The 144,179-nt window shown below is 35.0% G+C and overlaps 2 long non-coding RNA genes across 8 annotated transcripts; both read left to right on the plus strand.

Annotated features, from left to right (window-relative positions):
- Positions 1-10,156: 10,156 nt before the first annotated feature.
- Positions 10,157-16,406, plus strand: LOC138715534 (uncharacterized). The gene is made up of 6 exons (XR_011336395.1): positions 10,157-10,827; positions 11,791-11,947; positions 12,054-12,304; positions 12,567-12,692; positions 12,919-13,126; positions 13,361-16,406. It is a non-coding gene; the product is annotated as an uncharacterized lncRNA (long non-coding RNA).
- Positions 16,407-25,078: 8,672 nt separating this feature from the next.
- LOC138715532 (uncharacterized) lies at positions 25,079-100,651 on the plus strand. Of its 7 annotated transcripts, XR_011336390.1 has the most exons (6): positions 25,079-25,207; positions 31,660-31,821; positions 35,105-35,297; positions 42,661-42,857; positions 93,496-93,609; positions 93,780-96,320. It is a non-coding gene; the product is annotated as an uncharacterized lncRNA (long non-coding RNA). The 7 variants fall into 7 exon arrangements; XR_011336389.1 differs by having other exon boundaries at positions 93,496-96,320; XR_011336391.1 differs by lacking the exons at positions 93,496-93,609; positions 93,780-96,320 and adding an exon at positions 76,295-77,121.
- The last annotated feature ends 43,528 nt before the right edge of the window (positions 100,652-144,179 follow it).

The following is a 144,179-nucleotide window of genomic DNA, read 5'->3' on the forward strand; positions in this document are numbered from 1 at the left end:
TTCTTTGCACGGGTAATTATTTATTTCATCTCTGCATACCAGAAAACAGTTTGTGCACGTTTCTGCGGAGTCGCCATTTTGTTTTATGCCGTTGCTGCCGAACATGTGACAGATGAATTAATTTGGAACAAATGTAATAATTCTTTGAGATTCTTTTTCTTTTATTACCAGACTCATTTCATGATTCCAGTGATTAATTAAAATGCGGGAAGTTTGAAAGGGACACGGTATACTTTTTCAAGTTTCGTTGCCCTTACAAAATATGGAGAATGGGGCTTGAGTTAAAATCCTTAAGTGGAATGACAGATTTGAACCTAGGATCCTTTACCAAAATGTAACTAATTGAAATCTGAATCCACACAACGGAGAAGGCCCATAAATCTTTCTTTTATCTAGTTACCACATATTTAGAATTTAGGAAAAAATTCTCATTGGAATGACAAGGTTTGAAGCCAGACTCAGGCAAAACATTCTATAGAATCCCCGTCTATATATTATGAAAATCCATGAACTTCAAAATAATAGTCTCTCATCTCTTCACAATTTATAAGTATTTCCAGTTACAATGTATGGGACACGGAATTAAACAATTTGTATTGCAATAACAGGCTCGAACCCAATACCTGGTACCTATCTGTCCTTAATTTGAACCCAAGATATCTCAAACATAACATGAAATAAGACTAAAAAGAATGAATATATTGGTAGGATGGTCTGAGAGACCGGCCACACTAAAGATGTTGCAGTCTTGAGCCACACTTACGCAGGGTTAAGAAACATCTTCGTTCTTCGATATCAGAGAGAGTATCATAATAAAACCTAAAGAAGACCAATACCGCGTACTTCAGTATGCTTGTCAAGCAAGTGAATAGTAAATTGAAATCAATATTTTGGTGTTTAGTATAGCTCTCAGTTGCAAAATAGCAAAATTAGCAGAACAAGGTTTTTAGCAATAAAATCAGAATGCTCGTTCCAAGTCAATAGATTATCCATAATTATGCCAAGAAGTTTAGTACTGTGTTGGCTTCGGGTCGATATATCCCCCAACTGACATGGAAAATTTATATTCATAGGTCTATTAACAAATTTTAAACATACAGTCTTATTAATATTAACAATTAATTTGTTATAATCACACCACGTTTTGAACTGAGATATAGCTATGTCAGATTTACTTATCAAATCATTACAAGACTCCGAATAAACAGTAATAGAAATATCGTCTGCGTATAATAAAACTTTACCTTCCTTTATATAATTAGTCAAATCATTTATGTAAAGTAAAAATATAAGAGGTCCAAGTACAGAACCCTGAGGGACTCCCATATTTATATAAAACTCATTAGAAAGAATACCATTAATATTTACACATATTTTTCAATTTGACAAGTATGATTTTAAAAATGCTAAAAATGTACCTCTAAAACCTAAGGCTTTTAATTTTATACATATATAATTAAAATCCAAATTATCAAATGCCTTAGCTACATGTTTACCTTCATCAAGGTTTTCATAAATATAGTTATTAAATTCGTAAAGAGCAGTTTCTGTTGATTTACCAGGGAGAAAACCATGTTGATCAGGAGTAATTAAATTAAATTTTAATAAAAATTGTAACATTCTATTATATATTAACCGTTCAAATATTTTAGAAATTGTGCTTAACAATGATATAGGTCTATAGTTTCTTACATCAGTAGAATCACCTTTCTTATGAATTGGTTTAACAAGAGCAGTTTTTAATAAGGATGGAAAAACTCCATTATTAATGCAATGGTTAAATACGAAGGCTAGAGGAGATGCAATAATGTCACTGATCACTCTTAATAGTTTCAAGGAAATATTGTCAATACCAGTGCTATTAGTATTTTTTAACGATTGAATTGTTTTAACAATCTCATTAGCATCAGTATCATAGAAAACAAAACTATTATTAATTCCTAAAGATTTGGTGCATAACGTAGATTTGCTTGGACCAAAATATTCATTCAGAGCATCCTCCACATTGGTTGAAAAATACAATCCAATGCATTGGCAACATCAGTTTTATTTGATACCCTTTCATTATTATGTACAATAGTAATACATTCTACAGGCTTCTTTCTGTTTAATTCACTATTTATCAGTTTCCACATTTGTTTTGGTTTGTTAGAAGAATTACAAATAAGTTGATCAAAGTATTTACTTTTTTCACTAAAGATTAATTTCTTGTAAGTCTTCTTTTTGTTTCTATATAATTGACGTAAATCAAAATCTTGATGGAAATTTTTTGTTAACAAAAATATATTCCTAAGTTCATCATTCAATTTTAAAACCTCAGGAGTAATCCAATGGTTATACTTTTTGGTACTTGTTTTTTGTATTAGTTTTAGTCAATATAGGTAAATTTGTATCAATAGCACCAGTAATCATATTCATTAATTTAGTAAACAAGTTGTCTGCATTAATATTCAATTCATACATCGTACCAAAATCTAAAGCGTCAACAGTAGACCTTAGACCAGTTAAACCATCATTTGTTATTTTCCTAAAACTTTTCACTTCCGATTCGACAGGAATCATTTGACTAGCTAGATTGATATTATAAATTAAAGCCAGATGGTCACCAAGATTAGGTTGAACAACTTGTGTAGTGCAAGAGCTATCAAAAGCGTTAGTAATTATATAATCAATCTTAGACGATGACATATGACCGTTCTTATTTACAAAAATTCGAGTAGGTTCTGAAGATGTACATCTTAATTCAAAACATTGCAATAAATCATCTAATAATTGTTTATATATCTTATTGTCTAAGGAACTATAAATTAGGCACCTAAAGGAGATAAATGCTGTCCCTGGCAGGGATAAATTATTGTCATTTCAGCAACAGACACCAAATTCTCCAGAAGGGACAATCCCTGGCATCCTCCCTATCAATTTGCACCATGGTCTTCTGTGCCATCAGGAAACAGAGATGGATATGTACCATATAGACATCTGTAACATTCATAGACTCAAAATATTGAAAAGCACAACTTTATTGCAAAGTCAAGAGAATTAGATGCATACATTATTACAAATAATAGTGATTAGAAAAAGTTAAAACTTCATTAATTGCCTAATACACTTTTGGAATAATCATGGAAATGAATTGTTTTGATATTCTAGAGATGGTTCGTAAATAAGGTTCACATTCATAGATGTTTGAATGTACTGTATTATGAATGCCTTTGTATTCATTGGAAAAACTAACAGGTGACGAATCATCTCGAACATTACGCATAATGATTGCAGTATCATCAGATGAATGATTCCCATTACTTCACATATTATATTCTGCGTTGCATTACTCATGACTGTGCGCAGTCAGACTTACATACTGAATACAAAGTATAAAATTTCACTCAAATGAGATTTTTACAACCATTATAAGGCTTCACTACATAGTCACTATTGTCATGTCTGTGAATGGTCTATCACCTTTCAGTAGTTTCAGGTTGATCGAAGGTGCAGCAGATGTAGTGCTTTTATTTCCACACAGATGAGGGAGCTGCATAAGTCCCAGGGGGATGGAGAGACTTTCATAACAGACTGTTGGACATAAGTGATGTGCAACTGAATCGATAGATGGCACCAAATGGTGAATCACGATACCTACAGTAACATGATCTTTAGGTCAATATATATAGGATGCAGCAGGGAGGTAGTACCACAGTCTAGTACCTATACAGTCACAAAGCTCGATACGTAGGGAATATCCATCCGTAGATAGTTGCTAACCACAAGGATCGCTACTATTGCCACATCACAGACAATGTGAAATAGTACCTGCACAGTCTATTGTTCCTAGTAACCCCAACAACTCAAGTTTCGTGACTGTATATACCCTTGACAACACGCTAATCCCTTATTCATCTGTCGTAAAAAATCTTGGCTTCTTTTTTGATAATAATCTAAGTTGGAATTTTCAAGTTAAAGAAACGGTAAAAAAAAATCTGTTCCTTCATTCACTGTTTGAGTCGCTTGAGAAACTTCTTGCCCCAGCAACTAAAACTTACCCTAGTACAAACCCTGGCATATGACTCGGTTAAGAGGGATGTATTATATGATATTCTTATTGAATTTGGTATTCCCAAGAAACTAGTTCGATTAATTAAAATGTGTCTCAGTGAAACATACAGCAGAGTCTGTATAGGTTAGTTTCTATCTGATGCTTTTCCAAGTCACTGCGGGCTAAAGCAGGGAGATGCACTATCACCTTTACTTTTTAACTTCGCTTTAGAATATGCCATTAGGAAAGTTCAGGATAACAGACAGGGTTTGGAATTGAACGGGTTACATCAGCTGCTTGTCTATGCGGATGACTTGAATATGTTAGCAGAAAATACATAAACGATTAGGGAAAACACGGAAATTTTACTTGAAGCAAATAAAGCGATCGGTTTGGAAGTAAATCCCGAAAAGACAAAGTATATGATTATGTCTCGTGACCAGAATATTGTACAAAATGGAAATATAAAAATTGGAGATTTATCCTTCGAAGAGGTGGAAAAATTCAAATATCTTGGAGCAACAATAACAAATATAAATGACCCTCGGGAGGAAATTAAATGCAGAATAAATATGGGAAATGCGTGTTATTATTCGGTTGAGAAGCTTTTATCATCCAGTCTACTGTCCAAAAATCTGAAAGTTAGAATTTATAAAACAGTTATATTACCTGTTGTTCTGTATGGTTGTGAAACTTGGACTCTCACTCTGAGAGAGGAACATAGGTTAAGGGTGTTTGAGAATAAGGTGCTTAGGAAAATATTTGGGGCTAAGCGGGATGAAGTTACAGGAGAATGGAGAATGTTACACAACACAGAACTGCACGCATTGTATTCTTCACCTGACATTATTAGGAACATTAAATCCAGATGTTTGAGATGGGCAGGGCATGTAAGCACATATGGGCGAATCCAGAAATGCATATAGAGTGTTAGTTGGGAGGCCGGAGGGAAAAAGACCTTTAGGGAGGCCGAGACGTAGATGGGAAGATAATATTAAAATGGATTTGAGGGAGGTGGGATATGATGATAGAGACTGGATTAATCTTGCTCAGGATAGGGACCGATGGCGGGCTTATGTGAGGGCGGCAATGAACCTTCGGGTTCCTTAAAAGACATCTGTAAGTAAGTAAGTACAAACCCTAGTAATGCCGCACTTCGATTATTGTGACGTTTTGTTAAGTGACCTAAGTTCTGAACTGTCAGTCAAGTTACAGCGAGTTCAAAATATGTGCTTCAGATACGTGTGCAACATCTGACGATATGATCACAAATCACCGGCCTTCGCAAGTCTTTCGTGGCTCCGACTTAAAGAACGCAGAACTTTACACTCTTTGTCTTTACTCTTTCGAATTCTGCACACCTCAACATCAAATTACCTTTCATCTCATTTCTCTTATCTATACTCTAACCACGACGTGAATACCAGATCACTTATTTGTGGCACGCTAAGTATACCTCTTCACAGAACATCTTGTTATTCATCATTTTTTACAGTATCCACCTCGCAACATTGGAATTCCTTGTCACAAAGTATTAGGGGCTGCAAGACAATAAACACCTTTAAAAACAGCTTAAAAGATAACCTTATTAGCATTTCACTCCAATCATACTGATTTAAACTATCACTGACTACATTGTTACGTCCACACCTGTGGAGTAACGGTCAGCGCATCTGGCTACGAAACCAGGTGGCCCGGGTTCGAATCCCGGTTGGGGCAAGTTACCTGGTTGAGGTTTTTTCCGGGGTTTTCCCTCAACCCAATATGAGCAAATGCTGGGTAACTTTCGGTGTTGGACCCCGGACTCATTTCACTGGCATTATCACCTTCATATCATTCAGACGCTAAATAACCTAGATGTTGATACAGCGTCGTAAAATAACCCAATAAAATAAAAAAAAAATACATTGTTACTTCTTTCTTTATACATCATCCTGATAGTGCTGTATTTTCAAAATTGTCTCATAATAATCTGTTTTTATTATCTAACATTATTTGAAATATAATAACATTCTATGTATTTTAGCTTAATTCTGCTACACAGTTTATTTCAGTGTTTAATTAATAGTTCATAGTATTTTGTTGTTTAATTCGTAAATAACTCTTGTATACATGCAACTCTCATCTAAATCAAATTGTTGAATTCTTTGTAAGTTCATGCATATGTAATATATACTTTTTGCTGGTTGAGTGGACGGCCTTAACTCTGCCAGCTAAAATAAATCATTATTATTATTATTATTATTATTATTATTATTATTATTATTATTATTATTATATACTAGACTGTGGTAGTACCGTTATTTGCATACAGATAACATCTAGCAAAGGAAACTACTGAAGTCACAAAGGGACAGAAGTTTCTGAGTCCATCAGAGTGGGTGTTGTAGCTAAATTGATGGCTCCAAACAGTGAATCGCGATACTCACAGCAGTGTACTTCTGACGACTTCCATAATGACTGGCACAATATGCCTCAGGTTGAGGTGCAGGCCTTCGTGCCCTCCTCAGAAAAGGGGGAAAAGATGCTAGGAAGGAAAAGGGAACAAGGATGACCAAAGAGAATATATTAGAAAGCTTTGGATTATTATCAATATATACATTATGTATATAAGTTGAAAAGAGAAGCAGACTTATGCCTATATCGAAGAAGGAGATGTGGGCAACGATTACAGTTCGGGTGGAGTTTCTTTATTCCCATTTCGACTGCCATCCTACCAATTCTTCATTTTACCATGACCTTTCCAGCAACACATAAAGGGACTTCATATTGTCATTGCATTAGAATCCCTCTTATCCAGCACCAGACTAGTTCCGGATACAAGATTTTGCTGGATAATTGAATAAATACCAGTATGTACGTATTTCATGTTGAAACTGCAGCCATGTGAAGCTTATTTCTCTGTCACTTGCTCATAACTGAATAATCATAGAAACTGTATGGATTTTCCTTATTAAAACACAACACAACACAAATAATACACTAATTTTAGGTTTGAATATTCACTGAAAATGAAAGTTCTTGCGAACTTCCTAATGTGGCAACACTGATGGCCTGAACATAATTAATAAACATAAAAGCTGTGTGGATTTTCTTTATAACACATCACACAACACAAATAATATACTAATTTCAGATTCGAATATTTACTGAAAACAAAAGTTCGTGTGAACTATCTAATGTGGCAACACTGACAGCCCAAACATAATTAAATAAACATAAAAACTGTATAGATTTTCTTTATTAAAACACATCACACAACACATATAATAAGCAAATTTTAGGTTCGAATATTCACTGAAAACGAATGTTTGTGCGAACTTCCTAATGTGGCAGAACTGACAGTCCAGACTGTAGTAATGTGGCAGATTTGAACTTTTCTTTTGCCCTGCCAAACGTGCCATTGTTTTGGTATTGCCGGATATTTGGGTGCCGGTTACGAGGTATTTTATAGTATCTGTCATATAGATGCCTAGTAATGTGTATAGCTTTGTTCCATTTTTATAACTTCTTCCATTGGGCTTGTATTTTAAAATTTGTTTTGAAATTGTGCTAACATATACGTATTCTGTGATTGACCAATATAATTGATATGTTAATTACATACAAATAGCCACCGGCGTGGCTCAGTCGGTTAAGGCGCTTGCCTGCCGGTCTGAAGTTGCGTTCGGGCGCGGGTTCGATCCCTGCTTGGGCCGATTACCTGGTTGGGTTTTTTCCGAGGTTTTCCCCAACCGTAATGTAAATGCCAGGTAATCTATGGCGAATCCTCGTCCTCATCTCGCTATCACCAATCTCATCGATGCTAAATAACCTAGTAGTTGATACAGCGTCGTTAAATAACCAACTAAAAATAAAAAATACATACAAATTGTGTAATGCAACGTTAGTTTGTCTAAAATGTCTTCATATCTTGCCTGATACAAGATACTTTAACATAGTACAGAATAAGACAGCAGAAAAATCATCATATACAGCAATTGCGTTCATCCAGGGTAGGCTATGTATGCTGCACCTAACCTGCCTTTTTTTAATATTAACAATAAATTGTATTTAAAGATATTACTAGCTTCAAAAGCTAATAAATATCCATTTTTTTTACATAAATTACTTTTTCTTTCATATCTAGTCTAACTTTGCGCTGTCTTGCAGGCAATGCAACGAGCTGTACTGTATGGTCAGCTATCGGAACCATGATCGTGTGCCGCAACGAGTTTTCTCTTGTCTTCTATCTTGCCTCGTTGGCTTGCTTGCTCTCTGTATGCAACCATTTGGTTTGTTATGTCGGTCCAGTAGGTGCTAAGCAGATGTACTTTGGAGGTGATTTCTAATTCCAAGAGTATTGGTACGCAAAAACAGAAGTGAATAGTGTTTCATTATTGATGCAAAAGTGTAAATTGAAGGGTGAGTGTCATATAATGACTTAAAATAAGTACACAATAGAAGAAAGCCTGAAAAGGTCATTTGATTGCCGTTCTTTCAATGAAAAAGCGAAGTTGTAACTGTGGGAAAGCCTGTGTCAGAACTCGTGGGTGTGAAATTAAAACATAAAAAAATAGGTGGCATATTTTCAATATTTTAATATAAATCAATATGCAAAAATTATTGGTGGTAAATATCCTCAAGAACTGAAATTTAAGCGACTACACACAGCAGTCTGAACTGTATGAGTTGACATCATAACCAACACATTAGCATCAGTCGAAAGATCATTTCTGTCTTTAAACAAATGAAATCACTTGAACGATCGACTCAAGAGTAAGAAAGATTGAACAACCCAGCCTTGATGTCAGTAGAGAAGAAGAAGAAGCTACAAGCACTTAAAGTTCTGCAACATTTTACAATGACATTATCAATGAGTTTATGAAGCAAAAGGAAAGAATGGAGTTTTCCTTCAAGTAAACAAGATGCAATTCTTTAAAATTTTGTGTTATTTCTTTATTAGTTTTGTGCTCATTGTCGAAATCTGCTAGAATAATTTAATGAACATAATACGTAATATGCTCTAGAGTATGCCATTAGGAAAGTCCAGGATAACAGAGAGGGTTTGGAATTGAACAGGTTACATCAGCTGCTTGTCTATGCGGATGACGGGAATATGTTAGGAGAAAATTCACAAACGATTAGGGGAAACACGGAATTTTACTTGAAGCAAGTAAAGAGATAGGTTTGGAAGTAAATCCCGAAAAGACTAAGTATATGATTATGTCTCGTGACAAGAATATTGTACGAAATGGAAATATAAAAATTGGAAATTTATCTTTTGAAGAGGTGGAGAAGTTCAAATATCTTGGAGCAACAGTAACAAATATAAATGATACTTGGGAGGAAATTAAACACAGAATAAATATGGGAAATGCGTGTTATTATTCGGTTGAGAAACTTTTATCATCCAGTCTGCTGTCAAAAAATCTGAAAGTTAGAATTTATGAAACAGTTATATTACCGGTTGTTCTGTATGGCTGTGAAACTTGGACTTTCACTTTGAGAGAGAAATATAGGTTAAGGGTGTTTGAGAATAAGGTGCTTAGGAAAATATTTGGGGCTAAGAGGGATGAAGTTACAGGAGAATGGAGAATGTTACACAACACAAAACTGCACGCATTGTATTCTTCACCTGACATTATTAGGAACATTAAATCCAGACTTTTGAGCTGGGCAGGGCATGTAGCACGTATGGGCGAATCCAGAAATGCATATAGAGTGTTAGTTGGGAGGCTGGAGGGAAAAAGACCTTTAGGGAGGCCGAGACGTAGATGGGAAGATAATATTAAAATGGATTTGAGGGAGGTGGGATATGATGATACAGACTGGATTAATCTTGCTCAGGATAGGGACCAATGGCGGGCTTATGTGAGGGTGGCAATGAACCTCCGGGTTCCTTAAAAGCCAGTAAGTAAGTAATACATAATATGCTTCTAAAGCTGGATTATAAAATATTGTCGGGTAGTAGTGACATTGAGTTATCTCTCTAAAAGAAAAGCCTACCCTAAGGATACCTCACACCACCACTGATAGACAGCATATAACTATTGTATGTTAATGAAATTACGATTTGAAATTAAATACAGGTTAAGAAAAAACTTTAAAATGTGCTAACATCAATCAATCTGTTCTGGCTATAGGGAAGACCAGGTAACTTGATACCCTAAGGGTGAAACCTAACCATTTTTCCCCCATTACTACAAATGCTAGTGGATTATGGTGATTTTCTAGTTTGAAGGTTGAATTTTCTTTTGCCAACTTCGTTTCGAATTTCGATACTGACAAATACTATAAATGGTAGTGATTTTGTAACCGGTATGTTGGCAGCTGAGGCAAATATCGACAATATTTGCCGGTACTGGAGTTCCATGAAATTAAAATTGTACTAGATTTCTCAGCCGGTTACTGGAAGATAGTGAAATTCGAACTTATTAATAATTAATTAATATTAGTATTAATATTAATACATAATAGTTATGTTATGTGTTGCGTTGTGGTTATAATTCAAGAATAGTCAGATAAGTACGAATGAATATAATATACTTGGGCGTGATAATGCACGTGGGTAATGGATAGAAATATTATTTCAAATTTTAATGAATTTCTTTCGTGTTTAGATTTTTATTACTATGTCAAAAAAATGAAATAGTGTTGCAGTGACTCCTCCAAAGAAGAAAATGTGTGGCATTCAGAGTACGCTTCAGAAATCTGTAGTTCACGTGTATAATGAGTTGAAGAAAGAAGATAATGAAGAAGGAATTATGCTAACGGAGACAGCAATTACAACCAGAATAGGACAATTATTAGGAGTACGTATTGTTAAGCATACATTTCAAAGTGGTATTCAGTTTTAGGAGTTTGCACTAATAATTTCATGATTGTGGTCAAACAAAACAAATTTTTAGGTTAGGCCTAATGTTTAATCAAGTCAGTGATTTTCATATTGCCAAACTAAATACATTTAAGATACTGTAATACTGCAGTAGGTGATAGCTTAAATACATTTACAAATTAGACGAACAAGTAATCAAACAGCACGAAAGTAAATTTCCAGTTTTCTCTTTTGGTATTAAATTAACCGTTCAGATCACAATTTACATGCCACATCGGCCGAAGAAAATACAAGTCATATTGTAATTATTAACTTGATATTGCAGCAAATATTACATGAATGTTGGCCTGTTATGGTGCTTAAAAATAATTCAGTTTTATATAATAACTATATAACATACTCTATAAAGCATAGGAACGTTGACTCTGGCTGAATAATTTATTCATGACTGGTCTAAGTAATATTAAATATGGTGTTTCTTCAGAAAAGCTACCCCACCCAAAGTACTTGTTAAGATATAACACTCGAGAGGACGAGGACGCACTACTGGGAAACTAACCATTTCTCTTCGTCCTGGACCTCTCGCATGTTATATTGGTAATTAGTAACAAGTTTGAGGGAGGGACTACAACAATGCATTAGAATATACAGGTAAGTGTCAAAGGATTTTTGTGCTGAAAGTATTTGTGGCTGTGCACTAAAACCACGTGTTCATCACTATGTAAATATCACAGAAATCAATTAAACAAAATAAAATTATGCCTTCTTTGGTGTAGCTTTTCTGGAGAATTACCTAAATATTAGCCTACTTAAACCTATCGTAGACCCAACCTAACATGTTGATCATTTTCTATTCATATAGCTGTAAATGTTGGTATTATGCATGAATTTTATGATATAACAATTTTTAGAAGTATTATGTTATTGTTTGTTATTACAGCTTGGCTGAACTACAGCCACGAAAGTGATAAATTCACACAAGGGGACCCCACTCGTGACACCAGGAAAACATAGACTACGTAAACATCCAGTGACTGATGCTGATGATTTTACGAAAGATGCAATTGCGAGATTTATTTATGACAAGTTACATAAAGGTAGGGAAGTTACAGGAATTATTGTGTTGATTTATGCAATGTAATTCTGATATTAGTCATAGGCCTATGTATAAAAATATGGCATAATTTTCATTTACTGTTACAGGGGAAGTACTAACAGCAGCAAAAGTTCTGGAACATATGAATGATGATTATGAAACATATTTATTTAGAGTATCCTTATCATCGGTGAAAAAAATTTTGAAAGAAATGAAATTTCTATGGAGCAAAGGGGATCCTTATACACATGTATGAGAAAGTGATGTTATTCGTTTTTAAGAGAATATATAAGAAATATGGAGCGTGAGAACCCTAAACCCGTAGTATTCTTGGATGAGACTTGGATTTTTATGAATGGTAAATTTCAATGTATTGTGAGACATTGAGTGATTGAATTTTTTACTAACAAATAGATTAACACTTATGTGGAATATGAAATTGCAATTAATATAGGCTACTAGTAATGAATTCAGGTGGGAACAACATGTTTTGCAATTAATAGTTTCATATTATAACTAGAGGTTAGTTATAAAATTCTTGAACGGTTTTCCTGTCTTTAAAATTTTTGTGTCTCTTAGAGTGTCAATGTGAATTGCTTTTCTCTCTCTGTTTTTTTAAGTATGATCACCCACTTATTCATGAAATAAACCAGGTGAAGTTTCCAGTGACATGAATGGTGTTATTCATAGACCAACAAATGAGGGTGGAAGATTAGATGCCGGAACAAAAGGTGGATTTATACTCGGTAAGTTATATTGATTTATATTTTACATAAATTTGGCAAGAGTAATTTTTTAAATCAGGGTACAAAAATATAAAAATTGGTGACTAAATAAAAACGTGGGAAAGCCTTTCACCAAAGAGGATCTCATGTCATGTCATGTTATGTTATGTTATGTTTTATTTTCTTTATTTAAATGCTGTGAATTCATGTGACGTAATTATATGCCCAGGTATAATTTTTATTGCAGGTGCTGATTTAATTTTTTCATGCAATTGAAAGAAAAGTCAGGACTACCATAGTGCTATGAATAGCCCTGTAGTTGAGAAGTGGGTGCAAACACAGTTGTTGACCTGAGAACATTAGGGCAATGCGTTATTGTCATGGATAGTGCTGCATATCATAGCAGACTTGTGAAAAATCAGCCAACAACAAAATGGAGGAAAGAACAGCTACTGGTGATTGCAACTGAATATAATAGATTTGTTGTACTAAATGATAAGAGTTGTACTAAATGATAAGAGTTGATGGTGTGAAATCACCTTTTGATATTACATTGCAATATTAATTTCCATACTTTACAGTCATTATTATTATTATTATTATTATTATTATTATTATTATTATTATTATTATCTTTACTACTACTACTACTACTACTACTACTTATAGATGCTACTTTTTTCTTTCAGGTGAAATTGAATCTACATAAGAATCCTAAAACAACAGAGCCTTGCCAATTACTGTTCTGAAGCGGCCTTGTCTTATGTGTTGTGTCTATATACAATTAATTCTTTCAGTTTTTTTTCCCCTTTAATGTAATGAAGTTGTTGGTTGATTGATACCAAGTGTTCAGCAGTTGATGTCATTTGTTATCTTGCACTCCAATATTTAACCAGATGATTGAAAGCTATGTAAAGTTAAACAGTCAAGACAATGATCCATATCTTCATTGAGATTTCAGAAATGGCATGGGGAGATTCTGAAATATCAGTTCTTTGTAAATATTTGAGACAATCATGGCCTGTGATAATATGAGTACTGCCACTGTAGATTTTCATAGAAGTTCAGTTATTAAATTAGGTGTATTATTTTTACTATGTATTGTACTATATTTTTGTTTCGCTTAATTGATGAATTATATATGCTGTAAATTGAATAGTAGACTGTAGGTCTATAGCTTAACTGATGAATTGTATGTGCTGTAAATTAAATAGTAGGCTGTATACCACAAGTGATGAATTGTTTATGCTTGTAATGTGAAGTAATTTGCATGATATTTATTATCAGTTTCTGTATATTTCAACTGATTGAATTGTTTATACTTTTAAATTGAATTAACTTGCTTGCTATGTATTATATTTTATAACTTAACTGATGAATAATTGTTTAGGTTTGTCAATTTAATAATCTGAGTGCCATGTACTTCATATTTTTAGTGGAGCCACCAATGTAGCTTAGTCGGTAGACTCGTTGGCCTGCAAATTCAGAGCTGCACTCGAGGGTAGTTTGGATCCCCCATTTGGTCTGATTAGTTGGTTTCTTCTGAGGATTTTCCTCCATCGTGGAGCAGATGCCGGATGGCCTATTGCAATTTTTTCATTTGCTTTAGAATCATTCCGATTTTTGTTACCACATTGTCATGTACTGATCTTGTTATTCTTTTAACAGTGTGGTAAGATGCAGGTATAGATAACCTTACAGTAATTTTGCTACCTTTCAGCTACCTCATTACCTCCCACTCCATAAAGTTCATGGATCCACGGAAGTACCAGTCATCGATGTAATTCGACCATTTTGCTTAAAATATTAAAACACTGTAAAATATTGAGATTTCATGCTGTTACGTCCATTACTGCAGCAAGAACATCTGATTTTGAATCTGATAGTATGACAGCCTTCTCAGATTTATGAAGTCGATACTGGAGATTTTGTAAGCTTAAAAGTGTATCTAAATTTTCACTATCAAAATTAGTCAGTGTTTGAAGTTAGTTAGTTAGTTAGTTAGTTAGTGGCGTTTAAAAAGGGCGCGTCAGCTACTATGGCTATTTGCACCCTTATCTAAAATCTTTCACTAAACACAATACAATAACCGGAATGTTTAAAATGCTAAAAAGCGTTGTCACGGTTAAAATGGGGCAAACAAGTGTTTGAATATAATTCCCTGTAAAAGGGAATATACTGGTATTGTACTACAACACCACTACATCTATGGCTTGGTAAACAGGATCCATCTATAAAAAATACTGTATGTAGTCACTCACTGACCAGATCATTTATCGTTTCTAATGATTTTTAAAATGTCTGGAGAATTATCACATTTCTTAACATCATCTGTTAAAGTTAACTTATATACTATTCATTTTGAAATAACTTGGGATTGTGTTTTATTAGTAAAGTTTCCCTTAATTGAGCAAGTTTGAGTTCTCCAAGTAGAGTCAAAAAGTCTGTTGGGATTTTGGCTCAGTTTATTAATATTTGTAGACTGTGATTTTTTGTTCTAGACAACCATATTATCTGCAAATGATGAGATTATCATAAGATCTATTTCTTTAGTTAGACCATCGACATTAATATTGGAAAATGTATTCCTGAAAACAACAATGTGGGAAGCCCAGATAAATCTGTCTCTATTTACATATTTGTGACAATGAATCAAATAATCAAGTCACTGACCCAGTGTAACACTTTATCATGGACACCCTAAGTTTGCAATTTCTTAAGTGATTTATATCTACAGAGCCATATGATCCTTGAAAATAAATTAAAATTGTTAAGTTGTTTTGTTTTCTGTTTAAAATATCTTTAATATCTTGACTAAAATTTAAAATCTGTCCATTTGTTGAATGCAATTCTCTAAAGTCAACCCAATAAAATGAAAGTTAGTTACTAGATTCCAGGAACCAATTCAATCTATGAAATCATCTCTTCCATAATTTTGGCTATCATACTAGTAAGTGGTATCTGTCGATAACTCGAAAAGATATTAGTTGAATAATTGCTTTTCAAAATTGATGTTATGGTAGATTTTCTCCAGACATATTGTATTTTAGATGAGATTACAAGATAAAAGTAGTGAGTTTGCTTGTTTGCCAACATGTTTAAGAAAATCAGCATGTGTATTGTCTGGACTTGGAGATGTTTTGGGTCTTATGTTATTAAATTAATAGTAATATTCAGTTCTTGATTAAATATTGTTATATAAAGTAGATAGTAGATTTAATATTTCTTTCAGTTTTTCCTTAATAGTCTGACGTACACAGATAAAACTAACAACCACACCACCAACTAATCTAATAGAAATTAAAATATAATTAAATGTAGAAAAAGTAATTAAAATTATAAATACACGTAATAAACCATAACCCCCTAATTTCAACAATATACTATTTTATTCCCTTTTACAGCTTGTAGATAATTATTAATTGTAGTTATTACTTATTAGCATAATATTTATTGAACTTATTGGCTATTTCACTTCGTTTGAAAGATGTTATTGTGTACAAAAAGCATTTTTTGATGATCGTTTCATGCTGTATGTTGTGTATAAATCTATGATTTCTGGCCATCTGTTGTGTAATCCATCTTTTGTATAGAATTAATAAAATATTCTTTTGGTAGTAATTATTTTATTAATTGAGTATTTAATTTTCACCAGCTCACATTTCTTGAATCATTTGTTTTTTCTTATTTAAATTTAGGACACAAGAGCCAAAAAGAGACTTCACAGTTATGTATCATACATTTTTTCAATGACAGACGTGGAGTTGCAGAAATAATAAGTGTAAGTGTAGCATTATTAAGCAATTTACAAACAAATGAAATCTTTAAAAAGGTATCTAGAAGTGAAATTACTTATGGCTTTTAAGGACCAAAATAATTTTTTAAGTTGATTTATTATTATTTCAGTTTTAGCCTAGTTGTATTATCCATTTCCTTACTAATTTCAAAAGATAATCAGAAGTTCATTCGAATTCCAACCAAAAGTCAATTGGTTATTAATTTATCTACCTTTAGGAAGTACAGTATATGTACGCTGGAATCTTTGAAGTGAAGTGACAATAATTTAATTGGTCTTGGAACAGATTTGATTCTTGAATATTATATACTATACTTTGTTGTATATTTACGTCTAGTAACCTATTAATGCTAATACTAATAATAATGTAAAGGAATAAAAGAATAGAACATAGCAATACATTTCTCATTATTATTGAAACTATTTAGAATAACCTTCCAACATTAAGGTAAAGTACGGTGAGTAAAGAAGTCATTCAGTACATAGGATCGTGATTTTACTACATGTGGTGATATCTGGTAACAGTTGGCAACACTGACAAGGCGGAAATATTTGCTGTTTGGGAACTGAACTTACGTGATCCTCACTATATAGGGCGTGCATTCCATGGGGGCTTTTGAAGAGATTTCCCTGCAATAACTTGCAACTTATGATTCAGACTGGTGCCAAGGGTCCAGCTGTGAATGCTATGCAGATCTGCTGCCTGCTGGGTCAGATTGAACTGGAAGGCACATGGTGTCAGGCAAGGCACTCCCAGCTTTCCTCGCTACAACACATCACCAAGAGCCGGAGGCTTTGTGGATGGAAGGTTCATGACTGGTATCAAGCCACAGGAATTTTTTTTCCATTGTATGGCTGGAAGAGGTACGGATAAAAAAATTGGTATTATAAATGTGACGCATTTTTTGTTATTCATTTTACGCCTTTTTCAACAGTTCAGGTATGACTGGTGTGATCAATTTTGTCACTTTTAAATTTGACTTCATTTTGTACTTTAATTCTTTAGGTTTTTAGATTAAGAATGTGTTTATTTTATGTAAAACTGATATATGGTTTTCGAGAAATAAGCATTTTAGTGCAACACTGCAGATTTAAAGAGGCCCAGGTAGGTTCAAACGTCATTCCTTACATATTACTACAGGCCATGCACTAACTTAAATCCAGCAATTAAAAAAAAAAAAGAATCACGTATATGTCATGGCTACAACAGGAATTAGAGCAGTTTGAAAGAATCGTTACAGAATTTAGAAATCTTCTCACTATTCGTGAGCTGCCACAAGGGACAAAGAGTACTTAACCATAGAAATGTTTACAAGTTCAGTGAACCATTAATTTTGTTTTGATAATGAAACTCCACTGGCTTTCTATTGTTATAGAATACATTGTTAACAGAACTGATTTATTTCACTGTATTTAACCTAGTTTTTATGGATGTTCTGTATTGTGAAGTTTTCAAAATATACAAGTGAAACTTCTAAGGGTTATTCCTAAGTGTCAAGTCATTACCATCGTTTTACTGAACTATTATTCAAAATACATATACTTAAATGAAATCATTTAATATGAAACCAAATAAATAGATGAACCTCAGTTCTCTGGATTGCACACAAAAGGCATTTTCTGTAATCCAAGAAGTAAGACATTTGACTTTGTTTAAATAGATACATATAATTCATTTTGTACAAATGTACATTAATAGTTATACAGGGAGATCCAACATAAAGTGGAGTCTGCTGTCAACCATCCGGTTCTGTCACTGCTCATCCTTTGACATATAATTATAGAATATTCTATTAAATTAATAAATAAATGAAATAATGGGTAATGATTTAATTGTTGTTGCTGTTTAGTCAACTGTCCAAAGACAGGTTGGAAATCCTCATAGGTGACACCAATAAGGTAACTTAGCCGGTAGATAATGGACTAGGGTGGCCAGTTCCTTTCCCCTGTCATTTCTGTGACACACATCAAATGAGATGTAGGCCTGCTGCCTGACAGTAGATGTACATATCAGCCAGAACTTTATTCAGAGGTAGAGATTATGTTAATGAACAATAAAGGAGTATAGGAAATGAATAAATCATAAATACGTGAATGAAGCGTGACTAGAGTCCCATGAAAGTTGTTTTATTTTTAGGAAAATTCGTCTTAAAATTTCAAGATTTCAGTATTATTGCCAATTTGTCGGTGTTATTTTAAATTTATATAACCCTTTGCAAGTTTTGTAATACTGGCTTAAGATATTAAACATGATAAGATGGTATAATACAGTATTTTCAGTATCAATTTTCAGTTTTTACAGTTTTTAATACACACCTGCATTCATTTGTTGATAAAATGGCAGAAATGTGCCATCAAAAAAAGGAAAACTGAAATTATGAAAATATTGTAGTACATACTTAAAAATTCTTTGTTAAGATTTTGTGAACGAAACATGTATTGCTGGAATCTACTAAAAACTTGAATTATGTTTTCTTTTCAGGTTATTATTCAAATTCGCTTTATTTCGCGTTTCAGAAGTGAGTTTTTTTGCGGGGGGGGGGGGGAGGAGTTCTGGAAGGAAGTAAATGGTACAAAGAATTGGAAAAATGAAAGCAATTCACGTTATCATGTCTCACGAATTTCATGTGTCTGTAAGCATGACATTAAGCCTACTTACCATAAGATAACCTGGTTTCTTGATATAACACCTTAAAGATTTTTTTGGATTAAATTCCAAACACACTCAAACGTCATCAGGCCTTTCTGCCGAACTGACTGTTCATTGCTGGCGAAATTCCCTGTCTTACCTTTTCACAATATTTGTGACCTTGTGAACATGTCTGGGAACTCCACCTCTCGTTGGATCTCACAGTCTGTAATCTTTTCTAATATTATTTTTGTGTTTAAGAAAATCAGCAGTTAAAAGTGACATGAAAACTGAAATTGCCTAGACTTTGCTTTAGTTCACTCATGTATAACAAGATGTGTGTTATGACAATTGATATAACAATAGGTAAGTGTCTCTTTATAAAGGATAGCAGCTACCTGGGACTGAGAGACTGTTGGAAGATTAACAAAATTCGCGACAAAAAATATAAATAATTCTACATATAGCGAAGCGTAGGGCTCTGGGAACATACTGGGCGGTCATTTCATTCATCTTTTTATTTTATGCAAGAAACATAATTTTAAAAAATCATTAAAGGTGATGTAGAGTTAACTAGGTACAGTAGAACCCCTTTTTAACGAATCTCTGGGGGATTACTCCCCCCCCCCCCCCTAAACAGGGGTTTTCCTTAAAAGGGGGTTTACGTAAAATGGAATGGAGATGCTAAAGTAACTAGTACTAACATGTGTATTATATACCAAACATTATAATCATTTAATTGGGCTTGCAATTATCATTTACAATGAATTAAATTATAAGATTTTATAACTCTTCAAGTGGTGAGGCACAAATGTTATTCCGTTTGGTTTGGCCCTAATGACACAAACTCGACAATGAAAATTTCTTCTTTTTCTTTATTATCCCCCATAATGAATTAGTTGGCAAACTATGCTCTTTTCAATATGTGATATTGTTATTTGAGGATTAACCTCAACATCCTTTAGTATTTTAATTTTCTGTCTGACAGTTAATTTCTTTCATTTAGTCGCCATTATGACAATGCACAAACAGCATAAACTAACAAAACACTTGAAAACAGGATCCACACAACTCGCAAGAACGAAACAAGCGAAGCAACCTCTCTGTAAAAGCAATGCAAAGCAAGACCATTAAGAACTATAAAGAATAATGGTGCTGCATTACTGTCGATTGAGATGCTCTATCGAATATGCTGGTACTATTGATTATTGAAAGTTGATTTGATATTTGGACTTCATTATCACTAAATCCACTTGAAAAGTATTCCTTAAAACTAAGATTTTCCTTAAACCAGGTTTCCTTAAAAGCGGAAATTAATTAATTACAATATGGAAGATGCCATTAAGTCAAGATCCAACTATTGGAAACTAACTAACATTATTCTTATGGTAATTTGGCTGGGACTTGACAGATTATTCCTTAAAAACGGGAATGTTAAAATGGAGTTTTACTGTATTTTGTGTCTTAGAGATAGACAAATAAGATCATATTTATTTCATACAGTGTTCACATCTGAATTAAGTAATCATTAAAATAATAAAAGGAAAATTCTAAACAATAGTTGTCTGAACACAGTCAGGTACAATACAGTTAAATCTTCAGTTTCTATACATGTTTCGACGCACTTGTCACTTCATCTTCAGTAGCAATTTGTCACGAAGTTGTGCTGAGACCGGAGTTGTCTGCCATGATTGTCAGTGATTTTCCCTAATAAGAAAAAAATCCATCGGTATTTGTATCTTGTGTGTTGTGATTCTAAACAACATATTTTACAATTCTTATTATGCTTCAAACAAATTGCATATTGATTTATGTAAGAATTTTTCACTGATTTAAAATAAAGCACTGCAAAATGAAATAATATATACCATGATTACAAAATAAATAGATACTATCAACAAGTTATAAAATCATTACAATTGAAGATTTAGAAATTCTTTTTGTAGATTTTTATTCATCAACATTGAAAGTTTGTATTCATATTGATTATCGATTAAGTCACATCACACACAGTTCCACTAGGATGGCTGCCATTGCCACAGAAAAAGCATTCATTTTGCGTGCTTGAATTACACAAAACGAATTCTGTTAATGGCATGCAGTGGCATTATAAAATACATTTGAGAAAATTACTACCAACAAGTCAGGATAGGAGAAGAAATGTCAGAAGGAAGGGAAATTGGTAGAGGAGTATGTCAAGGATGCCCTTTATCACCTACATGTTCAACATTTACTTGGAGGATTTAGTAAAACTGTTTCCATAACATGAAGAGTTATAATAGGAGGAAGAAGAATAAAGTGCATAAGATTTGCTGATGATATGGCGTTGTTAGCAGAAGAGGAGATGATACTAAGGGATATGCTACTGGAGCTAAATGACAGCTTGAGCAGTATGGGATGAAGATAGATGCAAATAAGACGAAGACCATGGTCATGGGAAGAAAAATAAAGGAGGTAAACTTGCGAATTTTAAATGAGACAGTAGAGCAAGTGGACAGCTTCAAATACTTGGGGTGTACTATAAGTAGTAACATGAGCTGCTGCCAGGAAGTCAAAAGGAGGATAGCAATTGCCAAGGAAGCTTTTAATATAAAAAGGAGCATCTTCTGCAGACCCCTGGAAAAAGAACTAGAGAGAAAGAGACTAGTGAGGTGCTTTGTGTGGAGTGTGCCATTGTATGGGGCAGAAACATGGACATTATGACGAAGTGAAGAGAAATGAATAGAAGCATTTGAAATGTGGATATGGAGAAGAATGGAGTGGACAGACAGAATAAGAAATGGAACTGCGTTGGAAGAATGGGTGAAGAACGAATGATGAGGAAACTGATAAGGAAGAGGAAAAGGAATTGGTTGGGTCACTGACTGAGAAGAAACTGCCTACTGAAGGATGTACTGGAAGGAATAGTGAACGGGAGAAGAGTTCGGGTCAGAAGAAGATATCAGATGATAGACGACATTAAGATATATGGATCATATGAAGAGAAAAAAAGAGAAAGACTGGAGAAAGCTGGATTTGCAGTGAAAGACCTCTTGGGCAGGACACTGAATCATGATGATAGGCAGTTGATCTGTGATTGCACAAGAAACTTAAAACAATTGAAAGTTTGTGTAAGGATAAAAATTCTGGGAAAACATATGTGTCCGATGAAAAATTTGATTGTGTTCATGTTGCTTTCCAACACTGTCCAAAGAAATCGACAAGAAGTGCTGCAAATTCCACAACCACCTGTAGGACTAATTTTATACAAACTAAAGTCATCGTAAGTTCTAACTGACAATGACAACATTAAACGTGGTGACCTGTGTGGAAATGCTTATATGTTGTGAGGAAGATGATTTTAGTGATAAGTTAACATTCCACGTCAGTAAACAAACAGAGCATTCGAATATGGGGGACTGAAAATTCTAAAAGAATAATGGAGTATGTGCGGGATTCCTCATGTTAATGTGTTATGTTATGTCCTGCAAAATGGTTATCCCCCCCACTTTTTTCCCATGAAAAACTGTTACAAGATCTCCTTATCTCGATATGGCCATTAATTGGTTGATGCCTCAAATGTATGAAGACTGTGAAAACTTAATTTTGCAACAGAATGGGTCACCACTCCATTGACACTGGGAAGTTAGAGATCATCTGGAAAGAACTCTTCTACAGCACTTAATTGGTTTTGCAACAGTTGAAATAAATCACTCACAGTTTGGCTACCATGAAGCCCTGACCTAACAATCCGACTTTTTTGTATGGGCGTAGAAGCTCACATTGTGGAAACGACTTTTGATGATAGTGGTGGTGGTGGCAGTGGCAGTAACAGTGGCATCTGAAATACCGAGTTTGATTCCTCCTCTTCTACTGATTACTGACCTAGATGATATGAACAATGACATCCGAGCATCAATTGAAAGTGTTGACGAAGTTATGTTAAGCTGTTGAGTGAAACTTTACGAATATATTTACAAAACCATTTAAGGTGACTTTCGATATCTTAAACACTTGAGGCCATGTAACTTGTTAAATTTATTTCTTATGTAATCATCTTGTATAATTTATGTATGAAAAAACATCCAGTGGAAATCTTCACAATTACCTTGAGAAATCTGAGCAGACTGCAATCTGTTTAAAAGCTACAAACATTTATTCAGGATAGAATTGTGAAAATAGTGATATTTGTTTTCATGTATGTATTTAACCACAATATACTGATACTTGTTTTCATGTATGCATTTAACCACAATATTTCACAGTATTCATGAGAATACTGATACTTGTTTTCATGCATGTATTTAACCACAATATTTCACAGTATTCATGAGAATACTGATACTTGTTTTCATGGATGTATTTAATCACAATATTTCACAGTATTCATGAGAATATTGATATTTGTTTTTATGCATGTATTTAACCACAATATTTCACAGTATTCATGAGAATACTGATACTTGTTTTCATGCATGTATTTAACCACAATATTTCACAGTATTCATGATAATACTGATACTTGTTTTCATGGATGTATTTAATCACAATATTTCACAGTATTCATGATAATACTGATACTTGTTTTCATGGATGTATTTAACCACAATATTTCACAGTATTCATGAGAATACTGATACTTGTTTTCATGCATGTATTTAACCACAATATTTCACAGTATTCATGAGAATACTGATACTTGTTTTCATGCATGTATTTAACCACAATATTTCACAGTATTCATGAGAATACTGATACTTGTTTTCATGCATGTATTTAACCACAATATTTTGACAGTATTCATGAGAATACTGATACTTGTTTTCATGCATGTATTTAACCACAATATTTCACAGTATTCATGAGAATACTGATACTTGTTTTCATGGATGTATTTAATCACAATATTTCACAGTATTCATGAGAATACTGATACTTGTTTTCATGCATGTATTTAACCACAATATTTCACAACTTGTTTTCATGCATGTATTTAACCACAATATTTCACAGTATTCATGAGAATACTGATACTTGTTTTCATGCATGTATTTAACCACAATATTTCACAGTATTCATGATAATACTGATACTTGTTTTCATGGATGTATTTAATCACAATATTTCACAGTATTCATGATAATACTGATACTTGTTTTCATGGATGTATTTAACCACAATATTTCACAGTATTCATGAGAATACTGATACTTGTTTTCATGCATGTATTTAACCACAATATTTCACAGTATTCATGAGAATACTGATACTTGTTTTCATGGATGTATTTAATCACAATATTTCACAGTATTCATGAGAATACTGATATTTGTTTTTATGCATGTATTTAACCACAATATTTCACAGTATTCATGAGAATACTGATACTTGTTTTCATGCATGTATTTAACCACAATATTTCACAGTATTCATGATAATACTGATACTTGTTTTCATGGATGTATTTAATCACAATATTTCACAGTATTCATGATAATACTGATACTTGTTTTCATGGATGTATTTAACCACAATATTTCACAGTATTCATGAGAATACTGATACTTGTTTTCATGCATGTATTTAACCACAATATTTCACAGTATTCATGAGAATACTGATACTTGTTTTCATGGATGTATTTAATCACAATATTTCACAGTATTCATGAGAATACTGATACTTGTTTTCATGCATGTATTTAACCACAATATTTCACAACTTGTTTTCATGGATGTATTTAACCACAATATTTCACAGTATTCATGAGAATACTGATACTTGTTTTCATGCATGTATTTAACCACAATATTTCACAGTATTCATGAGAATACTGATACTTGTTTTCATGTATGTATTTAACCACAATATTTCACAGTATTCATGAGAATACTGATACTTGTTTTCATGTATGTATTTAACCACAATATTTCACAGTATTCATGAGAATACTGATACTTGTTTTCATGTATGTATTTAAACACAATCATTTCTTATTTTCAGGCTTTAATTGATACAGCTGTGAAAACCAGTAGGAGTGGATATCTCCAAAGATGCTTAGTTAAACATTTGGAAGGTTTAGTAGTTCATTACGACATGACAGTTAGAGACAGTGATGGCACTGTAGTGCAGGTATGGTAATGAGAAGCACTCACCATTCATTCCTTCAAAAGTAAAATATTACTGGCAATGATGATTACAATATGGGTCCAAATCTATTACGATGTTTTTGCATAGAAACAGCTGTGTGAAAACCATTCTTATAATATTGTAATCGCAGCCTAGCATTTTTCAGTGATAAAAGAAGTCTACCTTATAGGACGTGCAGACTATACTAACTGACCATATACTCTGCGCATGTTATCCTTAAAGGGTTTATTTACAACAAACCTAAAGCAGTCAACCATAAATTCCTCAATCATGCAACCATTTTGTGCTTGAAATAGAACACCAGGGTGTTTAGGAAGGTTGAAGACTATTGCTTAAATGGCCCATGCTCTGACACCAATAGCCAATAGCAAATTGGAAAAAACGAAGTGCACAGTACTGATCCGATACATATTTACAGCTTGGATCAGTATTGGCTGTGAAGCGTTTTAAAAAGTGCTGTGTTTCTAAGAACATGGATAGCAGTAAGGATGACATTTTGTGGCAGGTTTGGTTACTTACTGTGTCCCCTGAGTAGCACAGTTCGTATAGTGCTGGCCTTCTGTGCCTGAGGTTGTGGGTTCGATCCTGGCCAGGTTGCTTAAGTGCGACAGGCTCATGTCCCTAGATTTAGTGGCATGTAAAAGAACTCCTGTGGGACAAAATTCCGGCACACCGGTGATGCTGATATAACCTCGGCAGTTGCAAGTGTCGTTAAATAAATCATAATTTATAATTTTTATTTTACTTAACGGTATTTAAGGAACCCAGAGGTTCATTGTTGCCCTGTCCTGAGCAAGATTAATCCAGTCTCTATAATCATATCCCACCTCTCTCAAATCCATTTTAATATTATCCTCCCATCTATGTCTCGGCCTTCCCAATGGTCTTTTTCTCTCCGGCCTCCCAACTAACACTCTATATACATTTCTGGATTCGCTCATACGTGCTACATGCCCTACCCATCCCAGATGTCTGGATTTAATGTTCCTAATTATGTCAGGTGAAAAATACAATGTGTGTAGTTCTGTGTTGTGAAACTTTTTCCATTCTCCTGTAACTTCATCCTTCTTTGTCCCAAATGTTTTCCTAAGCACTTTATTCTCATGCACCCTTAATCTCTGTTCCTCTCTCAAACTGAGAGTCCAAGTTTCACAACCATACAGAATAATCGGTAATATAATTGTTTTATAAATTCTGTCAGTTTTTTTGAGAGCAGACTGGGTGACAGAAGCTTCTCAACCGAATAATAACAGGTATTTTCCATATTTATTCTGCATTTAATTTCCTCCCAAGTGTCATTTATATTTGTTACTCTTGCTCCAAGATATTTGAATTTTTCCACCTCTTCATAGGATAAATTTTCAATTTTTATATTTCCATTTCGTACAATATTCTGGTCACGAGCAGTGGCGTAGCCAGACTAATTATTTTGGGTAGGTCAGATATGCAGGGTTTAGAAACTACCAGACCCATCCCCTGACAATGCCGCTGCCGTCAACTCTCTTGAAACTCCTTCTCGGAAGTCTTATTTAATAACATGCAAAATTATGATACACAACCATGCAAGGCATACCTATACAAAGGCTTCATAAGGTGAACTGGAGCTGTCGAGATTTCCTAGCAACGAATCTGTCGATCGCTTATGATGGGTCCTTCAACAAATCCCAACTTTTCTCCCTCTCAAATGATAGAATTGCTAGATTACAAAGCCTTGTGCTTGACATGATTGTCGAATTTTTCTTCGTTTCAGAGCTTTGAAAAGTTTTATATCATTGCCTTAATGAAGGACGAACATTTACTAATATCCATTTTTGGAGACTGAGGTGCTTCCAGTAATGAATTTGCAAGAGCAAAAATATCGTTTAAACATACCAAATAAAATAAGGCGTCAAATTTTTCTAGCTGATGCAACAATTCAGTAGCCTCCACGGCTTCCTTCTTTTTATCGCTGCCAGACAATTTTTTAGGCCCAACCCAACACAGTTAAATTGGATCTTGAAGAAATGAACGCATTTTTGACTTCTTACTTTAATGCTATCGACTGTAACTATTGCTCTGGATCCATGGTTTAGTTTTAATTTTGAGTATTTTCCATAAAAACGCAAAAATAAGCATATTTTTTGGGTGGCCCTGGGCCCACCTGTTGGCTTCACCACTGGTCACAAGAGATAATCATATACTTTGTTTTTTCATGATTTACTTCCAAACATATTTTACCATCTGAAAAAGAATCCAGTTCCAGTTACAAAATTAATTTTTTCATTTTATAACATTTACAAAGTGTAAATCTTATTACATAGAGATATTTTTATTTTTCTATATAGAACATCTGAAAACTTGAGGTCGTATTATGTTCGAGGTCATATTAGATTTTTGCCAGTATGGTACTTATTGGAAGAGTGTGGTCTCTAAAGTTAAGATTTAAATATGCATGTATTGTCATGTTAAGTATATTGAATATATATATATATACACTGGTCAAAAAAAGTTAAGCATAATTAGGCATATAACGGTTTTTATTAATTAAAATAAAATAGATAAATTATAATTGGATTTCTTGGTTCCACAGAATAAACTTAAAAGTAGAAATACACTATTTGTTAACAATGGACTCAATATGAAATGAAAAAGCTGCATTGTTTGGAAACAACAGAAAAGATAAGGGAAGTTGAAATTCGTACATCATCAATGAAAAGGAGATGGTGCTTTCAGTGCCCTGTTTAATAACGTGTTGGTCCTCCACGAACCCTGAGGCACTCTTGTATGCGACGGGGCATACTCAGTACCAACGCATCTAAGCTCTCCTGAGGCAAATTGACCCATTCTTCCAAGGCAGCATTCCTGAGTTCTTGAATCGTTAATGGGTGATGTGGACGATTGGAAATGGCTCTCCTGAGAAAGCTCCATGCATGCTCTATGCAGTTCATATCCAGTGAGCATGCTGGCCAATCCATTCTTCGGATCCCATGCTCTACCAGATACCGCTGCACACTATGAGCACGATGAGGCCGAGCATTATCGTCCTGTAGAGTGAACCCTTCTCCTAAAGTCTCTGCAAAACCACTTACTATGGGTTGGAGGATGTTGTTCTCATACACGGCAGCAGTCATGTTTCCCTCTATTGAAACCAGTGGTGTGCGGCGGCCAAACATGACACCTGCCCAAAACAAGATTGAACCACCAAACTGTTGGTGACGTTCCACGGTCATTGAGGGATGATTTCGTTCCCCTGTTCGTCTCCATACGCGAATAGAGTTATTGTCAGGGTGTAGGCCCATTCTCACTTCGTCTGAGAATAAATTTCTGGTCCATTGGTCTCGTGTCCAATTCTCATGTGCTCTAGCCCATCATGCACGACCACCCCTGTGATGTGGACGGAGTGCTGGAGTCTTGAGTGGTCTTCGAGCATACAACCCTATGTCATGAGGTCTATTGCGCACAGTTTGGCTACTTACAACAACACCAGTGGCTTCGAACAGGTCATGGCGCAGAGTTGTAGCTGAGGCTATAGGGTTCCTACGTGCAGATAACCTTACATACCGGTCCTGACCTGGTGTTGTTTTGCGTGGACGGCCCTCGCGAGGTCGATCTGCTATTGACTAGGTTTCCTGGAACTTTCTCCACAGTCTGGAGACAATACTCTGATTCACATGAAGGATGTTAGCAACATCAACTTGTCTCATGTTTTGTTCCATCAAAGTGATGATTTTAATGCGGTCTGCCATTGTAAGGGTGTTCCGAGCCATTGTACTGCACTATGAAGCAAAACGACACTGATTGAACTTTGCTCGAATTACAGGCTTTGTTTACTAGCCGTGATTTGGACGTTACCTAGTGATGCAGAATAAAACAAATGAAAGAATTTGAATTAGTAAACATAATACGTGCCACATAAAACCAAAAGAAACATAAATATCAGGTATTATAGGGTAAACTGGAAATATGCTTAACTTTTTTTGACCAGTGTATATATATATATATATATATATATATATATATATATATAGATGGTGGATGAAAGAAACGCACTGTCCGATATTACCGATGTCTGATACTACCCGACTCTCCCCTATATATACACAGGGTGGAAGTGAAATAACCTTGCAGATTGAAAGGGACGATGGGATATGCTGAATGAATAGGAAACCTATATTACGAACCCTTCTCTAGCTACAAAGTTGCGATGTGGATTGCATCGTTCAGTGGTTTTTTAATTAAATTTACACGAAAACCGCCCACATTATTGAAATAGGACAGAGGGATAAATGATTCTTTATTAGATTTTCTATCGATATGAACAAGAATCACAATCCAATTCGCAATAGTTACCAAATAAGAGGGTGTTAAACATTAGGAAAAAACATTTTTTTCTGAGAAAACTGTGAACTCTCCACCAATCTGGTATTACAGTTTTTGTTACATGCAACATGAGCTATTCACTCTAAAAATCTGCAGGGTTATTTCACTTCCACCATATATGTATATATATATATATATATATATATATATATATATATATATATTTGGGTGGGGGGTGTTCTCTCGATGAAATAACTTACAACTTGTTTTTGAATAAAGTGTGTATTTAATGTCGGTTCCTCTGAAATGTTTTTTTTTTCACAATATTTTTCAAAGAAATTCCTAAATGCATTTTTTGAAATCAAGTCCTTGCACATGTCTTTCCAGAGCTCATATACTCGGAGTTAGCTTTGATCCTAGATCATATATACCCATATAGGTCGGTCTTATAGGCTTTGAGGTTAACAACTTTCATCAGGTTTACTACGCTGCCATCTAGTTGTTACATAAGGAGTCACGTCATAATTCCCATTTGAATTGCATTAGTGACTGTACTGCCATCTCGTGTTCGTTTATGGCAGACGGGTGGCGATCCTGGCGGTTGTTCTCTTCAGAGTGCTGCCAATTTTAACATAGCAATGAGTTATCTGTTACATATATGATCTAGGCTTTGATGCAAAAGTTTTCGAAGTCATTGCTTCCTTGTAATCTTCTTCATAACAAGTTGGTCTGAATGTGTTGCATGTTTTCAAACTGCCTACTAGGAAAGGGCATCTTTTATTGAAGATTTTATAATGTATACAAAACTTAAGTTATGCATAAAAATTGCACTCAGATGTTTGCTGCATGCTTGACAAACCATTACTATTTTCCATTAGTGCTTGGGGCATATTCGCCAGTGAATTTAGGAATTGTTTATTTTGCTTTAATAACAGAGCTTTTGTACATTTCAACACAACATGATCCACAGACATATATATATGCAGATGTATGTTTCACTGAGTCACAATGACTGTTAACTCGGTAGTGCTGTTAACAGTATTTTCGCGTATAAATATGAATATATAAGATATTTTTTTCTTCTGTTTCTATCAAACACAGACTAATGTCCTGTGCACCGTGTGATAAACAAATGTTGGTGAGTTGTGAGCTGGCCACAGAAACAAATTATCTTTCATTGTTTTAATATAGACATGGCAGAAAGAAAAGTGTGTTGGAAAAGAAAATTTGCGATTGTCAACAGTTAGGAACATCTATTACAAAAATTTTTAATCTCACATTTTTCAAAAGTTTCGCCCTTTGTCAAAAGCATATTATTTGAAAAAATGAGGGAAATAAAAACAGTACTTCTTCAATTACACAAGCACAATGTGACAAATGTCCATTAGTTTATTTTGTCCTGTAAAAATATGATGTGTCTGTCCACATTTTCACTACTTGAATTAAATATTTAAAAATAGCAGTCCATTTATTTTGAAGAACTATATAGTTTAAACTAACATACAAAATTTCAGCCCTTTGTCTTAAGTAGTTTCTGAGTAAATGGTTCCTGAATTTAGAACAACATTTTTTTTTCTGTTAATTACTCACCTGCATATATTGTATATGTGTGGATGGCAGTTTTATGTCTGCATACATTTTTTAGTTTTTCATTCAACTCTCCTATGTACTGTATATTGTACGTGTGAGTACAGTTTTTGTGTCAACATGTCATACATAAGTACTAAATAATAACTACCGTTTATGAAGTTCAAACATAATGTGAAGATTTGAAAAAAGCATGTCCATGTTCAGCCAGTTTTTTGTTTTATCATTATTCTTGTCTGTTTTCCAATTGCATTGAAAGTGCAACATCGTCGGTTTCTTGGTAAAAGTGACCAAGTCCAAAATTGAAAATTGTTGGGAAAAGGCATTTAAAGGTTTAATGATCCATCCAAAGACAACTGTTCTTCTTTAGATGTTAGTAACAAGTTATTTTGAAGGTAAATGTGCTATATTATTAGTTTTTAATATATAATTATGTCTTAAATTTTCATAAAGGTTGGATGCCTTTGAATGTGACTTGGTCACTTTTACCAAGAAACCGACGACATGGAATACAAGAATTTACATAGATATTACGTTTCTGTTTTTAGTTTGCTTATGGTGAAGATGGGAAAGATGTCATGAAAGCCCAGTTTCTGAAGAAGAAACAAATCCCATTTCTTGCAGACAATTATAAAGTGATTAAGAATTTTTCGTCAGAAATGTTGGATGATGAACAAACTACTGCTGGCATAGCACAGCGAAAAAAACAGGTAATTTTGATTTTCATATACAGACTTAATTATATCATATAACTAATTAATTATATACAACAATATATAATAACACCTTCACATGTTGGACTATTTGACAATGAAATGGCAGATCAACTTTTCAAAAAAGGCACTAAAATCCAAACAATAATCCACTCCAAATCAAACCTCTGCAGGAAGATTAAAGAAATCAAGAAAAAATATGAAGGCCGTAAGGAAGCTGTAGCAAAATTTAGGTTGATGTCAGGACATGACTGCCTGGCTCACCGTAGGCATATACCACTCCAACAGATGTGTTGTGCAACAACCCTGACCAAATCATGGACAAACAACACCTTCTGTTCTGCCCAGCCTGAAACTCAACTGCACAACAGACTGGGGACCTTGTTAGCTTGTACTGGGAAGCTAGAGGGAAAATGACTCGATTGTCAATTCTAGCCATTGGAAAATAAATAATCTTACTTTCAGATGTCAGTGTTATGACTAGGTTTAGGATTTTTAGGTGATAAAAGTTGAGAATTACTAATTTTTTTATGTGTTAAAAAATTAAAAAATATTAGCTAAAACATTAAAAATATTTTCATCTTTCACATAATAATGTTCAATATCCTAACACCTAAAAATCCTAACCTAGTCAAATACGAGTAAAAGCCTGTGTACTCACTAACCATGCCTCATCAGTCTATTGCTGAAATGTCTTTGGAGTTCCAGTTCACAATACATGACATCTCCGAATTATCCATTAAAAATCTCTGTTGATTGTCACAGAACACAGTCGGTACTGGGAAAACGACTGTTCTGTATCAAATGAAGTCAGTCTAACGTACTTCAGAAGAGGGATGTCAGACATTAACTCTCAGGTTCTCATTGTCTACTTGTTGATCTTCTAGAACTTGGGCAACTTTGCTCATAATTTCAAATTCAATATTTTTTCTAAACACAAGTTTAGATTACTTTTTTTAAACTTTTCCGTTTTGTTTTTAAACTTGCCATTTTTTCTTTCAGTATCATGTCCTTTTTTTTTTAACAGTTTCTTTCAGGAGGTTTGTTATTTCTTCTAGTTTTTAATGGAGTTGGACAAGACACTCAAATTAGCAGAAACATATGGAGATTTATTTCTTCAATACATTTTGAACGAAGTTTTTGTCCATTTCATCTACTACCAATTTAACACTATTAAAATTGATATGCGTAAGACACCACTGCAAAAAGTCAAGCTCCCCAATATGTGTTAATAATCAAAATATGAAAAATATTTTGTTGCATATTTTTATCCTGAAAATTTGTATCTTTATGCGATATAAAATTTGGTATTTTTGCTAGAGACATCATGTCTAAAATTTTTAACTTAATTGACAAGTAATCACGAACAAAAAAACATTTATTCACCTAAAAAATCCTAAATCTATTTTATCACAGTATCCAGATATTAACCTGAGAATCTCGAATTTCTTAACTAAATACAGCTAGTTTTACTATAGTTACTGTATGTCAGTTCATCAGCAACATATTAGGTTTGATTCCATTCATGCAGAGGTTTTGTAGAGCGTTAAGGAGTTAATATTGTGAATAGAAATAAACTGGAAAAGATATGTTTTCTAAGATGTTGAAGTCAGTTTTGAGAGCATTAAAATCTGTGATTATTTGAAACGGTTTTATCCTGATTTAGCAATAATTTTATTTGTAATATAGCACTTTGCAAAATATCTCAGAAGAAGCAAGAGGCACGATACTTAAATAAATTGGCAAACTTAAATACATTTATAATCTTATTTATAGCTATGAGACATTTGAGTGTGAAAGAAATGTTGCTGCTACTGCTGTTGTTGCTCTTGTTACACTGTAGTCTATGGGATCAGATTCATAAGCTTCGACATTTTTAGTCCATTATTTATTTTGAGAAGATTCTGTACTTTTTTACTGTAAGCAGTCCAATATGTGTTGGGGTTGGCATCTGTTTTTATCACAATTAAAAGGGATGGAAAAATATTACTGGACATCCACTCTATCATGTGATTCTTTGGCAAAAATCAAGACTCTCTTCTGCTTACATATATAGGGTGAGTCTTAATATGTGGGATCCACGTCACCAGGGGGGAGGACACACTAAAACAGTGAAAAATGCTATATGAACAGTGTCCATTTGTACCGCATTTCCAAGTTATCAGTACAGTTCTGTTGCAGCAATGATAGGCGTAACATTACAAGAAATGCTCAGAATGACTCCCTGTGGCTTGAATGCAAGCATGCAGTCATTGTGTAGAATGCCACACTCTTTCAAATGAAAATTCAGTGGGTTTAAGTCTGGGGAACGCACAGGCCATCAAGTGGGTCCTGCGCGTCCTATCCATTTGTTAGGATATAGTTCATTGAACACGTTTCTGGAATTTTATTTGTGGAACTGTCTGAAAGAAATTGTGTACTCAGAACCCATTCCCACTGTTGAAATACTTCGTCAGCGTATACAGGATTGATGTCAACAAATCTGACGAACACACATGGTACAGTTGGGTTGGCAATCCTTCCTATGAAAAAATTGAATGCTATGCAGTAGCCTTCTGAACCAATCAGAACGTAGCATTTTCTGTCAGCTGCTCATGTTGCCACATGGAGCACTGCTGTGTTGTCGATTTGCTTATGTTACATAGTGTTACTATCATGTGCGTAATTTGTTTGTTAGTGTTCTAAAGTTATAAATAACTTGTAGCACTGGTGTGAAATGTTGCAAAGAAAAAAGATGCTCAAAAAACGGTAACCCACGTAGTGGGAATCCATGCGTAAATAGTCAGGCGTCAGAATGGTGCACATGATTCTTCAATTTTATGAGCAGGAGATGGACTTTGTCTGTATATATGGGCAACCCTCCATTTGTGCAGATAATTTAATACAGCGGACATAAAAAAAAAGTTCAGGTCCCTCCAAGATAACAGTAATAAAGAATGAGTTACATAATAATTACCATTTAATTTAACGGAGCAAAATAGCAAACTCCACATAATTTAAGTCAGCTGTTGTGTAGTGAGGGTCACTGTGGCAAGGTCACGTCTCTCGTTACCAGCGTAACACTAAACTGCCAAGTGCAATGTTGCAGTGGCCTGGGTATAGGTTGTTACAAGGCCATCATGGAAACACTACTCTCTTGTAGAGAAAATTGATTTTAATTATTCCTATAAAAGCAACATGAACTAATATTTTATATGCATCAGTCATTACTCCTCTGATTTTCTTTTACTTTCTGATGACTTTTTTTTTTCTTCACTCTGTGCCGCTTTCTTTTTTTCAGATTCGTAAATGGAAGAAAAAGAATGGAAATCCTTTCCAAAAACATAGAATTAGTCCATTTTTATTGTTTTCTGCTGATTGAAAGATCATAAAGTACACAAAGGAAGGAAGTTGAACAAGGAAACAGGAAGACCAAGATTTGCTGAAACTATGTGCAAGCTTTGGAGAGAGAGCGATACTGACACAGTTGAAACGTGAGTATTGTGAACCATTTAAAATGTAACTTTCTTTCAGTCCTGTAAGGTTTATTATGTATTCGGAAGTGATTTTTACAAATTTGAGATGTGGAGTAGAGTGTTTTTAATATGAATGCACATGTTATATGTTAGAAAATAGGGAAATACAGAGTTCCCATGCAGACCGTCCCAGTAGTGTGGACTGTCCGTCCCGAAGAAGCTAAGTGGTAAAGAGTGCATAGGGAAATGTGTATGGACTTATTCATGTATTGGCATTCGACCACTTGCTGCCTACCAACAGATTTTGTTGAAGTGGGAGTGGTAGGTGGTAGATAAAATCAGTACGAATTGAAAATTTTCTGCAACTTACTCCTTATTGTAATTGTTTATCCAGAATTTTAGCAGTATATCAAGTTAGCATGATTTTCGAACAATTACAGTACTTAATAATCTCCAAGGTTAGGCTGTCCACAGAAAGAGCTAGAAGTCTTTGCCTTATGAAGACCATCCATGAATCAGTCGTTTTCAGTCCATTTACCTTCAGTCATGGGCATTAGGTACCTCATTTTGAGAACTGGTGTCTCACCAGTCACTGACCTTGACAGTGCGTAGTATGCTGTATGACCTCAACTTCATACTTTCCTCTTCCCTTGCTCTAGCACTGTACCAACTCTTATGTGTAGGCATTTTAATGTTCAGGATCAGTGGGGCATCATGCCATTATCAAAGCAGTGTGTACGAGCTAAAAAAAAAAAGTACATTACTGGTACTTTACAGTGGCCGCTGAGGGATGTAGAACGAGAAATGGGGGTAACTTATGAAATGTGTAGGCACCAGCCTGGAGTAGAGAGCCATGTTACTACCTTCACCAAAAATATATGCTGCATGTTAGGAAGTTCTTGTTATGCTTTTGGTTACAGTATGAACAAGTTACTATGAGAATTATTTTATATCTTCGTAACTCTTTTTGTTATTGTTGTCGTTGTTGTTGTTGTTCTTGTTGTTATGTCTCGTGACGAGAATATTGTACGAAATGGAAATGTAAAAATTGGAGATTTATCCTTCGAAGAGGTGGAGAAGTTCAAATATCTTAGAGCAACAGTAACAAATATAAATGATACTCGGGAGGAAATTAAACACAGAATAAATATGGGAAATGCCTGTTATTATTCGGTTGAGAAGATTTTTATCATCCAGTCTGCTGTCGAAAAATCTGAAAGTTAGAATTTATAAAACAGTTATATTACCGGTTGTTCTGTATGGTTGTGAAACTTGGACTCTCACTTTGAGAGAGGAACAGAGATTAAGGGTGTTTGAGAATAAGGTGCTTAGGAAAATATTTGGGGCTAAGAGGGATGAAGTTACAGGAGAATGGAGAAAGGTACACAACACAGAACTGCACGCATTGTATTCTTCACCTGACATAATTAGGAACATTAAATCCAGATGTTTGAGATGGGCAAGGCATGTAGCACGTATGGGCGAATCCAGAAATGCATATAGAATGTTAGTTGGGAGGCCGGAGGGAAAAAGACCTTTGGGGAGGCCGAGACGTAGATGGGAAGATAATATTAAAATGATGATAGAGACTGGATTAATCTTGCTCAGGATAGGGACCAATGGCGGGCTTATGTGAGGGCAGCAATGAACCTCCGTGTTCCTTAAAAGCCAGTAAGTAAGTAAGTTATTATTATTATTATTATTATTATTATTATTATTATTATTATTATTATTATTATTATTATTATTATTATTACTACTATTACTACTACTACTACTGCTAGGGCTCGGATAATTATGTAAATGCATACAATCATTTGGGATAGCTTTGTACCACTTCTGTCATATTTTTTTACTTACCTAAAATAGTGTCTATTGAAATTGATGTTTCAAAGTAAATTATTTAAGAAAATTACTTTTTTTATGGGTTGGGATATAATACATACCAAACATAAATAAGTGAAATTTGACATTTAATGGTGGTACAAAGTTACACAGCTACAGCTAATTGGGGAAACGTTGTACCACATACGTGTTTTCCTATTGAATTACATTTTTTATATTGCCCTTCAAATTCAAGGTAAGAATACAATAAGAAAATATATTAAATTTTATTTCATATGAAATCACCCAAAGAGAGTTTATTGGAAACATAGAACATATACTTACTTACAAATGGCTTTTAAGAAACCCAAAGGTTCATTGCTGTCCTCACATAAGCCTGCCATTGGTCCCTATCCAGAGCAAGATTAATCCATTCCCTATCATCATAGAACATGTATTATAACAAGAAAATATATTAGCACTTACTCACTGGATTTTAAGGAACCCGGAGGTTCATTGCCACCCTCACATAAGCCCGCCATTGGTCCCTATCCTGAGCAAGATTAATCCAGTCTCTGCCATCATATCCCACCTCCCTCAAATCCATTTTAATATTATCTTCCCATCTACGTCTCGGCCTCCCCAAAGGTCTTTTCCCCTCTGGCCTCCAAACTAACACACTATATGCATTTCTGGATTCACCCATATGTGCTACGTGCCCTGCCCATCTCAAATATCTGGATTTAATGTTCCTAATTATGTCAGGTGAAGAATACAATGCGTGCAGCTCTGAGTTGTGTAACTTTCTCCATTCTCCTGTAACTTCAGTTATGTAACTTTCTCCATTCTCCTGTAACTTCATCCCTCTTAGCCCCAAATATTTTCCTAAGAACTTTATTCTCAAACACCCTTAATCTGTGTTCCTCTCTCAAAGTGAGAGTCCAAGTTTCACAGCCATACAGAACAACCGGTAATATAACTGTTTTATAAATTCTAACTTTCAGATGTTTTGACAGCAGACTAGATGACAAAAGCTTCTCAACCGAATAATAACAGGCATTTCCCATATTTATTCTGCGTTTAATTTCCTCCCGAGTGTCATTTATATTTGTTACTGTTGCTCCAAGATACTTGAATTTTTCCACTTCTTCGAAGAATAAATCTCCAATTTTTATAGCTCCATTTCGTACAATATTCCCGTCACGAGACATAATCATATACTTAGTCTTTTCGGGATTTACTTCCAATCCTATCGCTTTACTTACTTCAAGTAGAATTTCCACGTTTTCCCTAATCTTTTGTGATTTTCTCCTAACACATTCATGTCGTCCACATAGACAAGCAGCTGATGTAACCCGTTCAATTCCAAACCCTCTGTGTTATCCTGGACTTTCCTAATGGCATATTCTAGAGCAAAGTAAAAAAGTAAAGGTGATAATGCATATTCCTTTGCTGTGGTCGTGCCGGGAATCAGTCCCATTCCGAAGCTTATTGTTAGGTTTCGTAATAAGCTGTTTTTTTACGGTGATGGGTTGTTAGCCCTTCGCCCAAACCCCAAGCTGGAGGACCACCCCTTATCGGCTATCCACGACTGCTTATTCAATATATTCACAGCTACCCTCCATATCTGGAGGCCGTCTCCTCTATCCAGACCCTGAGAACGCGCCATGCCGTGGTGATAGGGACCCACAATACATGGAATATTAGCACTACAAAAGAAAATATAAACACAATTGTTATGTGTTCATTAATAGCAAATAGTAACAAATAAGACGAAGGCTATGGTCATAGGAAGAAAAATAAAGAAGGTAAACTTGTGAATTCTAAATGAGCAAGTGGACAGATTCAAATACTTGATGTGTACTATAAGTAGTAACATGAGCTGCTGCTAGGAAATCAAAAGGAGGATACCAATGACCAAGACAGCTTTTAACAGAAAAGGGAATATCTTCTGCTGATCTCTGGAAAAAGAATTAAGGAAGAGACTAGTGAAGTGCTTTGTATGGACCATAGCATTGTATAGGGCAGAAACATGGACATTATGATGAAGTGAAGAGAACCCAATAGAAGCATTTGAAATGTGGATATGGAGAAGAATGAATTGTGTGAAGTAGACAGATAGAATAAGAAATGAAACTGTTGGAAAGAGTGGATGAAGAAAAAATGATGCTGAAATTGATCAGGAAACTTAAGTCTTTATTAGTTTTAGCCTACTGAATGGGCACTTGGCCATTGCTGTAGTGACTGGAAGATGGGGAACAGTAGGCCTCACAGATTAGAAACACTGTTGGCAATAGCAGGATTTTCTACAATTATTGTAGTAATTCGATCAGTTCCTTTATTACTGAAACTTTACGAATCTCTTCCATCGTTATGGATCGAAGACTAATCAGTTGTTGAGGAAAAGTAGGAGATGAATCTATAGTATAATATTTCCATGACTTTTTCGATCATTTCATTTTCGGTTAAGGTGCTGACTTGATGGTTGTAGCAGCGAGAATTTAGCTGAGATTTTCATGCTTTCAAAGCATACTTTAAGCTGCTAAATTATAATGTTCAGGCAACTGTTAAAAACAAATACTGGAAACCTTTCTTCTGAGTTCTGTAATCATTCGTCAAAGAACTTCTTAACTTAGCATTGCCGTGTTGTTTTGAAAACAGGGTCTATTTCCCAGGAATCTGAGGATTCCTTTGGTTCCTTTAAAACAGTACTCGAAAATTGCTGCCTCAACTTTATTATAATATTATTTCGGGTTTGTTTTAACAGTGATGCGGCTGTCAATGAATCAATGGACTTTTTCTTGTAAATATGTGAAATGATACTGGAGCTCTGTTATATCTTGCACTGGAACACAAGCATAATTACAAATTCGAAGTAAATGGGCTCCTTTTTGAATGCAAGAACTGTGTTTTTTTTTTTTTTTTTTTTTTTTTTCAGAAGATTTGTTAGAGAACAGCTATATTCTCGAGGCATATCATCATCTGCAAAAACCCACTTTTAAACACAAATAAGCTATCAAATTGGTAAGACAGTGTTCGTGCCAGACGAGGACAGAAAGAATAGAAATACATGTTGGAGAAGCGAGGTAGGGATTAATGTTGTGACATCAAAAAGAAAAAAATTATTGCAACTTGGGAAGTGATTGTTGAAAGAAACACAGCTGTTGTAACAATACTGTACATAGTATCGCTTTGGAATGAGTGAAATATGAACATTATTCAAAATCGAAATAATGTCTTCATGTAAAATAGAACAATTTTCTGGGCCCCTCTGCAGGGCATGTTACTTACGCCCCTGTTCACCACTCACTGTTCTGCCCCTCCCACTTCCTGCAGCAGCCCTTAACTAAATGGTTTCCACAGCAAGTCTGCTATCACCTTCCCAGAGCCAATTATTTTGTTACTACATACAAAAGAACCTGTTGACTGAACACCTCAAAATCTGTGCTTAGTGGCTGGCCATGATAATATCTTTGAAAAATATTGGAGTGCAAGGGGTCAAATGACTTTATTGTCAAACACCTGGCATTAGAAAACAACAACAACATGTTGACTGAAGTTCGGCAGGTGCAAATTGACATAGATAACCTTAGACTGTATCTTACCCAAGTCTTTTAGTTCTTTTTTGTAATATCGTTTTGTCATTTTTCATGTGCATTATAGAAAAAAAAATAGAATTCAAATCTAACAATGGAAAGAATTCTCTTCTTTTAGTTCTTTCACAATTCGCCTCACTGTCCTCTCAGAAATCCCTGTAGCAAATGCAACCCTCTTCTGAACTTGATCTAGTGGTAAATAACTGAACACTGTGTTTCTATTTATAATATATTTTATTGTTATTTTAGTCATCAACTTATCAGGTATATATGAAGGTTAACAACTTATCAATTCACGACACGTGAACTAGTTTAAAACACACGTTTTCGATCATTTAATTGGTCACCTTCAGTGATTGTTTGAGTACAATGAATAATATAAATATTTTGAACACAAGGTTAGGAATTGTACCATCCCATATTACAACAGAAACATGTAATTATATAATTAATGAATGATAAAACTGCATATTGGAACGAAAGTGAAGTCAGTGTAGGTTACATAATACAATCTTATTAATTATTTTATTTTAAACACACTTGCTCCTATTTTTAGTATTGTCTAAATAAAACAGATTATCCATCAATTCTGGTTAACCGTCAATCACTTGCTGCCTATTATAACAGATAATTTAGGTTCTACTGTATATACTCTACATTTATGTTCTTGTTTTATTATTAAAAATTGTTACGTTTTATTAGGTATATTTTGTGAAGTTAAGCAAGTCATTTTGGTGGTAAGTTTGGTAAATAAATATATGATGCGAACTTAAACAGGATGATTCTCCAAGGAAGATCATAACTTTAGAATTTGCTTTTGAAGCTCTTTTTAGTAAAAAAGAGTTATTATAAACATTGATCCAATTCCAGTTATATCCGTTCATTTTCTACAAATACATCACTGTGAATCACGTATTATCATAATGTTTTCTATTTCATGACCTTGATCGAATGTTAGTAACAGACAAAACTGGATACAAGAGATTCATTACTTCGTCATATTTCAAAGACAGCAATACGGTATGAAGAACAGTTAGGCCTATATAAAACTTGCTCGAGCATTGTGCAATTCACATGCCAGTGCAGAAGTGTAAAGAAATAGAGTATGATGCTTTTGAAAAATTTGTGTGCCTGTGAACATAAACTGTAAATTTTCCAACTGTCGTTTTCTAAAGGTGGTTTAAATAATGAAATTGTTTTTCTTTAATCAAACAGCATAGTTTCGTAACTGTTCCAAAGCCACGTCCATGTTCATTTCAACGTTCTACTAAAAATGGTTTAAAAATTATAGCTGTAAGTGTGATATTATTCATGAATTGTCTTGTACATAGTACAGCTTAATTAAGAGAATAGCAGGAAGAATGGTTTAGAATACTAACAGAGAGATTCCCTGAAGTAATACTAAGTCAGAGGACACAAGATGTCAGACACACTCTGACTAGATGGAAGGTGTAAATCTGTAAAGTAAAAGAATATATTGTGAAATTTTAGGAACATTTTGCAGTTCTCACGTATTTACACATTTACATCTTCCTTTACAAGTGATTTGTCAGAAACAAGATAGAAGTAAGTTTTAACCTTGTTTAAGTTGTGTTCAAAATCAATTAATGTTACCGCCAAGTGATGTTAGTCACCCTTATTTCTGGTAGTAAGAAGGATAATTTGAAGTGACATCAGTAGGCTGTACATGCAGAGTGTGTATGTTCATATTATCACGTGGGCTGTCAGGTAGTTATGATTTTTCCCCAAGAATTTTTCCTTTCATATAATACACACCCTGGATTTTTAATCCAAAAATTATGGAAAAAAGTGCGTCTATTACGCGAATATATACGGTAATATTAGATTATACGATTATGCGTGTTTCCAAACATGGCCTAAGCAAGTATGATTTTTGTCTGCTGTAAGGATTGAAATGGAATTGAAGCTTGTTGTATTGATTTGTTGTATTTCAATCTCAGGTATAACTGCATGTGCTGGTCCTGTGAGTGCAGAATTCCAAGCAGATCGTGTCTTCGGTGCTAACAGAGAAGCCAGACAGTCTCATGGATGAGTATTTGAAAGAAAGGCACAGTTGTAGGAAATCTGAGTTCCGGCATCTGATGTCTGTGAAATCCACGTACATCCAGGGGAACCCTTCGGACTTCTGGCTGCACAAGTAAGTTGTTTCTTGTATAAAAATATAGCATTCATCATCATTCACTGAACACAAATTCAGGCCATAAGTTGACCTATTTCGCTCTCAGCTAGACAGGATCTACAGTCTATACAAACTAGAAAGGTATTGACAGTTCTCGCTTGCACATGCGGAAAGGGAGCGACTTTGTGAAGTGCGGTAGTCAGTGCGGCTCTTTGCGCCTCCTATCTGCCGTGTCGGAACTAAGCAGCTGACACGAAATCATAAACTGATGAATTTGTATCATACGGTAGTCTTTGACCAGACTAATAATAATAATAATAATAATAATAATAATAATAATTTATTTATTTAATCTGGCAGAGCTAAGGCCAGTAGGCCTTCTCTTCCGCCCAGCCAGACTCTAATTCTAATTGAATACAATTGCTTACATAGTTATTACATTAATATCTAGACCATAAAACAACATGAAAGTAAATAATGAAAATTGGATAAGTAATGTTAGTGTGACAATAATAAACATAGGTAAGAAATAGTTATAATAATGATAATAATAATAATAATAATAATAATAATAATAATAATAGTAATAATAATAATAATAATAATAGTAATAATAATAATAATAATAATAATAGTAATAATAATAATAGTAATAATAATAATAGTAGTAGTAATAATAATAATAATAATAGTAATAATAATAATAATAATAATAATAATAATAATAATAATAATAATAATAATAATGAGATAATTCAGATATTTATCCGTGATATATATAACCATTAAACATTGAGAAACCTGAAACAGCTATTATTGTTAACAAGAATTGTTAGAAAAATATTTCGTTAGCCTATTCTTAAATTGGTTTGATGTCTGACAGTCCCTGACATTACTCGGTAGGGAATTCAAAAGTCGAGGAACAGCCACAGTGAAAGAAGATGAATATGAGGATGTTCGGTGGGAGGGAATGGATAATATTGAGGAGTGTTGTGATCGTGTGTCTAGGTTATGATGGGTGGATAAATTTTGAAAACGAGACGCAAGATAGACAGGAGTGGAGAAATGCGATATGTGAAAGAGAAGGGAAAGACAGTGGATTTTCCTACGATCTTCTAGACGGAGCCAGGACAACATTTCGAGGAATGGTGTTACGTGACTAGCCCGGCGAATATTGCAGACGAAACGGACGCACATATTATGAACACGTTGTAGTCTCTGCGCCGAAGTAACGCTTATAATAATAATAATAATAATAATAATAATAATAATAATAATAACAATAATAATAAACATATGAATGAATGCGATTATGGTATATAGTGTGTAAGCGATAAGTTCTCCCCACTAATACCTTACGACCATTGATTTTTTATACTTGAAACCTAAATTCTTTAAGACAGTGTGCAGAGAAGAAACACTGCTGTGAAAAAGATCCGCATCTCGAAGTGAAGTTTGCAGCTTTTCTAACGTAGGATGCCCCTCCTGTTGGTAATATAAATATACATGCCGCCAGATTGTATTCTCCTGAAAGACATCTAAATTTGTCACCCACTTTTCCACTTTTATTTTCTTTCCCAGGGTTTCCAGTCAGGAAGGTCCATCCTCTTGCTCATTCAATTTAATCTTTCTTTTCCTATTTTAACGATGATGTTCTTTCCTATTTTGAGAGCCTCTGCAGTAGTATTTACCATCTGTTGTACAGGAATAAGAGGCCCGCCATTGTCTCTTCTTTTTCGAAATAGTCTTGCGCATTACAAACCATTTCTCTTGCCTGACTTGTAAGAGGAGCACTTTTTCCGTTATTTCTAGACCACTTGCTGTCCCTTGTAGCACTCCTTTCTCCCTCTGAGCCCGTGGTTCGTTTTGTGCTGCTAACTGCAGGAGTGATGTCTTGCGATATTGTATAAGTGAAACACATAGACATTATAAGTCACGTTACAAATACACTCACAGCTAAATTAAATTTAAAACTAAATTCAAACTAACTCTACCTTCATCAACAACAAAATATCTACGAAAACAATAGCCACGACAGAACACCAATACTTGCTGTAACACAGTAATGAAGATTCATCACTTCCAAACAAAACACGTGCTCACTGCGAAACAGTCGGCAACGTTGGCCTGTTGTCTTGGTCTCTGATGGCTAGTTTGGGCGGTTGCCATGGTGACGCTTAGAAGCCGCTGAACTGTCTGTATAGACTGTAAGCATTGTTTTCGTGGATGGCCAATTCAAAGTCTTCCTCGTGGCTGGTAGTGTAATAGGTATCCTAGTTGGTGACACATGTTGGAGCCATCTTTTCCTGTAATTGAAAAGTTTTTCTTCTAATGGCTGCATGTAGAGTATATCCAGCTGTTCGGCGCATACTGTATATCCCATTTCTGCAGCTCTTGATCTACTGATGTCTTTCTTCTTCAAAACCCAAGTTTCACTTCCATATAGGATAGTCAGAGAGGCTAGTGTTTTATACATTTTTAATCTGGAATGATGAAGGCTGGATAGAGCAGAGAAAAATTCTCTCCAGCACTGGGACTCGAACCCGGGTTTTCAGCTCTATGTGCTGATGCTTTCTGCACTAAGCCACACCAGATTCCATTTTCAGTGCCGGATCGAATCCCCTCAGTTTAAGTTCTATCTCTCAGTTTTCCTTTTGGTGGCATACCCTCATGTATTTTTTTTTTTATTGGGTTATTTTACGACGCTGTATCAACATCTAGGTTATTTAGCGTCTGAATGAAATGAAGGTGATAATGCCGGTGAAATGAGTCCGGGATCCAGCACCGAAAGTTACCCAGCATTTGCTCATATTGGGTTGAGGGAAAACCCCGGAAAAAACCTCAACCACGTAACTTGCCCCGACTGGGATTCGAACCCGGGCCACCTGGTTTTGCGGCCAGACGCGCTGACCGTTACTCCACAGATGTGGACACCCTCATGTATTGTATGACAGAAAATGTAAGAGTGGCACAATGTCCAATGCACTATGTACAGAGGTGCACTCATTATGAGTGACTAAGTGGCTGGGATCCGACGGGATGAGCGTCATCTTGAATCACAAAGTGATTACTTATGCATATCATATTAAAGTAGAACCTGGTTATAACGACATCCAAGGGACCTTAAAAATTGTGTTGTTATAAACGAGTGTCGTAGTAACCGAGATTCATATTTTCAGTCCAATGAGATGGAAAGTGAAAAATTACAAATTTAAATAGGCTTATTTCAGATTTATGTATTCACTTCTAAGCCTGCCATGGACTTAATAAAATACGCGTACAATTATAAATGCAGTATTCTGTATTAAAATAGTTTGTTCAGTACTCACTAAATTTTTTTTTACTTAGGAGTGAAGTAATCAGTCATTTTACTCTGTTGTCTCCTACTTGCCCAATACACACTTTCTAAATTACGTTCTACGAGTATGTTCATTATTTCAGTTACAGTTTCACTGCTCCCTCCCCTACCTTCGATCCATTCTGTTCCAATGCAGCAACAATTTTATCCTTGCTTTTCCAAATCATTTGGACTGTGGAATTAATTAGGCCAAACCCACGATAGACATAAGCTTTTTTAATTCCATTCTCAATTTGATGAATTACTTCAACTTTTTCTTCCAATGTTAAAACTTTTCTTTTAGTGCCATACTGCGTTAAAATGCGTGCACTTAGTGAAAACTTCCTGTCGAAACTGACCGCACACAGATACCGTTAATACTGCCTGAATTTGGACAGATTACAATGGGATGGGGAACCTGCCTGTCTTCCAGAAATCTATGACAGAAGGACAGAGCAAAGAATGTACCAGGTTACTAGTTTTCAACAAAATATTTCTTAAAATACTTTGGTTCTTAGAAAATTTTATTCCAAACTGAGGTTGAAAATGACGTTACATGCGAGGTAGACGCTTATGCGTTTGTCGTATTAAGCAAGGTAGGAAAGCATATGTCTTATGGGGAATTAGTTGGGACCACAGAATATTTGACATTATAAGCGAGGTGTCGCACAAAACGAGGTCGCTATAACCAAGTTCTACTGTATTATGATGTACCGAAGTACATATGATATTTCCGTGCAGGAATTCTGCATTATCATATGAAGAAGGATGGATAGAACAGAGAAAAATTCTCTCTGGCATCGGGACTCGAACCTGGGTTTTCAGCTCTAATGAGTAATGAGTGCACCTCTGTACATAGTGCGTTGGACATTGTGCCACTGTCACATATTCTGTGACACAGTACATGAGGGTAGGCCACAAAAGGGAAAACTGAGAGGTAGAACTTAAACTGAGGGGATTCGATCCGGGATAGGAACTGGAATCCGGTGTGGCTTAGTGATTAAAGCGTCAGCACATAGAGATGAAAACCCAGGTTCGAGTGCCGGTGCCGGAGAGAATTTTTCTCTCTTCTGCCTATCTTTCATTATATGATAACGCAGAATTCCAGCACGGAAATATCACATGTACGTCGGTACATCATAGTAATTTAATCTGGAATGTTGTTGTACTAGATGTGGTTCCAGTCTATAATTTAAGGGTCCTAATATTTACAAAAATTTTGTGATATTTTTGTTTACATCATTTTCACCTTCATAAGAGATATTGCATTCTAGATAGCAGAAGTTATTAACTTGCTCTAAAATATTATTTTCGGTTACTGTTTTGCCATGTATTGGATCTGTGCCATAACCAGTGGCGGCTCGTGATAAAATATTATGTGTGTTCACAATTTTGTGGTTCCAAAATCGAAGAGAATTTGAAATCGTACATTTAGTCTAATATGAAATGTCATGATTCCAATGTTTCACTATCGAAAAAAACCGTATATAAATTCAAAACAACATATAATAATAATAATAATAATAATAATAATAATAATAATAATAATAATAATAATAATAATAATAGTAGTAGTAGTAGTAGTAATAGTAATAATGAAACCCAGTCTTTTTATTTCCAATTTTTCCTGGTAAGCCAGTTTACCCAGTTCTTTACTGTTCAGAATTGCTTGAACAGAGTTCATTGTTTACATTTGTTAAAAATGAATACATACCACAGTGCCGTTATTTACAAAAGCGTGTGTTCAGTAATATATTTTGGTTCACAACACACTGATACACTGCAGCCTATACCAGTATTGTAATTCCACTCACATAGATTGATTACTATAATTACATGCCAGTAAATATTATTCTTAAATATTATACACCACCATACCGATACTTAAATTCATACCACCACCACATTCAGCCAGCACGTGTTTGAAAGTGAAACTAATAGAAACAAGGTGTTCACGTGCTCTTGTGCTCTTATTGACACACCGCCACTGGCCATAACTTTAACATAGTAATTATTACAATTCGAATTCTGAGTATATCTTTTAACTCACTTTCCTTAAAATGTTAACATAAATACTTCCCTCAGTTGTCATAAAAACAGAGTCAACATTTAACCCAGGATTGTGGAATTGGAGTCAGAAGGAATTTTTTTTTATGGATTTTGAGTTAGAGGAATTGCTCCAATACCCACACCAATATACAGAGTGTTACAAAACGAAACCGAAAAATTATATACGCTCTGGAATTTAGATCATAATGAATGCTAAATGACAGTTCTTGTTCTTTAAACTGCATTAGAATGAAAAACATTCACGTTCGCATTTTGAGCTTAGACATACTGAGAAGTACAGTTAATTGTTTATCAAACTCGCGTGTAGCATAGACACGAAATTAAAGGAACATTTCGCTTTGATATATGAGGGCCAGGGAGAGAGGATGGGCATGCAAACAAATAATAGTGGATTCCCTAAGTAGTTAAAGAGCAGGGAGCATTGACTTCTTTTCCAAACAAACTCTAGTTCTCAAGCAGTGACATTCATATTACTTTATCATTTACGTTTTGTTTCTCTTGGATAATGAACGATTTATGAGTTCTGAAATGACTGACATGGTGTTAATGGGAAGGTCAATTGCCTTGCACCAGTAACAGAAGGGTAGGTCCTAAATTAGGGGTAGATCATACAGCAGTGTGTGAACAATAGTTGCATACATACTGTCCCTATCTTACCCCAAATGACAGTATTGGTATCTGCAAAGGGTTCACTGATACAGTTTACAGATGAGCTTGCTTTCATTTGCAACGACCACTAGTGAGCAGAAGAGAATCCTAGGATTGCTATTCATTGACATAACCAGCACCACTTCAGTGTGAATCTAGGGACAGGTATCCTTTCGAATTTCATAATTAGACCCTACATTCTTCCTCACCATCTTAACAGCCAGAATTATCACCATTTTTTGGAGAACAGCGTGCTGGACCTGCTAGATAATGTACCTTATGATTTAAGATTAAAAATTTGGTTCTAGCATGATGGTGCACCTGCCCACTTTAGCTGTCAAGCTAGAATAAATATATCGCAACAACATGTACCATAACTGGTGGTTTTGTCGTGGTGGTTCTGTTTTGTGGCCTGCTAGTTCACCTGACTTAACAGTCATTGAAACTAAGGAACAATATTGATTGATCGGATTCTAACTATTACAACCGTTCGTCATGTTTATCCCAGAGAATGAGAGCATTGATTCCAAGATGATATGAGTTGTGTTCTGAAGTCGGAGCCTGCCTATTTGAACATCTCTTGTAGGCTTTGTTTCTTTGTATCTTGATTCCTTTACCTGTTTTGTTAATTCGTTAGGTATTACAGTTAGTTTAAATAACCTATCTGCATTTTTGGTTAGTCACCAAAGAATTTTTCCTGAATAGCTATGATTACTCATGTCTTACAACAAAAGCAACATTACAACAATAAATTAAAATACATTACATTTTCAAAATTGGTATTCATGTCCATTATTTTCTTTAACCATAAACTAATTCCACTTCTGCCTTTTACCATAGATTAAAATGGCCTTGTAAATTTGTGATCCATAAAACAGACGTCTTAATGTGTGAAAGAAAATTAAAGCACCTTGAGAGTATGCATTCAGCACAGTATCTAAATGATCAACACCCATTTCGTTAGGAAGATTTAATGTTTCTCAGAAGTACCTAATCATAGAATGGTTTCCATACGTTTTTAGGAAAATAATTTCAAAGGACATTTAAAATGTGGTTTCCATACTTGTTTACACCTCACAGACAACAGTTACTACATTTGGTACTTCCACTACTTTGTGAGCTGCCAGCCTCCTACTCAGAGAGATTCAATGATTCATTGAACCACAAGATATAATCATGGCACCAAAGTGGCGAGTATTAATTTAATAATTTTTATGTTTGTTGGTACCGGTACCTATAACATTACACGATATGGAGTTTTCGGTCCTATGAGTCTGTTGGGGATTCAGATCATGGTTGTATATTATCTTGCTTTATAAATTTTACTGGGAAACATTGGTCTTTCTGCAAGTTACGTAAACTGATTTAAAAACTATATAAATGTTCCAATTCATTAAATTTCAGCTTTGAAGTGCCACAACACTTAACTTTTGGGTCTTTCTTTATATAATCTTCGTTGATGATATCCGTATGAGAATAAATTCTGTCTCTTCATTATTTGCTGACAATTTAAGAATCTTTAATAGAATAAAAAATACTGCTAACTATCAATCTCTTTGAGCGATATTAATGCAGTCGCGAAATTATCTGAAGAGAATGACATGTTTCCAAGATTAATGCCGGTTTCTTATGTAGGAAACTTGCTTTTCTTAAATTCAACCATAATTTAAATAATAATCCCATCCCACAATACAAACCTTTGTCCAGAGTAATGCAGCTCTGGATGCCTGAAAGTTCGCGAGTATCAAAGTAGGTATTTACGTATCATCATCATCGTCATCATAATCATCATCATCATCATCATCATCATCATGTTGTCAGTCGCCATGCTGTTTGTTGCATGTGCATGTAGCTCCCAGAACTCACAGCATACAGCAGTTTATCGAAATATAAGTGGATATGGCGCCTAGTCTTTTGTGCAATTTCTTTGGGAGGCAAAAATTTCTGAAATGTGTTGGGCTGTGCAGTCCACAATATCATCTCGATTGCTTGGCTATTGGAGACATCTTCATGCAAAGTGGCAGTTCAACCTGCAAGCGCCAGAAGTGTGTCAGTGCTCTTAAATCAACCCAGGGAGACAACACATCAGTGCGTCCTATTCATCCAGGAGAGAAGAAGGCGATCTCACCTACACGTTAGCTGGTATATGATAATTTAGCTCCTTTATCAAAGATGCTCTTGCAGTTCAGATTGAAACAGTCAGACTAAATAGTGTATCTGTAATCGACATGGTTAGTGACATTTTGATCTATGTCAAGAATTTACAGAAAGACTTATTGAAAAATGACAATTTTGCCCTAAAAGAACAACTGTCAGAATTTTTATCAAAGGGCTGATGCCCCCCTAAATCCTATCAAAATATTTCTTCTAATGGTCAAAAGTCTGTACAAGCTAATGATCCCAAGAAGTCTTACAGCAAGATTGTCTCGGTAAGCTAAGCTGTTGACAATCAAATACCTTGCATTCTGGTATCAGCAACTGGTAAACCAGTACGTGTGAAATCAGGAAATGAGGTCAATGCTACTAATCTTCCCATTGATAACGAAGACTTTCAATTAGTTTCTCGTAAGAAATTAGAAAAAAAAAAGAAAACCCACAGTAGGAACCTCTTCTACTAGCAACATTGGAATGGTCCCTAAGCAAATCAGAACTACATTTCTGTTTGTTTCGAGATTGGTTCCAAAGTTAACTCTTAACAGTTTAGTGGATTCTCTTAAAAATCAATAAGTACTTAGGTCTCTCTTAATAACTAAACTCAAAACCAAATTTGAAACATATTCTTCCTTCCATGTAGCTGTGGATGAGAGGGATTTTGATTTGATAAATAATTCTGAAGTTTGGCCTGCTGGGTGCCTAATTGCCCCATTTTTTGGGAAACTCAAACCTGAACAGCATTTCTCGCATTCTACGAATTCAGATTCAGTTGATTCTCAGGAAAATGCCTCTTAGTCTTACCTGCTATCGTTATTAATGTGCAATTCCAATAATCATCTTGAGATTTTTTTTATCAAAATGTTTGTGGACTTAATATGAAAAGTGATTAAATTTTCCAAATATAGTGATTAATAATGATATCACTATCTGTCTCACTGAAACATGGTTATCCGAATCTGTTGTTAATACAAATTTGTTTCCTAACAATTATACTGTGTTTCGTGCTGATAGATTATTTGAAGTTACCAACAAAGTAAAAGGTGGGGGTGTCTTAATGGCTTATTAGTAACCAGATACCTTTTATACGTTGGAGATATGATTTAGAATTCGTTAATGAATGCGTATGGATTGAAATTAAAATGCCTGATGGTTGTAATCTGCTAATTGGAAATCATTATTTCCCACCCGATACAGATCATAAACATGTAAAGTCTTATCTAAATTTTATAGAAAACAATCTTGATACCCACAACTTTAGAATTGTTATCCTCAGGGCTTTGAATGCTCCTGGCATGGTTGCATTCTTAATGATATTCATTATTATGCTAAAATTAAGTTTCAGGATTTATACCGGTATTCCTTTTCTTGTCTTCTTGGACTAAACCAAATTAATCTTATGAGAAATAGTAAAACTCTTCTTGATCTTGTTTTTACAAATGTCTGTAACTGTTCAGTTAATCTTGCTAATCATTCACTAGTTTTGGAAGATGTTCGTCACCCATTAAATTATTCTCAAGGTGATTATCACTGTCCTTATCCACTCTCCACAATTTTGTGTGGGATTGTATATATCTTACTACCGATGTCAATGTTGCTATTAATTCTCTGACTAAAATTGTAAATGATGCTATATCTAAAGCTGTCCCTGTCACCTTTGTGAAAATGTCGCACTATCCTAAATGGTTTTCAAACAGTCTACATCAGCTCATTAAGAAAAAGAACAAAGCACATAGAAATTTTAAAAAATATAAATCTGATCACCACTATCAAATTTTCTCTTACTGTAGAAAACAAGTCAAGGCTTTGAGTTATTCTGATAAATGTAAATGGTTACAATCCATTGATGACAATTTAAAAAAGAGCCTAATAAATTTTGGAAATATGTAGAATCTTTTCAGAAATCGAAAAACATTCCTAATACACTTATTATTAATGGGGTTCACATCGCTGATCAAAGAGTCATTGCAAATGCATTTGCTAGTCAATTTAAATCATTTCAGATCAGTCATAACTCTTAATTTTCTCAGTTGTTATTCTAACATTAATGACTTTTTACCCTTATCTGTAATCTCTTGTGAGAATGTCAGGAAGGCCATAAAAAATGTCAAGCCGAATGAATCTATGGGTCGGATGGCATCCCTAATTTTATTATTAAAGGATGCTCTGAAATTCTTAACCTACATTTTCAATTTGAGTTTGAAAACAGGGAAATATCCTTCTCTTTGGAAGGAAGCATCTCTTATGTCCATATTTAAGAATGGTAATAAAGCTATTGTAAGTAATTATAGACCTATTTCCATTCTTGATAACTTCTCAAAATTTTTGGAAAAAAAAAAAATTAAAAGACATATTTCTTTTTACGTGAAAAACAAAATGAATTCGGCCCAACATGGTTTTACAAACGGGAAATCTACGACTACTAATTTAGTATCATATCTCAATTTCGCTATGCCTATATTTGAAACTCAGGGTCAAATTGATTCCATATATTTTGACTTTAGCAAAGCATTTGGTGTTGTTTCCCGTAATATGTTAGAGTAAATTAAACTCTTTTGATCTTACCACTAACTACCTGAACTGGTTTGAAAATTTTTTAAAAGATAGACAATCCTGTGTTAGACTTCGAAATTCTTACTCTGATCCATATAATAGTTTATGCGGAGTTCCACAGAGTTCCACTTTGAGGTCTCTATTAGTTTTATTATTTATAGATGATATCAGTGCTAGACTAAGTTCTAACTGCCTTTTATTTGCCGATGACCTGAAAATATTTCGCAAAATTAATAGTCTGGCAGACTGCGTAACTTTGCAGAATGATATAAACGCTGTTGAGCTATGGCCTGCTGGTAATGGAATGAAAATTAATGAATCGAAAATTTTAGTCATTTCCTCCTCTAGAAAAACCACTTCTCTCAAATTTAATAATTGAGGACCGTTTTTACAAAACTTGCTAACTGAAAAAAACTAAATTTTACAAGAGAGACAAAACACTATAGTAAGCAAGTTTTGCTGTATGTCTCACTTATAGCAGAAAGCAAGTTTTGAAAAAACGATCACACTTTGACATGCTACAATGAAGAAAAATAACCAAATTTTACTAAGACGCTTTGAACATCATGTAGAGGCCTGCCTTATGTTAACGAATCCATCAAAATCTCAATTTTGCAAATTTTGCAGTTAGCAAGTTCTGCAAAAACGGTCCTCAATTATACTCTTAATAATATCAACATAATAAGGAAAGACTGTATTAGAGACCTGGGAGTTATACTCGATACCAAATTGCATTTTCATAATCATGTCCAATATATTTATAATCATTCCATTAGAATGCTCGGACTTATAAGGTCTATAACTTATTCTATTCAGCTACTCTTGTAATTTTATACTATACATTAATCAGATCTAAACTCGAATATGCATCTGTTGTCTGGAATTCTATTACTTCTACTGATTTGGTTAAATTGTAAATCATTCAAAGAAAATTTATGTCACTACTTGCTTTTAGGTTTTTATCAAATTCATCTATTTTCAATTATGAGCGTACTTGTAAATATTTTAAGTTTTCTAGCCTTTATGTTAGACATCTTGAATTTGACTATTTATTCTTTTGTAAGGCCATAAAGGATGATATTGATTGTGAATCCTTCATAAGCACTATCTACCTTCGGGTCCCTTCGAATGGTTTAAGATTTCAAAAAATTGTTTATACCTATAAGCCGAAATCTCTCCAGTTGTCAGATGCATGAAAGCTGCCGATTTATATTGCATTAATTCAGATCCGTTTAATGTATAGCTTGCTGTTTGGTTATTTTTATATTTAGTATACGCATCAAAATCATATTCATTTCAATTCCATTCGTTTGTGTTGTTTTGAGCTGTTCTGTATCATGTATTTTGCAGTTATCTATTAATTTTGTCATTATTATTGTCTCTAATTTTAATAATTATTTTTATACACTGTTTATGTAATTCCTTGTGCATTGTAAATCTTGTGCTAAACTGTTGTTGGCTCTAGGCTGTTGTACAGCACAATAAATATTAGTAAATAAATTATTATTATTACTAGCCGTACACATGCGCTCCACTGCACCCGTTAGAAATAAATATAAAGTAATTACATAATTAAAATAGGACATTTGATCCAGGGAACATTCGTGTTTGATAGAAGGATAAATCGTTTAATATGTTACTTAATTTAAATTGCATCCAAATAATTAAAATGCGATCATTTTGGTCCAGAGACACTCATTTGGTGCAATGACAATTCCTTTAACATGTTTCTTAATTTTTATTACATGCAACCATAGTTTAATGAAGATTGACATCATTTAGATTTAATGTGTATATTTTATTTTACTTGTTATAGGTTTCCATTGAATTATGGTAATAACTTAATTTTAACCCTTGTTTCCTACGTATTCAGTAACTGGCGCTTGGCCCACTATGGTTCTGAACCCTTCAAATAACTTAAATTATATTATATAATATTACATATTATATTATATTATATTATATTATATTATATTATATTATATTATAGTATATTATATTATATTATATCAGAAGTTGCTGTAATAACATTATAGCATTATGTCCATCTAGATAAACTACACTTTCCAATGGTGAAATAATAATTAATTATACAAATCGGTTAATTAACTTCCGATATTACTTCATACAAAAACAGAAACATTCTCTGTAGGCTATCTTTCATAGCTTTCGATTGTTGCTGTCCAAGGCCCCTTATAGACGATGTCATTTTTTTTTTTAATTCATTACACGGCCTTAGATGACAGTTATTTTAATTTTAAAACTCATTTATCCCATTAAATATCGGTCCTATCAAAATTTTTCAAGGAATAAAACATATCTCAAATTATTTTTAAAGAAACTTTTGTTATGTAACATTTTTCACAAAACTCAATAATAAGCGAGATATTTCGATTTATTTAATTCAGGCCCCTTTATAACCCCTCTTTTAAATAATGTATTTTGAATGCCATATAGCCTAAAATCTAAGTTACAACGAACTTAATTTATATTCCAATTTTCATCGAAATCCGTTCAGCCATTATCGCGTGAAAAGGTAACAAACATAGACAGACAGACAGACAGACAGACAGACAGACAAACAAAAATTTCAAAAAAGCGATTTTCGGTTTCAGGGTGGTTAATTATATATGTTAGGAGCAATTATATTTGGAAAATCGAAAATTACCAGAAAAATTTCGGCTACAGATTTATTATTAGTATAGATTATTATTATTATTATTATTATTATTATTATTATTATTATTATTATTATTATTATTATTATTATTATTTATAAATTACACTTGAGAGGAAGTTAACTGCAGAATAAATATAGGAAATGCTTGCTATTGTTCTGTTGAGAAGATTTTGTTGTCCAGCCTACTTTAAAAAAATACTGAAAGTTAGAATTTATAAAACAGTTATATTACAGTTTGCTGCATTTAGATTGGCAACAGGCCATGATTGTTTGGCCAAACACCTGCATAGAATTGGAATATATCAGTCCCCTAACTGCCCATTGTGCAACTCAAACTAAGAAATGGATTCGGAACACTGCAAAATCTGTGCTTCAGTGGCTGACCATGACAATATCTTTGAAAAATATTGGAGTACAAGGAGTACAAGAGGTCAAATGACTTTATTGTCAAATGCCTGGCATTAGAAAACAACAACATCGTATTACAGTCGTTCCGTATGGTGTGAAACTTGAACTCTCATTTCGAGAGAGGAGCAGAGATTAAGAGTGTTCGAGAATAAGGTGTTTAGGAAAATATTTGGGGCTAAGAGGGTTGAAGTTACAGGAGAATGGAGAAAGTTACATAATGCAGAACTGCACGCATTGTCTTCTTCACCTAACATAATTAGGAACATTAAATCCAGACATTTAAGATGGACAGGACATGACATAGCACGTATGGGTGAATCCAGAAATTCATATAGAGTGTTAGTTGAAAGACCTGAGGGAAAAAGACTTTTGGGGAGGCCGAGACGTAGATGCGAGGATAATATTAAAATGGATTTGAGGGAGGTGAGATATGATGGTAGAGATTGGATTAATCTTGCTCAAGATAGGGACTGATGGCGGTCTTATGTGAGGGGGCAATGAACCTCTGGGTTCTCTAAAAGCCATTTGTAAGTAAGTTATTTTAAATGTACAATCTTTCTGCATAAGGAGTCTACAAATACACATGGTTTTTCTATTTCAGTCCATCGGAGAGCCATCCACTCAAATGACTCTGAATAATTTCACTTTGCTGGTCGTGGTGAGATGAATGTGACATTGGTTATACCTCGATTGCGAGAGTTGCTCATGACAGCATCACATAATATGAAGACTCCAAATATGGACATACCATTCCTTCCTGACATATGTAAACTAGAGAAAAAAGCAAATAATTAGAAATTGAAATTGGGTAGAGTTACAATGTCTGACGTATTGCAGTACATTGATGTAAAGGACAAAATTGAATTTTTGTCCTGAAAGGTAAGAAGTGAAAATGTATATAAAATTTATGTTGAAATTCTCGCAGGTACATCAAAGAAATTAATTACAAATTTTCAAATCATAAAAGAAATGGATAATCAAGACAAATTAGAACTAATAAAAATTGAAGTATGGAAAAATCAACAACATTTCAAAATCTACAGTGCCTATAACCCACCTAATAATCCCCTCGATCTTTGTTCGATATACAACCTAAAACTATCATAATTGGTGACTTTAATGCCCACTCCCAACTCTGGGGCTACGATAATGTAAACCAACCTGGAAAAATGATCATGGACCTCCTAAATACTACAACCGCAGAACTTGTCTACAGAAAAGAAGATCCCCCTACTTTCATTCATTATCCTGGTTCTGGTACAAATCCAGACTTATTACTAGTAACATCAGATATCCATCACGAAACCAAGAAAAAAATAATTGAAGACCCTGGATCTGGCCACAGAGTCATCATTGCTTCTATCCATCTCCACCAAAACCGAAGACAGGCACCCTACAAAAACAAAACAACATGGAACTTTAAGAATGCGAATTGGAAACTATTTACAACAGAACTCGACGAACACCTCCAGGTCGACACACCACTAATGGAAAATACAAACTCAGATAGATTGAACAAATATTTCTGTGAATCTCTTCTTAAAGTTGCAAAAAAGCACATTCCACGAGGAAAACCAAAAAAATACACCCCATTCTGGACAGAACACCTGAATTTATTGAAACAAGATAGAGATAAAGCAAGAACCAAAGCAGAACATAGCAAAACACCAGAAGATACTCAAGATTGGAGGAAGAAGACTGCCATTCTTAAAAAAGCAATCATAACAGCAAAAAAGAACAGTTTCAATAAATTTATTGAAAATATTAATTACAGAACCGATAGCACTAAAACATATAAATTTCTGAAGAATATTTCCAATACACAGGAAAATACTAGCCAACCTATTATTCATAATAACAAAACACTAACAGATAGTAGAGATATAGCAAACGCTTTTAATAAACACTACTCAAACTCTCACAGATTACATCCCAATATCAAAAAAATTGACAAATTTATCAAAAGACAATTACATAAAAATAATAAAAACAATATTACTAGTAGAAAACCTGAAATATTTCATAAAAATTTTACTTCCAAAGATTTAACTCTAGCTATACAAAATTTAAAAATCAAGAAATCTCCTAGCCCCGACAACATTCATTCCGAATTTTTTAAACATCTGGGGGAAAAAGCCAAGTCTGTACTTTTATCCATTTTCAATTTATCATGGAACACCTCAATTCCTGCAGCTTGGAAAAAAGCAATCATTGTACCAATTCACAAAAAAGGGAAACCTGCTCATGACATTAATAGTTATCGACCAATAGCACTATTAAGCATGATAGCAAAAACCATGGAGTCCATGATCTCCAACAGATTAACTTGGTATTTAGAATCCCAAAATCTTTTATCACCAAGACAAGCCGGCTTTCGGCAACTACACTCTACCAATGAACAAGTCATACGCCTCGGCCAAGAAATTAATTATTACTAAAACTCCAGAAATTAGGTATTTCCAGAAATATGTTCAGATGGATATCAGAATTCCTTAGTCAAAGATTCATTGCCACTAAATTCAATAACTCACTTTCTAGTTACAGACAAACATATCGAGGTCTACCTCAGGGCGCTGTCCTCAGCACAACTTTAGTCAATATTTATATAAATGACTTACCCTCCGTATTAGAGGAATCAAACATGAAAACAGCACTATTTGCAGATGATATAGTTTTGTGGACTTCCGGATCTTACAGACATAGAGACAAAATTCAAAATTCTGCTCTTAAAGCTCTGAATCAACTACATGAATGGAATACATCAAATTTGATGACACTCAATTTAAGCAAAAGTAACTACCAAATATTTTCACTTGGTAAAAAAGAAAGAGAATTCAATATCCAATACAATGGCCAACACCTTCCTAGGACTTATGAATCCAAATATCTTGGAGTTATTTTCGATAGTAAGTTAACATGGAGCAACCATTTGAAATACATTTCTGTAAAAGCTCATAAAAGATTCTCCCTTCTAAAAAGACTAGCAGGAAAGAAATGGGGATGTTCTAGGAATACTTTGAACACTACATACAAAATGTTTATACAGCCAGTGCTGACATACTGCAGAGAAATTTTAATTACTTCACCTTTCATAAACGACATAGAATATGTTCAAAACCAATCTCTCAGACTCATTACTGATGGAATCAAAACAACGCCAATAGATTCTATGAGATTCCTCACTAATATTAACAGCATCAAAATGACAATAGAAGAAAAAGCACTGATTCAATATGAAAAACTTATCAGATTACCAGGAAACAATTGGCATTCATGCAGTCCTCTCTGTAGATTGAAAACTCAAAAAAGTTTCATATCCATTGTTCAAGAATTAAAACAGAAAATCAATATCCCAAATTTAAAAGAAAACTTACAAATTAAACCAAACCCTTTAACTCTATTAAATATGGAATATAATCTAAATTTAACAGAAGAAATACTGAAATCAGAAGTAAACACTGAAATACTGAAACAATTGTCTTTAGAGACAATTAATATTAGGTACCCTCCACAAAACTGGCTTCATTTATACACCGACGGATCCTTGATCTCCAGAGAACAAGGTGCCAGTGCAGGTGTTACGTGCTGTCTCTTCTCACTTTATAGATCTCTTGGATATGGAACAACAAGTTTTGATGGTGAAATCATTGCAATAAGTGAATGTCTAAGGAATCTTCTCTGCCACATCAATAAATTTAGGAATGCAGTTATATTGTCAGACTCCAAAGCAGCTATCCTATCAATCGTCTCTAAACACACACCTTCATCTCAAACAGCAGAAATAACTAAAATGCTCTCTCAATTAATATCACTCAATAAAAGAATTGTATTCCAATGGATACCATCCCATTGTAGAATCCTGGGAAACGGGAATGCGGATGCTTTAGCAAAGAAGGGCAGCACTGCTACTTACAGACCTGTTACTAAATCTACGTATTACTCTGTGAAGAGATTTGTTAAATCTACATACTTAGACTTCAACAAACAAAATTTGATAACTCAATCCCAAGGGAAAAAATGGAACTCTCTGCATCAAAATCCATAGTTAATTCCCGATTTACCACGAAAATCGTCTGTAGCTGCATTTAGATTGGCAACAGGCCATGATTGTTTGGCCAAACACCTGCATAGAATTGGAATATACCAGTCCCCTAACTGCCCATTGTGCAACTCAAACCAAGAAATGGATTCGGAACACCTCAAAATCTGTGCTTCAGTGGCTGGCCATGATAATATCTTTGAAAAATATTGGAGTGCAAGAGGTCAAATGAGTTTATTGTCAAGCGCCTGGCATTAGAAAACAACAACATTTATGCTGAACCTTCGAGCATTAAAGTAAATAGAGAGGGCGCTCAGTGTTGCTCTACCGGATGAATGTGGCACCAAAATAACAGCTCTCTCAGATCAGCTGATCTCGGGCAAAACATTACACAGTATGCTTACGAACAAGCAATTTATTGCAATGATTGCGGATATGACAGCATATCCTAGAATGTATTAAGATAAAAAAAAATGTTTCGGTAGATCCTAATTGAACAAGTGTCTTGTTTTATAATACAACATGAAATAACTTACAGATAAGCCTGCTATAAATGGCTTATGAAAATGTGGGATACTTTTACTGTCGACGTTTTAATAAGGAAATTGCAGTTAGAAGTTATGAAAATGTATTAAGTGAGATTGAAACAAAGGAGTTGACAAAAGAAGGACACTATTGTTTTTTAAAATGTTTAATCATGGCAGTTTCTTTACGTTACTTGACAGTACTTTGCACTTCTTTGTCTGACAAGTGCCCTTCATTTGGGGGGTGGGGGGGAGTGAAAACATAGGTAATGTAAATTTTATTGATTTGAAAACTAAATAGTGTGAGAAAGTAAAGTTGTGTCTTACTGAAATATTAAATATAATAGCTTTGATTTTGTGATTAACATCTTGAGGACTCTATCGAACCTTGTATTTTAGAAATTATTCGTAAGTTCGGCAAGTTTATTTACTAGTAAAACTGGAATATAGGCCTAGGCCTACCATGTATTTATATAATACTTTAATTTACAGATTAATAAAAAATACAATTATGTAAGCCCATAAAAAGGAATAGGTGACAAACTGGCAGATACTTATACAAAGAGGAAGGGAAAGAACATGATTTTTCGCTCATTCGCATAAAATGAATGTTTGAAAAAATGTAACAAAACATGTTAACCCATTATGTTTCAGAGTTTTAAAATTTCCTCGGTAATTATACCTACCGTAGGTAACAATGAAACTGGATGTCTTCTAATTTATAATTAAATCCTCACAATAGGCCTTATAAGTAAATATATAATAATAATAATAATAATAATAATAATAATAATAATAATAATAGGTACTGTTAAAATGAAAGCTTACAAATGAAGTCATGACTAATTATTTATATAAAAACTAGAGGAAAATAATATTTCTACGTTATTTCACATAAATTCGATATTTATACTGGAATAAAAACAATTTAAGTAACAGTGTAGGCCTAACATTTTTTTTTCATTTTTATGAATTGTATTCTGGTTTTGTTTCAAACATGAGTAAAACTGCTCTTGAATCAATTCATGTCCTTATAAATCATCTAGCCTATTTTTTTTTTACCCATAGTGGAACTGGAAGCTTCAGTCACTAGCTTTGTGCACCTCTGAACTGACTGAGTGTGACAAGAAAATAAAGAAAACTCCAACGCCGAAATTTATAGATCATTGAGCAGTACTTCAATGCCATTTTCTTGACAGTTTTGAAAATTGGTGGCGCTGTAATTCAATTTTCGGCTAAACTAGCACTGAGGTAGTTCCCTTTGTACCCAGTTTATACACCTTGCACATTCAAATCTGAGACAGGTTAGGTTTGGTTAGTTCAGGCGTTTGTTATGCCTTGCATATACGATCAACTCCATATCCACAAAAAAAAAAATCATTCTAAATTAAACGATTTTCACTTCAGAAATCACGGGAACTACCTCAACGCTAGTTTCACCTAGATAACTGTTTCAGTTCATCCATAGACGTATAGCCAAGGTGGGAGGGAGACGATCGGATGCAATTATATGCCATTACTCTTTTTAAAATTTAATAGGACACTGTAGTTACTTTGTTGAAATAACTTGAGACCTATTGAAGATTCGATTGCAAAACTGAAACAAGAACACGAAATGAATAGGATAATTTGGTAACTTGAAGTAGGCCTAGGCCTATTTGTTTTTCTGTATTTGATTTCGTAAGCGTGATGATGCGCATTCAGTAAACACACACAAATCTGCTCTTTTTTAAAGATAAATTGCTGGCAGTGAGGAAATCGTACATGGACTCAAGTTTTCCAAAATAAACACAATTAAATAACGTTATCGCGCTTTAATACATTGCAGTGAGGTTATTAATATGCATCAAGTGTAACCACCTACAAAATATTATCGTTATTTCTAATTTTTATGTGCCAAAATCAATCCAAAACACTCATATTCCACTAGAAATACATTGGCCTTTCCATATCCAATATCGCTTCTGCCCTAGATCAGCTGATCGAACTCTGGTGCCACTACCCAGCAAGCCTTGCCCCTTCTATCTATTTTATGTTCGAAGTGCTGAACAAATTGCTGTATGTGAAAATTAAAGCTTTTTTTTTTTTTTTTCAATTTTTTTGCATAGTACTTTCTTTCACCAAGTACGCAGTGTTTATAAAATACTGTTTACAAATGTATGACCACGTTTTTAGAGGTACAGTGAAACCTTTCCTTACGGACACCCCCAAGATATGGACTCTCCTCAAATACGGACAGATTTTTATGTCCCAACTGAAATAATATAGAAATAATAAATTTAACTTTCGTTTACGGACACTCTCAGACACGGACACAGACAGCTGTTTCACAGTCCTAAAGCTTGCTTTACCTGCCTCATCTCGCTATCACCAATCTCATCGACGCTAAATAACCTAATAGTTGATACAGCGTCGTTAAATAACCAACTAAAAAAAAAACTCCTGACTGCAGACAGAACTTGGTTTTCAAGACCTAATGTGTTACATCATCATCATCATCATCATCATCATCATCCTTCACGAATTAGGCCTCTGTAGACCTGTTTCGGCCCCATCTAGCAGTCTTCTTAACTGTCTTCCTGGTCGACGATGTCCTCTAGGTTTATATTGCATCATAATTTTTGGGATTCTTGAATTTTCCATTCTTCTTACATGATCTAGCCAATTGAATTTGTATCTGGTGATTTTTTCTTCTACTGACTCTACTTCTAATTGTTCTAAAATTTCTTCATTCCTTTTTCGGTCTAAAAGAGTATATCCTGCTGTTCTCCTGAAAAATTTCATTTCTGTTGCTTTGATTCTGTTCATGTCTTTTTTCTTTAATGTCCAAATCTCGCTTCCGTATAGAAGGGTGGGTAATGCTAGTGTATTATATATTTTTATTCTTGTAGATTTTTGTACTAATTTAGCTTTTAATGTATTGTTTATTATTCCTAGAATTTGTGTAAATTTGGTAATTTTCTTGTTCACATCTTTTTCATTTTGATAAGATATTTCACAACCCAGATAATTGAAATTTTGCACTTGTTCGAGGCATTGGTTATTGTGTATTATCTTACTTCTCACTGGGTCTTGTCCTAAAAATGCCATTACTTTTGATTTTTGTGCTGAAATTTCCATCCCAAAATCTTTTAATATTTCATTTAATGTATACAATCCTCTTTGTAAATTATCCTCTGAATTGGAAATTATGACTTGATCATCGGCATAGAGTAAGGTATTTAATGTTAGAGCACTGGTTATTTTGATTCCTGATGTGTAGATTTGGTTCCATTTTAAAATAATTTCATTTATATAAATATTAAATAAAGTTGGTGATAGTGGACAACCTTGTCGAACTCCATTATTAACTAATTTTCTTTCGGATATACAGTTATTTATTTTGACACTTATTTTACTGTCCGTGTAGATTTCTATTATATTTTGGAATAGCAAATTTGGAATATTTTTTTCTTGTAATATGTCGAATAAAAGGTCTCTTCGGACTTCATCAAAAGCTTTCACAAAATCAATAAAAGCTATATGGGTTTCTAAATTAAATTCTCTTCTTTTTTCCAACAATAGTTTGATACTAAATAATGGATCTACACATGATCTTCCTTTTCTAAAACCATTTTGACACTCCGGAAGGAAAGTTTCAGCATGTTTTTTTAATTTTTCATTTAAAATCCTACTAAATATCTTATAACATGTGTTGAGGATACTAATCCCTCTATAGTTTTCAACATTCTGTTTATCTCCTGTTTTATATATGGGAATAATTACACTATTTTTCCATTCTTCCGGTAAAGTGGCAGTCAGATATATTCTGTTTAGAAATCTTAGTAATCTTTCTTGAAATAGATCTCCTGCATATTTATACAATTCTGAATTTAGGTTATCTTCTCCAGGTGATTTACTATTTTTCGTCTTCTTTAATGCTTCTTGTAGTTCTTCTTTTGTAATGCATTGTTCATCTGGGTTTTTTGTGTCCCAGAATTTTGAATCAAAAGTAGGATTGTTCCATAAGTTTTTGTAAAAGTCTAGGAATGTTTCTATTTTGGGGCAAGGGTTTATCTTGGCGGATTCCTTTATGTCTCTGTTCATGTATTTTAAAATTTTATATGTATTGGGTTTCATTTTATAAATGTCAGTTTCTAAAAAAGATATAAACTCTTTCCATGATTGCCTGTGTCGTTTTCTAATTTCTCTGTTAGCTATCGCCCTTTTATGTTTATAATCTATTTCATCATTAACGGATTTTGTTTGAAGGTATTTTCTATAAGCTATATTTTTATTTTTTATGATCTCCTTAATTTCATCATCCCAAGATCTTAATTTTTTCTTTTGTGTGAAAGCCTTATATTTTCCGATGCTCTCCGTGGCTGCCTGTGATATTTGAGTTTTAATATTTTCCCATTCTTTGTGAATGTCTTCATATTCAGGTATTTCTAACATTTTTTGTTCAAGTCTTTTTTTGATAAAGCCAGCGTACACTGTCGTCATGGATTAATCTAATTTTGTAACGCATTAATTCTTTTTTGGGGGAATTTATCTTTGTTAAATGTAGCCATCTTGGTGTATATCTCACTTTTGCTAATACAAGGTAATGATCTGATCCAATGTCACTTCTTCTGAAGACCTTGACATCTGAAAACAATTCGGATAATTTTCTATTTGCTATAAAATAATCTATGATAGATTTTGAGCCACGTGCTGACCATGTATACATATGAATATCTTTATGGTTGTAAAATGAATTCATGATTTTCATTTCATTGTATAATACAAAATCTCTTACTTTTTCTCCATTATTGTTTATGGTAGGTTCTCCAAATTTTCCTATGGTATTTTTTATTTCAATGTTGCCTATTCTACCGTTTAAATCTCCGGCTAATAATATGTAATTATTTTTATTTACTTTATTCAAAATTTCTTGCAACTGGGCATAAAACAATTCAGTTTCTTCAACTCTTCCTTCCTCTGGAGCATAAAGACTAAAGAAAGTTAGTTTGCCTCTTCCTATCTGGAGTTGTACTTCTAATATTCTTTCATTCCAGTATGTATAATTGTTATTTATTAGTAGCGACGTGTGAACAGGGTTCTCAGGGTTGCAGTCGCAGCATTTTTGATATCGGTTTTATTGAAACTTTTGCTGCAGTTGCGACCAGTGTTGCCACCCAAATGTGCCAATGATACTTTTATTGTTTGGATATATTTTAATTTAGATGTGATAAAAATAAATGATTTGTAACAGTTACTAAATGTACAACACAGTCTGAGTATATTTGCTGACGATATAATTCATTTTCTTTTTTTTTTTTTTTTTTTAATTTTTCGTAGTGTAGTTTCAAACAGGAGGGTTGCCAACATTCATTACGTGAATATGCTGTTGGTTATCATTGAAGTATATAGGCGTTTTTAAAAACTTTATAGTAAAAAAAATACCAATTTCTGAATACTAGTTAGGACAGAAAAGCAAATAATAGATAAGTAAGCTTTCGCATGAGTTTCTTAATAATGTGAACATAACCACAAAATGTATATTGAGAAGTCAACACGGTCACGCAACTTTTGCAGCTGCAGTACAAAAGTTGCAGAGCAAAAGTTGCAACGTGTGATCATACCTTTATTCTGTATTTCTTTGAAAAGTCAAGTTGGAGGTTCCATTTTATAGATCTATGGCACGTGAAAAACTTTGTTCCTGTGTGAAAAATCTGAAGACAGAATTATGTAGCTGTTTCTCAAATTTTGGTAATCATTATAATTAAGCAGGATAATTCATTCCACTTTCTGGTGTGTCCATCTCAGCATTGTAATTCAACACTTACATTGACATACTGGTAGAGTCCAAGGAAGTCTCAGAGATCTGATCAGGATGCAGTCTTACCTTTTTGTCAAGAGACAAGTTCTGGAAAAAGAGTTCCCAACATTCAACAATTGTGTGGGCATTTTGAGCAACTCCTTTCACTATGTTTCTCTTTCTTTTGTTCTGTTTCGTGGAGATACATTTAAAATTGCAAGCCTCATCCAGATCTCAGATGTTCTTCAAACTGTCAGATGATATCCTGTGTAATTTCTATAAAATAAAAAAAGAAGAAATACCAATCTATAATCACAGACGCATTCATTGCCAAAACTCCAGTTGTGAACGAAATACCTCTATGGAAATGGGTGATTCCAGAACATAGCATACAAATTCCAGGAAATCATTCCAAAAATGATCCTCCATACATTCTTAAGTTAGATGCCATGGAACTACTCTGCAGCACATATAAGGATCACCTTCAAATTTATACAGATGGATCTCTAAATCCTAATAATGGGGCATCAGGAGCAGGGTATTATATTCCAAAATATCAAGAAAGTTATTTCATACCATGTTCATCCTCCTCCAGTCTTGACACTGAATTGCTAGCTATTGATGCCGCTCTTCAGTGTGTTACTCAAATTTCTGAAAAATCTATTTGCATACTTACCGTCTCCAAGGGGGCTATATTTAATATAATTAAATATGTACCAAACCTATATGCACATAGAATTATTCCACTTCAGAAACAACTAAGTAAACTAAAAGAACTCCACAAGGAAATAAAATTTCAATGGATACCTAGTCATTGTGGTATACCTGGAAACGAGAAAGTCGATAATATTGCAAAACAGGCAACATATTTGCAACCACGACCTGTTCAAGTGATATCTCTATCCAGTGTTTTTGCTTCAGTAAAGTCTCGTTTTACAAACCTATGGATCAACAATTGGCTCTCTTCTCACAAAGGAAAAATTTTACAGTCTGTACAAAAGAAACCAAATGACCTGGAAATGTACAAAAACTTGCCCAGACATGTTCAAACATTTTTAACAAGAGCCAGAACAGGTCGCATTGTCACTCAATTGTACCTCCACAGATTTCACATTTCTGATAATCCTACTTGTCTGTGGTGTAATAATCATGATGAAGATCTGGAACACATTCTTCTATACTGTCCATCCATGAACCACAAAAGAAGTAAATTAAACTCATCAGTACCAGTTGCAGAAGACACAGCCCTGCAGTATATATTGACTACATCCCACCTCTGGCTACTAGCAATAGGCATCTATAATGAACACCGATCAAAATACTCCTCATTTTTCGTGAAAAACAACAACGGAATAGACTACAGTGGGCTATAGTGGACTTTATGTTGTCAGCAAACAGCTGGATACATTAAGAAGATTGATTGTGGAGATGGATGAATGTTCTATGAAGTTACCTTATCACGACCTACATAATGCAGTCCAGGATAGGCAGTCAGCATTATCAGAGCCAGAGTCATCTGCAGAAATTTCACTCGCACTGCCATGCACATTTTCATCAAAAGTTTCTATATCAGAACATTCAGAATCTTAGCCTGGTGATCATTCCTCTTGTCATCATCATCATCTTCTTATTCCAATAGCCATCTTCCAATTTGTGAATTTTGAGCAATATTCATAGTAATAACACTAACACCCTTGGTTGACCTGTAAGTGCGGCACTCGGTGTATGTTATGGCAGTTTGGCAGAAACTGAAAGCCACATTGTCACTTCATACTTTGCCAACCGACTTCTGAGACTCTCGTGGAAAGATACACTGAATTTCAAATAGGCCTACTTATTTTCGACTGTTGCAGAGTTATTATAATTTGAATTTAAAAGTGAGCACAGAGCTCACACATCAACCAATGGCAGATTAGGCAGACGTTGCTGTCTTAAAAGCAAGAAATGCCCACTGCGAAACTGGGAATACAGAGTATATAAAGATACTATTGGCATACATTTCATTTCTCTAATACTACCGACAGTATTCAAAAAGGATGTACAGTTTTTCAATTTTACATTTTAAATGTGAAAGTAAGAAAATCTTTTACAAAATTTCCATATGTCTTGAAAACATGTGGAGTTTGCAAATTCTTACCACTGTATAATAATAGATAGAAATAAAATATGACTTTTGATTTATTTTTATTGTAAATGATGGGAACAAAAACAGTTTTCCATTAATTGATACATTCTAAATGTTACTTTCTTACTTTTAATGTCTTTTTCACATATCATTCAGGAGGAAAACTGAATAAAATGTCAGTAAACAACTTTTACATGTTATTCATTAATATAAATCATGCCCCAATTTAATCTTCCTTATTAAGTAAGAGAGTTAAAGTTATTCATTACCTTAAAATGAATTATACCTCGATTTTATGTTCCTTAATTGGTAAACGAGTTGAAGTCATCTCTTGAAGAAGTCAGAAAAATTATTGCTGCACAGGAGAAAGAATGGAGTACCAAGATCAGTGAAGACACGGAAACAATTGAGAAATTGAAGCAGACATGTCAGATGTTGAAAATGGAGAAAAATTCCTTGCTGGTAAGACTTCCCTAATTTTGTGCTTCACATTGAATTACATTTTATATTTGATTAAGGTACAAGATACTATCTTACAGTTATACAGAGTTCGGCAGATAAACCGACCCATCTCATTCATTTGATTTGAAACGAAATTTTTTCAAAGAAATGGAATAAAATGAATAAATGAATGTGTCCTGTACTAACCTTCATAATAGATATTGAAAGTGCCCTCCACCAGCACTTCTGTGCATGTCTTAACAGGTTCATACAGACACGTGCCAATTCCTCACAGGTGATAGTGTGGATGCTATTCCTGATGTTATCCTTCATTTCATCAATAGTATGGGGATTCTGCTCGTATACTTTCCCCTTCAAGTACCCCCATAAATAAAAGTCACATGTCGACAAATCTGGTGACCGCAGAGGCCACAAGGCTTTGCTCACAGTCCACTCTTCAGTGAACATCTGATGAATACATGTAAGTGACCTCTCAGATGTGTGAGATGTTGCTCCATCTTGTTGAAAGAAGCAGTAATTACACTCCTCTTCTGTTAGTTGGGGATAACATTCATCCAAGAAGGTCAAGTATACATCCGTATTGACTGTGGTATCGAAGAATATTCGACCCCATCTAATGACGGTAGAAATTTTACATGAAAATTTCTGAACCTACCGGGAATTGAACACAGCTCAACTAGTCTGAAGGCAGACGCACTACCACAGATCTAACTCGGTGGACTGAATAAATTATTGTAACAATTAACATTTTATCTAATATAATTTGCCTTGGTATAAATACATAAATTTCAATTTTAAATAGATAGAAAGTACAATACACAACTTTTGAATTAAATTTGTTAAAACTTGATGAAGAAAACAACATTATTTACTGGTGATGTTGCTGGTTGGAATATAAGACCAAATACTTTTCAAGATTCTCTACTGAGAAGTTTTTTCTGTTGTCTCTCAAAATACATTTGAAGGATGAAATGGTTCTTTTCAGAGCACATGACGTCATAGGTGCAAATTTCATCACTGCCGCTGCTGTAGGTACCCACAGTATCATTTTTTTCAAACCCTGGATTCTTCTGCAATATTTTCTTCAGTTTTAACATGATGGGTTCACCCACGGGTCCTGGTTCTTGTTTCTGTAGAAGCGAGTCAATGATACCAATTGCATATTTCAGTTGTAGCTACGAAGATTCCAAGTACTCAGTATATTTTGGAAGATCACTGAAATGTGCCTTGAGGAAAGTAAGGGAGCCATAGATGTTGTCACTGCTAAGTACAGATTTTGCCTTAGGGATTGAGGCAGCCTCCTCCACATCAAGTGTGTTCTTTCCTCTCTCTGAAATATATTGATATTTCTCTCAAAATAAAAAGAAATCACTATATAACACAGTAAATACAGGATAATGCTTATCAACAATGATATAGTTTCTTTTTAGGTACTAAGGACAAATTTAGGTTTTTTTTTAGGTTCAACAGAATTCACATATATGACTCCTACGATTATGATTCGAAAAAGTATTGAAGAAATTAGGAGTTCAGAAGCAAGGAAAAAATAGGTAAAAACTTGCAAATCCTGTCCCTACTAAGAGAGGCTCCTCTATTTTTACATATCGTGATGCAGGGCCATATTTACACATGAGGTAACATGGGACTATGGTCCAGTGCAGCAAATTATTCAAGTTGTTAACTACAGCTCTGCTGTGACGTCAGAGAAGATGGGAGACACCACACTGCTACTCATGACCCTTCACAATAAAAACACCTAATTTCCAGGAACTTTAATGTGTGAAACTGGGACTCTAAATTTTTACTTTTATTTTCAATTACACTTGATGTTAAACAGTGTTGTGCATTTAATATTTTTAAATTGCCAACTAAAACTTGAAGTGTAAGGTGCAGAGGCATAGTATCACTGTAAATTTGGGGGGAAGGACACAATTTAGATTTCTGTCAAGAAATTGTGGAATACTCCTCACACAATGTAAACTTCATGTACCAGTATAACATTATTCATGCATTTGCAAAAAGATTCGCTGTTTTTTTTAATCTCCAAAACTAAAAGGAATGAGGATTTGCATTCCAGCAAATTGACCAGCTTTTCAAAAACACAGTTGACTATTCATCATCATGCTTTGTAGAATTTCCAGAGATAATCGATATTCTTGAGATTGTGTTCATCTTTCTTGAATTTTGTTGCAACCCTGTTGTTAAATTATCCATTTATATTAGCTGTTCTCTCATTCTATTAATATCTAGGCCTATTTTGTCCATATAGAATTTTATAACATTGTATAAATTGCCTCCTGTTGTTTCTTCAATTTTAACAATACCCAAAAATCTATCTTTAATTAAGAAAGAGTCTGATATTTTTAACACGTATCGAACACAAATACTTAGTTGTCCTTTAGTGGAAATATCACGAACAATAGATAAAGCAGAAAAGCATTCCTTTCTTTCATAATAGGGATATCCTGAACTAGCACCAACAGATGGCGCAAGTGTACTTTGAGGGATGCGCTTTGCGTGTGCATTTGTTTTTCGGTATATAAACATTGAGGATATACGTAGTATATTAATATATTAAATACTCTTAAAAACAACTAAAAATGGCAATTTTTGTTATGTTCCTATATGTAAAAACCAGGGAAAGCTTTTTGTCTTCAATCAGGTCCCGAAATATTCTGAATATATGCTTTAAACCTTAAAAATATAAGTAATTAAATTGGGCCTCGAAAGTGCTAGCTATTAAATAAAAGTAACTACTTCAAGTAAGGAATTGTTGACTACAGTTTCATTTTGGAAGAGGAAAAAGAAAAATCAATAAAGACATATGCAACCTCGACAGCGAGCTATCTTAGCTTAGATTATATACAGTAGTTGTACGAGTCTCCGAAGTTTACGCCTTCAGTAAACTCTCGATAAACTGAGATGTTTATTATCCAGGACGATCCGTAGTGAAATCCATTTCGTGAATTATGTTTTTAATATACTGTACCCTAATTATTAAAACTATGTTTTAACTTCAAATTTTCAAAATCATCTTACACAGTATTCAAAACTGCATGTCTTTAACCTGCAAAACGCACGACTAATCGTGATACTACTGCGATCATATTATATCATCCTATTAAAAATTTCATTTGATCTTTCTGCAACTACAGAAAAAAATACAAGGAATTCAATCTCGATAGTCCCTTCCCTATATAAAAAAAAACACATTGGTGGCTGCATATCCTGTTTTTAGCGTACTAATGATTAAAGATGATATTCACCTTCGACATAGTTTCTATTTTTTTATTCGTGCACCTCGTTCTCAAAGTTCTCGTTTAGGTTCATGAACATTCAAATTACTCGTATCTATATTCTGCATACTGCAGATTTCCCCAACCATCTCTTAAAGGGAATCGCTCAATATTATACAGGTTTACGTTATTATTTATTGTAAATTAAATTAAATTATGAGGTAAGAAAATACTGAATTATATTAAATTATACTAGGTTATACAAAATAATTTTAAATATAATTTTGACATGCACAGAAAACCAACAAGCGGGAAAACGTAATCAACTGTAGCATATGACATAACATAGCCCTACAACATGTTGCGCCGCATGGAATGCTCCTGCCATCTAGTGGTAAAACTTCGCATAAGATATCCCTATTGTTTGCATTTCATGTTTCATTGTTTCTATCAATTCATTTTGAATTTGAGCACTTTTGTAAGAATTGATTGTCGATCTCATAGTTTCGCCCACTTCCTTTATCTTTTACTCTTAGTTCTAATAGTTTTAAAAAGTTCCCTTTACATATTCGCTGATGTCATGAATTCGTCATGTCTCCTTAAAGATAAAAACACTGCTTTCCCATAAATAAAGTATAAACTTTGTATAACTTCTGTTTGAGAACTGAACAGCAACAGTTTTACCATAAAGATGATCATTGTGTGCATAGTTAAAAGAGAATGTAAAATGTAATGGCTTGCTATATTGTAACTCAAGTACTTGAATTGTTGTAATTCCATGTCTAATATGCTTTTTGTTGTATTGAAAGACACTCTTTCAGCTTTCCCAGTGACGGGATTGCCTCATTGGACAAAGCATAATAAACATGTTGAGTGAAAACAAAAACAGACCACAAAAGAGAAAGGACTGGAACGAACAAAAAGGAAAATTAAGTACAGGAAAGATAATAGCATGCATATAACAGGCCTAAACATAGTAAATAAACAGATTAGACATTCGAGCAAAATTCTCCCGTTTTAGGAAACAAAGTACAGATGGTATTTTAAAATGGCAAGTGATCCTCTGATAGCGGCAACGAATGAAGTCGTTGTTCAGCTGGAACTTCTTGCAGAAACTGACAAAGAGGCGAGGTATTGTGCCCCTAGCGCCAACCATTACTGATTCTGAAGTAAGAAGGGCTCTTAAAAGCATTAAATCTAAAGCACAAGGCTCTGACAACATAAGCATAGTCTTTATCAATAAGTTAGTTGATATCGTGCTTCCTGTAATAACCCATATTTTCAATTCTTCAGTTATCACGTCTGTTTATCCGCAACTCTGGAAAACAGCTTTGGTACGCCCACTTCCTAAAGTAAATTCACCTACTTCTGCAAAAGACTATAGGCCAATCTCCATTCTTCCCGTTTTATCTAAAGCTCTGGAACGCATCATTCATAAGCAGTTGTCAGACTACCTAATAGAATTTAATCTTTTAGACCCTTTACAATCAGGTTTCAGAAATGGCCATAGCACTTCTACTGCTTTGTTGAATGTTACTGAGGACATACGCGCAGCCATGGATAAACGACAGGCTACTGTACTAGTTTTATTGGACTATAGCAAAGCCTTTGATTCTGTTGACTTCGATCTACTATTAACTAAACTACAAACGCTACACCTTTCTGATAGTGCTATCACCTGGATGTACTCCTACCTTACTGGCCGCCAGCAGCGTGTCATATCTAATAATCGTTTCTCATCCTGGCGTACTGTAGATACAGGAGTTCCTCAGGGATCAGTATTAGGCCCCTTGCTCTTCTCTATTTATATAAATGGAATTTCCAACTCATTTAAGCACTGCAGATATCAAATATATGCAGACGACGTTCAATTGTATATTTCAGCCCGTCCCGACGCACTAAACGATACCATTAATAGTCTGAATGAAGATCTTGATTCCATCTCTTCCTGGTCTCAACAATTTGGGCTTAACCTAAACGCATGTAAATCACAGGCTATTCTGTTCGCGAACCGTAGATTAATTCCTGAAGTCAACGACCTGAATATTCCACCTGTGAAACTGAATAAAACAATCATCCCGTTTAGCTCTACCGTCAAAAATCTCAGAGTACATTTCGAATCTAATCTCAATTGGGATACGCATATTAAATATACATGTAAGAAGGCATTCTCTATTCTCCATTCACTAAAAAGATTGTATCATTATCCATCTAAATTAAAACAGACGCTGGTACAGACACTCATTCTACCTCACTTCGATTATTGCGACGTTTTGTTCAGTGATCTCAGGATTGATTCCGCTCAGAAACTACAGCGTGTTCATAACGCGTGCGTCCGCTTCATTTGTAATGTTCGATACTATGATCATATCTCACCTTCTTTCAAGAAGTTATCGTGGCTTAGGTTACATGAGAGGAGAAATCTGCACTCACTTTCTCTCTTATATCGAATTATGCACTCTTCATCCCCCTATTATTTATTTGCTCGATTTCATACTCTCTCTCGCTATCATAATATTAATACTCGATCACAACGCGATAACACGCTAGAAATTCCACTTCACGCATCGTCTCTGTATTCCTCATCCTTCACTGTTGCTACCTCTCGTCACTGGAACTCTCTGCCGCCTGAAGTCAAGGGCTGCCGAACATTGAATTCTTTCAAATCCAAGTTAGAAAATTATCTTATGACGAGTTGCCAAACTAACTTACTATTATGACAAGTGTTGTATTGCATGTTTCCACGTATTCACATTTTTTTTTATGTTCTAATGATATTCAACTTATTTTATGTTTTTGTTTTCATATTTTCCGATAATGTTATATCTCTAATGTGATAAGTTGAGCTATATATAATCTTAATTTTCCTTATTGTGTGTACTTAGAAATATTGTATTCACTGTATACTTTGTACTGCACTATTTTATTACTACTATTAGTATTATTATTATCATTATGATTATTATTATTATTATTATTATTATTATTATTATTATTATTATTATTATCATCATTATTACTATTCTTATTCTTATTATTATTATTATGAATAATTGTCCTTTTTTTTGTATGCCTCATTTATTTTGACCTGCTGTTCACATATTATTATGCTTTTTTCTTTCTTTCTGTATGTTATATATTATGTCTGATTTCTTCTTATTTGTTGTTTATTTTTTATTATTATTATTATCTTATTCAGTTTTGTGTGTAAAATTGTAGTATAATTTGTAAATTTGTAATGTTTTTGTAACGCAGTCTTTACTCCTGGTTGAGTGTTAAAGAAGGCCGTATGGCCTTAACTCTGCCAGGTTAAATAAATCATTATTATTATTATTATTATTATTATTATTATTATTAGCCCAACTACTTCAATGGAGGTGAGGTGATATTTCTCCAAATAGAATGGAACTGTGGGCTCATAAATTCTGCATTTTTCTCAGTGGACTTCAGCGGGCTGTTGTTCCTGTGCCTCAAACCTGACTGTTGGGTTGATAATGTATGCTGATGTGGAGCCTGGTGGAATGGCAAGCATGTCAATTCGCCGACAGGATCCCTCTTGAGAGATGCCATGGACTTCTTCGTGCACAGTGAGATCTTTCTTCCTCAAGGCTTCGGCAATCATGGACCTGTTGCATAACTTGTATACTCTCAGTTTTAATCTTCTTCACGATATTTGAAAGGAAATTATGGTACTTGTTACTTACTTACTTACTTACTTACAAATGGCTTTTAAGGAACCCGAAGGTTCATTGCCGCCCTCACATAAGCCCGCCATCTGTCCCTATCCTGTGCAAGATTAATCTAGTCTCTATCATCATATCCCACCTCCCTCAAATCCATTTTAATATTATCCTCCCATCTACGTCTCGGCCTCCCCAAAGGTCTTTTTCCCTCCGGTCTCCCAACTAACACTCTATATGCATTTCTGGATTTGCCCATACGTGCTACATGTCCTGCCCATCTCAAACGTCTGGATTTAATGTTCCTAATTATGTCAGGTGAAGAATACAATGCGTGCAGTTCTGCATTGTGTAACTTTCTCCATTCTCCTGTAATTTCATCCCTCTTAGCCCCAAATATTTTCCTAAGCACCTTATTCTCAAACACCCTTAACCTATGTTCCTCTCTCAGAGTGAGAGTGCAAGTTTCACAACCATACAGAACAATCGGTAATATAACTGTTTTATAAATTCTAACTTTCAGATTTTTTGACAGCAGACTGGATGATAAAAGCTTCTCAACCGAATAATAACACGCATTTCCCATATTTGTTCTGCGTTTAATTTCCTCCCGAGTGTCATTTATATTTGTTACTGTTGCTCCAAGATATTTGAATTTTTCAACCTCTTCGAAGGATAAATCTCCAATTTTTATATTTCCATTTCGTACAATATTCTGGTCACGAGACATAATCATATACTTAGTCTTTTCGGGATTTACTTCCAAACCGATCGCTTTACTTGCTTCAAGTAAAATTTCCGTGTTTTCCCTAATCGTTGTGTATTTTCTCCTAACATATTCACGTCATCCGCATAGACAAGAACCTGATGTAACCCGTTCAATTCCAAACCCTGCCTGTTATCCTGAACATTCCTAATGGCATATTCTAAAGTGAAGTTAAAAAGTAAAGGTGATAGTGCATCTCCTTGCTTTAGCCCGCAATGAATTGGAAAAGCATCAGATAGAAACTGACCTATACGGACTCTGCTGTATGTTTCACTGAGACACATTTTAATTAATCGAACTAGTTTCTTGGGAATACCAAATTCAATAAGAATATCATATAATACTTCCCTCTTAATCGAGTCATACGCCTTTTTGAAATCTATGAATAACTGATTACTGTACCCTTATACTCCCATTTTTTCTCCATTATCTGTCGAATACAAAAAATCTGATCAATAGTCGATCTATTACGCCTAAAACCGCACTGATGATCCCCAACAATTTCATCTACGTACGGAGTTAATCTTCTCAAAAGAATATTGGACAACATTTTGTACGCCGTCAACAAAAGTGATATTCCTCGAAAGTTACCACAGTTAGCCTTGTCCCCCTTCTTAAAAATAGGTACAGTTATGGACTCCTTCCATTGTTCTGGTACAATTCACCACAAAATTTTACTTACAAGTAAGTGTATAATTATGCAAATGTTTTTAGATTTTTTATTGAAGATGAAGTTGAAGGGCAGAGGTTCACACTTGCCTCTCCTTCCCCATGTGATGTCCTTGATAAGGTGGCTGGATTTTACTATGATATTTTAACATTATAACTAATTTTAATATTCAACAATAATAAGTCAGACTTAAAACTAAAGTAAGTATACTCTAACTTAAAAATATCATCAAAAAGTACATTACTCACCTCTGACGTTTTTAAAAGACATGTAGATTGGACTTCTTCCGTTGATGATAATGAAAAAGGAAAAATCACAATGTTTCGAAGATTGACTCTGTCTTCGTCTTCAGGTCAACAAAAAGTGATATCAGAAATGGAAAAATTCCAATCTATACCTATTTTAAACAATCTACCATTGCTTTCTCTCACGTTTAAATCATTATTACAGTAAAACCTGATTTAACAGACTCAAAAGGGATGAGGAAAATGTTCCGCTGCAGCCAGTTTTCTGTTTGGTTGAGGTGTACTGTAAAAATTAAACCAGGGACATGCACGTGACAAGATGAAATAAAATATGTTTTTTATTTAGTTATTCACACTGTAATTGAACACACATTGAACAGAAAAAAAATGCCCAATTTTTTAATTAATTAATGAATTTTTTTTTTTTTTTCCAATAGTCAAGCGGGGTTTTCAGCATACAGTTTACATTTTTGGTTGCCTAACTTTCTACAAACACTTAGTCCAAGAAATCACACTAAACATATCTTTCTAGTATATTCCTGTATCATAGCATACAACATGTAGTGATTTTTCACTTTGACATTGACAACCAACTCCCACACTATTTCATTAATATCTTCAGTTGTAGTTTTCTTAAGTTCGCATTTTATTTTCCCATTAGCACAGTTTTTCCCACAGTTTGAAAATGTCAGTTTCGTTTTTTTTAAAATCTCATACATTTGAGTTTCACTGATGTTGAACATCTTCATGATCTGCTTAACAGACCATTTATCTTGCTCACTCACATAAATCACTTTTACCCTCGTGTTATGCTCAAACACAACTTTTGTCCTTGAAGATATAATGATAGCTGTCAGACTAAAGTAAGAGTCAAAACAATTGAATTTCAATCCTGGTAGTTATGGATGAATGCTGCAAATAGTGGTGTACCTTTAAAATCTGAATTCCAAAGGAAACTGGCCATTTGTTAGCATGGGAATTGGGAAGAACAAAGATACGTAACAGTCAAGAGGCATTTACAGTACAAAATTCTGTAAACAAGGCAACCAGCAACTAAAGGACTGTGAAGAAGAAAGGAATTGTACCTGTCTTCACATTTCATCTACTCTTAGAATAAACAAAAGAGTTAGAACTTATAGGTGGTAATCGACTGTAAAATGCTCCAAGTTAGATGAATTATGCTTAAATGCAATAGTTTATTTGTGGTATCAAGGAATTTCCAACACTAAAACACAAAATTCTGTAGTGTGTATAGGGTGCCTAATATTTCTCTAAATTATACACTTTGAAACATTGGAAATTTTCCGTATAATATAGACTTATTTTGATTTCTGTTTCTATGTAAGAAGGAGAATGAAAATCATCCATAATTCTGGGCATTAGACTAGTACTAATTTTCATAAATCTTATCTTAACGTAATACAATCAACATTCCAATAGATCTTACAAATTTGTTTATTTTGTTAAAATATCAATGTCGTCTACATTTAGAATAGACTTAATTTTTGTATTATGTATGAGTTATATAGGTGATGCACGAAACGTACTCTATACCCTAAGATGGTTTAATTTTTTTAATGTTAATTTTTGGCAGTTTTAAATATTCACCAAGAATTGTTTTTGTGTGTTCCTTTCAAAAAATATCTAAATGAGATTCAGTGGTTAGCCTAAAGTTTCTGTTCCTAAATTCAAGGAACATTTCTTAATATACATGAAATGTTCTTTTGTCTACTCAATAATGACTGTATGAAGAATTTGTAATAATATTGACTGTGAATCAGTAGTGTTCATTGTTGCACGTTTGCCTCACAATCACTCTAAATATTCTTGTTGCTATAGATACATATGACATCCACCGCATTATCAAAATGTACATGTTATTGGAAAATTTCCGAATGAAATCAATATATAAATGTGTTGATGGCCATACTGAGAGTCTTGCATATATCGCTCAAAAACAAGCCTGGACTGTTTACTGTCAGAATAAAAGGAATTACTTCCTAGAAGTTGTGGTATCACCACCATGGGTAAGCGTAGGTTTCAAACCAGTTACTTATTTATTCTGTGATTGTCTCTACATTTCTCGAAAAGAATTTTAGTAGTTTTAAGGAATTTTGTTTCTAAAAGAAATGTATAAAAAAACTGTGAAGTTACAGTAAAGGTTTTACTCTTTGTCTTCAAAATCTAGAAAATCATAATAGACCATCTCTTGAAATCTGCTGTGTATTACAAACGAAATTATCACTGCCTTAAACTATCCAATTATCGTCAATTTCAAAAGCTGTAGCTGTAAAATTTTGTAGGTAGGTGTTGAATGGAAAATCATACTCTTCCAGTATTTTTTTATTGGATAATTCTTTCATTATATCATCTGTCGTCAAGTTAAAGAGCTTTCATTGATTTTTATGGAAATTTTTGTTTAATCTTTTAAGAGAAATATGTTATATTTAACAATAATTGTATTTGTTGGAGTAAATCAACAAAATGTAATAAGCCTACTTTAGAACTTTGAAACTACCTTTTTTCAAATTTTAAAATTAAAACTATTTTTCATTTTTATACATAGTAAATAGTGCTCAATATATTTATTTTAACATATTTTGGAACAAATTCAAAATTACCGTAATAACTGGACACAACAGCTTTCGAAAATGATACCTCTGTAACTACTATGTTACCAACCACGAGGGGAAAGAGATGTGAGACTGTTTAATAGAGGAGAATTCTATGGGACAAAGCCAGTGCTGGATAACCGATTTTGCTGGTTAATTGGAAAATAATTTTGTTATTTGAAGAGATTGGTACACTCATGCAGAGGTCTGCCATCTTACAATTGCTGTTTCCAGACCTACCTAGATCATAAACTATCTCGGAAGCTTTGTGAACTGTGGCCATAAATTAGATTGTAGAGCAGGCAAGAAAATACATACTACCTAATAATTGTTTGTGCACCTAAAACTGATAATATGTACACTGCACATTGAACGAAAGTCTGTGGATCCAGCACAGGTTCTTAGTAGTTTTAAAAATGGCTGCTTTTTCACTTCCTGTTGCGAAGTTAGTGACCTCAGTAGGTTTAAAATCCATGCTTTGTGCACTCAAAAGTGCCACATGACATCTGCAATTTGTGATAACATCACTCTTATGTATACTGAATATCAACAGTGTGTTCACGTCATGCTTGATCCGAAGTACGCGGGCGGGACTAGTGAAATGATTTGTATGGAGTGTAGCTTTGTGTGGGGCAGAAACATGGACATTAGGGCGAAATAAAGAAAAGCGACTAGAAGCATTTGAAATGTGGATATGGAGAAGAATGGAGCGTGTGAAGTGGACAGACAGAATAAGAAATGAAGCTATGTTGGAAAGAGTGGGTGAAGAAAGAATGATGCTGAAACTGATCAGGAAGAGGAAAAGAAATTGGCTGGGTCACTGGTTGAGAAGAAACTGCCTACTGAAGGATGCATTAAAAGGAATGGTGAATGGGAGAAGAGTTCGAGGCGGAAGAAGATATCATCTGATAGACGACATTAAGATATATGGATTTTATGTGGAGACTAAGAGAAAGGCTGAACATAGGAAAAACTGGAGAAAGCTTGATTTGCAGTGAAAGACCTGCTCTTGGGCAGAACACTATGAATGAATATTACTCTATTTGCTCTTACGACATACCACACACGAATCTTTTCATCGTACAGGGGAACTTCGTGAATTAATCGCGGATTTTCTGTGCACCAGAATCTATTGTTCTGTGAACATACATAACCACGTAAATAAAACCATGCCTTGTCAGAGAAAATGGTTAAATGTGGATCAACAATGTTTTGTAAAACCCAATTACAGAAATTCACTCTACTTTCGTTGTCATGTAGCCATAATACTTGGACTACAGTAACTCTGTAAGGTTTCAATTTCAAAAGTTTAGTAGCCATATGAGCTGAAGTTTTTGATTCACCTTTTTCTTGTGCAACACAACGTAAAGATTTATTAGAACATTCAAGTGATGCACCAATATCACCAAGTTTTGCTTCTGTTAGAACCCTACGTTTTGGCCTACAAATTTTAGAGTTCCGTGATCTCGTTTCTCTTAATCTAATGATAAGGTTTCGAACTGTACCTCTATTTGAGGGTCGAATATTGGGGAATTTCTCTACAAATTGCCTACACACTTGTCGACATGAATCTGTTTTGACCAAAGTTTTGTACATAAATATTCACTATTGTAGAGTAAACTTTTCAGTCGACATTTCAATTATCTAAACAACTAATTTAACCCCTTACATGGGACAGTCTTGCACACACCGGTTTTACATTCAAATAACTTAAGTAGTTCTTTCTTTCTCAACTGATGTCACATATGGTCAAATCCAATTCTTGACAGTGTGCCATATCTGTCCCAGTATCCAGTTTGAAATATTATATGCTTATATTATAAGTTATATGAATATAAAACCGGTATGTGCCTATCTGTCCCGGTATGCGGTAAGGGGTTAATGCACAGCACACACACTTCAAACGTATTTAAAAGAAGTACACAAGCATGCACGTCTTCTATCATTAACATCTCAAATTGTTAAGCTGTGGCAACGACCAGCTCATTCATAGTGTTCTGCCCAAGGGCAGGTCTTTCACTGCAAACCCAGCTTTCTCCAATCTTTCCTATTTTCTGCCTTCCTCTTTGTCTCCTCATATGATCCATATATCTTAATGTTGTCTATCATCTGATATCTTCTTCCCGAACTCTTCTCCTGTTCACCATTCCTTCCATGCATCCTTCAGTAGGCAGTTTCTTCTCAGTCAGTGACCCAACCAATTCCTTTTCCTCTTTCTGATCAGTTTCAGCATAATTTTTTCTTCACCCACTCTTTCCAACACGGCTTCATTTCTTATTCTGTCTGTCCACCTTACACGTTCCATTCTTCTCCATATCCACATTTCAAACGTTTCTATTCACTTCTCTTCACTTCGTCGTAATGTCCATGTTTCTGCCTCATACAATGCCACGCTCCATACAAAGCACTTCACTAGTCTCTTCCTCAGTTCTTTTTCCAGAGGTCCACAAAGATGCCCCTTTTTCTATTAAAAACTTCTTTGCCATTGCTACCCTCCTTTTGACTTCCTGCCAGCAGCTCATGTTACTGCTTATAATACATCCCAAGTTCCACAGAATTAACAGTAATTATTTATTCATTTCTCAATTTCCATGGCAACCATTGTCACATAAATTGCAAGATCTGCACTATTAAACGTAGGTACATTTATTTGTCTTTGGCATATATATTTTATTAGCCTTTTTAAATGGGACACGATGTTTTCACATTGCATTCTAAGTCGTTTATTGGAGCATCATGTTGTTTTTTGTTTACTTTTCTCTTGTCAGGATTTTCACTATTCATATATTGTCCAATAAGTCTCTCCTCATTTTTTCTCAAAGCATTGGAGAGATTAGTGGATAGGCACATTAGGGATAAATTGTTGAAGGATTTTTCTTTACACAAGAACCAATTTGCCTATTTACCTGGTAAATCCACAGAAGTAGCACTTGATCATGTTGTTTCATCTATTGAGAACAATTTTTTAGATTTATTTTTAATGAAAAATACGAGACATTTTGAAAGTTATTTCGTTCCATAATAATGAAACATACTCCCTCTGAATGGTTTCCTCATGCGAAATACTTTTTTCTTGAACATATCCACCTTCAGCTTTTGAGTTTCAACGTGAAAATGCAAGTAACAAGTCAGGGCGATCAGTGGGTTTTTCATGTGGGAGTAAAGCAGTAGTTATTTCAGGTCATTGTGGATTGTAGGTGAAAGTTATAAAAAGTCAGGTTTGCTAAGCTTTCGAACAATAGACACAGCATCTTGGTATAGCTGCTGCATGTAGAGCTTCAAATGTAGAGGGTAAAATAATTTTATCCTGCTAAGAACTCTTGCTGAAATGATCGGGAGACTACAAAATTTTGTAGGCCTCTTATTTTATCAGTAAGTAATACAGTCTTTCCTTAGGAACTGTAATTTTTGCGCTCTCTCGAGCCAATACTGAAGAGAATGGCGCATACAAGTATCTACACTGCTCTGCCATTAAGTATATGAAAAAGACCCAACCCCACTTGATTAATAACTATAAAAATATTTGATCTTTAATAACAATATTATTATTTTAAGCAAGTTTTGTAGTTAATATATATAAACATCATGGCATTAACTATAATAATATTACATTTCTAATGGTAATAATGTCATCAAACCACCTCAAGTTTTGTAGATTTTAATATCCAATACACAGCTGTACTCAGAAAATTACACACCGCAGAATCAGACTTGTAAATTAGTAGTAAGTTTTGAAGGTTTTATTAACCAACTGAATTTTAATTCTAAGATGAATTTTGGAAATAGGAAAATTATGTAGGAAAACTAATTGGTTGATAGATTCAGCTTGGGTAAAATCAGCTTTCCTTGCCTTTTTGGTCAGAATACGACCCTTACATTTGTCCAAGATTTCTGAATATATCCTGTAACAATTCGGAAACTGAATATTCTTTTAATTGGTTTAATGATAATATCCAGTCCTTATTGTAGAGGGGCCACATATGAACCTCCCTCACCTGGTGATTTAAAGCATAGTAAACTATGAATTGCCTCTGATTGTTGTTCTGGCCGATGTGTACATCTATTATCAGGCAATACACCTCACTTAACGAAATGTGTCAGAGGAAGAACAATTATTGTTTGTGTACAGCTCAAGTCTGACCAGTGTAATATGTTACTATTCTCCGCAGCAAATCTCCTGCCTATTACCTACAATGGCTTGACAACTCCCACAAATCAGAGCAGCGCAATGTTGCATAATAAAAGAGCATCGCTATCAAAGGGGACATTGGTGGTTGGGAATTTATTCAATTATGAAATTCAATAGCTTTCTAGGTATAATAAGAATGAATTTCTAAGTATGCCCGAAAAAAAAAAACATAATTTTATATCAGATACTCTATTCTATCTATACAATTATTATAAAGATATGGGTTATAGCGCAATGTTAGAACTTAACATATTCTGGAACAAGAGCGCTGTTGTTTAGAGTGCCTGCATCACTTAAGATACGTAGTTATAAGAAAACATAAAACAGAGACACACTCTTATGATTCTCCCTTCGTTTTTTACATGTTGCACAAGAAGCAGATCATTTTTCGTTCGTGTCAAGGAATATTTTTGTTACACTCATGCCATTGATTAAAGCAAGTAGTAGTGATAAACGAGGGACAAAAGGTTGTGTTTTATGTTAACAGCCACGCATGACAATTGATATTTAGAGTTCACGAGTTTTTTTTTTATAATATTGCGGAAATCTCTCTCTTAAAATATTGCGTCTTGAGTCTTTCACCAAGCAAAAACGTCCCTTTAACTCACTGTAACTTCGAACCCTATAAAGATTTTGAAGAGCATGTACTTTTAAAACCAATTTCCATTCTTTCTCAACATTTCCCCCCCCCCCCCCACTCTAAAGAGAAACATTTTCAAGATGCAAATGTCTATTTTAAACAAGAAGTTACTATTTTGTTCTCTCTTTTTAAGAAAGATTTTGATTTCTAATTTTTTTCCATGCTTCCCTTAGACAGTCATCTATCAGTCATAAAAATTACTGTGGGATTGATTATCATAGGAACTACGACATGATAAATATTAACAAATTCGGAAAATGGTCATCTTCCTCTCACGCGAGATGTCACTCTCTTGCATAAGTCAGCAACACTACAACGCCGCAGCAATGTTTAACTGGTTCTCGTCAAATGCACGAGATTTATCGCTGAGAATAGTCAGCGATGTATGACATGGAGAGGGAAAGGAACTGGCTACCCTGTTCCATTACCTCCTGGCTTAGTTGCCTCATGAGTGATGCCTTACTCGTGTCATGTTAAAGGTTCAAACCTGTCCTCAGACAGTTGACCAAACAACAAGCTACAAATTACCCATTTAACCCCTTCATAGGATACAATTTTAGAAATTGTTTTGAAGACCACATGTCATGTCTCCGTTGCAGCTTGTTCAGTATCATGATCAGAAAAATGCTCTTCCATCAGATGCTTTATCATCTCTTCTTTTGTAGTGGTAAGTTCACAATCTGGAAGACAGGTTCTTGGAAAGGACTTTGGGGAATCTTGCTGCAGGAGGCAATTCATTGATCTCACAGTAGTTCCTTCAAGCTTACTTCTTTGACTTCCTAATCTTATATTTAAAATCCACTCTGGCACAATTATAAGCCTATCAGTCAGATTGAAGATTAGTTCCAGTTTTGTGAATAGCTATTTCTCCAAATTCTTGATCCAACTAGGTATTTTGAAGTTGCTATTCCTCTTTCTCCCTTCATTGCATACATCGCCGAATAGTACATATTACACTATTCAGACTTCATATCGTCGCCTGAATGTAAGAACTAGGTAACTCGAAATTTGCGTTTTTTAGTTACCCCTTTTATAGCTTAGCAAAAATCGCACAAAATGTAATCCAGGATCTAGGTGGCTGATTGAACGATACCAGCGACATCTATTTTTCAATATAACAAATAGGTAAAAGAAAACGAGACATATTCCTTAGTGCAATAAATAAGTAAATAGGCAATGTCACAAAATATGAAGAATCAAGTTACCTAGTTCTTGCATTCAGGCGACGATATGTATACAAACAATGCTATTGTTGTTCCTCTGACGCATATTGTCAAGTGAGATGTTCTGCCTGTAGATGTAAGCTGCATATCAGCCAGAACCTCAATCAGAGATAAAATACGGTATATACATCATTACTGTTTTATGGAAATAATTCAAAGTGTTCAGTTTTAATAGAAGTTTGCTATCATTTTTCAAAATTCATATATCATTTACTAATTTTCAAAACTCACGGAATTTCTGTTTACTAGAATTCAGGACCTTGTGTCTGCCAATGTTATTGGACTAATGTTTTTAAATTAAACAAAAATTAAGTAAGAAAAATAAAAATAAACAGTCATCATTGTGTGAATCCTTCATAATTACAAACACATATGACTAGAAGGGACCTGTGTATTGAGCATTTGCACAATGTAATTACATTCTTTAAATTAGAATTAAATAATGATAAGTTTACTTCACCCACATAGCAAATCAATTACTTTAGCTCATAATAATAAACTGTCACATGAGCTTCCAATAATTCTATTAGTATCGAACAAATTAGTAACTTAAATGTACACTACTAGTTAACTAGTTAAAACAATGTGTTGTGATTTCATTTAATACTGTATTTAAGTAGAAGTACTATACTACATTAATTTTTATCGATTTTCAAATTACAGAATTAAACTTATTAACTAACACGGTGCCTCTGATTGAGGTTCTGGCTGATATGTGTATCTATTATCAGGCAGTACATCTCATTTGCTGATATGCGTCAGAGCAAGAATAATTGTTTTATGCATCTGAAATCTGATTAGCATAATACGTAGCTAACTGGTGATGTATGCAATGCAGGGGGAAAGAAACTGGCCACCCTACCTCATTATCTCCTGGCCTAGTTGCCTCATAAGTGGTGCCTTGTTGGTATCATTTGTGATGTACAATCCTGTCTTTGGACAGTTACTAAAGAACAATAATTATAGTATTTAATAATTAATATTAATTAGGTTAATATCCAAAATCAAACTAAAGAAATCTTCAATGAAGCTGACTCTGTTCCGTAAATCATACTAATCAATTCTCCTACTGTGAAAATGTGGCATTTGTATAGGGTGTGGCAGTGGTATATGACGGTTTTTATCGCCCTGTTGTGGGACACTTAGGACGAATTAAAATAAAAAAAACATATGTTTTCTTTTAATTCGTCGTGGGTGTCCCACAACAGGGCTATAAAAACCATCATATCCCACTGCCACACCCTTTATATCTAGTACGGGAATTGTCCTCCAAAAATATAATTATGCTTGTAATAATGAAAGATTTATCTGTTCACTGACATATACACGTATATTTAAATTTTTAATTGCTATTATAATATGTTCGTCACATGAATGTGTCCAGTTCTCTCTATTGACATTCTCTTTGTGTGTTCTAACATATGAAATATGCGTACATTAAAATTAATTCAAGAATAGAAAGTCTGTTGCGAAATATTCACATTTAAATACAACTATATTTTAATTTCATTGGATATTACCACCGTTGAAATCAGCATAAAAATATGCTCACCATTTCTTCTAGCTCTATTCTCTTATCTGGATCGAGACATGTAATCAAAGAGCTCGTTGAGATCTTTCAGCTGATTTTGTAAATGAGCTATGAAGGCATTACTTCCATTCATCAATATGTCCAGGATCACATTATATGGTACATACTGACCGTCTGGTTCTCCGCTTATTATCTGCAATTTAATGACAATCACATTTGAAGCTGTATGTAAAATTAGTTCGAAATAAGACGGAATTATATGGCTAATTAAAGTGTTCATTACATTACACTAGAGTTTCTCAATGGAACAACTAGATGAAGAGCTCAATAATTAAAATCACTATATAGATTACAAGTGACTTTTACGAGAAAATAAGAACCTTCTTTAAACAAGGCAGAGCATTAAAAAAAATGCTTATAATTCTGAGATTCTTGGAGGATTTCCATTTGCCTTATTGTTTCAGTATACCAGTAGTTCACTGATTGTTGTGGTGTTATTCAAAACTGTGTAAATTTACGATCTTTCATATAGACTTACTTACTTACAAATGGCTTTTAAGGAACCCGAAGGTTCATTGCCGCCCTCACATAAGCCCGCCATCGGTCCCTATCCTGTGCAAGATTAAGCCAGTCTCTATCATCATACCCCACCTCCCTCAAATCCATTTTAATATTATCCTCCCATCTACGTCTCGGCCTCCCTAAAGGTCTTTTTCCCTCCGGTCTCCCAACTAACACTCTATATGCATTTCTGGATTCGCCCATACGTGCTACATGCCCTGCCCATCTCAAACGTCTGGATTTCAAGTTCCTAATTATGTCAGGTGAAGAATACAATGCGTGCAGTTCTGTGTTGTGTAACTTTCTCCATTCTCCTGTAACTTCATCCCGCTTAGCCCCAAATATTTTCCTAAGCACCTTATTCTCAAACACCCTTAACCTATGTTCCTCTCTCAGAGTGAGAGTCCAAGTTTCACAGCCATATAGAAGAACCGGTAATATAACTGTTTTATAAATTCTAACTTTCAGATTTTTGGACAGCAGACTGGATGATAAGAGCTTCTCAACCGAATAATAACACGCATTTCCCATATTTATTCTGCGTTTAATTTCCTCCCGAGTGTCATTTATATTTGTTACTGTTGCTCCAAGATATTTGAATTTTTCCACCTCTTCGAAGGATAAATCTCCAATATTTATATTTCCATTTCGTACAATATTCCCGTCACGAGACATAATCATATACTTTGTCTTTTCGGGATTTACTTCCACTTTCATATAGACTATAGAGGATAAATCTGTTACTTTCTCAAGTGTGCATGGATATCGTTACCAAACAGGTTGAAGTGAGTCACTAACTGTTTGTAATGTTTCCATCATTGATATTTAAATTACAATAATTGCTGGTTGCTGTTGAATTTGAAGAATGTTCATTCAATGTCATACTATTATAGCAAAATTGGTCATCCTCAACATATAAGTGTATTTTTTCATGGTTTTTGTTCGTTTTGTTTTTTTGGGGGGGGGGGCAACATAATTGAAACTATAGTTATTTAACTGGTCATTGTATCACTGAGCAGGCATATATATTACCATTTATACATCTTAATTTAATTTTTTCATCTCAAAAACATACAATAACAAAATAGGTTTTAGCTAATAAAATGCTATTACTTCAAATAATTACTGCTATGTAATGCTACTATTTTTTTAAATTTTTATATAAATACAAAAAATTAATGCTATAAATTTACATCTCACCCATGAGAAATCGAACCAACATACATTCTGTAACGCAAACCCTAGGCATTATGTCTCAGACTACAATGCTACAGTGCAGGACTTACAAACTGTCAGTGACTCTTATATTGAAATATGATATTTTACTTAAACTGGGCATGTGACTAGCGTACAATATACAATTTTATGCTTTATTGATTGAGGTGGCTAGATATTTCATTTCTAGTGCAAAACCAGTTTGTATAAAGCACAGCATAACAACATTCGGTACCGATACTGGTATTTTATGGACACTGATGATACATTACACTGGTATTTTGCATCTTACAGTCTCATTCAGTATTGTTGGCTTCTCTCTTAACCAGTACCTGTTGTTATATGTTACTACGTGGCCATTCAGATGAAATTAAGTCCCATTAGAAAAAAAATCGATCTAGGATTAATTTCTTCACTCTTTTCTTTTTCTAGCATCCAATTACAAAAGTTAACTTTATGATTGTAATCTTGAGGTTGTAGTTCATGAATGTCTGGAATTAATGAAAGCTTTATTTTCAACAGTTTTGTTCCTCACCATGATCATGCTTTAGAAAATTCTGCCTCCTATGCTACATGTCTTAGGCATTTTGGGGACTATGTTCGAAAGCAGCTCTTATTTTGTTAAGTCAATAAGAATACAGAGTTTTTTTTTTCTTATTTTACGGTTATCCAAAGAACCTGTTTTGTTAAATCTCTCAGTTAAATTTAGTATTTTATTTCTACACGGAAATTTACTTTCAAATTTTTGTTGATCTCAAGAAATATTAGTGAAACAAAATAAACCAGAAGAATATAAAAGGTATGGGCCATTATCAAAATATAAGACACTCTTTTTTGCCACATGACTTCTTATTCTTTATATACGATATATGTTTTTCCTTAATGAATATTTTGTTGATCACATAAATGAGAGAAATGAACTACACTCAACCAAAGTGAAACTACAACTGAGGTACGTACTCCTATCGTGTTTATCAAAACACATCCAAACACGTCTCCACCTGCAGCAGCAACTGGGACAATGACAAAGCAAGCAGTCAATATATGACAAAATTTGTGAAGAGTTGTGCTCTGTAGACATCTACCAGTGTCTACCTCTGATAGCTATCCCAACATTGATGATAGTATCTAATACTCTACAGTCCTAGAATATTCCATAGAACATAAGGAAAATAACATTTTCATTGCTGACTTTTATACTAAAATCAATAGAACTCCAGATGATGTCACAATAAGTCAGTCTTAATAACTTGTAACAAACAAGATTGTGTTTGGTTGAGATCATAGATTAAGAAGAGTCTGTTTTCATACGTATGTACTTCTTGACATATATTTGTTGTTATGGATCTTATTCTTCTTCTAATATTAACTAGTAACCTTAATCTACTCCATCATTGTTGATGTACTATAGTAAGGTATGTGATGCAAATATGGCCAGAAGCCAACAAGCCACTGGCGTGGCTCAGTCAGTTAAGGCGCTAGCCTGCTGGTGTGAAGTTGCGTTCGGGCACCATGGGTTCGATCACCGCTTGGGCTGATTACCTGGGTGGGTTTTTTCGGAGGTTTTCCCCAACCGTAATGTGAATGCAAGGTAATCTATGGCGAATCCTCGGCCTCATCTCATTATCACCAATCTCATTGACTCTAAATAACCTAGTAGTTGATACAGCATCATTAAATAACTAACTGAAAAAATAATGATATGGTCACATTACTGTTCTATAGCTGATTGATATCTAATTGATATGATAAAATTAGTGCCAATATGTCGAACCACGTGTTAGGAAGTGTTCATGATCATCAACATTAGTGGATAATAGCACAACTGCTTCCACAGGCCTTCTTTATTTGATTTGTGGCAATGGATTAAGACGGTGTTATAATATTGCTGTTGGTAAGTTTATCTTGTATTTCCTTTCAAGCAATTGCTAATTATATTTTCTATATAACAGTTTATAACTGTTCAATGCTTGTTAGAGACATTTAGTGCTTATTTAAAATGCATTCGTAATGAACTGAAAAATAGCTGAGTTTTCGAGAGGTGCTAATTGGAGGTAATATGGCCACATGGATATGCGACTGTATGCAATTTGTGATGTGTACATGCATGAGGAAAGTGTTGGACTCACAAAAGACATATTTATTTGTCACACATATAGACCTACCCATTGATTTTCCTTTGTGTTTGTTAACTTTGTTATTATTATTATTATTATTATTATTATTATTATTATTATTATTATTATTATTATTATTATTATTATATATTTTTTCAAATTGCAATGTTTTATAGACCTAGCCCCAAATTATTTGTGGGAATATATTTTTGAAGCCAAGAACCATTATTTTCAGTCCAAACTTTATTAATCCCCAAGAAATGTTGTTCTTTCCAAAATTATCCATTTTCTTTCTTCTGGCCATATTACCTTCATATGGGTATATTACTTGCACCATGTAAGATTTTTCAAAATGTAAAAAACGCAATGCACTCTGGTTTGAAGAAAAGTTTTGGACTATTTTTCTATGTATGCCTAAAGAATCAAGTTCATGCAAACACGCGAACTTTTTTATTTAGGGAATACCACAGTCATGAAAAAATTAATTCAAATTAAGGTGCCAAATTACCTTCAGATATCTTGGTTGATGTTTTGACTGCCATGTTTGTTGATTATTCTGAAAGAACGAATATAAAAATTACACATACAGTACATAAGGCTTTAAACAGCTGAATGTCGATTTTCCAGTTCTGTTATCAGCATTTTTTGTCTTCCTTATTTTTTACTTGGAGATTTTTCTATGTTCCTGATGCACCACAGACTTGTTTTGTACTTTCTGTGGAAATGGTAATAGTGATGTGAATCTGAAGATTCACTGTGGAATTATCTAATATTTGCCTTACGTTTGGATGAAACTTAAGAAAGAAAACCTCATCAGGTAGGCTATCAGCTCAATTAGTGTGATTTGAACCCACACTTGAGCACAGTCTTAGATCTCGTAGTCCGACTTGCATTGTCTGACCTACATCAGTTGACTATGTGGAGGTTTTACAGTATTTTCTATAATACACCCTACATAGTTTCATTTAATTCTGATTTTGACACTATGATAAGTGTTTGCTGAAATTCAGACGAAAGGAAACAGGATGAGACTACTCACTCTGTATACTACAGAACAAGGTATGATTGTAAGATTGAAACCTCTTATAATACTGCGCCATAGTTTCATTGTAATAGTACCTAATATTGAAAGGAAAAAGCTAAATTTTGACGTTTACAGTTTCTTCAACGTGAATTTTGAAATACTTTACAGAATGTAAGACAGAGGAATTTAGCAGCTCAGCCAGAGGGCCATATCAATAATGCACATAATGCTCTCATTTTGGAAAATCAGAAGCTGCGTGAAGAAATCAAAGTTCTGAGACATGTATGTATGTATTTATTAACACTACAATGGCAGTGATATATAATATACAATAATTACAATTACATGAAATAAAATAGAATAAACCTAAATGATGTATTTGAAACCTGAAAGTGACATTACAGACTTCAGTTGACTCATCAGATCTCTTCTCAAAACGATTGGTTTTACAGATCAGCCTCTTCATGGCACTCCTTATCTGTGGCACTGCATGTGCCGTTTATGCTGCATTTAATAGTCGAACATTGCAGAATGAAGTGAAGATAATGTAAGTTTTTCAGGTGTTCAGAATTGTTCAGTAAGTGACGTAAGGCTGTATTTCATCAGCTCTTGAAAAAAAAAATTGTGTGTGTTTATTTGGGTACGTTTATAGAAAATGATTGTTTCCCTAAAATTGGTGTTCAGAGTAAATGAAAAATATTTTTTAAGATATTTACATGATTCTTGTGTGTATGGGTATTAATTTTTCAAGGTTAGGTTGCGTTAACTTAGGTTAGAGTTGAAGATAAGTGGTAGTATGATTTGTTGAAGGGGATATGCGTTTCTGTACTATTTCCCCCATCTAATCCATTCTAACCTTGTCACAACCCTCGACCTCCTGTATTTTGGTCCAGGGAAAATCATTCACACGTAGTTTTACAGTGTTGGCATTTATGAAATGGGGATTAGAAATGTTGGAGACCACACAGAAGAATATTACCAGCATTTTAGCAGTCTTTTCTCTTTGGTTACACTAGCAGACTATTGTTACTGTGTTGCAGTGAAGGTAATGGTAGATTAACCTACAAAATTGGTTAGGAAAATTATGAAATTTACTTAAATATAATTTTGGTTTACTGTGAGTGAAATTTATATATATACAATTATTTTGTTTTCATTAGAATTGTGAAAGAGCTGAAGAAGCAGATATATTCAATACTTGCAGAAAAATGCAGTGCCCTGTCAGAACAAGTACAAACTAATTTGCGGGCTCCGGTCATAGTTATCGCAATTGGCTGTCTGTATAAAATTGGAGGTGAGTGTTAGCTTCAGTTTGTTTGCAACGTGATTGATTTAAATTAAATCCATGTTATGGCAGCTCATGGAAGGTCTGAAGACATGATGATAGGACGGTTATTATATTACATAGTGCAACATTCTTTTTTTTGCAGTTATAAATGTAATAATTACGCAATTGTTTGCTCCTATTATAGAGCGAATTCCTTTTATATATTACAATATGCCTTTGTTTGACAACATGCTCATCAAACTGTCTGACATGTGTCAAGGAAGCCATTACACAATATAATTTGGTATGAACAGTGTTCTTCAGCCTTTGTATAAAAAGTCGTAGTGTAAAGTGATCTATTATCAACATCACCACTTCATGGAGTAGGAGTCTTCTACTCTGATCTCCATAACAATATATACTTCCATCTTCCTGATTACCTCACGTCTTATCACTTCAGTTTCTAGCCATAAAACTGTCATGAAATGAAGAGATCTGTCATTAGGAATAGAAATGTCTTAGAAATAAAAGCATAAACAAAACAGGAGTTGTTCATTTCACACCCCTTTTCCAATAAAGAGGCCCTTTCGAGACAGTGGCGTGTATGTACTGTAAATCTTCATTTAAACAGTGGTCAGCACATTGTGCATTTGCGACAGGTGCACGGTCAGACTACATGAGTACCTTAAGAGTCGCACAACAACAAACTAGTAGGCTACAATTGTATAGTAGGTAGTTTGGGAGAATTGTTCCTGATTTTATTTATATGTGGTAATTTGTCTGTATACTGAAGTGAGTGTAAATTATTTGCTGGGGAAAGTACTAGTAAAAGTCCATTAACATAATACACACTTATTTATATTTATGGAGTATGGGAACAATGATACTCTAACATGTAAAAAAAGTTAAATTTATAGAAAGCATCATTATTCAGTATGTCATGCCAATGATGAAAGACAAGCTATTAAGTGTATTGCAGTTGCTGCAGTAATTTCATTTTATGCCCATAGGAATTTTGCTGTCAGTATGTATGAAGAATTGAAATATCTATCTTAATTTACCATGCTATCAGTACTCTCAGGAATGTACATACTGCAAATTTATTGCTACGACAATAATAATCACGTTCTACAATTTATTCTACTCCCGTCAACAATGGGATTTCCACTCCACACAGCAACACAGTATTCGTTATTGCACTCCACTGACGACAGTGACAATTTACTTGGATTATTGAGAACAACAATGAACTGTCAATCTTAACTAATGTTCACAGAGCACTATTTACAAATCAGAACTGTCAGTTCTCAGTTCACAGTTCGTTTGCCTTGGCTAATTCTTCTAGCTCAGTCACTCGAGTTCACAGTATCTCGAACCACAGACCTTCAGAGGCAGTCCACTGAACTTCGAACTCAGGTCCCCCAACTGCAGTCCACTGCACTCGAACTCTGGACTTCGGACACTCATACAACTACGGACACACTCAAGTCGAACTCCGGTCTCGAAGCTGGCTTCACTGCTACACAAGACTGGCTGGCTTGCTGTGCAGCGACTATAACAACACTGCTCAATTTGAAAGACATGTTGGTTCAGAAAAGTGTGAATACAATTAATAATTATATATAATAAATTTTCAGTCAAATACACTTTTCAGTTTGTGAGGTCAGATATCTGTTACATCACAATATTTAATACGAAGTCACTAATATTTTCGACTTTAAAAAGTCATCTTCAGGTGCATGAGATGCAAACAATATTTAAAAATGGGTGATAAGTTGATCTAGCAATAATAACATAGTAAGTAATGCACGTACTGGCATTTACAATTATATAAATTTCGTGCCTCTTGAGGTGAACTGTACATGGTAAAGCTGAACACTGATGCTAAATTGTCGTATGTATATAAGACAAGGAAAGGCACTGCATGATATTAACCTTATGCAATTAAGATCATATCATTAAAATTAAATTTGTACAGTTTGATATTAACTATGTTAAAATGTTAAATATAATGTATAAATTTAAAAGATGGAGAAGCTGTGATTCAAATGCTGTTGGTGGGAGAGCACGCAGTCTAATTCGTCGTGGTGAATGCCATAGTTGTCTGAAAATATTTTAGTTAATAAGTTATTATTAATTTTGAAAAGGTTGTGAGAGCTGATATCAGCGTTTCTTAAAGGTTTATTATATTTGTACTTAATAGTTGTTCAGTTGTTTGCATCCAGAGAAGGGGGCGTGTTTCATGTTACAAAATCAGCATAACATAAAAAAATAACATAAAAAATTATTCCCGATATGTAGATGATAACCTAATCATACACAATGGCACATCATCTTCTGATGCCATAGTTACTTCATTCAATAAATTACATCCTAGCCTAAAATTTACTTACGAGGAAGAAGTACAAAGAACAATCAATTTTCTTGATTTAACTATTAAAGTAAATAAATCCAAACTCACCTACAGTATTTACCGAAAAGTTACTTCAGTTGATTATACTATACATAAAACTTCTAACCACCCATATTCACAAAAATTATGTAAATTTAGGTATCTCATTGACCGCTTAATAAATACCCCTTTAAGTCAAACAGCTTATACAAAAGAAAGAAAATACAAACAATGGCTTCAACAGAAACACAATTGAAAACTATATCCGAAATAGAATTAAGAAACTAGGAAATAAAAATAAAACTTTCACCACATTACGACCTACAAACCCAAAAAGAGATATAATTAGATACCCAATGACATATTTTGGAAAAATTAATAATCATTTAACTTCATTTTTTAAAAAATTAAAAAATAAAATATACATATCACTTTCAGAACTAACAACAAAATAAATAGCATCATTTCCAACAAATTGCGCAAAACGAATAAATTTTCACAAAGTGGTATTTATCAATTACAATGTAAAAATTGCAATAGAAAATACATAGGACAAACCAAACGAAACTTCCACATTAGATTTAAAGAACATAAATCAAATTTCCATAATAACAGGAATAGGTCTAAATTTCCTACTCATCTTATTGATTCAGGCCACGAAATTAATAGTATACAAAACACCTTAAAAATTTTAAAGGTAATAAATAATTCACACCTTATCAACACTGCGGAAGAGTTTATTGTAAAAAATCAAGACCCTAATAATCCATTATTAAATGAGCAAATACCAAATTTACGTAATCACCTATATCACTTAATAAAATAACATGTTATCGAATAGTCACTCCTGGCATTCCCTCTCAGTTATCTGCCCATACATCATCACTCGGTCTAAAACATGCAACGTCGGGTGAAACACGCCCCCTTGTCTGAATGCAAACAACTGAACAACTATGTAAGTACAAATATAATAAACCTTTAAGAAACGCTGATATCAGCTCTCACAACCTTTTCAAAATTAATAATAACTTATTAACTAAAATATTTTCAGACAACTATGGCATTCACCACGACGAATTAGACTGCGTGCTCTCCCACCAACAGCATTTGCATCACAGCTTCTCCATCTTTTAAATTTATACATTATATTTAACATTTTAACATAGTTAATATCAAACTGTACAAATTTAATTTTAATGATACGATCTTAATTGCATAAGGTTAATATCATGCCGTGCCTTTCCTTGTCTTATATACATACGAGAATTTAGCATCAGTGTTCAGCTTTACCATGTACAGTTCACCTCAAGAGGCACGAAATTTATATAATTGTAAATGCCAGTACGTGCATTACTTACTATGTTATTATTGCTAGATCAACTTATCACCCATTTTTAAAATTGTTTGCATCTCATGCACCTGAAGATGACTTTTTAAAGTCGAAAATATTAGTGACTTCGTATTAAATATTGTGATGTAACAGATATCTGACCTCACAAATTGAAAAGTGTATTTGACTGAAAATTTATTATATATAATTATTAACACTGCTCAAGTTCACTCGCGTGTCGTAATTTATAACCACACCATAGTTACGAGAAAGTACGATTGCTCGAAATTTCCGGAAGATGCCACTCTCGAATTCTCTGGATTTCTCTCCTCAGTCACCAGCTGCTTTACTCCCCCTTCTCTTCCGCGGACTAGAGTGTCGTCACTCCTCTTACGTCGCGCCCCTCCAGACCCTAGCGGCTGCAGCCTTCTTCGCCGCGTTTTCTCGTGCACCCCGCCCTCTGCGGGACGTGTGATCGAGCCTCGACTTGGCTGTCACAATATATATCATATGCACGAAATCAGATGTACAGAACATCAATGTAGAGTTCAATTGAAGCTTATCAGCTATTCTTCGCCATTCATGCTGATATTCTTAAAAGAGAGCACGAATGCTCTGTGCGATGATGTCATAGAACACTGATCCTGTCAATCACTGACTTAATATTTCTTTAGAAATATTGAGGCCATTCATTGACAATGAGTATTAAGTTATAAGAGCAATTCATTTGTCTCTCTTCAAACAGACTTTCCAAAGATCATAGTATCCCTATTTAAAATACAGGAGTTATTCACATATGATGAGATGGACTATAACTTTAATTTTTCATTCAACATACCTTTTCAAATGTAAAGCTATTTGGAAATGATGAGATGATTAATTGTAACTCATATAAAGAGGCTCTTCAGAGATGATAGTTAATGTTATAATTAATCTTTATTTACAATTTCTCTTGAAATACAAAGGTAAGAAAAATGTAAACGGTTTCATAAAATTACTGTGTTTACTCGTGTAATAGACGCACTTTTTAAAATAATTCTTTTATTAAAAATCTAGGGTGTGTATTATATGCCAGGAAAAATTTTAGGAGAAAAAAATCATAGCTACCTGACATCCCACTTGATAATGACAGCTGGCTTCAACATCGGACATTCAACTAATATTGAAAATGATGGATTGTGCAAATTCTGCAAATATAATTACTTTTAGCTTTTAAATTTGCAGAATAGCTTATAAATTTACACTTACTGGAGTTCATTATAAAGCAAGACAATAATAACCACAGAACACAACTGAAGCAAGCAACACTACAAGAAGAAACAATTGACATTAATGCTGCTCATAGCACGTTGAAAGTTTTTAAACTATTAAAAAGAAATAACTACTGAAGCTTTCCTGGTGACGTGATAATTCGAAATTTTCTCGGGCTTCCAGCCAGGTCATAAGTTGGTGATCCACCGATGTTTCGAGGATGTTCATCTTCCTCATCTTCAGGGTTAAATGATATCTAAGGGAAATCGAAAAATCAAAAGAGAATTTGTCCTCCCAATTCTCTTTTGATTGAATGAACTCTCTTATGCTGCCAGGATAATTAGCTGAACTATAGTAGATGAATATTCAGTGTTAAAACATTTTAAGGAACTCAACTGGTATTTTATCTTCACTCTTTAAGAAGAAAACTTAAAATATTTCAGAATTTACAATGGAAATATATTAAACTTACAATACCTGGTTCAAATTGCAATACTGTTAATTGGTTAATTAATTATTTTTCAAATTTGAAGGGCTGTTCAAGTTCGCAAGAAGGTGATCTTTCATCAACATTGAAGTGATGAGTACCAAAATAAGAAGTACCAGCAAATCAAAATATTTACATCATCCTACCATATACATTTCCTCCCCCACCAGCAAGCAATGTTGTGGAACCCAACATGCAAAACTTATTGCTACCTAGTGATCAGTAATGACAGTTGTACAAATTGCTTATTGATCGGACCAGGAGTTTTAGTGAACTGATCAGAAACAGTGATTTTTATTTGTATATTTATTGAGTAATATACGTATAATGAAAAATAAATTGTTGTCAAGTTATGATTTGTCAGTACATTTATAATATTCTTGAGAATTTATTTCCAAAGTTAAATTTTTTTAACAATTGACGAATTGAAATATGTTGGTATTCTGATGCAACAGTTGTATTGGCCTGACATTCACTATTTAATTTTTGTGCAAAACATATGTCATTAGTCCCATGACAGAGTTTCAAGATACCGGAAATATACTTTTTGAAATTCTTTGTTTATTGTTAATAAATTGGCTTTTATAATTCTTTGATAATTATTATTATTATTATCATCATCATCATCATCATCTTCACCATTAACGTTTTCATCATTGTAAAATAATACAAAATGAATAAAAAATTGGAAATTGTGTTTGCTGTAGAGTTCTGATTTCTCAGTACACTTATAATATTCTTGAGAATTTATTCCCAAAGTTAGATTTTTTTAAACAATTGACGAATTGAAACATCTTGGTATTCTGATGGAACAGTAGTATTGGCCTGACATTCACTATGTAATTTTTGTGCAAAACTAATGTCACTAGTCCCATCACAGATTTTCAAGATACTGGAAAGAATGCCAATTTTGACGTAATACAATGCATCTGTATTAATTGTGGTTCTCAGAAATACATTCATTATGCCTCATGGTTTTCGAAGATCAACATGACGCTGTTGAATGTGATTCCGATACTAGTGGGAAAGGTGTCACAAGTCACCACTTGCTCATTGTTGCAAGTGCTCCAATACCAATGTTCCACCTCCCCCACCAGCAAGCAATGTTGTGGAACCCAACATGCAAAACTTATTGCTACCATGTGCTCTCTATAGATCAGCACTAGTTGACTCATCAAGGACATCTCCTTTTTCCCTCAAGTATGATACCTAGTGATCAGTAATCACAGTTGTACAAATTGCTTATTGATCGGACCAGGAGTTTTAGTGAACTGATCGGAAACAGTGACAAGATATGTATTGCTGCTTCCCCCTCCCTATTACCAAATGTACTTAGTCCATTTCAACGATCTTGCCCTCGCCACCTATAGATACATCAATGTAATCACAGATCTGCGTCAATCAGTCATAGTTTTCGAATCGAATCTGTGTTCTATCATGGTGGTTTTGGGTGAAATTCTATAGATGATGTGTGTCATTAGAAGTATATCCAATGGCCTCATGTTGATCTTTCAGAAACCATAAGCTGTAACAAACGGATTTCTGAGAACCACAAGATTTCAGATGTAACCTCTTGATACAGATCCATTGTACAAAGTCAGAATTATTGGCCTTCTTTTCCACACTTGTGGCAAACAACCCAAGAGTGGAGAAGCCCAGAATCCTGGTGCAAATAAAGACCTTTCTCATGACCTTTGAAGAGTCTGATGAAGAAATACAAGTACCTTGACGGAACACTGTTAGCACCAAAAAACGATCTCCCATAACAGCACTGGGGAACACGTAGAATCTCACACAAAGAACTCTGGTAATTCCTAACAATATCAGAAAATCTAACGATTGTTTAAATTTAAATGTACAGTAACTAGCAATCATGTAGCATGTATGGGCAAATCCAGAAATGCATATAGAATGTTAGTTGGGAGGCCAGAGGGGAAAAAGACTTTTGGGGTGGAGGAGACATAGATGGGAGGATAATATTAAAATGAATTTGAGAAAGGTGGGATATGATTGTAGAGACTGGATTAATCTTGCTCAGGGTAGGAACAGATGGCGGGCTTAATGTGAGAGTGGCAATGAATCTCCTGGTTCACTAAAAGCATAAGTAACCAACCAGCAATGCAAATATTTCAGGAAAATTTAAACTGAAATAATACTGTTGTCAAAGAATTGGGAAAATCGTAAAAAGCACACAGAAAACTAAATAACTTATTGTTATTATAATTAAACTGCTGTAAAACCCACAGAGAAGTAATTATAATGAAACAGATATCAAAAACATACATACAACTATAAGTAATTGTAATGAAACTGATATATCTGTGTATGCGTGTGTGTGCTCGTGTGTGTGTGTGTGTGTGTGAGTGTGTTTTTTTTTCAACAACCTGAAGACTGGTTGGAATCTCATAAGAGACACCAAAAAGACATCACTCACGTGGCAACTAAGCCAGGAAATAATGAAGTAGGGTAGCCAGTTCCTTTCCCCCCTCCATTACATACATCTCTGATTAGACTAGATGGCATTTCGGAAGGCGGTCAGCTGCTACATGCGCCATAGCATTTCTGGCATGTGACATCACAAATCAGAATCAGCATTAACAGGTACTTTCTGAGTTTGTTTGTTCACATGTGAGTGTTTTAATACATTGAAGAAGTAAAACTAACATTTACTGTGTGTTGTGTAAGATAAGTAAATGGAAGAAGAGACTGTAAAAAGACAAATATTGCACAGGCAGGCGCAGGAAAGTGTTTAAGGTGTATAATTATTTTAAAAACGTTGACGAGCAGAATACTGCTGGCCATCTTGATGCTGGCTGCAACGTTGCCAACATGCAAGAAACGACTGCAGAAGCATGTGGTGTGGGATTGAGAAATGTGCAAAGAATATTCGATGGCTTAGTGTCAAAGGACACTAACTCCAAAAGTCGACTTTTCGAGTTATTTATAGTATCATGTTGTACAAAGTAACCTTTATATAGTGTGAAAATAATATGTCTCTACAAATAATAGTTTTATTTTTTTTGGAGATAGTGTTGTGTTAATTTAGACAGATGCTGAGTGTCAAGCAACACTATCTACACTTAGTTTTCTTTGACAGTAACGAAAGAGAGACTAGAAGAACACTAAGTCGAGATAGTGTTCTTTGTCTCTAAATTATTTAACATTTCTAAGAATTTATTGGTGAAACTGTGTCAGAACATATAACCAAGAATGTAATACAATCACTATACTGTTCAGTGTTAGAGAATAATTGATAATTTTTTAATTAATAGAACAAGCATTCTTAAGTCAATCCAGTTTGTAAGAAACGCAGCACAAGATTGCTCTGATAATTTGATACTCTTTTATTAGAGCTAAGAAATACTCAGTTCGAATACTAGGGGCAGGTTAATGGTGACGATGGCTTTAGCGACATCTAAAATTTCACAAGGAATGAGTGACGAAACTAATAAGAGCATAGCTGTTAGTAGTCCATGTCCAACGCTGGATAACAGGAAAGCCCACAAGTCCTTAAATAGTGGAAAGAAATTGCTAGTAAAAAAGTTCTAGGCAAAGATTGTACAAAATGTCCCCTCAAATGCAACCTCACATTTAGTGCTGAAGACAGACATAATTCATAAACAGTATTGGAATATTGAGAATAACGATTTGAAGCAGCAATTTTTGATGGGCCTTACAGAAGTGAAGGAAATCCAAATCCAAAAGAATGAATCTAGAAGACAAAACATAATTTTTTACAAAAAATTAAAAAAAAATATAGGGGCATGCAGGGGTTTTCTCGCCATCTTTGATATATCCAATACAATAATAAAACATAATTTGAAAAAAGGACAGTAACATAGTGGATACTGATCGAAGAGGAAAGTATGAGCCCGGAGTAAAGAAATCTGAAAGTACTCATGAATATAATAATATTATAACCACACTGCTTCATTTTCAAGAGTACAAGAAACGGCACTGCAAGAGAATTCAGTCTTGTGATTTAAATTTACAAAAAAATGTAGAAACAAAACTTCAGGAATGCTAATGTTCAGGCAGAAAAGCTTTCATATTATCGTCATATTTTTTAAAATAATTTTAACATAGCTTTTCATAATCCCAGAAAGGATCAATGTGATAAATGTTATAAATACGATCACATGTCTGAATGTAAGAAGATAGAGATGGAGGCAGTTCATCAGTCCCACATTTAAAGAAAGGAAGCAGCTCGTCAAGTAAAAAAAGATTACAGAATTAGGGCATCAGTAAACGATCTTTACTTTTTTAAATTTGATTTTGAAGCTGTGCGCTACAGTCCAAAAGTTAAAACGGAATGAGCAGAAAATTTTATATGGAACGAGGGAATTGCAGAAAGGAAACTGGAGAGATACCATTATGTCTCTTTGCTCAAATGAAAAAAAAAGAAAAAAAACTGCAGATTGGTAAAAGGTTCTGTTTCATATCCAATACCTGTGGAGGACAAAACCAAAATGTGCTTATATCAACCATGCTCCTCTACACTGTGAATGTCTTGGACGTACCTCAACTTGAACATATCTTTTTAACAGGACATTCACAATTGGACGCAGTCCATGCACACATTGAAAAAAAAAAACAGCAAGATATACAGAGATATTTGGTCCATCAGGGTGGTATGCTATAGTTAGAGCTATATCAAAAATAGAAGTAGAACAGAGTGATGTAATGATGTAAGAGAAATTCAGAAGACATCAATAAAGAAGAAGAAAGTTGACACTAATGGAAACATTGTAGATGGCTGGATATAGTGTGGTTCCAGTATCGGAAATGTGACAGTGAACGCGTATTTTTTAAATACAATTATGATGAAGAATTCCATAAATTCAAGGTACAGAGGAAGATTACACGTGGATTTAGGCTGGATAATCTTCAGCTTAAACCAAAGCATCATGGGCCATTGAAAATATACAAGATTAGAAAATGAAAAATGTATTGCAACTGTGTAAACAGAACATTATACCAGGATATTACCATTTCTTTTACAAAAGTTTAAAAACGAAGAACAGGAAATCGTAGTAGAAGATACTCAAAATGAAGAGCAATGAGCGATTATAAAATTGAGAGGAAATTTTAAATTTTTATGTGAGAGATGTGGATATTGATACTATTCAAAACATAAAATACTCAATCAAATTAAATATAATATATTCAGATTATAATTTTATTCAATGTCATTTAGGGCATAAATTCTCAGTTAAGTGTGTATTTTCTTTTCATTATGTGCAGATAGACTTTTAAATCAACTGAATTTGTAGGCTTTGCAATTTTTTAAAATAAATCGATCATTAGTTAAATAGCTTTTTCGTCCAAACCCCTCATCAGCTGTGATAAATTAAAGTAACATTAGCAACTATTTAAAAACACTGTTGTTCTAAAATGCAATGTGAAATAAGGATAGCTTTGCCCTTTTATTATTTTATAAATGCACTGTTAAAATTATTATTTCAGATAATAGTATAAATTGATCTACTAATGATAATACTATGCTTTTATGCTTTATAAATAATATTAATTGGTACTTTTATAATAATCGTGAAATGTTCTGAGTTTAGATAAAGACAATGTGCTTATAAAGAAGAATAAATATAATTGCTGCTTACCACAATAAGTGTGTGTGTGTGTGTGTGTGTATCCATTGCCTACCCACTTCACATGCGTGATTCCGATTCCGCATATTACGAATAGTTGTATACACCACTTTGGCAGGTCATGCTGTATGTGATGCGTATCTGTGGAGAGTTATGTCGTGTACTAGGGTGAGCGTATGTGTAAGTGTCGTGTAAGTGTAGTATCTGGAGATGAATGATGATGATGAAGATGAGAAAGGGAAACCTGGTGCTGGCACGTAGCCTACTCCTGTTGAATAGGACGAATCACTATCAACAGTGACATACCGGTATCCCTTCTCTTCATATGCACTGCAGAGAGATTTGGGATTTAACCCAGGCATATCGGTGCACAATCTAGTGATTAGAAGTTGTGCACCGCCATCTGTCCTAGTCATGAGGTAGAAATTTTACATGAAAATTTCTGACCTTGCCGGGAATCAAAACCGGGCTGGCTAGTCTTTAGGCAGACGCACTACCACAGAGCTAACTCGGCGGACATCCATAGAGAATATAAAATATTTTGTATCCATAGAAAAAGTAAATTGATTCTCCAACTCTTTCCTTACGTTGTAGGACATGTAGGGTGTCATTTATCAACATCGATACACTATTTTAAGCTACAAACTCGACTTTAAAAATATCAGCATTGGTTTTGTGATGCGGGCAGCCTAATAACGGGTGACAGAGGTTCTTAATATGGGATGAGATTTATAATGTAAATATGCATATAACTACGACAATTTCAGTTCTGGGATTTTTTCATTGAAAAGAAATCCATAGTGGCGGACAAGGTCGCAGTTGGAGTTTTTTCCGAGGTTCTCCCGTTTTTCTCAAAATTAGGCATTTACATCATTCCGTCATTCCGTAGCATTCCCCGAACCCTGGCTGGCGATGCACGGAGTGGCTGGCCTAGGGACGAGTGGGGTTGCCTGCTCGAAACCTGGGCACACAGCGAACCTTAGTGTGGTCAGCCGGTGTGGGTTTGGGAATGTGTCGCCAGAGGGTTAGCGCAATAGATCTTTACAGGTCGCAGTGCTGGGCCATAGTGTCCTCCTCCGTTAAATTCTATTCAATTCAATCAAAACTACAACAGTTTCACTAAACAATGACTTTAATGAATGTGATCGGTTAGTGCCCAGAGGTTCAAATCCAGTCTGATTACAATTATTCATTCTCAGCATTTCAATAACTCACATTTTGCCTCTATTTGTTTCTCTTTTTATATCATCTTCGTATGAGTATGAAGATTCAAATTGAAAACATGCAGCTAAGGAAACTCCATTTGCACTTAAGAGGCCAGTAATGTACAGCGTGCCCATAAAGTCTCGACGTTTTTTGTTTTAACCCAGGGCGGAACCAGACTCTAAACGGGGACGCTTAATATTCATCCGTCACTGAATCAACGCTGCGCGGTGTTCGGCGGGGAAGAAAGGGGATGAGGAGAAATCATATGCCACCCTGTGAGAGAGTAAAATCCCCACTTGCTGCCCAGCCCTGTTTTAACCCCACAGTTGCAAGACTATGGTGAAATGCAAGCAGAATTTATCCGCAAATCTAGAAGACCTTCAACCACGATAGCTAATATCCGCATTGTCTTCACAAAGTTCAAGAGGACAGCTAATGTTACAGATGAACGCCGCCCTGGCAGGTGTCCTTGCTTTCCGGATACTGTTCAGAGTATAAGGGGTCTACAAAGTGCAACATGTCGTTTAAGTGCTGCACTAAATATACCGAAATCAACTTGTGGAAAGCGTTCCATTTTAAGCAGGCACTCCACGAATTGGAGATTAATGATTATGCAGCTCGCAGAGCTTTGTGTTACGATCTGATGGAGGCTGTGAATGATGACAGTCTCATGTAACATATCCTGCTTAGTGATGGGGCGACATTTCACACTTGTGCTACTGTTCACAACACAACTGTCGCATAAGGGGTGAACAGCCACCGTGAGTGGCAAAGATACACATCGAAGGTGAATATCTGGCTGGGACTGACGGAAACAAAAATGTGTGGTCCCTCCATTTTCGCAGAGGCCACCATTACAGAAACAACATATTTGATGTGCTAGAGTTGTTTCTGAGCCACTGTTGGAACAAGTTGGGATTTTGCACAATGTAGTGTTCCAACAAGATGGTGAACCTCCTCATTTCGCAAACATTGTGCGGAACTACCTAAATAACAGATTTCCAAACACATGGATCGGCAGAAGTTCACCCAGACTATGGGCTTTACGGTTACTAGATTTAAAACCATTAGATTTCTTTTCCTGGGGTTACATCAAAACAGAAGTGTACAGAACTAAGGTGAGGAGTATGAAGGTTCTAAAAACAAAGCATTCGAGAAGCCGCGCAACGAATTTCCGTAGATACGCTTCAGAGTGTTTCGAGCTACAGCAGGCCGCTTGGAGCTATGCTTCGAAATGGGCAGTAGCCAAGTTAAAAAGCGATAAAACAGATATATATATAGCACAGTAATAAACATATAATAATTTCATAGAAATATCTGGGTTATTTCTTTAAAATGGACCGAGATTTTATGAATGCGCTGAATATTCCTTAACATGGAGTATTCCATATTAGGTCTTCCCCATAACAGGGAACTTGTCATATTGAATTAATAAGTCTTATAGCTGCTCTTTAGAATTGAGTTAGGCCACGAACAGACAAGGTCAGGCGATCGATGGCGAATTCTCCGTCTCATTTCGCTAAATACCATCTCGCTATCACTAATTCCATTGACACTAAATCACCGAATAGTTGATACGGCGCCGTTAAATAATGGTAAGAAAAAACAATAAAGATGTGTGTGGCGTATTGCACTTGTTTAAACACTCCCGACTCTTTCATGTCCATCCAACGTGTGTGTGTGTGTGTGTGTGTGTGTGTGTGTGTGTGTGTGTGTGTGTATATACTTACTTACTTACTGGCTTTTAAGGAACCCGGAGGTTCATTGCCGCCCTCACATAAGCCCGCCATTGGTCCCTATCCTGAGCAAGATTAATCCAGTCTCTATCATCATATCCCACCTCCCTCAAATCCATTTTAATATTATCCTCCCATCTACGTCTCGGCCTTCCCAAAGGTCTTTTTCCCTCCGGCCTCCCAACTAACACTCTATATGCATTTCTGGATTCGCCCATACGTGCTACATGTCCTGCCCATCTCAAACGTCTGGATTTAATGTTCCTAATTATGTCAGGTGAAGAATACAATGCGTGCAGTTCTGTGTTGTGTAACTTTCTCCATTCTCCTGTAACTTCATCCCTCTTAGCCCCAAATATTTTCCTAAGCACCTTATTCTCAAACACCCTTAACCTATGTTCCTCTCTCAAAGTGAGAGTCCAAGTTTCACAACCATAGAGAACAACCGGTAATATAACTGTTTTATAAATTCTAACGTTCAGATTTTTTGACAGCAGACTGGATGATAAAAGCTTCTCAACCGAATAATAACAGGCATTTCCCATATTTATTCTGTGTTTAATTTCCTCCCGAATATCATTTATATTTGTTACTGTTGCTCCAAGATATTTGAACTTCTCCACCTCTTCAAAAGATAAATTACCAATTTTTATATTTCCATTTCCTACAATATTCTGGTCACGAGACATAATCATATACTTTGTCTTTTCGGGATTTACTTCCAAACCTATCTCTTTACTTGCTTCCAGTAAAATTTCCGTGTTTTCCCTAATTGTTTGTGGATTTTCTCCTAACATATTCACGTCATCCGCATAGACAAGCAGCTGATGTAACCCGTTCAATTCCAAGCCCTCTCTGTTATCCTGGACTTTCCTAATGGCATACTCTAGAGCAAAGTTAAAAAGTAAAGGTGATAGTGCATCTCCTTGCTTTAGCCCGCAGTGAATTGGAAACGCGTCTGACAGAAACTGACCTATACGAACTCTGCTGTAAGTTTCACTGAGACACATTTTAATTAATCGAACTACTTTCTTGGGAATACCAAATTCAATAAGAATATCATACAAAACTTCTCTCTTAACCGACTCATATGCCTTTTTGAAATCTATGAATAACTGATGCACTGTACCCTTATACTCCCATTTTTTTCTCCATTATCTGTCGATTACAAAATATCTGGTCAATAGTTGATCTATTACGTCTAAAACCACACTGATGATCCCCAATAATTTCATCTACACATGGAGTTAATCTTCTCAAAAGAATATTGGACAAAATTTTGTACGACGTTAACAAAAGTGATATTCCTCGAAAGTTACTACAGTTAGCCTTGTCCCCCTTCTTAAAGATAGGTACGATTATGGACTCCTTCCATTGTTCTGGTACAATCTCCTTTTCCCAAATAGCAAGTAAAAGCTTATGAATTTCTTTAGATAATGCGCTTCCACCCTTTTGTATTAATTCTGCTGGAATTTGATCGATACCTGGAGACTTATAATTTTTCAGATTTTCTATCGCAATTTCGACTTCAGAAAGTGTGGGTTGGGGTATAAATGGCTCAGCAGTTTGTATTTCAATTTCGTCCCGATCATTTCTATTTGGCCTATGTATATTTAGGAGTTGTCCAAAATAGTTTTTCCATCTGTTAAGGATTGAATGAGCGTCTTCTCATCCTTGATCACGTTTACCCTTGCCTGATATCCATTCTTGAATTCTTTTATGCCCTTATATAAATCTCTAATGTTTTTATTTTTACTATTTGTTTCTATCTCCTTCAGTTTTTCCTTCAAGTAATCTCTCTTTTTATTCCTAAGTGTACGATTTGCTTCCCGTCTTTTATTGAAATAATTATCTCTATTCGCCTCAACTGGATCCTGTAAGAATTTCAATTTTGCCTGTTTCCTTCTTTCTACTACCATGCAACAATCTTCATCAAACCACGGTTTCTTTTTCTTAGTTTCATAATAACCTATGCTCTGTTCAGCTGCAATTTTGATATTATCTCGAATATTTTCCCACATGCTATTAACATCTAACTTTTCCTCAGCTTCGTCGGAACTTGCTAATACGTCAAACCTATTTGAAATTTCGACCTGATAATTTTGCTTAGTTTCCTCGTCCTTTAATTTCGGAATATTGAATCTTCTAATATTAACTTGTTGCTCTACTCGCTTGGCTACTGGTAGTCTTTCTCTTAATAGTTTCAAGAGAAAAATTGTTCCGGGGCCGGGTATCGATCCCGGGACCTCTGGTTGAACGTACCAGCGCTCTACCACTGAGCTACCCGGGAACTCCACCCGACACCAATCCCGGGTAGCTCAGTGGTAGAGCGCTGGTACGTTCAACCAGAGGTCCCGGGATCGATACCCGGAACAATTTTTCTCTTGAAATTATTCAAATCTGCTTTACAGGGAGCTTCACCTGAAAGACTAGATTTGCATAGTCTTTCTCTTAGTTCACCAATTACCAAATAATGGTCAGAATTACAGTCTGCCCCCCTGAAGGTACGAATGTGTACTATACTAGTATGTCTCCGTTTATCTATCAAGATGTGATCTATTTGGTTGTGTGCCAATCCATCTGGAGAAGTCCAAGTATGTTTATGTATATCCTTATGGGGGAATGTTGTACTTTTGACAATTAAATTTTTTGATGTGGCAAAGTTGACTAACCTAACTCCATTGTCATTACTAATTATGTGTAGGCTCTCTTCTCCAATAGTCGGTTTAAAGATATCCTCCCGTCCTACTTTAGCATTGAAATCCTCCAATAAAATTTTCATGTGATATCTAGGCAACTGATCAAAAGTATATTCTAATTCCTCATAGAAGCTATCTTTTATATGGTCTCTATGTATGCGTTTTTATGACGTACAAGTGTTTTAATGTACTTTCATAACTTCTGCACATTTACCCAGCCCATGTCTATGTTTTCTGCCTTAATATAGAAAAAACTGTTATTGTAAACCCACTTATATTATATAAAAGCAAGGTATTTTCTTGAAATTAAGAAAATCGATGCCATATCTCTAAAAACAATTTCTTACGTGGGATATTGATGTTTTCTTGTGTTTTGCAACAAACTCAATTAGAAACAGCAAAAAAATTAACTTAAAATCTATTGTCAGGAATATTTTATTGTCTGCTTTAATTCCCTATTGGAAGAACACTTGTTATCTGCCCGGAACTAAAGTCTGTTTGACAATATAAGCTGCAGGAAGTCTACTGTGCTTCTGTATATATATATATATATATATATATATATATATATATATATATATATATAATACACAGGGTGATTCAGACCACACGTAACAGTCATTTATTTCGGAAACTAGTGCATTAAAATTTTCGAGAAAAAAATATTTATCACTAAACCACAAGTGAACTTTCACTTCAACTTAATTTCATCAATCAGCTCTAACAGGAAGTAGGGTCAGTGGCGTATCACTTTAAAATTTCAAGTGGGAGTATGGGTCAAATACGGTACCATTTGATAGAGCTCTCCAAAACAAACAACTTTCATAGGAAACGTTTTTACCAGTTCCTACTCTTTCAATGAGAAAACGTACAAAAAGATAATGCCATCAATATTGAGGAATGTTAAAAGACGAAAATGTAAACAAGACAATTAATGTTGACATTTTACTGAAAGACTGGACAATTCCATTAATTTTTATAAATGTTCAAACGGTCAGCCCTTCTGAGCAGCACACACCCGTACTCTTCTTCTAACACTGTCAGTGACTCGTAACACTTCGGCGTGGTCAAGTGACTGGCAGGTCTCCCGGATTCGCTGTTTTATGGCATCTCTTATTGTGGGACAGTCTTGATAAACGATGGTTTCTAACCGAGCTGATTGATGAAATTAAGCTCAAGTGAAAGTTTACATGTGGTTTAGTAATAAATATTTTGTTCTCGAAAATTTTAATGCACTAGTTTCCGAAATAAATTACTGTTACGGGTGGTCTGAATCACCCTGTATGACATTTCATAGTTTACGATTTATCCACACACATGTTTATATGGTTCGGTGGCTTCCAAACTATAACAGTAATCTTACATTAAGGTAGTTTAAAGAAAAGCTACCGGCACAGCTCAGTCGAGTAAGACATCTGCTTTCCGATTCGGAGTTGCGGGTTCGATTCCCGCTTCAGCTGAATACTTCGTTGGATTATTTTTCTAAGTGATCGTCACTTAAAGCCCTGTCAACTTAAAAGTAAAGCGGTACTCAAAATAACGTTTTTGATTAGGGAATAAACTAGTGAATACCGCAAGTTTCTACGACGCTCCGTTCTCTCAAAACTGCGTACTCTATATAATGATCAAAGCTCGGAACTTGGGGACTTAATGTATCGTGCGCATGAATAAGGTTACAGGTACAACGTACACAGAGCTCACGCTGCAAGTGCTCAGGGACAGTCGTATGCACTAAGAAAGTGATCACATCGAATGACAAGATGGACGCGGGAACTGTGTCAGGTCGAAGCCAATGACATTCAGAGAATTACAGGTAAACGGTCTGTTTGAGGAATTAGAAAATACGTGTTATTCGAATGGATATTACACAAGTTTCAAAATACATTTTTTTTTAATTTTAGGTACAGAATTTCGTGGAGGAATTCGGAGGAGATACATTATTTTCTTCGAATGGAGAGTTTATATTTTGTAAGTTGTGCTACACACAAACTAGAGGCTGGAAACCGGCATTCATTGAAAGACATTACAGTCCCTTAAATTAGTGGAAGATTTGTCCATAGCCATGGATCAAGTAGCAGAGGAACCTACCATAGAACAAATTGAAAACTATTTTTGAGAAAAATTTAGGATATACTTATCTTTCTTACATACGAGATCAGTTAACAATTGCTGAAAATCAAACAGAAAACAGTGACAGTGAAAACATTCAGTATTTTAAGTTTGCTCCCGTCACTTCATGTGACTTGGAAATAAGTTTTTCTCGTTTCATATCAGCGAAGAAGTTATGGATCCGAAAACCTTCGAATGTACGTAGTCATACACTGTAATAAAATGTACAGAGCAGAACAGTAAATTTGATAATTTCACATGTTTATTTTTATTGTATATGCTATAAAATTACGTGTTTCAACCTACCATAATACTATCAATATGTTCCAGTCAGAAACCACTTTTATAGCAGACCTGCCAGTACCTCCGTGCTGGAAGCAGGAGTTTGTTGACATTGAAGTCCGGTCGCTTAGCCACGTGCAAAGGCACAAGTCCCCAAGTTCCGAGCTTTGATAATGATACAGCAGCTGTATTCGTGACGTCAAAACTCAAGGTAGTTCACTGCTATTCTGGAGCTTCACTCAGTAGCGTTGCGTACGGTGAAGCAACTAAGGTCCCTGAGCCAAATAACGCCATATATATCTTTAACGCCACCCAATTAAAATTTGTTAACAATACAAGTTTTCGGTAGTGCGCTACTGTAGCCTGCATTCGCTTCCAATCTAGTGATGAAATGAGTTACTAGCTGTCCGCTGACATTTACGAGTGACATTATATTCCACCATTTTGCTGTTGTGTGTTGATAGTGAATGGCTGTTCTTATATCAAGGTAAGAGGCAATATTTTATTTTGTGTGTTGAGCAAATAATAACTATATTAAACTATATATTTTCGTGATCCTTAAACATTCTACTATGTATAGAAAGTATTTACTATCTATAAAATTTGAAAATGTTAGAGAAACAGGCATGTCATGTTATCAAGTACTCAGTAGCGCTTTAACGCCATGTGGCGTTAAAGGTCTAGAGACAACATTTTAGGTTATGTTAGTACTAAAGCTGATAGTACAGCATCAGTGTGAAAACATCAGGAAAATCACTAAGCTTTCAACTTACAAATGTTCAGAATGTGCAGTGATGATATTGGTTCAATTGCTTATCGAACTCTTAATTTTTTTTTTTATTTTACAAAACTTAATGTTTTTGCTTTAGTTATTGGAAAATATTCATATTAAACTAAGGTAAATGATTTTGTGTTTAATAACTTTCTGCTGTGTCACATTGTCTCCTTTTTTTAAGTAAGGAGTCACTGGAAAACATATTTTCCTGTTTCAGTTTCAGATCAAGAATCTTTCATTAGTATTGAGTGATTTTGTATCTTTTATTAACAGAAACTCAAATTTAGTCGCTTGGTTCAATTTGTGTTGCTTAGGAAAAATAATTCATTAACAATTATAAGTGTATAAGTGGCGCTAATTGGACAAGCTGTTCCTAATAACGCCAGTTTACAAAGTTTTCCTATTTGAGTTCTAATTCTTGTTCGGTATATAATATATCCATTTTCATTGGCTATTTTGTAAAGATAAGATTACAGTTTCTATTTCATAATTTTCGTGTTTGTACAGCTGTCAAAAGAAAAAGTGGCCGTTCTCCTGAAACAAAGTTCCCTTCGGATATCTTCGCTACAATTGGGAGACAGGCGATGTTACATGTTGTTGGACCACGTTGCCTGATATCCACAGTTATAATTAAAGTATACTATGTGGTATTCGATAGCGTAATGGTAGCGTTCAGGCCTCTTATTCATGAGGTCCTGCGTTCGACTACAACCTCGTGCTTTTTATGTTCTTTTTTGTTCTGTTTTTGAGAGAGACAAACTATACATAATGGCTCCTTTCTCTTTTACGATTATTTTAGTAATTAACATCAGGTTCATTAATATATTATGCCATGACTTAATCATTATGGTATTGTGGCTGCAAATGGAAAGAAAAAAGATTTTATTCTCAATAAAAATATCTTTCGTGGCATAAACAAAACAAATTTACTGGCGTCGGCCTTAAAACATTCAAACAATTAAGCGTTCAAAAAACAAAACAAAAAGCCACAATTCAATATTTAGTCTATCTTCCTCTTATCTCGATCATCTTGCAGTCGAGTGGGCATGGAATTGACTAGTCTTTGCAAATAGCGACTGTTCTTAGACACGATATTCCAGGCATTCTGAACATACATACATAAGTGTTCTGTCCATGGGCAGGTCTTTCATTGCAAACCCAGGAATCTCCAATCTTCCCTATTTTCTGCCTTCCTCTTAGTCTCCGCATATGATCCACATATGCTAATGTTGTCTATTATTCTTTTCAATCAGAGACCCAACCAATTCCTTTTTCTGTTTCTAATCAGTTTCAGCATCATTCTTTCTTCACTCACTTTTCCAAACACAATTTTATTTCTTATTCTGTCTGTCCACTTCACACGCACCGTTCTTCTCCACATCCACATTTCAAATGCTTCAATTCGTTTCTCTTCATTTCGTCGTAATGTTCATGTTCCTTCCCCATACAATTCCACACTCCACACAAAGCACTTCACTAGTCTCTTCCTTAGTTCTTTTTCCAGAGGTCCGCAGAAGATCCTTCTTCTTCTATTAAAAGCTTCCTTTGTTCATGTTTGCAGTTTTTCTTGGGAAGGATAGGCCTAAATGCGGTAACATCCCGTTGCTTTCCGCACACCACTATCTCTTTCGCATCTTATTAAATTCCAGGGGGCCCAAGCGTGGAGATGAGGAGAGTGGATTTGATTAATTAGGCCCTCCGGACTTCACCGAAAGTCACGGCAAGGGTTAAATATTAATTCTATCAGGATGTTTGACCCGATCAGAGACCGGGAAATCTCAATTAGCCTTTGCCCTCCGCATCCTGGACTAGCTTCTACGAATCATCAGAAAATCTTAGAGTGTGATTGGGCCAATTTTTCCAAAAATGTTTCCACACTTTTGCCCTCGTAGCTCAGCGGACGAACGTCGGAATTTAGATGTCAACGTATCAGGTTCAATTCCTCGTTACTCCTTTTCATTTTATTGTGGTTCAAGATAGTATAATGTAATAATACAAAAACAAAAACTAATACCAGTATTATGCAACTGGATTTTTCCAAACCTAATATTAAATTTATGTTATTTATATCGCTAAAGAACGATTACAATATAAATAACTTGAATATTATTTATACAGTATCACTAAAGAACGATAACAGAATATAAATGATAAATATCGGTTTGTTTAATTAATATAAGATATTATATAATACGTATTTAATTATCTAAATAAAATAACCTATTTTACAAAGAAAGATGGTTATTTGTGTTATAATAATTACTTACATAAAATATAGATTATTTATATTGCGAAAGAACAATAACAATATAAATAACTTGAATATTATTTTATAATGCTAATGAAGGAAAACAATATAAATGATAACTTGAATATTACTTATATCGCTAAAGAACGATAACAATATAAAAAACGTGAATATTATTCATATCGGAATTTCACACATTTATTACAGATGTATTTAAGAAATTGTAGAAGAATAGTAATTAGTAACAGTGTCCTATTTATTCTTCTTGGAGTCAAATTTGTAACTTTTAAAAGTGTGGTTACTATGTTGAAGTGTATGTGTTGTAACGGATGCTTGATTTGTTATGTATGTGAGCCAGTTATGGGATGCGTGATGTCGTCGCAATGTCGTAATTATAGTTTGATTGTGTTTGTGTGACTATTGTGTATTAATTTATGATGTATGGTACGGAAAGCTGCATATTTGTGTTATAGAAGTGTTACGTATGTGTGTTGTTAATGTATTTGTATGTTTCAAATTGATAACTGATATTTTTTTTGCAATCGCAATGCCAAATTTACGGATTGTTTACGTTTTAGAATAACTCTTCTCGGGTTCTCAGCCAGGTGAGTTGGAGATTAGCTTCCAAGCTTTCGACGGCTAGCTCTGCCATCTTCTTCAGGGACGAAGTGATGTGGGACGAATCGAAAATCGAAGGAGAATTGGGAGGAAAATTTAAAAGGTACGCAAAACGCGTCCTTGCAAGGGGTTGGGGGGCTGTACAAAACTAAATATGTGAGCTCCAAGCCTGTTGGCCACTAGTCTCACTCCGGGTTACGCTGCTCCCCTAAAGGAGCTCTAGAAAATTTTGAAGGGGAAGCCGAAATTGGACGTAACCTCTTAGGTACCACATACGCGAGGGGGGCTGAGATTGATCAATTGATCACGGAACGGGGCGAGGAGGAGTTGGCTGGTGTTTGCCGTTAGGATGGCAAGACGCCGTCATCTGTTGTTCGATGACAAGCAGGTGAAGGCCGTCGGAAGAAGCGCCGTGAAATCTAAGCTGCAATTTGAGAGGTCCCTGTCCTTTCAATTTGCGACTTATTGAGTGACCTCGTATGGTTAATAGACTATTAATATTATCTGAACTAGGGCATACATAATTTATAATAAAGGTGGAGTATATATGGGGAAGGGCATATAGGTCCGTGGCCCATTTCTTATAGGGCTCATCCCGACATTTGTCTTACGCCTGAGGAAAACCACGGAATACCTTAGGCAGGATGAGTTGTCTCATATAAGAGACTAGCCAATTTGGCTATTATGTAGGAGGTCATGAGCCTTGTTGATTTGTCTCAATTTCGAGACCAGCCATTTGGCTATATGATGGCTCAATTGCGAAGAGGGGGGAGAGATGTAATTGTTAATTAGGGAGATTCGTGGGGATATGAGTGCAGGTCCGTGGCCCATTTCTTTTAGGGCTCATCCCGACATTTGTCTTAGCGCCTTAGGAAAACCACGGAAAAACCTTAGGCAGGATGAGTTGTCTCAATATCAGAGACTAGCCAGTTGGCTCTTAGGTTGAATGAATTGATGGATATATACTAGCCAATTGGCTTTATTAGATTTCCATCGATCAACAATGTAGAAATGTTATGGAGGGATTTTGTTTAGCCCAGGAACACCAACGCAGCATAAGACTATATTATCCTGATAAGTCTGCAGTAGCCCAACACAGCCTAGAAACTGGCCACAAGATAGATTTCAGCGCCACCACCATCTTGGACAAGACATCAGGTTACTGGGACTTAGTTATCAAGGAAGCCATCGAAATCCAGCTAGATGGCAATAATTTCAACAGAGACGGGGGTCTACAGCTGAGTACGGCATGGAAACCTGCCATCAATACGCTTAGACCACCAGCACACGGCAGACAGTCGGGACCAGCAAGTGGCTCCTGATTGGCTGACGTGTCCACCAACCAGAATGCGCCTGGCGGTCGGGACTAGGAACTAGCTCCTGATTGGCCCGCAGCGGGAAGCTCTACTTTTACATATATACCGGCTAGACGTGGTCCCACATCACTTCGTCCCTGAAGAAGATGGCAGAGCTAGCCGTCGAAAGCTTGGAAGCTAATCTCCAACTCACCTGGCTGAGAACCCGAGAAGAGTTATTCTACATCAAACGCCGGGAAAGCCTCAAGTCATACATTGTTTACGTTTTGTTTACATCGCGTAAGCTAATTTAATTTTCTTTTCCATTTCTCTTTATGCTTATCTTTTTGAGTATAAAACTATAGCCCTAACATACATATGTAAAATAGGGCTAACCCCCATTGGAGATCCAATAATAATTATTATTCATATCGTTATAAAACGATAACAGAATACAAATGATGACTTGAATTTTATTCATATCTCTAAAGAACGATAACAAAATATAAATAACGTGATATCCATAAAGAACGATAATTGAATATAAATGATAATTTGAATATCATTTACATCGTTAAAGAACGATTAAAAAATAAAATGAAAAATTAAAGAAGGCCCGAACCCACAACCTTTAAATCATTAAACAAGCACTCTACCCCTGGTCTACGAGGCGCAGATATGGAACACTTTCATAGTTCCGGAACTGCTTGTACAAGCACATTCATCGTGTAACATCGCCGCGACCCGAAGTGGACTTTGAAAATATTCGCTGTTCACGAGTGCGGCCACTTTTTTTTTTTTTTGACAACTGTACATAACTTATTACCAGAGCAAAAGTGACTGAAGTGTTAAGGTGGCGTTATTTGGTACGTGTACCTTAGTGTCTTATTATTTTATATATATAAGTTTGTGTGTTATTCTATTGGAAATGCCTTATTGTCGTGTTCAAATACTACAAACACGGATATTCATGTACGAGTATTTCCTAATCGCCGAAGATTCAAAGCGTGGGTGAATCAAATAAATCGGCGTAATTTCGAACCCACCCGGAATTTCGTCGTTTGTTCTGAATACTTCGCTCGAGAAAATTTTGAAATTACATTCCAGCTTAGAAATAAACTTCTGCTTATCAAATCAGTAGACCGGTTTAAAAAAATGTGCAATTCCTTCTTTTTTTTTTTTTTTTAGTAGGTTATTTTACGACGCTTTATCAGCATCTTAGGTTATTTAGCGTCTGCATGAGATGAAGGTGATAATGCCGGTGAAATGAGTCCGGGGTCCAACACCGAAAGTTACCCAGCATTTGCTCATATTGGGTTGAGGGAAAAACCCCGGAAAAAACCTCAACCAGGTAACTTGCCCCGACCGGGAATCGAACCCGGGCCACCTGGTTTCGCGGCTAGACGTGCTAACCGTTACTCCACAGGTGTGGACCTCAATTCCTTCTTTAAAATTGAAACCGGATGAAATTAACGGACGTCATACTGGTGCATATGTGAGGAAGATTATAAAACAAGCAATAGACTGGTCATTTACAAGTCCATGCAGCGAACTTTGTGAGACAGTGAACGAAGAAACAGGGACCAATGATATCCAGAACAGACGAGTTATGATACCAATTTAAATACACAGGCAAATTGCAATGAATTAGGTTCGCAGTGTGGACTGAGGAGTAAAATTTCAGACTGTGAATATGACGAAGTACATGATATGGATGTGTAGCAATAGTGACGAGTGCACTGACTGCACAGGAGAAGCGGTTTTACCAAATTATAACAATTTAAAAATAGACAAGAGTGCTATATTTTTTTATTGTGTACGAATATTTACTCTCTCTGTTCGCCTTTTACCGAATAAAAATTTCGATGTGTATATTGATACAAATTTATTAGTTAAAACTGTAGTTTGTAATAGATTTCTGAAATTGATTACTATTTTCTGATCGAGTTATCACTAACATTGAAACAATTATAAATGGCCAACAATGTATTTATTGGAGGCAAAGTTATTAAAACCTTATAAAAGGAAGGAACAATTGGTAAAAAAATGTAAAATTTAAGATACTTTTTTAATGTTCTGAGTGTTGGTTGCAAAATACGTGGTACAGTCATTAAGTTCTAAGACTTGACGCCTGGAGGGTAGGCTCCCACAAGAATCTGGATGTATCACAAGATGCCGCATAACACGGCGTACATAAAAAACAGAACCACATCCTCCCTCAAAATAGTCTCCGTTGGCCGTTATGCACATTTGCCAACGTTGGTATAGCTGCTGGAAGCACTGTTGAAAGATGTTGGCAGGAAGGTCCCGTATGGCTTCTCTTGTGGCAGTCATGACCTCTTCGGAAGAATGAAATCTACGCCCACGTAGGGTTGCTTTCATGCGAGGAAAGAGAAAAAAATCGCATGGTGCAAGATCAGGTGAGTACGGAGGGTGTGAAAGAACTGTCACCTGTTGTCTTGCAAGTTCCTCTTGGACAAGGACAGAGCGATGTGCAGGGGCGTTGTCATGTAGCAACAGCCAATTCTTTGTACGCCTTAGCTCAGGTCGCTTACGGCGAATTGAATCTCATAAACGGCCAAGGATCTCTTTGTAGCGGGTTTTGTTCACAGTTGCACCTTCTGGGATGAATTCCATGTGAACAATTCCATTTGAATCAAAGTTCAACAGTTCAAGCATCACCTTGCCTTTTGACCTGTCTTGTCGCGGTTTTTTCTGTCTTGGTGATAACGACGTTTTCCAGGTGGCGGATTGTCGTTTCAGTTGCGGATCGTATAGGAAACACCAAGTTTCGTCTCCAGTTATTATCCGGTTGAGAAACGTCGGATCATCGTCAGCACTACTGATGAGGTCACCACAAATCGTCATGCGATCATCACGTTGGTCTTGCGACAGGATTCGTGGCACACTGTGCTGGGTAACACGAGACAGGTTCAGGTCATCAGACAGAATTTTGTAGCAAGTACCATGGCTGACCCCTACTGTTGCTGCGATATCGTCTACCTATTGGGAGCGGTTAGCACGCACCAACGTTGCAACTTCTTGGATCTCGCGTTCAGTTCGAATTGTTCGTTGCCGACCAGTACGCACATCATCTTCCTCACTGTCTCATCCTTGCAAAAAACGTCGGTGCCACCTAAACACGACACTGCGACTCACTGCGACCTCACCGTAAACTTGCTGCATCATTTGAAACGTTTCGGCAGCAGTTTTGCCTAATTTCTGGAAGAACTTGATGTTTGCCCGTTGCTCAAACTGTGACATCTCGGGTTCCTACGTGCGCATTCAAATCACCGTCACAACAAAGACCGTAGTTCTGCTTACAGTGCATGCACTCAACTGTCTCTTGTTGGGTCGAGAGACTAACTGACAAGGTATCATACCATGGCGCCACCTATGCGCTATAGTGCACTACAACGCCACTATGAGCTCAGTATTAGAACTTAATGACTGTACCACGTATAGTAAATTGTCGTGAATTTTTTTTTTAAATTAAGAACAAATTATAATTAATAAAAATATTAAATTTCTCATCTATCAGCAGTTTGAAAGATTCTGTACTCATTGTGAGGATCGGGGTTTTCGCGACGAATTTCTTTTATTACGCATGAAGGTATGACTTTTCTGTTTCCTCTTCCGAAGGGATTCCAAGAATTAATCCAGTAAACAAACTGTCTGTAAGCTATACAGCGTATGTTCCTGTTATTTACCTCCCTTAACTCTTCCCTTTCAAAATTAGACTCCGTCCTCACCATCACAGCATGCCCAGCAGTATTCAACGTGTCTCTGTTTAGTACAACAGCGTGAAATGCATTATGAAATGTATTCATAATACACTCAGCACTTCCCTTTACATCTCTTATCATTGCTCTTTCACAGCAACAGAAACACTCTTGATGAGTTGCTGAAGAAGCATATTCACCACAGACACACCAGTCTGTGGTTCCAGTCGGTCTGTATTCTCACTGCTTTCTTCCCATATTCTTACAATTTCACCTTTCCTGGATTCTAATTGATACGGCCTGATTCGTGGAAATAACTATTTCATATCAGGCACGACACCAGACATCAGGAACTTACACTAATAATAGGACGATACTGACGCGGGAAGAAGCTTACAATTACCGTATATAGATAGCCCAGTTGCTACCGGTCCGGTGGCATCAATGACGTCACGTTGCAACGAAAATAAGGAACAAAACTGCTGGAAGAATCGATGCTGTCATGGCGACTGTGTAAGTGGTTATCTGTGCTACGCTAGCAAAATTTTGCGAAATTTCCGTACTGCCATCTCGTTCAAATAAAAGAGATCATAAACAACTTATTTCTTGAACCGGTAGTAATAACGGGTCCGTTGACATGTTCGCTCATAAGCCATTAACATATTGTTTTTACGTTGTGCTCATTACAAACAATACAGCAGAACACACCGCCATGACACAACAGTGCACGATGTCATTCGTCTGCTAATTCCCGCCCTATACAACAACCAATCAGATTCACTGATGGCGGCTGATGGAGCCTTCCACTACCTCTGCAAGTTGATGGCACCGATGCGACACCGGTGGAGCATCAATGACGTCATCGGTGGAATTCGGAACACCGTGATGCCATCGGATTGCTCACCGGTGAGATTCGGAATACGCTCATCTCGCCAAGTGGAGTTGTGACGTCACTTCTATAACTCCGGGAATTTTTAACTGTGGATTGTCGCCGTTCTATTAATCGTATGACGCTTGGATTTTCACAGAAACTAATCTGTACACCTACTCTGTCAGAATCATTTTCTACCTAAAAGTATATTTTTAAAGTTGTTGACAGGACCTTTAATATGCTGTGATATTCATTCTTAACCCTTTGAGTGTTAATCACGATTACATCGTGATTTATAATTTTGCTACAAGTGCCGGTCACGATCTAATCGTGGTATAGTTTCCATTTTGCTGTTATTCTCCAGACGGCAAAGACCACTGAGCATAGAGAAAGGTTCAGTGAACGTGTACACTTCTGTGAATTTACTTGGCATTTTTTACATAATACATGCGAAGGGGGTCGGCACTAAGGGGGTTAATGTAGTTGTTTTGAAAATGTTTGTTCGTCCATGGAAAGAGAAAAATAAGTTTGTGATTTTATTTTTTCCTTTAGCCTAATTGAGTTTCGCGAAAGACATAGATTTAAACAAATCTACAAATTTAGGGCATACTTCCTCACCTGCTATTAAGAAGGATGCTTTGATACAGTTTCCTTCACTAAATGACTATATATTTTTGCAATAAGTTACGCAATTCTATACAAAAGCTTGACAACATTCTCAATATTAGCAACATTATAAGCTCAGATATTTAAGTTTTTGTAATATGGCTTCGCCTGGAAATGAACAATCCTGCATAATAATACAGCTATTATAAATTATGTTAGAGTCTGATTTACTTATAACGGACACAATGACAATTTTATTTACAATTTAACGTCGCTGTTTACATATCTGAGAGAGTAACATAATAATTACCATAGTCATTATTGAAATGCCTGCAATGTTATAACGGGAGACGCATGATGAACTGGAATAACCAAGTAACCCATATTACCAAAAAAGTGCTTTCCATACTACATTCCTTAAACAGCATTCGAAAATTCCTTCCGCTATCACTCAAGAAAATACTAGTGGAAACACTAGTAATGCCCCACTTCGATTATTGTGATTTTCTACTGACTGACCTCAATGTCAACCAGTCGCAAAAATTACAACGTGTTCATAATTCTTGTGTTCGCTTCGTCTGCGATGTCCGTCGCGCTGACCACATTACCCCATCCTTCCAAACTCTAAATTGGCTACGGCTTAACGAACGTAGAAATTTTCATTCTCTTGTTCTCCTTTTCCAAGTCCTTCACACTTCTACACCTACCTACCACCTACCTACCTGCCACCGATAATTGTAAATAATACTATTATTCCATACAGTACGACTGTGAAGAACCTTGGTATTTATATGGATTGTCACCTGGAATGGAATGAACAAGTTAATCACACTTCCAAAAAAATATTTTCCATTATTCACTCATTAAAGCGACTGAAGAACTTTCTTCCTGATAAATTAAAATTAATCCTTGTACAAACACTCGTGATGCCACACTTTGACTACTGCGATATTATATTAAGTAACCTAAATGCAAATTTGAGCAACAGGCTACAACGTGTGCATAATGCGTGCGTCCGTTATATTTGTAATATTCGTAAGTATGATCATGTTTCCCCGTCTTTCCAAACTCTGTCTTGGCTAAGGCTAAGCGATCGACGAGCCCTGCATTCTCTTGTTCTCTTATTTCAAATTCTGCGCACCGCTACCCCAATCTATTTGGCTTCTCGTTTTCAAAATTTATCCGCATATCATCAGCTAAGTACAAGATCTCATTATAACAATTTACTCATTATACCCTACCACAAGACATCTTTATATTCTTCATCCTATACAGTTTCAGTTGCTAGAAATTGGAACTCGCTTCTGAGTGATATAAGGGGTTGTTGGACAATAGCTTCATTTAGGTCAAAATTACATAAATTCTTACTTAACAGATGAATTGCTGATTAATATTTGTTACTTATAATGAAACTAACATCTGTCCATTCTTATTATTATTATCTTTAATTTCTCTAAATAGATTTAGAAAACCTCTAATGGCAATTACATTAATATTCTCATTATAGAAATAGAAATATATATATTCTCCCTGTAACATAGTCCTAGTAAGCTTATATTAAATTAAATTAGCTCATAAATTAAGTTACTACTTTACCTTATAGATTTATGTAAATTTAAATAAATGTGTAGTGAAGATTATTGCTGGAGAACCTTTTAAGTGTAGTGAAAATATTTGTAATGTAAATTTATGTATTGTATTGATTAAGGCTGGTTGAGTGGAAGAGAAGGCCTTATGGCCTTAACTCTGCCAGCGAAAATAAAACATTATTATTATTATTATTATTATTATTATTATTATTACCTTGCCTCCCGTTTCAGTTACCTGTCATCATATCATAATCTCTTCACACGCACGCAAAATAGCCGCACACAAGCCATACCAACACATAAGACATCATCGTGTTCATCATCATACACAATCTCGCTCTCGCGCTTGTGGAATACCCTACCCAGTGACATCGGAGACTGTCGGAATTTAGTAGCGTTCAAAAGCAAGATTATTAAGCATTTTCTTACTGCGTAGAGTAGGTTTAATTTTTACTTAATCAATAAAAGAAATGCTTTTCTCTTCTTAACTTTTACAATAAACTGTCTAGTCTTTATTAATCAGTTAATCTTTTAGTAGGTACTTTGATTTTTATTATATTTGTAAATTTAATATTAATTGTAATTATTACTGTAATCGGATTCTTAATATTATAGTTGTAATCCCATGTTAGGGGGGAAGAGAAGGCTACCAGGATAAATAAATAAAATGATAAATGTTTATTACAAATAAGACACTTAATACTATCGCAATCTAGGCTATAGTCTAAGTATTCTTCTTCCCAGTTGTCTTGACGCTGTCACGTCCATCACTGCTCATCGTTCAGAAATACGAACGTGATTACATGAGTAGCTCACTAGTAGCCTAGTGCGGGGGGAGGGGGTGAAACTGCTGCTTAAGAGGAAATTCACCCACGAACAGTCCGAAGTGGGGCCGCTGATACAGCATCAGCACACAGCATTATTAGCCCCTCGACTTTACTTTCTTCTCGCGCAATTTTTCTTCTTCTCTCGCCACGTGAGACAACAATGTAAGATGAAAATCGTTAGGCGGTCAGGGGTGAACAAACCGCTCACTGATTTAAAGACTGGAAGTAAATAATGGTGTAAGTGCCGTTTTCGTGAACATTCTTCTTTTTACTGAAATAATTATTTCTTTATATAGTCCTATAACACAAATAAGAATCGAAGTCCAGACTTTTTCCCTCTATTGTTATCTTATACATGGCAGAATGTGTAGCCTATGTCAGCATGTATCAGTGGCTCTCTTATACCGAATTTTGCACACCTCTGCTCCCTCTTACTTATTTGTTCGATTCCACAGTCTTTCTCGCTATCATAACTTAAGTACTCGGTCACAATATAACACACTAGAAATTCCACTCCACACATCATCTCTTTATTCTTCATCTTTCACTGTTGCTACTTCTCGTCACTGGAATTCTCTGCCGCCTGAAGTCAAGGGCTACCGAAATTTAATTTCTTTTAAATGTAAATTAGAAGAATATCTTATGATGAGTTGCTAGACATAACGCATTGAAAATATTTAATGCAATGTATTCCACTGTGTTTATTTCTATTTTTTGTTTCTTATTTTTATTGTGTAATCATGTAAATCGTGTTTATTTATCACTTAACACCAATATGTACTCCACTGTGTTGTTTTTATTGTGTACATTTTATTCAATTGTCGGTTTCTGATTCAATTATGTGAATCCTACTTACTTGTTATTTAATACTAATATGTACTAATGTTTTTATTTTTATTTTTATTTCTGTACATTTTTTATTGAATTATCGGCTGCTGTTTTTATGTGATTCGTATTTGATTCTAACAATATTAATATGTATTTCACTATGTTTATTTTTTATTGTATTAGGCTAATTTTTATGTAATTACCTCTTTTGATCACATGATGTAAATCGTATCAGTATGTAATTACTTAAATACGATCCAGTTGTATGTTCAACTATGTAAGCAAGTTTTAATCCTGGTTGAGTATAAGAGAAGACCTTACGGCCTTAACTCTCGATTGTCTGAAGAAAAATGACACTTTGATTCTTATTTGCTTCAAGTTTTCGATCAGGAAACAATGCTGTGTTATTTGTGAAGTAGAGGAAAGAAACTACACAAAATAAATTCGTTCAATCGGTCATATTTTTATGAAGAAGAATTCATCAATCTTGCATTGAGATTTTTGTAGTACCAACGCTCGTAAATTTAAATAATTTAATAAAAAACCTTATGAAGGCAAGGATTTCGAAATATATCGTTGAACTGAAAAAATTATTGTTACATTATTGACGTTAGTTAAAACATTGGACTTTATAAATATCAGAAAACCATAGAATTTCCAAGACTTTATTTCTGCTTTGAAACCTTTGCATATAATAATAGTTAAGATGATCATATTCCTCAGAGTCAATGCTGGAAGCAAACAGGTAACTACTACAGGTAGGAACCCTCTTTCGGTAATTTTGCTGATCATGTGCAAATATTATTCTACGCGCGGCCATAACTGTATCTTGCTTCCTCTATGCTTCTGCTACAGGGCAACAAGCGCGAATAATGTTATGATTGTGAAACAATGTCAGATTATATTATTAAATGCAAAAGTGACATTATCTGACACACTAGGAATTTTACTAGTGACAATTTTTGTAATTGGGTCCACATGTTCAAATGCGAGAAATATTGTTACGTGTGATAATGTCCTTTTCATTACGTGCAGATGTGCAGTTTGAATATTCCTTGCTAATTGTCACTAATAATAATATTATAATTTATCCTCCACATTGTGCAACCTAACAACGTTAAACAGTAATTGTGCTCAATATTAATGAAGCTAAGAATTAATTAAGGAAAATAAATAATAATTTTGAGAATTAATAATAATAACTTGGGAAAATATCTGGGGCTAAGAGGGATGAAGTTACAGGATAATGTAGAAAGTTACACAACACAGAACTGCACGCATTGTATTCTTCATCTGACATGAGTAGGAACATTAAATCCAGACGCTTGAGATGTAGCACGTATGGGCGAATCCAGAAATGCATATAGAGTGTTAGTTGGGAGGCCGGAGGGAAAAAAGACCTTTGGGGATGCCGAGACGAAGAGGATAATATAAACATGGATTTGAGGGAGGTGGGATAGGATGCTAGGAACGGGATTGCTCAGGACGGGCTTATGTGAGAGTGGCAATGAACATCCGGGTTCTAAAAGCCGTTTGTAAGTAAGTAAATAATGTATGAGTAAGCCTCTACATCCAAAGGCATTGCATAGCTGTTAATATACATCAAATAATACAGAATACAGTACAGTATTAAATTACTGGACCTAGTGTTAGGATATGGACATACTTAGAGACAGTCATATTAATATTAAGACAGTCCTCACTGACTATGCAAGTTGCTACGGTTCACTACACCCAGATTAAGGCCTAATGTTTTATAGTATTATGATTATGAGGTGTGTCAAGAGCACAACACGAAATGATACGTTTTAACACTAGTTTTTTTTTTTATCCACGATTTAACCTCACGCTGATGAACTAACTCTGCCTATACTCATAACTACGGCTCGGATAAGCATCCTTGGTCCGTGAGTTTTGTTTATAAACATTAACTAGTTTTTTACTGTCCATTCAATTATGTTTTAGCTATGGGGTGGGGGCTCTCTTCCCAGCAGTTAATGTTTGTGAACAAAACGCAGGGACCAAGGATGCCTATCCTGATACTGCTACTTTATCCGAACCGTACTCATAACTATTCTCTGGTGTTGTAAGTTAAACAGTTACATTTGCAATCTCGAATCATTGGTCATTTCATTTGACTTGGGAAAACCGGATAATTCAAGCGTCCCCGCCGAAACTGGCTTGGACAAAGGACATAGACCTACATGACGCTGAAAACCGGAACTGTCCGGGCCAAGTCAGGACGCCTGGTCACCTTAAATAACTGAAATGAGGGGAAGGTGAGAGTGTCCGTGGATTGTAAGGGAGCAACGAGAATACCCCGAGAAAACCTCTTTGGAACGTCTTCATAATTTCCATTAAGAAAAGATAAGAGGATCGAACTTGTCTAGCTGGATGACAACCGTGTTAGCCATGAGCCACAGAAAGTATTCCTCCTCACCGTAATAGGAGCATTTTCTACACATAGCCACTTTCTGCCCTCAAAACACGCCGGGCTTCTGCTATGAATGGAGGGAGTCACGTATGTTTACGAGAGTAAACATTCTCTGTCTATAGTACGACCTAAAAGACAAATTGAAATTAATTCACAAACACGTTTTTACGCGCTTAACATCGCAGTTAGGCTATACCATCAGGCATTCCTAAATAAACAGAATTTTAATTTCGTATGAATGGAAATGAAATAGCACTTATGTACTCAACACATCTAAGCTTTCCATTTCTGGTTTCGGAATGAGCTTCCTACGATCTGGGTGATCCTGATGTCGCTATCAAATACTCATCTCAAACTACAGACATCATGTTCTACTACTAGCAACAGTTCTGGACAGGAACTGATATTCCTCCTTGTGGAACCGAATCAGGTGTTGCAATGCCATGCGCCGCCAGATTCACTGAATATGTGCCTTTGTTGCATAGGAACAGAATCAGAGCCCTTGTGCGCGCTTATTCCATCTTCCGTGCTTCTGTCCGAGCGACTCACACAAGCTTTATTAAATTATAACTCCCTACTAAAAATACAAAAGATAATAAAATTAAATAACAATTAAATCCAATTTCATAATAAAATTTCAAATAATAGTCCAATAATAAATATAAAAGTAATCCATCTCCACCAAAACATAAACTGCACCCCATACAGCTTGAAACGTAGTATCATCTATTTTTATTGAATCCATAATTTCATTTGTAGGATGGCTGTACGCCTATATGACCCTGTACAGTGACGCCATGATATCCCACAATACCGACAGTGTTCCCACGCCAGTCTATGTTTCATTTGAAGGAACCAGATATAAATATCCAGGTATATTGACCATTTGGCCACGAAGTTCCTATTTTGATTGGATAATACCGGGTGTCCGTCGGTTAAGTCGGTTGTCGGAAACAGCATAAACCAGGGTCTGCACCCCTAGTCCTCTAGTACAGGATCTGGTACTTTTAAAATATTTTAGTACGCTACAACTTAATCAGTAATTTTGTTTTACTTATTTTTACAATTCCGCCAAATATTCTGCCTTCTGATGCCTTACACACCCTGGCAGAATGCTCCATGTGAAGTACGCAATTTCGGGAATCCCAATAATTACATGAGGCCAGACAGTTGTGACTAGTTTCCTACTTACAGTGGCAAAATTATTGCGTTTTGTGACTGACGGCTGGGTTCATTGCCTTTTTGCCACTATCAGACTCTCTTTATTTGTGAAAATTGTGAATAGTGAATTCAATTACATAGAATTAACTATTAAAATAATCATTGGAAATATAAATTCTACATTCCGTTACAAATAAGTTACTGTTTTGTTATAACTTATTTTATTTGTATATGAGAACCTGTGTTGGTATTTTAATAATACAGACTGGACGGCTAAAAGAGTCGATTGGAAATCTAAAATCTGATTACGTTTTAGAAAGTTTCTATTTTTAGTGTTTTATATTTTATATAACGCGCTGATATCTGTAAAGCAATTATGGATAAGTGGAAAGAGAACATCGGTAAGTTCAATTATTGCATAATCGACAAAATTAGGGACAAAAGTATAGGTAAAATAGGAAGAAAATGAATATGGTACTTTTCTCCCAGATCTAATACTTTTTTTCCTTCAAGTTGAGCACCTTTCATTTTTCAGTGGTGGAGAACTTGGCAGAAACCAGTCGAACTGTTATCAACGTAGTCAAGATTATGCCTCCACGAATCATGATAGCTGATAACAGGTTTCGTACGCAGTTGAGATGAGTGTGCTGCTAGTTTGACACGTTTATTGCTCTGTGCGTGTTTCATTGTGTAGTATTGTGAGAAATCGTTATAATTTAGAACAAAGAATATTCATTTACTATAGTCATGTAAAAAAATATTCTTGCAAACCTGAAAGAGGAAATTTCATTGTTTGATAAATATTATCCCAGCATACACGCACATGCCATCATCAGAAACAATTTAAGTTAGTGAAGAACGTGCGGTCATACGGAAATCTCATAGACAAGGAGTATACATTACTCAGACACGTTTTAACAGAGACAGAAGTTGACATAAAGTACGGAATAGGAAACCCTTGCGATGATTAACACAGATGGGAAGCAATATGAACATTATCACGTTTCTGTCCTATGAAGTCACGATTGTTCAAGAACTTAGTGGTAAAGGAAGATATTAGTCAAGCGATTTTTGCAATACAGCAAAATGAACTTCACGCAATTTCCAGCAATTTTGGAACAGGAGTGAGACATGCTTAAGAGCAGATAAACTGACGTAATAATGAGTATCATTTGTTTATTTCTTATAATTATTTAGTTATTAGTAATAAAATGGTAATTATTTCTTACAAATAAACAAATGGTAAGCACGTCAGTAAAGTAAGTCATTAGAACACAACCAACATCCGGGAGGTGCAACGGTTTGCAAACACTGTCGGATCAACGTGACAGATGAAAATCCTCCATCTCTGCATGACATACTTGTGAGATTGTTCTAGTTGTAAGAAGTATGGAGACCATTCGGAGCCATAAGATCGGATCTTTGAAGGAAAGTTGTTTCGTTGAAATAATAATAGCTACGATAGTGGGTGTCCAAGAATATGAATATAGGGTTTCAACCAATGTTTATAAATAGCACAAGTATAATATAGATATAAATTTCTCATGAAATTTTGGCCAGTATATGGGACTGGTGCCCACCCAGCATCTTGATGCACTTGGGGACTACGATAGGTAGTGAAATCGGGTTACGAAAGCCAGCTATAACGGTTGGGGGGATCATCGTGATAACCACACGATACCTCTATTCTGGTTGGATGATCGTCCACCTCTGCTTCGGCATGTGAACGTGAGGCGAGCAGCCGGCTGGTCGGTCTGAGACCTTCAAGGACTGTGGCGCCACGGATGATGATTATTATTATTATGCTATTAATATTATTATTATATAGATATGAACTTTTAAGATTGAAATCATCAACTGAAAATATTTTAATAGCTATTCCGTAAATTCCTACATGATCCCCGTTAACGGCTAGGCACACGTGTAACGAAATTCAGTTTCCGTTTACTTCTGATCAAGAACACTCAAGAGTCATTTCTGCAATTCCTTCTCTGTAAATCCTGATCTTCACGCTGTGTGTACAGAACATTATCACGTATCCCCATAAGAAAAAGTCCAGCGGGGTAAGGTATGAACTTCTTTTTGCCGCATGGAGGACGCTGGCCTAGGGCCGAGTGGGGTCGCCTGCTCGAAACTGGGTACACAGAGAACCTTATAGTAGTCAGTCGATATGGCTTTCGAAATTCGCCTAGTTTGAGAGTTAGCGCAATAGATCGTGAAAGTCGTAGTGCCTCCTCCTGAAATTCCATTCCACCCAGTAGCTTCAATTTTGTCAAAGCGAGTAAAGGTATACTGTTAAAGAATAACACCACTTAAATATTTTGTTAGCGATGAAAAGTAAGTTCCCACAATTGCATTTCTTATTATCCACACCACACATTGAGTTTAGGAGTGCTTTGGATGTGTTACATTATAACGTAAGGATTTTCATATCCTCGAATTCGACACCCCCATTAACGTGAAACGCAGCCTCATTCTAAAAGATAATGCTATTCCAGAAATTTGGTTCACCAAAATGTTGAAACATGACAATAAGAATTCTATTCTTCTCGATTTAATTCGGCTGAAGATGCTGGAGAAGCTGAATTTTGTAGTCTGCGCGTGGAGTTTTAAGCACTGTCGTTGAACACCGTTTTCAATTGAATTCGCCAAGTTCAATTGACACAGAGTTGATTTTCGAGGACTCCACATATAGAACTGCCTAATCCTTTTCACATAATTTTCTGACGTCCTCGGTCTCCCTATTGTTTGCCATTCTGTACACTACCTGTCTCCTTCAACTTATTGAACCACCGACGGATACAGTTTTTTGCGTTGGATCATTGTTTTTTTCGCTATTTAACGACGCTATATCAACTGCGAGGTTATTTAACGTCGATAGGAGTGGTGATAGCGAGATGATATTTGGCGGGATGAAGCCGAGAATTCGTCATAAATTACGTAACATTCGCCTTACGGTTGCGGAAAACCTCGGAAAAACCCAACCAGGTAATCAGTACAAGCGGGAATCGAACTCACGCCCAAATGCAACTCCGGATAGATCGGCAGACAAGCGCCTTAGCCGACTGAACTACGCCGGTGACAGGATCATTATTATATTCTCACCTTCGTGTGTGCGTACGTTATTTAATGTATTATACATAACCGCACGCATTCACACGCTCGTACACATACATACACGCACAAACAACACTCACACACACTCGTATCACAGATTTGTGCTCGGTTAGCTGCAAAACATTCTTTTCTAAAACTTCACAAGAAAGTGTCAAGACTTAATGATTCTCTTTCTTCATAACGGCAAAGCAACAATACACACCATATGTCTCCTGTACGGAGCGTCAGCGTTGGTTGCAGCTTTTACTACTCAGAAAGTGTCATGACGTCATCTTTTTCATTTTTGCCACATACATGCAAAATGTTTTCAGTTGACGATGTCGTTATTTTGACTCTCATAATGCTTTCGTCGTGACGTTCAGAATCATCAAATAAAATCCTGTAGCTGTAACTAATTGGGACCGAACGATTGAAATCACAGGTCAGACGTAAACACTGTCGCCAGTCGGAGAAAGCTGAAACATACATGAACGACAACATGTACAAATTAAATAATGCAATAAAGCGATATGTAGAAAAATACACACATTTGAAACAGAAACAAATGGACATGAAAAAAGATCGGATTTTTTACTTCTCTTTCCACCCACCACTTTTGTAGCAAAATAATTCGCAGCACAACTCGGCATTCTGAGTTTAGGCCTTCATAATTTAGACATGTACTCTTGAAAAACAGCGTGATTCTAGAAATATGCAATACTGCCAGATCATTCGTCAATATTCAATTGCAATATTTAGCTTGGATAGCATAATACAGAATTTAGCCTTTCTGTCACAAAGTTACAGTTTTATGACAACAAGTGTGTACATTGATATAATGAACGAATGTTAAGGTTATAATTCAAAAAGTACAGTAGTAACAATAATAACATTACTACTACTACTACTACTACTACTACTACTACTACTACTACTACTACTAATAATAATAATAATAATAATAATAATAAAGTTATGAATAATCCCATCGCAAGCTGTTAGTGATATGTAGATACTTTCTGAAAGATACCTGAACTTCACATCCGAGCAATAAACCCCGTCACGTAAGATTAAATTCGATGGACGTCCTCCCAACTCTATTTCTAAGGCGACGAGATCACGTTCTTAACACTAGAATGAGAACTGGCCACTCAAAATCGACTGATCTGTATCTTCTGCTCAAGGATCTTCCCTCAGAATACACTACATGCAACACCAGCCTCACCGTAAATCACTCTGCCACCCACCGAGTTTACTGTTCACGACAATTGGAGGACAGTAATGAATGTCTGAATAATAGATTAAATGGCGATCTTACTCGTGTTAATTATGTAAGCATGTGCCGCACATGCTGTTTCGGTGCTATTTGACACCATCCTCAGAGCCTTCTCTGAGATGTAATCCAAAAATCTCTTCTTTGAGAAGGCTCGAGGATGGTGTCAAATAGCACCGAAACAGCTGTAAGGCGCACATGCTTACATAATTAACACGAGTAAGATCGCCATTTAATCAATTATTTATATTGAAGTGTTAAAAGTAGTGCACGAAAGATTCAACATGAATGAATATCTCCCTAGATCCGCCAAGTTCTGCAAGGAACACTATTTCTTGTGTAAAAATAATTGTATGTTTCAAGTTCGTACAATTGCATGACGAACTATTGTATAATGTTGTTATAGCGTAATAGTAATTAATACTTTAATTGTAAATAATGTTATTAAGTAGTCGTTATGCAATCTGGCAACTGTAAATAAATCTTATTAATAACATGTAAGAAAGCTGATGCATAACATAGCTAAATGCCAATAACTCAATTCCTGTAAAAATACACAACACAAACTTATTATGTAAATTCAAGAGTAAATAAAGAGTTGTGTTGGTAAGAGTGGATGAAGAAAGAAGGATGCTGAAAGTGATCAGGAAGAGAAAAAGGAATTGGCTGGGTCACTGGCTGAGAAGGAACTGCCTACTGAAAGATGCATTGGAAAGAGTGGTGAACGGGAGAAGAGTTCGGGGCAGAAGAAGGTATCAGATGGTAAACGACATTAAGATATATGGATCATATGAGGAGACAAAGAGGAAGGCAGAAAAAGGAAAGACTGGAGAATGCTGGGTTTGCAGTGAAAAACCTGCTCTTGGGCAGACACTTTGAATGAATGACTGAATCCAATACTCGTGTCTGTAGTAAGTCATAAAATTACATTTTGTGAATTAATAGCTTTCTTTTTTACATATTTTAATGCTAGAATAGCATAAAAATTTGTATGTAATACGTATATAAGCTTCATTATAGACGCTCGCTTACGTCCATTCGTGTCATTATTACCGAGATTATACACTTGATATATAAATTACTATTTAACCTACATATTTACAGATTTACTGAATACGTGCCATAATTTTCGCTCACTCCATAATTTGAATCGCTTGTCTAGATCAAACCACACAAGAGTTGGAACTATTACATATTGTGAGTGAATATATTTTTTACTTGCTTATTTAACGACGCTGTATGAACTATGAGATTCTTTAGCATCCATGGGATTAATGGTAGTGAGATGATATTTGGCGAGTTGAGGCCAAGGATTCGCCTTAGATTACCTGATATTTATCCTACAGTTGAGGAAAACTTCGGAAAAAACTCAACCTTGTAATCAGCCCAAGCGAGAATTGAACCCACGCCCGAGCGCAACTCCTGATGGGCAGGCAAGCACCTTAGCCGACTGAGCTACGCCGGTGGCTGTGAGTGAAGTAAACACGAGTTTGGAAATATGTGTTCCGATTTTTGATAATTTCTATAGTTTAAGAGTTTAGGCACAATTTGTTAATGAAAGTAAGTTCTATTGTTACGTATGTTACGCACTCCGATGTGATATAATGTATAGACAAGATATCAATCACGTCGAGTACATGTGCGAACATACTACAATATTTAGGCCTAATAAAATTGAAACATAAATGCAAAAATGTATTACATAATATTATTCAAATGTAATTTCGAAACCTAGATTCTCCTGTTTACTTTTTGTAACATCAATCGAAGTGCAGCGCAAGTCTGTTAACCGCTACACATTATTGTCTATGCTCGCGACCCATCACCCCGGAAATGAGCAAGAAGAGCTTCTACGGTACAAATTTATGACAGAAGTGTAAGGAGTACCACATTACTACACGCCCTTAACGAGGACGACCCTGATGGAAGAAGTGAATTGTGTGATTCGAAGTGAAAGTGATCCAAACTTTTATATAACAATATTGTGGTCTGATGACGCATGTTTCAAATTAAATTGGCGAGTTAACAAACATAAATGCGAGTACCGGACATCTGACAACGCACAGTTTGTAGCTGAGGGAGAATTAATGTTCCTGGACTTTGTGTTTGGAGAGTATATGCAGCGGGGGAGGGATGCGTGCTACTTTTCCAACGAGACCGTGATTGCGAATAAGTACCTTCCAATGTTGAGAGAAGAAGTTATGATAGAATTGGATACTTTGAAGTAGAAAGGTGCAAAGTGCCAAAATAACACAAAACGAAATTATTACGCAGAAAAGTGCAATGTGCCTAGGAGGATGATGTATGAAAGAGACTACATCCACTTGTGATTCATACGCGAGATATTTAGATGTCCCGTTGGCAGCACCATGCTGTTTCACATTGCAAGTGCCCTTTGTGTGTTTATGCTATTCTTTCCGACTAAAGAGTACAAAAGTGTGCATTATACTGTACGTATCATACTGTCGGCATATTTTCAATTCAAGACACTTGGTAAGTGCATATTATATTAATATTCAGTATATTATACAGTTTTGTCATTGACAAGAACAACACTTGAATATTACTGTAATATTGTACTGTATTGTTTACAATCTTAATTAAGGTTATGGAGGTACCTTCATAAAATAAACGCAGGAAGAAGGGAACTGGTGCATTTCAAGATGAACAAAGAGAGTAGTCAGTGGATAGCACGAAAGATATATTAATTGCTACTTTGCGCTTTATTTTACAGAATTTTTGCTATAAACCTCATTATCCAATTTTAACTTACACCACTTCTGCTCTGAACGGCTCATATGGTGAAGAATGGGTAGAAAGGAGAAAAATTCTCTCCGACAACGGGATTCGAACCCGGGTTTTCAGCTCTGCGTACTAGCGCTTTATCCACTAAGCCACTAATGTCTTGTTAACACTTTTCAGCATGGAAGAAGTTCTTTCACTTATTTATGTGTATCCAAAGCCAACTCACTTCACTTATGTGATTCGGGTTCCGCATATTTCGGATAGATGGCAGGAATGTGACCCATTTTCAGTTGTACACCACTTCGGCGCGTCACGCTGTCTATATACTAGGGTGAGTGTATGTGTAAGTGTAGAGTAGGGAATGAGTGAGGATTATGATAAAGATGGGGGAGGGAGAATGGGAAACCCGGTGTTGGCTGTAACTGACTCCTGTCTAATAGCAAATACTCTACAATGATAATACCGGAAAGTTCACGGAAAAAGTGGCGAATGGCTCGCCAGAGCTTTCTAGCGGCTGGGATTGTAGGCAGCGGGGATAAGTGACGAATAGCGCGTTGAACTGTGATAAGAGCTACAAACACATCATATGTAGCCTACACAATGTCAGTTAAATGTGGAAATGTTTGTTCTACGTTTTGTAAAAATTATGCCTAGCAAAATATTCAGATTTCCAAAAGATAGAGATTGGGAGTAGTCATGTAAACACCAGTAATATATTACTTTCTGTTACAAGATGATGATGATGATGATGATGATTGTTATTATTATTATTATTATTATTATTATTATTATTATTATTATTATTATATTTTACTATTACTACTGCTTCTACTACCGGTACTATAGTTATTTGATTTTGTCTTTCAGGTGTGCCATGCTCATACAGGTAAATAAACGCAGACAGACGTTAGTTCATGAGGTTTAATAGGGCGCGCCAGCTACTATCGCTATGTGCGTCCTTATATAAACTTCTTTAAAAAACGTAACACAAACCATATCATCAAAGCTCGGAACTTGGGGCCTTATGTGTCGTGCGCATGAATAAGGTTACAGGTACAACGTACACAGAGCTCACGCTGCAAGTGCTCAGGGACAGTCGTATGCACTAAGAAAGTGATCACATCGAATGACAAGAAGATGGACGCGGGAACTGTGTCAGGTCGAAGCCAATGACATTCAGAGAATTACAGGTAAACAGTCTGTTTGAGGAATTAGAAAATACGTGTTAGTCGAATGGATATTATACAAGTTTCAAAATACATTTTTTTTTTAATTTTAGGTACAGAATTTCTTGGAGGAATTCGGAGGAGATACATTATTTTCTTCGAATGGAGAGTTTATATTTTGTAAGTTGTGCTACACACAAACTAGAGGCTGGAAAACGGCATTCATTGAAATACATTACAGTCCTTTAAATTAGTGGAAGATTTGTCCATAGCCATGGATCAAGTAGCAGAGGAACCTACCGTAGAACAAATTGAAAACTATTTTTGAGAAAAATTTAGGATATACTTATCTTTCTTACATACGAGATCAGTTAACAATTGCTGAAAATCAAACAGAAAACAGTGACAGTGAAAACATTCAGTATTTTAAGTTTGCTCCCGTCACTTCATGTGACTTGGAAATAAGTTTTTCTCGTTTCATATCAGCGAAGAAGTTATGGATCCGAAAACCTTCGAATGTACGTAGTCATACACTGTAATAAAATGTACAGAGCAGAACAGTAAATTTGATAATTTCACATGTTTATTTTTATTGTATATGCTATAAAATTACGTGTTTCAACCTACCATAATACTATCAATATGTTCCAGTCAGAAACCACTTTTATAGCAGACCTGCCAGTACCTCCGTGCTGGAAGCAGGGGTTTGTTGACATTGAAGTCCGGTCGCTTAGCCACGTGCAAAATATAAATATGTACAGCTGTCAAAAAAAAAAAAAAAAAGTGGCCGCACTCGTGAACAGCGAATATTTTCAAAGTCCACTTCGGGTCGCGGCGATGTTACACGATGCATGTGCTTGTGCAAGCAGTTCCGGAACTATGAAAGTGTTCCATATCTGCGCCTCGTAGACCAGTGATAGAGTGCTTGTTTAGTGATTCAAAAGTTGTGGTTTCGGGCCTTCTTCAAGTTTTCATTTTATTTTTTAATCGTTCTTTACCGATGTAAATGCTATTCAAATTATCATTTATATCCAGTTATCGTTCTTTATGGATATCACGTTATTTATATTTTGTTATCGTTCTTTAGAGATATGAATAAAATTCAAGTCATCATTTGTATTCTGTTATCGTTTTATAACGATATAAATAATAATTATTATTATTGTATCTCCAATGGGGGTTAGCCCTATTTTACATATGTATGTTAGGGCTAGATGAGCATAAAGAGAAATGGAAAAGAAAATTAAATTAGCTTACGCGATGTAAACAAAACATAAACAATCCGTAAATTAGGCATTCCGATTGCAAAACAAATATCAGGTATCAATTTGAAACATACAAATACATTAACAACACACATACGTAACACTTCTATAACACAAATATGCAGCTTTCCGTACCATACATCATAAATTAATACACAATAGTCACACAAACACAATCAAACTATAATTACGACATTGCGACGACATCAAGCATCCCATAACTGACTCACATACATAACAAATCAAGCTTCCGTTACAACACATACACTTCAACATAGTAACCACACTTTTAAAAGTTACAAATTTGGCTCCAAGAAGAATAAATAGGACACTGTTACTAATTACTATTCTTCTACAATTTCTTAAATACATCTGTAATAAATGTGTGAAATTCCGATATGAATAATATTCACGTTTTTTATATTATGTTATCGTTCTTTAGCGATATAAATAATATTCAAGTTATCATTTATATTCTGTTTTCCTTCATTAGCATTATAAAATAATATTCAAGTTATTTATATTGTTATTGTTCTTTCGCAATATAAATAATCTATATTTTATGTAAGTAATTATTATAACACAAATAACCATCTTTCTTTGTAAAATAGGTTATTTTATTTAGATAATTAAATGCGTATTATATAATATCTTATGCTAATTAAACAAACCGATATTTATCATTTATATTCTGTTATCGTTCTTTAGTGATACTGTATAAATAATATTCAAGTTATTTATATTTTAATCGTTCTTTAGCGATATAAATAACATAAATCTAATATTAGGTTTGGAAAAATCCAGTTGCATAATATTGGTATTAGTTTTTCTTTTTGTATTATTACATTATACTATCTTGAACCACAATAAAATGAAAAGGAGTAACGAGGAATTGAACCTGATACGTTGACATCTAAATTCCGACGTTCGTCCGCTGAGCTACGAGGGCAAAAGTGTGGAAACATTTTTGGAAAAATTGGCCCAATCACATTCTAAGATTTTCTGATGATTCGTAGAAGCTAGTCCAGGATGCGGGGGGCAAAAGCTAACTGAGATTTCCCGGTCTCTGATCGGGTCGAACATCCTGATAGAATTAATATTTAACTCTTGCCGTGACATTCGGTGAAGTCCGGAGGGCCCAATTAGTCAAATCCACTCTCCTCATCTCCACGCTTGGGCCCCCTGGAATTTAATGAGATGCGAAAGAGATAGTGGTGTGCGGAAAACAACGGGATGTTACCGCATTTAGGCCTATCCTACCCAAGAAAAACTGCAAACATGAAGAAAGGAAGCTTTTAATAGAAGAAGAAGATCTTCTGAGGACCTCTGGAAAAAGAACTAAGGAAGAGACTAGTGAAGTGCTTTGTGTGGAGTGTGGCATTGTATGGGGAAGGAACATGGGCATTACGACGAAATGAAGAGAAACGAATTGAAGCATTTGAAATGTGGATGTGGTGAAGAACGGTGCGTGTGAAGTGGACAGACAGAATAAGAAATAAAATTGTGTTAGAAAAAGTGAGTGAAGAAAGAATGATGCTGAAACTGATTAGAAAGAGAAAAAGGAATTGGTTGGGTCTCTTGTTGAAAAGAATAATAGACGACATTAGGATATGTGGATCATATGCGGAGACTAAGAGGAAGGCAGAAAATGGGAAAGATTGGAGATTGCTGGGTTTGCAATGAAAGACCTGCCCATGGACAGAACACTTATGTATGTATGTTCAGAATGCCTGGAATATCGTGTCTAGGAACAGTCGCTATTTGCAAAGACTAGTCAATTCCATGCCCACTCGACTGCAAGATGATCGAGATAAGAGGAAGATAGACTAAATATTGAATTGTGGCTTTTTGTTTTGTTTTTTGAACGCTTAATTGTTTGAATGTTTTAAGGCCGACGCCAGTAAATTTGTTTTGTTTATGCCACGAAAGATATTTTTATTGAGAATAAAATCTTTTTTCTTTCCATTTGCAGCCACAATATCATAATGATAAAGTCCTGGCATAATATATTAATTAACCTGATGTTAATTACTAAAATAATCGTAAAAGAGAAAGGAGCCATTATGTATAGTTTGTCTCTCTCAAAAACATAACAAAAAAGAACATAAAAAGCACGAGGTTGTAGTCGAACGCAGGACCTCATGAATAAGAGGCCTGAACGCTACCATTACGCTAAAGAATGACACACAGAATACTTCAATTATAACTGTAGATATCAGGCAACGTGGTCCAACAACATGTAACATCGCCGTCTCCGAATTGTAGCGAAGATACCCGAAGGGAACTTTGTTTCAGGAGAGCGGCCACTTTTTCTTTTGACAGCTGTACAAAAATCACAAAATATATTCAGATCACTTTTGATTATCGGACTTCAATAACCATAATTCGAAACATTAGGGGAAAGTAAAAATAGAGTGTAATAAATTGCAAAAGTATACCGAAGTTCTAAATCAGTCGTAGGACTGTTAATTTTTAATAAGCTACTCTGTTTTTAATAACAGACTGATGATAATAGTTATTCATTCACTGAATTTAACAGCTCCTTCTTCCGAAAATGTGAGTCAAAAAGCACAATGAAAGAATCGCGAAGGTCTCAAAATAACATATTAGATCTTGCATCGAGGAAGCTGCGGGTTTTCTGATATTATAAACGACAGACCATACTCCTCCATCGTGTAATTAGATAGGCATTAGCAATGACATATTCCCTGTATTAACTGAAACAGTTACTAAAACTGCATAAATCTACTTTACATTGCCCATATAACACAATTTCTTTATAGCCTAGTTTATCCGTATAAAAAATTGAAAGACTTTACTTTTTTTATCCAAATAGTGTGTCTTGAGATGCGTAACATAAAAATGTGAGTTGTTGATTTTGTGAAGAAAGTGGACTCATGTTTTTTCATAATAAGTGATTCAGGTAGTTATTCGGACAAATAATTTGCCTAGTCCTATATTTTAACGGCATTATTAATATTTCACTAAATTAAGATCATTTTTTTACGGTTCAAGAAATCCTAAAAGATAAAAAGTAGCTCAAGCAGAAATCACAGCTCTAAACACAGTAAGTCCAAATGCCGATTTAATTACAAATTAATTATACAAAATAATTCTAATTAATTAATTACAAGGTAACAAATGTATTGGTATTTTCTGGACATAAGAAAAGCATTTGATACAGTGGAACATAATATATTAATTGAGAAATTAGACTTATTAGGAATCAAAGGCAATGCTTTAAACTTAATAAAATCGTATCTTAACGACAGAATTCAAATAACTAAAATTGACAATTATTCTAGTGAACCTTCAATTATTAATATAGGTGTTCCCCAAGGCACAGTTCTAGGCCCTATTCTATTTTTAATATATATTAATGACTTATTAAAAATTGACTTACGACAATACAATGGTGTTCACTATTCTTATGCAGATGACACAGTTTTACTTTTTGGTGGAAAAACTTGGTATGATGGATATAATAATTCAAATAATGGACTTAGATTAATAAAAAAATGGTTTGACATAAATTACCTTTCTATCAACGAAAATAAAACCGTAATTATTCCATTCTCATTATCTGAAAAATGTAACAAACCTCCTACATCTATATTAAGTATTAAATGACATAATTCTAATTGTTGCCTTATACAGTGTAAATGTCCGATTATTAAAGAGTCCTCTGAAGTTAAGTATTTAGGCATAATTTTCGATAATCATTTAAAATGGAACCAACACATTAATTACCTTTGTAATAAATTACGTAAAATAGTATATTATTTTGTTTTATTGAGGAATTAATTGTCAATAAGTTTATTACGTACAATATATTTAAGTTTATTTCAATCGGTAATTATGTATGGAATTATAGGATGGGGTAGCTCATTTAAATCCAATTTTAATTCACTTTATTTATTACAGAAGAAAATAATTAAAATATGTCTCCATAAACCTATTGATTTTCC

Source organism: Periplaneta americana, chromosome 15 (assembly GCF_040183065.1).
Source record: "Periplaneta americana isolate PAMFEO1 chromosome 15, P.americana_PAMFEO1_priV1, whole genome shotgun sequence".
Taxonomy (NCBI): Eukaryota; Metazoa; Arthropoda; class Insecta; order Blattodea; family Blattidae; genus Periplaneta; species Periplaneta americana.